Below are 144,179 nucleotides of genomic sequence, written 5' to 3' on the forward strand. Positions count from 1 at the left end.
CACTACACAGGCCATATGGTCTCTTTCAAAACTACTTAGTTTTGGAGTTGTAGCATCAAAGCAGCCATAGGCAACATGTAAATGAAGGAGTGTGGCTATATTCCAATAAAATGTAACAGGCCTGCTTTGGCCCATGAGCCATAGTTTGCTGACGCCTGATGGCAGTGTGAAGGAAGAATTGGAAGGCAGCAAATGAAGACACTTATGTCAGGAGGGAGTGGAACAAGACAATGGCAACAGAGGTGAAAGGGAGAGGAAGGAACTGAGCACTATTGGTTAGAATTAAAGGACTGAGTGATAGACTACAGGGGAGGGATTATTAAAGTTCATTAAAGAGGTAGAAATCATTATTTCGCCTAACTGATTAATACTTTTGACTTTTCAAAAGAACAACTTGAGACTTTTCTACTTTCATTACTTGGAAAAAATGTTCGTTTTATCAAGGCAAGTTTAAATAATCCATACAGATGAGTAGTGAAAAATATAAAGGCTCAAAAATGTTAAGAGATTTTACTGTGCAGCCATAACTACAGTGTATGGGACACCTTGAAGTCAGAGGAGACACTAGTGAGTCAGTTGGTTTATTTCTTAGAAGGAACAAAGCAGTGTTAGGGAGGATGTCCTTTCCCATTAAACACCACAACGTGTAAATAGTCCCTCCCATCATGCAAAGAGTTGAATGGTTGAGTTTATTAATGATAATTAATAGCTATACATCTATTTGTAGTTTATAAAGTTCTGATAGGATACCTGAGATTATTTGACCCTCACAATTCTGAGGTAGGGATGGCAGGTATTGTACATGGAGTGAAGAGCAGTTAAGTGACAGTTTGAAGGTCACACAGACATTGAATTCTTGTTTCCTGGTTTAAAATTCCCTAAATCTTGGGCTATTTCCTTTTCACTGTCTCTGAAGTTGGATCAGAGAGCTGTGACAGTGTGTGGCCCCTGTAGCCGGGGTGGTCAGCATGACCAGAAAGATAAAGATGAGATTAATGAGGTTCTTAACTAGGCAGTCAGGGTGGCCTTCCAGCTGTCCTTGGAGGGCAGATGGCCAAAGAGAACATGCAGCCTTGAGAGCAGAAGCAGAACACAACATGGGCAGGGATGATGAGAGACCCTGGACCCAGAGCAGTGCTACAAAAATTATGGAGTGCAGAGAGATAAAGAAGCAGCAATGTCATAAATGTAATCAAAAGAAGTGTGCCAAACTCAGTACTGCACCAGTTACTCAAATTTTCTTAGCAATATAGTCTCCTGAGTTCCAGTTTAGGAGAGTCTTTGATTTCGCCAATCTGGGTGAGGGTCACGAAGGACCCCCTCTCTACCCCAGGATATCTGGTAGAAAATGTTCACCAAATAATCCAGAGGATGAAAGCAGCAGAAATCATCTAGAGACATTTTTGATATTAGGATATTAAAGCATTGGCCTTAATAAACAGCAGAGGGAGTCTAGGCCTCTTTTAGAAAAAAAATAAAAATAAAAATAAATATATAAATACACACACACACACACACACATATATATATATATATATATATATATATTTTTTTTTTTTTTTTTCCTACATTGCCTGTGCACAGTACCAGGCCAGGTCCTAGAAGTAGAGCAGTGAATGAAAAAGTAAGACTTGATCTTTGATCCTTGTACTCACAGAACTTACATTCTAGATGGGGGACTGATATCAAATAACTATATAATAACTATATATCAAATAACATCATATAATAAGTATTATTATTGTATAATCGTATGCAGGTAAGTGCTAAGAAAGAGAAGTACAGGATGTCATAACGGGACAGATAAGAAGGGGAGCCTGGCCTAGTCTGGAGATCAGGAACAGGTTTCCCTGAGGAAATGACATATAATTTGGATTGACCAAGAAAAGGAGGAGAGGAGGATAAAAAAATGACAACTCAGTAGACCTTTAATTAACTATTTCAAAAAATATTTATTGAGAATCTGCAATGTACTACATTCTGGGATGGAGCAGCAAACAAAATGGATAAAACTTCTGCTCTCATGGAACTAATATCCCAATTCATAAAACATAAAACAATAAAAATTAAAATATAAATTAATAATCAGGAAATCATCTGATAACAGTATTGTAAGATTTCAGTTCTCTCCAAATCAATGCATTGATTCAATGCATTGTTAATCGAACTCCCAGCAGGATTTCTTGGTAGAAGTTGACAAACCAATTCTAAAATTTATATGGAAGGACCTGGAGAGTATTATACTAAGGAAAACAAGCCAAACAGAGAAAGACAAATATCACATGATCTCACTTATATGTGGGATATAATGAACTAAACAAACTGCTGAACAAAATTAACCCAGAGACACAGAGGTGGGGTACAGACTGACAAGCCTCAGAGGAGGGGAGTTTGTGGGGGAAGAGATAAACCACAGAACTTACATGCATGTATGCATGACCGACGAACATAGACAACAAAGCTGGGGAGGGGGGGAGGGGCGGGGAAAGGGAGGAGGGTGTCAATGGGGGGGAAATGAAAAACATCTGTAACAAAAACAAATTAATAAACAAAAAATTTTAAAAAATTTATATGGAAACACATATAAAAAGAAAGTCTTAAAAAAGAATAAAGTTGGGAAACTTTTATTACCAAATAACAAGACTTAGTCTAAAGTGGTAATTAAGACAGTGTGGTCTTGTCACAATGATAGACAAATAGTCCAATTGAACAGAATAAAGTTCAAAGGCAAAGGTGCCACCACAGTGCAGTGGGGGAAAGGTGCTCTTTTCAACAAGCAGTGCCAGGTGAATTGAATATCCATACGCAAAATCAATACACAACCATCAGTTTTGTACAAACCAAAGTAATAATATTTCTAAAAGATAACATAGGAGAATATCTTTGTGAACTTGGAGTAGGCCAAGATTTATCAAACTGGGCACTAACCAAAATAAGAAATACGAATAAATTGAACATCTTTAAAATTAAGAACTTCTGTTTATTAAGAGACACTGCTGTTAAGTGGGCGAAAATACAAGTCACAGACTGGGAAAAAACATGTATAGCATATGTAGCTGACAAAAGACTCATACCTGGAATATATATAGAATGCCTACAGATCAGTAAAAAAGAAAAGAAAGAAAGAAAGAAGAAAAAGAGGGGTAAAAAAACTGGGTCAGGCATTTCACATCTACAAAAAAAAAAAAAAAGATTATATAAATGGCCAATAAACACATGAAAAGATGCTCAGACTGATTAATCATAAGTGAAATACAAATTAAAACCACAATGGGATAGCCCTGGCTGGTTTGGCTCAGCGGTTGGAGCATTGGCCTGCGGTACAGAGAGACCCGGGTTCGGTTCCCGCTAAGGGCACGTACCTCGGTTGCAGTTTGTCCCCGGCCCTGGTTGGTCGTGTGGGTGGCAGCCACTCGATGTGTCCCTTCACATCGATGTTTCTCTCTCTCTCTTCCTCTCTCTCCCTCCCGCCCTATCTGAACAAAAAATGGAAAAATGTCCTCAGGTGAGGATAAAAAACAAACAAAAAAAACCCACAATGGGATAAATATTCACACCTATCAGAATAGTTGACATAACAACAATTAACAATGACAATTAACAATGAATTAGCTAGGATGTGGAGCTATTAGAGGGAAGATCAACTGGTACAACCATTTTTAAAATGGATTGGCAGTATCTGCTATCACTGAACATGTGCCTATTGTATGGCACAGATAGTCCACTTCTAGTTATATAGTAGACAGATACATTCATAAGTACACCAAGAGACATGTATATGAACGTTCATAGCAACACTATTGTAATAGCTTCAAAATGGAAACAATCGTAATGTCTATCTTTGTCTGTTGGGTCTGCTATAACAAAATACCATAGACTGGATGGCTTATAAACAACAATTTATTTCTCTCAGTTCTGGAATCTGGAAAGCCCAAAATCAAGGTGCTGGCATATATGGTGTCTGGGCTGGTTCCTAATTTAATGTCCATCAACAGAAGAATGCTTAAAGAAATTTGGCAAAGCCCCATGCACTGGGGGGTTGCCAGTTCGATTTCCAGCGTGTTGCAGTGCAGGCTTTGTCCCTAGTGGGGGCGTGCAGGAGGCAAGTGATAAAGTGTTTTGGTCTCACATCAATGTGTCTCTCTCTTTCTCCCCCTCTCTCTTTGAAAAGGGTCAATAAAAATATTAACACTTTCTCTTTCTTCTATAAAATTGTTTTATTTAAAACAAAGAAAGACGTTTGGCATATTATTAAAATGAAATACTAGACAGCTAGCTATAAAACTCAACAAATATACTACATGCAACAACATGGATGAGTCTCATAAACATAATATTGAGCAAAAGAAGTTAGTTGCATAAGAGTACATATTATACAATTTAATTTATATGAAGTTTAGGTATAGTCAATACTAATCTATGGAAGTTACATTTGCAGGAAGGTAATCATTTTATTATTTTATCAGGGGGTTGGTAATACAGGGTGTTTGCTTTGTAGAAAAATATAAAGTTTTGTACTCAAGACTTTTATACTTTTATGTATGTATATATGTTATAATTCAATTAAAACATTTACTTAAAAAATAATTGAAACTTTCCTAATATTTTTCTTTCCTTAGTGAGAAATATCATTGATTACAACCTGAGTAACAACCTATTAAGAAAAATTAGTGTTCAAATTAATTTTTGTGTGATTTAGTTATTTTACATAATTATTTTTATTTACAATCTGAATTAAAGGATATTCAGGTATAACTAAGGAAAAATTACTTGGTGTGTTAGGGTAGGCTAAGCTATAATGTAGTAACAGTTTCTTTCCCTTTCCCCACACCCAATCTCAGTGGCTTAAAATAACAAAAATTTATTTCTTGTTTTTATCAGGCTAATTAGATGTTTGGCAGATGGCCTTCCACAGGATGTTTCAGGGAGCCAGGCTCCTTCTGTCTTCTGGCTTCATTTTCTTCTGGACCTTGAGTTCTTCTCCGAGCCTCTCCATCTGGCCTGCAAGGATCAAAAACAGAGTGTGCAGAAGGCACACTGTCTTTTAGATACCTTGGTCCCAAGATGACACGTCTCTTCTATCTGTATAATAGGATTTAGTCACTAGGTCTTATAAAACACAATGGGACTAGGAAGTATAGCCAGCTCTGGGCTGAGAAACAGCAAAGAAATTTGATTAGCCTCCAGCCATCTCTGATACATCTGGAGTGGAGCCCAAGAAAGGCCATAAATAAGGTCACTATAAAAGTGCTCAGCCCTGGCCAGTGTGATTCAGTTGGTTGAGCGTCTCCTGTGCAGCACATGCTTGGGTTGCAGGTTCCATACCCAATGGGATTGTGTGGGAGGTGGATGATCAATGTTTCTCTTCACACCCATGTTTTTCTCTCTCCCTCTCCCTTCCTCTGTCTTTCTAGGAAAGTAATAAAAACATATTGAAAAATAACTAAATAAAAGTGCTCAGAAAGGTGTGGGGAATGGGAATTCTAACAAGAAGAGTGACAAAATGGCATCTTAATCGAGAAGCCTATTGCATTCAAAGATATACAGTGAAATTAGAAAAAGAAATGTCCTCTTATGATTTGGGAGAAAGATGTTATTGTGAAGGAGGTATTAACTAAAAGAAAAATTGGAATGGAGATGCTGCTGCATTAGAGGAAAGGATATACCAAGATTAAGTATTTGAAACAGAGTATATGGGAAGTTAGTCAATTCATGAAATATTGTACAGGTCAGTGAGACTCTAAGTTAAGACAGACAAAACAGGGAGACAAAGCAAGCAGGACTATGAACTATTTTGCATTCTTTTGCTGTCAAGAGTCAGGAAAGTCAAGAACATGGTACAAATTTAATCAAGAAGAGTTCAATTATTACAGGAAAAGATGAAATTTACAGCCACCTCCTAATATCCCAGAGTTGGGACCTGTACCTAATGGTAATAACATTATACAGTGACAGGGAAAAACAAGTGTAGAAAACAATAATTGGACTCTGATGTGTATGGAAACTTCTGGAGTTGTTCAAAACGATGCTCTTGAGCCTATTAACTTTCCTTTGAGAGAAGTCTGGGGAGAAGTTGGGTGGTTTTGTGCCAGAGACAAAGAATGAGGTCAGGAGGGGAAGAATGTGAGTAATTTTAAGATGGTTAATTTTAGCCCTCTCATTTGAGAGAGTTTCTGGGAATGAACATATCTGTTATTTCTTATGTTGGCCTTGGTCAAAGTTACTATAGACAATAACTTCTAACTACATCGTTCCACTGTTCAATCAACTGACATAGCTGTATGGAAGGAACCTTACAGTTGGTGCCGTGTGTGAAAGGGCATGGGGCAGAGCAATAGCAGAATCTGCTGCTTAGACTATTTTCCCTGCCTGGACTGTCACCTAGAAGAGTTGAGACCACACGCAGGGTGTATTAGTTAAGTTAAGACTAGCCTGTTGAAACAAAAACACCTAACAATACAATTTCTTAAAGAAGGTAAAATGTATCCTCTCTCACGTCATAGTCTGCAGTGAGTGTTCCAGGTTGGCAGACAGCCCTACTGATTTTGACCATTTAGGGACCCATGTTCTATAATGTTGGGCTTTCATCTGGGGCATTACTGCCACTTGCATGGTTAAAACTAGGTCGCTATGAGTTCTAGCTGGTGGGAAAGAAAATGTATCTTAAGGTCTGAGTCAGAAGTGACACACTTTATTTGAATCACATTTTATTGGCAACAACTCAGTCATGTAGCTATACTTACCTGCAGGCGAGAATCACATCTGTTGTCTTTAGCTAGATAGGTCTAATTACAACTTTGTTTAGAAGACAGGAGAAACGAATTTTGATGGACATCTAAGTATCCATCCAGTGAGTACAGAGGGAGTAAAACAGAACCTTTATTCACATCAGAGTTGTGTACACCATTTGTTGTAAAATATTCTCAAATTCTGAAAATTATAATTTTTTAAACTACTAGACTTTTAGAGAAGTTTTATTCTCTATTCTAACTTATCTTTAAATAGCCAAGATTTCGGAATCTATAGCTTTAAGATTTTCTGTCCCCCTTCTTTCCAAAGTCAAACTGTTAATTATAAATGAGTAAACTCATTGAATCTCAGGAGACATATAGTTATTTAAAAATACGAAGGCAGAAGTTCCTTTTTAGAGTAACTCCATGGTGCAATTATCCTAAAATTTTGTTTTGAAAGTTCATACTAATATACTTAAAGTAAAGAACTGTTAATATAAGAAGTGAGATTTTTGTCATTTAGAGTACATGAGTAACTACTGAACAGTAATCTGTTTTTGGGTTGTCACTAACTATATCCTAAGAAAGTTTTATATAAATCTCGCCCTGGCTGGTTTGGCTCAGCAGTTAGAGCATCAGCCTGCGGTCCAGAGAGACCCAGGTTCGATTCCCGCTAAGGGCATGTACCTCGGTTGCAGTTTGTCCCCGGCCCTGGTTGGGTCCTGCGGGTGACAACCACTCGATGTGTCCCTTTCACATCGATGTTTCTCTCTCTCTCTCTAACTCCCACTCTATCTGAACAAAAAATAGAAAAATGTCCTCGGGTGAGGATAAAAAAAAAAAAAAAAAAAAAGACAAATCTGGTTGTATGCAAGGAAATCACATATTTGGGCCCAACATTTTAGTAATACACAAGATTTAAGTAAGTCCTGGTTTGCTTTTGGTATGAAGAAGTTGAGTATCTAACAAACCAGTCCCTTTATGAATAACAGTGGTAATGCTCTGGACAAAACACAGAAAAACATGACTACATAAGGATTCTGGAGACTGAACAAAGGCAGACAAATTTGAAGGCAAAACTTTGACCATGTGACTGAAACAAACTTCCCTATTCATTTATTCCCAGCTTTATTGAGATATAATTGAAATATAACATTGCATAAATTTAAGGTGCACAATGTGTTTTGATACAATTATATATTGCAAAATGATTACCACCAGAGTATTAGCTAACACCTCCATCCTGTCACATATTACCATTTCCTTTATGTGGTGAAAACGTTTAAGATATACTCTAGCCCTGGCCAGTTTGGCTCTGCAGTTAGAGCTTTGGCCTGCGGACCAGAGAGTCCCGGGTTCGGTTCCCACTAAGGGCACGTACCTCGGTTGCAGTTTGTCCTCGGCCCCGGTTGGGGTCGTGTGGGTGGTAGCCAGTCGATGTGTCTCTCTCACATCGATGTTTCTCTCTCTCTTCCCCCTTCTCTCCCTCTCACTCTATCTGAAGATAAATGCAAAAAGAATGTCCTCGGATGAGGATTTAAAAAAAAAAAAGAAATAAGATATACTCTATTAGAAATAGTTAAGTATGTAATACAGTATTATTAGCTATAATCACCAGGCTGTACATTAGATCCTCAGACGTTGTTAATTTTATAACTGTAATAAACTTCCCCATTTTTGTGTGTGGATGTTTTGTTCCAAAGCTCATACAGTCACAGTGGAGGGAGGTGGCATAGAGAATGTATATTGTAATAACTAGAGCTACCACTTAAAAAATGTTGAGGTATAGTTAAAAAGCAAACAAATTAAAACAAATATCTAAAAAATATTTAAATTATTTGAAAGAAGGCTGGAAAAGCAGCTGAGAAAAACAAAAAATTGAGATGACAAACAGAATATTAAAAAAATAGAACTAAATACAACCATATCAATAATTACATTAAATGTAAATAGTTTAAACAATCCAATGAAGAAACAAAGATTATCAGAATGGCTTAAAAAGCAGAACTAACCATCTGCTGACTACCAGAGATGTACTTTAAACATAAAGATGCACTTAAAGTATAAGTATGCATATAAAATAAACATATAGAAATATACATGAATGGAATTAGTCTATAAATAGGATAATATGTATATGGTCAATTGCTTTCAGCAAAGTGCCCAAGGCAATTTAATGCAAAAGCAAAAACATTAATAAACACAGCTGGAAAAAACTGGATGTCTATATGGACCAAAAAAAAAAAAATTTTTTTTGACCCTTACTTCACACAATACCAAACATTTATTTAGATGCATTGTAGACCTAAAGGGAAAAGCTAAAATTGTAAAACTATTAGAAAATAAAATAGACTCCAAGTTGACAAAGATTTCTTAGGTAAGACACAAGAAGCATGATTATAAAAGAAAATTTATAAATAGGACTTTATCAAAATGAAGTAGGTTTTCTTTGAAAGACACTATGAAGAAAATGAAAGGGCAAACAAAATGGAAGAAAATATTCTCCATCTTATATCTGACGAAGGACTGACTGGTGTTCCGGATTGATAAAGATTTCTACAACTCAACAATAAGACTAACAACTCAATAACATCTCATAAAAGATGTCTATTTTGTGTACATGAAAAGATGCTCAACTTTGTCATTAGAAAAATACAAATTAAAGCCATAATAAGATATCATTACACCAATTAGAAAGGATAAAATGAAAAAGACTGACATTAAGGATAGCTGATGAGGATGTAGATTAACTTGAACTCTCATACACTGCTAGGGGGAATGTAAAAGGGTATAACCACTTTGGAAAACAATATGGAACTTTCTTTATAAAGTTAGATATCTACCATACAGTCTATTAATTCTACTCCTAGGTATAAACCCAAGAGATATGAAGACACATCGACACATAAAACCTTCACAAATGTTCACAGCAACTTTATTCACAATAATCTAAAATTGTAAATAACCCAAATGTTCATTTGTTGAATGAATAAAAAGAATATAGTATAGCCATACAATAGAATATTAATCTACACATAAAGGTAATATGCAACCAATATGCAAAACAATAATGAGGAATCTGAAAATCATTAGTCTGAGTAAAAGAAACCAGATACAAAAGAGTACATGATGTATGATTCCATTTATATATAATGCAAATGACAGTGACAAAAAAGCAGATCAGCCCTGGCCAGTGTAGCTCAATTGGTCGGACATTGTCCTGTGCATGGAAAGGCTGTGGGTTCGATTTCCAGTCAGGCACATGCCCTGGTTTGGGGCTGGATCCCCGGTGTGGGGCGTGCAGGAGGCAGCTGATCTATGTTTCTCTCCCCCTTCCTTCCTCTCTCTCTAAAAACCAGTTAGAAATCCTGAGAAAAAAAAAAAAAAAAAGGCAGCAGATCCTTTGTTGCCTGTGGCCAAGGGTGGAGGGAGAAATTGGCTGTAAAGGGAAGAAAGAATATTGAGAATGCCAGAAATATTCTGTTGTGTTTTTTTTTTTTTAAGATAGTGAGTTCACAGATGTATACAACTGTCAGAACTCACTGAATTGTATATGTTAAATGGATATATTGTACATAAATTATTTATCAATACATTTGATAAAAAAATTGAGACCTTCTTTACATTGTTTTTTGTAGCTGAAATCTATTTCTCAGTCAATAACGACCCCGATTTTGTTGTCCCAGTTCTGCCCTCTGAAACCATGGCAATAAATGTATGAACAAATTATTTGTTCCAGTACAAGACTCCCTCAAATATTTGAAAAGAGACAGCATATTCCTCTTAGTCTTTTCTTCTCCGTATTATGTATTACCTCTCCTGAAGTCATCACCCCTCGCCCCTTTTTCAAGATATTCTTTAAGTCTTGGGCTCTTAATCTTCCTGTTTTCTATCCTTTGAACCCACTTTCGTTTGTCAACATTTCTTATAAAATAAATCAACCAAACCTGAATGCAATGTGCTATATATTATCTATTAAGCATTGTTCAAGGGAAATGGTATGGTTTTTAGAAACAGCAGAGGACCAGGTATAGAGAAATGTGAGTCCTCTGGCTATGTTAGGGAGTAACTCTCTCTTTGATCTTAAGCAAATCAGTTACCGTAGCTTTGTCAGTATAAGAGAGCTGGAATTTTTTATTTGGGCTAAGATTTTATTCATTTTTAGCACCCAGAAATGAAAGCACAGGTAAGAAAACCCTGAGAGGATGTGAGGGCGATCTGGCTGCGACATCTGTCACCCCATTGATCGCCAGGGTTGATTCGGCTGATCTGGCTGGCTAGGCGGGTGTCCCCCTCCTCCCTCAACCGATCCATGTTCGTCCCTCCCGAAGCTGCGCGCTCGGTCGAAGAGGACGACCTTCCCCCCAGAGGAGAGGACCGGTCTTCGGTCAAGGGTATACGAGTAGCTGCGCTCCCCTGCTAGAACCTCCAAACAAGCTCTCAAGAAAACCCTGAGAGACTTTGTTAGGAAACATAAATCAACTGAGGCATTCTGCGTACAAATGACCAAGGCTTTTTTAAAAAGCCAACATTTTGTGACTTTAAAAAAATTTAGTTTTTTTAAACCAGATTTGTGGGGGGGGGGGTACATTTTTCATTTGTATGTGGATCAATGACCCCTAACTTCTGATGTTACAGATTTTTTTCCAGTCATGTACTTTAGATCATGCAGGTTTGTAACTTGCTATGCAATCTCCATGAGTTGGAAAATTTTAAAACATATGGCAGCTCAGATGTTAGGTTGGAAGAAATAAAAAATTTAAAAATTTCAGGGCTGTTTAGAAGATGCTTTGCTATATATATTTTATGTGATTTGTGTATATGAATATGTTGGAAAAGATGTTGCTTGGGAGTGAAGTCTAAGAAAAGATATGTCTTCTGTGTACTTTGTTTGATCTACATAACAGCAGATGTTGCAAATAAAATGGGAATTTATTCAAAGCCAGAGATATTTTTAAAATATGCTTTTTCTAATTGCAACATTTAAACAGCGACAACAATGAAAAAATCAGTGACAACTGCTGTTCAGGGGAAATAGTATGGTTTTTAGAAAGAGCCAGGTACCAGGTATAGGGAAGTTCTAGCAAAATTACTGTATTAGAAATCAAACAACTAATTCTAGGATATTTTTTGACTTGGGGAAAATGTCAGCTAAATTGTGTGAGTGGTACTTTTTTTAAATCCTCACCCGAGGATGTGTTTTTGTTTTTGTTTTTTTTGAACTGATTTTTAAAGAGGGAGGAAGAGAGAGAGGGAGAGATTGGTTGCCTCCTGTACTTGTCCCGACTGAGGAATCAAACCTGAAACCTAGGTATATATGCCCTGACTGAGAAACTAACCTGCAACTTTTAGGGATATAGGATGACACGAAAACCAACTGAACACCCTGGCAAGGTTGTGGTACTTCTATCCAGAAAAAAAATTTCTAATTCTCTATATTACAGATTATAGCTTACAAATAATTTATTTAGTCAAAAGTTGCCCTGGCCGGTTTGGCTCAGCGGTGAGAGCATTGGCCTGTGGTCCTGAGAGACCCGGGTTCGGTTCCCGCTAAGGGCATGTACCTAGGTTGCAGTTTGTTCCCAGCCCTGGTTGGGTCGTGTGGGTGGCAACCACTCGACGTGTCCCTTTCACATCCATCTCTCTCTCTCTCTCTCTCTCTCTCTCTCTCTCTCTCTCTCTCTCCCTCTCTCCCTCCCTCCCACTCTATCTGAACAAAAAACAGAAAAAATGTCCTCGGGTGAGGATAAAAAAAAAAAAAAGTTCTCTAAATGACTTTTGATACAAAGCATCCAGCTGGAAAAAGCAGTTTTCTACTGCTCATTTGCCCATTCCTGTACGTGTGAATGGAAGAGCAAGTGTGAACACAGGTTGTGGCGTTTGGCAGGACTCTTTTCTAGAGTTAATTCTGTAATTTATTTTTCTTAGGATAGCATGCTATAAGTGTTCTGTCGATTAAGAAAGACATAAAATAGGTGAATAAAGTTCCTAATGCTCAACTGCACCTTACAATTTGACAGCTCTTATTCCACAGTTATCTAAAAACATTCTAACAATACACATTAACTTGTTTCACTTTCATATTAATCACTTTCTTACTTTACTTGCTGTTTCCTAGGCTCATAGGGTTTTTACTTCCCTCCCAATATTCATGTATTTTCTTTAAGTCCACAGTCTTTGCCTTTTGGAGTGTGTTCCTGGCCAGAATGCTTTCACTTGGACTTGCATTGACCCACACTACTCTATTTACTAGTGGAAAGACAACATTCCTTCTGCTTAAATATATAATTTATTCTCCATCCATTTGGTCCCACTCTACCCTCCCCATAATGCACATACACAATTCATCTACTCTCTCGCCCTTTCACTCAGACATGCACACACATCATTTTCCCCATCCATTAAGTGAACAAATATTTGTAAACTGTAGAGTGCTGTATAGATTTTGTTGTGACACTGGTGTTTCACAGACCACTAATCTGAGTTAGACAATGCAGGTTACTCTTTCCCCACCAAAGACGATAACACAAATTATTGCTCTGAAACCATGCCCCCTAATTGTTGGAATCCCAGGTTCTCTGGTACCCTCCACCTATCCATCTCTCTATTTCCCAGCTGATAACTGAAGGGAGAAGCTTTATCAACTCCCCTGCTTTTGGTTATCAGTTCTATTAACTATTATAAATAGCATATACTTTTCATTAGCCGGGCTCACTTTCCTGGCTGATTTCACAGCTCCTACTGTAGGGCTGCCACTGCAGCCATGGTGACAGTTCTGCTGCCCATATCACCACCTGTGCCTGGGCAATGCGTTGTTCTGAGTCTACCAGATCTCTCCCAAGGCAGGACCTTCACTCTGGAAGGTGTAATGGGCCCAGGTCCTGGGAATGGTCTGTGAGCATCGCTTAGCTGCCTCTCATAGCCTGGTCCATACAATTTCTCTTGCTGCTTTTTGCTGTCTACTGATTCCTGGATGCAAATGAGTCTTAGGGTGCCCAGGACTGGGGGTGAGGGGAGCCCTAACCTCAGCACTGAGTTAATTTTATTCTTTATGCATGCCCGCTCAACATGCCCACTCTTCCTCCAGAAAGCTATCTCGTGTTTACAGGCCTGCTGGGAGCCATGAACAGTCAAAATTTCTAGAAAACATCTTCAGATTTAGCCTCTTTCCTTCTTCGGTGATCAGTAATGGTGTCAGCTGTTGTGGGAAAACTAATGTATCTATTTTCTCTTTGTGGTGGCTTCAGCCTCTGGGCAGACATGGATATAGCTACATTTCAGGGATCATCAAAAATGTTAAAATATATGCTATTATATGCACTGTCCTTTCCTAATGCTTTGACCTTTAAACATGAGATAACCCATGCTTAAATGCATCCTAACTCAATGTATATCACAAATGAATAATGATCTGTCAGTTGCAAGAGCATCTCTCACCACTCCCTTCCCCTTCCTGGAAAGGATTCTAGGCAGATGCATTACACCTGCTTCTCCATGGTGTTTCTTACCTCTGTTATTCTGTCCATACCCCAATCTGTCCAGCATCTTAACTGGTTACTTGTAACATCACAAATCTCATTATTAACTACGAAATTATATTACCTCGAAAACTATCTAATTTATAAACAACATATAAACAATATTAATTTTAGTCTTTGATCATATTACTATAAGATCTTGCCAATTATTTTTTTAGATTAAAAAACAAAACCAAGAATGCCTGTTCTTAAAATCCGTTTTATACTCCGATTCCTGACATTTAAATATTTTTTAAAATGTTTGTCAGTGGCTTTTAAAAGTTCCTTTAAATGATTTTGCTAATATAATGTATTCCATGTTTCACTAAGATAGTTTAATATACGATTCTGTATGCCAAAATCTTAATTATAATAGTTATAGAGTACACCTCACTTAGATACTAGCCTCTCAAAGGAATATGTTAAATCCCATTTGCACACGGGAATTTTATAATGGCAGAAGAATTTGGTAGGAATGTCTAAACCTACTATATTCTATAAGGAGAAGTATGTATAATTTGTTACAAAAATCTAAATACAACTGCCATAAAGAATATACACTGGTGACCAGTCTCCATTTACTGCTTCTGAAAAAACTGGTATTATTTTTTAGTTAGGAAATAATTCTATTCCAGTATGGAACACTGCTCTTTGTTCCAAAGTTTCTGTTCTGGGATGTTTGCTTCTTACTTCAGGGTTTGTGTTGTTATATTTTAGACTCTATTTATGTAATTACACAAAGAACAGGCATTAAATACTGAATCTTTATCAACTGATTTCTATGGAAAGTTTATACTCTTTGTAATTATGTACTCTTTCTGGCTGTGGCTGTGGGATGCTTCGGTTCTGGTCTAATCGGAACACCTCATCTGGCAGTCCCATTAGAATCAACAGTCTTGGCTTTGGAGAACAGAAGGTACTTTAAATTCATGTAGGCTGGAGCCGTCAATTTCTGCCTGAAAACCAAACAGATCTCCCGAAACACAGATACAAGTCTCCTCTGCCTCACAATTAAACATACTCTGTAACAGTTGGAACTCAAGGAATTACTTTCTAATCAATTTATGCATTTTATTTTCTTGGTTACATAGAGAATTGCTAAATCTTTCCCTAAAGAAAAATTATCCTTTGATTTTCATTCATTCATCTTTTTACTATTTATCTATTAAATGTATAGGTACCATTGTACTCTTCCACACAGAATTGTGCATAACTCTTTGAACTTTTCTTTCCTCCCAAGAATCCCATCATGACGGATTATATTTCTTCTTTCCTTTTCTCAGACATTAATTCTACAATTTTCAGAATTGATCTTACCTTTTAAAAAAAAAAAAAAAAAATCTTACCTTTCCTCTAAGCCTGACAACACATTGCTGGCTGTCATCCAGAGAAAAATAGTCCTGAAACTTTAATATTTCTTGGTTTCTGCTTATCTAAAGCCATCTGCACTAATTTTTCCATATCAACTCTTCTTGATCAGAGTTTTAAAAGGAGATTAGAAAGTAGAGAATATTTTGGTTATGTTGAAGTTATGAGCCAGACTACCCATGGCATCAGTTATATTAGTAAAAATCTATCTTGTTTCTGTGGTGTAAACACTTATTGTCTTTCGAGCTCTTCCAGTCTTTCTGGGAACTACACACACCTACACACACACACACACACACACCCCTTTTACTTGAAATAAACACATCTTGTTGGTCTATGAGGTGTCCCAAATGGATCACAGACCTAAACTTAAGAGTTAAAACTGCAAAACTCTTAGAATAAAACATTGAAGAATATCTTCATGATATTGGATTTGGCAATGACTTCATGGATGTCACCAAAAACACAGGTGACAAAAGAAAAATAGGTAAACTGGACTTAATCAAAATTAAGAACTACTGTGCATCAAAGGGTACTATCAAGAAAGCAAAAAGTCACCCTGGCCCATTTGGCTCAGTGGTTAGAGAGTTGGCCTGCGGTCCAGAGAGACCTGAGTTCAGTTCCCGTAAGGGTTTGTGCCTCGGTTGCAGTTTGTCCCCGGCCCTGGTTGGGTCGTGCGTGCAGGAGGCAGCCACTCCATGTGTCCCTTTCACATCTATGTTTCTCTCTCTCTCTCTCTCTCTATCCCTCCCACTCTATCTGAACAGAAAATGGAAAAATGTCCTCGGGTGAGGATAAAAAAAGAAAGCAAAAAGTCAATGTATTGAATGGGAGAAAATATTTTCAAATCATATATCTGGCAAGTGATTAATATTGAGAATATTAAAAACTATATTTCAAAAATAAAAATAGAAATAACACAAAAAAAAAAAAATTGGCAAAGGACTTGAACAGATATTCCTCCAAAGAAGATATTCAAATGTTCATTAAGAACATGAAAAGATGCTCAACATCATTAGTCATTAACTATAAATTCCCATCAGTCAAAAAATGCTCAAATCAAAATCAAAACGAGATACCACTTCTTATTTACTAGGATGGCTATTATTTGTAAAAAATTGAAGATAACTGTTGTTAAGGATGTAAAGAAATTGGAACTCTCCTGTACTACAATGAGAATATAAAGTCACACAGTAGCTGTGGAAAACAGTTTGGTAGTTATTCAGAAGATTAAACTTAGAGTTACCGTATGACTCAGCAATTCCACTCTTAGGTATGTATCTACAGAACCGAAAGCAAGGACTCCAGCAGAGCAGATATTTGTACACCAATGGTTATAGCAGCATTAGTCATAATAGCCAAAAGACTGGAAACAACACTAATGTCTATCTATACATGACTAGACAAACAAAATGTGGCATATAGATAGAATATTCAGCCTTAAAAAGGATAATCTGATACATTAGCATCCATGAACTTTGAAAATATTATGCTAACTAAAATTAGCCAGACACTGAAGGACAAATATTATATAACTCCACTTATGAGGTACCTAAGATAGGCAGATTTGTAGATAGGGAAAGTAAAATAGAGGCATTACAGAACACAAGGTGTTTTCCCCTTGGGGTGTTCCATTCAGATGTGGTTGTCTACACAGTGATTTTCAATCAATGTGCCACAAGAATTTTTTTTTTTAATCCTCACCTGAGGATATTTTTCTATTTATCTTTAGATAGAGTGAGAGCATGGGAGAGAGAGAAACATCCACGTGAGAGGGACACATCAACTGGTTGCCTCCCGCATGACCCCTACCAGGGCCTGGAGGAACCGCAACTGAGGTACATGCCCTGAACCAGAACTGAACCCGCAAGTCATTGGTCTGAGGGCCCACGCTCTAACCACTGAGAAAACCGCCCTGGCCACAAGAATTTTTAAAACATGCAATACCTCACTATTCAGAAATAGCTCTCGTGTGAATGAATAAAAATTATGCCTATTTTTTTTTTTAGATTGGTAAAATATATGTGCCGCAGAATTGTAGTAATTAGTTTGTATGTCGTGAAATAAAAAAGGTTGAAAATTGCTGGTCTACAGAGGTGATTTCTGTAGTTTTATTTACTTGCAGCAAGTTAAAAAAAAGATGGGAGATTCACATACAAAACTCCAATCTCCTGGAAGACAGGCTTAGCCAGTTGCTTATATACAATATTTTGTTCATTACATGTTGATTTCTTCTTTGCAGTTGACTATGCTTATTCTGTAGGGTTCAGTTCTTGCCAAGACCATTCTGTTTACAGCTGCATCCCCCAAATGCTGGGCTACATTTCAACATTTAGCAAAAATGACATTTAATAAGAACCACCCAGACCTTGAGACCCCTGTCCTAACAGAGGTTACCAGGATTAAAATCTTTATTTAACTTATACTATGGCCTTATTTAATAGGCTACCGTATACTGCCAGCACTGTATCAACGATTAATGATAAACCTTTGGAGAGAAAAAGGAGAGGCAGGAAGGGAGAGCTTGGGGATGCTGAGGACCACTGTTTAGAACCAGCGTGGCCAGGCTGCGGGCCCAGGGCCGGGAATACACGCTCCTCTCCAACTCCCGCGGGAAGTGAGACCCAGGAGTCCGGATGTCCCGCGGAATAGGTGGGAGCCAGACTCTCGCGAGATCAGGGCCGAGAACCAGCGCTGTGAGGTGAGACCCGGCCAGCCTTTCCGGCAGTGTGGACCTTCGAAGCCGGCCCTGTGCGGGCCGCGGACGGCGGTGAGTGTGGACAGCGGGGCTCGGCCCTGCCTGCCTGCCTCAGCCGCATCCCCGACAGAGGCCGTCGAGGCCTGGGCCTGACTCACGCGCGCGTGGCGGTGGCCACGGCAGCCCACACAGCTGGCGGAGCTGCGTCTTTGGTAGTTTCCGGAGCCCCTTGTGTCTCCCTCCAGGGGTGCCGCCCCTGGGCGAGAGCTGGTAGGGCCTGCGCGTGTGTCGTGGCCGGTGTGTGTGACGGAGGACGGAGCTCCGGGGCGGATGGCCGGCCACGCTCGGGTGCTGGGCCGCACACAGGCCCCGGCGCCCCTGCCTGCCCCGCGCGCCCGCAGTGGGCTTGCTTGGCTGTAGGACTTGCCTCGGGAAGTCCACAGGGATCGCTTGGCTTCACCCCGGATTCAGTCCCGGCCCGTGGGTGCCCGGGGGAGGTGGTGGGGACCAGGGGCCCGACCGTGGGGACCTCTCCCTGCCCTCGTCCCAGGGAGTCGGGGAATTTGTTCCCACGTTTCTTCTCTTCCTTGGTCAGGTTCCCAACCATGATTCATTTGTGATGGTTGGTTTTTCCAGCGAATGTTGGTCTCGGCTTCTTCAGTGACTAACCAATTTCTGAAGAGGGTTTTTTTTGGTGGTGTTTTGGTTTTGGAGAGAGAGAGGAGAGAGAGAGAGAGACATTGATGTGAGAGAGAAACATCTATCCCTGGGCTCCTCCATGCACCCCAACCCACCCCGTTTTTGGTGTGCCAGACCACCTCCAACCAACTCCACCACACCGGCCAGGGCAGGGTTTCTTGAAATAAGGGGTATATTTCCGAGAGTAAAAGTGTAAAGCACTTTCTTTTAGAATAAAGAATTCGAACAAACATGGTAGCCTTAAGATTTCTACTTAAATCCTGGTAGCAAAGCCATATGCAAGTGGTCTGGTGAGTTTTAATTTTGCAAATTTATTTTTGTTGTTATTTAAAATTATATAGTTCTTCTAAGACTAGAAAGGGAACTTTTTTGTTTGTTACCTTTTGGATAATATAGAAACACGATTCGCATTTTCACCTATACTTGATCAGGTAATTGTTTTCAAATTCCAAAATTGTTTACTTAAGTATAGATGTTGAAGACACTGTTCATATTTCTGAGTGACTCCTTTCTGCCTCCCACCCTGTTATCCTAGGCTTCTGTTGTTAATATAGTCCAAAATGATTTTAGACATTTAAAGAACCATACTATTTTGTTTCTGTTTTACTATTTCTTTTTTTTTTTTTTTTTTTTTTGGTGACTAAGTGATTAATATATTGAGAAAAATGAAGAGGGCAGTTAAACAGATGGAAGGGGGAAAACACAATAACTAAAACAATGAGAACCCTTACAACATACAGTATACACAAATGTAGCCCTCTTGGTAGCCTTTTGTCAAAAGGTGCATGTGGAAACATTCTTCCCTCTACATACTCTCCATTATGTGTCACATCCCACATCAGGGAGGACCGAAAATTGGAGTTAAAAAAATCTGATTTGGTAATATGGTTTTCTCCACGAGATGGCGCCCATACAGTTTCTTTGATTTTAGCTTTCATCCTAAGATTGGCAGTAGGCTATTAACTATCACAGAATAAACAGAATTGTGATTTATGTTTTATGATTTGTGCACCTGATTCATATTTTGTTATACAGAATTTTCTATTATGTTTGAGAATTTAGAAGAAAATTGAGATGTAGTTTTCACATTCAAGGGTAAGAATTGCAATGTGAAGGAAGCAGTACATGTGTGTAGAAATGGTTCTACTGTTTCTTATCAAATTTGAGGCTTTGTTGTGCCCTGTATTTTTATTACATTCCTAGGAGCCAACGTTGAATGTTTATAGCCTTTAGATAACATCTCTGAATGTAAAAATTTTCTTTTTTTTTTTTTTTTATCCTCACTGAGGACCTTTTTTCATTTTTTGTTCAGATAGAATGGGAGGGAGAGAGAAGGAGAGAGAGAGAGAGAGAGAGAGAGAGAGAGAGAGAGAAACATCGATGTGAAAGGAACACATCGAGTGGTTGCCACCTGCACGACCCATCCAGGGCCGGGGACAAACAGCAACCGAGGTACGTGCCCTTTGCGGGAATCCAACCCGGGTCTCTCTGGACCTCAGGCTGACGCTCTAACCACCGAACCAAACCAGCCAGGGCTGAAAATTATCTTTTAAAAAGGAATGCAAACATTAACATATGTTATGGAATGTATACTAAACTTGTGAATTTTTTTTATTTTTGAAAAGTTCAAACATACCTATATAGGCAGAACATTATAATGAACTCCATATACCTGTTACATAGCTTTAGCAATTGTCAAATCATTGCCAGTCTTGTTTCGTCAATACCCTTTTACCTCTCCATAAATATATATTTTGTTAATCCTCACCCGAGGATATTTTTTCCATTGATTTTTAGAGAGAGGGGAAGGGAGAGAGGGAGGAAGAGAGACAGGCAGAAACATAGATGTGAGATGCTTCCCGCATGCACCCCATCCAGGTTTGAGATCGAAGCTGCAACCCAGGTACCTGCCCTTGACTGGGAATCAAACCTGCAACCCTTTGGTGCATGGGAGAATGCTCCAACCACTGAGCAATACCAGCCAGGGCTCTCCAACTGTATTTTGAAGCAAGTCCCTGCATTTGTACATAGGATATTGTTAGAGACACACACATTCACAATAAAATGCACTATCCTAACTAAAATAATGGTATGAACAAAGTATTATAAAAACCCCAAAGAAGTGATTAATTCTGTCTCGGGTAAGAGAACAAATTCAGAGAAGCCATTGAAGGATTAATGACATTTGACCTGCACCATGAAGGATGGGTAGAAATTTGCCCGATGGAGAATGAAAGAAAACACATTCTCAGCATTGGTGTAGTATGAAGAGCAGGATACAAGTGTGAAATGAATGAATAAGTGGAGAACAGAGAATAATGTATTTGAATATTGAGGTGCTTTGGAGGAAGTTGCAGGACATGCATCTAGGAAGGTAATCTGTGGTTATTCTGGGAAATTTATGATTATAGTTTATGTATTTGAAACATTTTTTTTTTTTATCCTCACCCGAGGATATTTTTCCATTCTTTGTACAGATAGAGTGGGAGGGAGAGAGAGGAAGGGAGAGAGAGAGAGAAACATCGACGTGAAGGGACACATCGAGTGGCTGCCACCCGCATGACCAACCAGGGCCGAGGACAAACTGCAACCGAAGTACGTGCCCCCAGCGGGAACCGAACCCGGGTCTCTCCGGACCGCAGGCCGACGCTCCAACCGCTGAGCCAAACCGGCCAGGGCTGAAACATTTTTTTTTTACATATTTGTAAATAAAACATAAACTGCTTTTTCTATATTTTTTAGATTTATGACAAAATCCAGTTTCTAACATGTCGAAATCAAATGACTCCTTGTTTTCCTTGGATAATTTGTTTTTTGAAAAAGCAGATGAAGATGAAAAGTAAGTCTACCTTCAAGAATGATGACATAGTATATTGCTTGAAGCTTTTTTGATGTTTAAGGAGTTATAATTTTCTCTATCAAAGTAAAAGGAAATAAAAACAAAACCCTTAGATGTTTACAATCTAGAGGAGGTAACAGATCTATCTGTCTGTCTGTCTGTCTATCATCTATCATCAATACAAGGAAGACTGTGATAAATATGATAGATTCAAATGGTACTGAAGAGGGAGGGGAGAAGGAAATCTTAGGGAACTGGAAGATTTCATGAAGGTAGGATTTGAGCTGGATTTTGAATGAATATAAGCTCTGGTGCCTAGAACAGTGCCCAATGCTTATTTCTCGGTGAATAATTATTGAATAGATTAATAAGTGAATAAAACAGTTGAACTTCTATAGGTAAATGTGATGGTAGGGTCAGGTACAGGGGCAAGCTGAATAAAGGAAATGTTTTTGAACATAGGTGAGGGATAGATACATTATCTATTTGTATATGCATTGCTCACTTTGGTCTGGACTATAAGGTACATGTATGAGAGTTAAAACTGTAATGTGGTCTTTGAAGACTTGGAAGTTTGGCATTATTTGGATACCACTGAAGGATTTTGAATGGAATAATACGATTAAAAGAATTCCAAATTAATGTGATAGGCATGTGTAAATTATATTAGAGAAAGAAAGCCTGGAGGCGGTGAGGCAGTTAAGACACCATTGTTCTCAACCAAACATAAGTTGATTAGAGCTTTGATTAGGAGAATGACAGTAGAAATATAAGTAAATGATGAGTTCAAGAAAATTTATAAGATGCAATAAGACCTGGTAGGTGTCTGTATATACTGGGTAAAAGATTATACTATGGTTTGGATTCTGAGCGGCTGGGGAAATTATGGCAGCTCTGGAAAATAGGGAAATTGTAAGGAAGATTTACAGTTGAACATGGGGGTGCAAATGAACATGAGGGTGCAGATAGATATTCTTTTAAATTAGTGTTTTGGGTTTCTTTGGCTATATACCCAGAAGTAGAATTGCTGGGTCATAAGGTAGTTCCATTTTTAATTTTTAAGGTGCTAGATGTGTTTTTTTGTACCTTGTTATCATCTTTCTTGGATTTGCTGGAATAGTCTCTGTACAGAAAAGAGTTGATGTATTAGGCCTAAATTGCTATCCTTGAAAATGCTTGCTTGCAAAGTTGGCCTTTAGCTGGAGTCTGAAAACAGATTTTTAGGAAGTTTCCCACCATTAACTGATAAGAGTAGCTCACAGTGCATAAACTGTTTATACAAGTAATATGGTTTATACTGAACATCTGCTTTGCTCCTGGGAATCTGCAATGTGCCATAGAGGGGATGCCCACGTGATTAGTCCCCAGTAAAAACCCTGGATATTGAGTCTCTAATGAAGTTTCCTCATTGGCATCATTTCATGTGTGCTGTCACAACTTGTTGCTGAGGTAATTAAGTACATCTCATGTTATTCACTGGGAGAGCACCTTTGGAAGCTTGTGTCTGATTTCCCCAGAACTTCACCCCATAGTCATGAGTTCTCTGTATCTATGAGTCTGTTTCTATTTTGTTTATGTATTTATTCTGTTCTTTAGATTCCACATATAAATGAAATCATTTGGTATTTATGTTTGTCTGTCTGACTTTTTCAGTTAACTTAATACATTCTAGATCTATCCAGGCTGTCACAAAAGGTAAGATTTCATTCTTTTTTACAGCCAAGTAGTATTCTGTTGTGTATATATACCACTACTTTTTTTTTTTTTTTATCCTCACCCGAGGATATTTTTCCATTTTTTGTACAGATAGAGAGGGAGGGAGAGAGAGAGAGAAACATCGAAGTGAAGGGACACATCGAGTGGCTGCCACCCGCACGACCAACCAGGGCCGGGGACAAACTGCAACCGAAGTACGTGCCCTTAGCGGGAACCGAACCCGGGTCTCTCCAGACCGCAGGCCGACGCTCTAACCGCTGAGCCAAACCGGCCAGGGCTATACCACTACTTTTTATTCACTCATCTGTTGATGGGCACTTAGGTTGCTTCCATATCTTGGCTATTGTAAATAATGCCGCAAATGAACATGGGGGTTCAGATACCCTTTTATTTTTATTTTATTTTTTTATCCTCACTCGAGGACATTTTTGATATTTTGTTCAGATAGAGTGGAAGGAAGGGAGGGGGAGAGAGAGAGAGAGAGAGAGAGAGAGAAACATTGACGTGAAAGGGACACATTGAGTGGCTGCCACCCACACGACCCAACCGCAGCCGGGGACAAACCACAACCGAGGCACATGCCCTTAGCAGGAACCGAACCCAGGTCACTCCGGACCACAGGCCGATGCTCTAACCGCTGAGCCAAACCGGTCAGGGCCAGATACTCTTTTAAATTAGTGTTTTGGGTTTCTTTGGATGTATACCCAGAAGTAGAATTGCTGGGTCATAAGGTAGTTCTATTTTTAATTTTTAAGGACCCTCCATGCTGTTTTCCTTAGTGGTTGCACCAATATGCATTCCCACCAATAGTTCACTAGAGGTCCCTTTTCTCCATATCCTTGCCAGCACTTGTTTGTTGATTTATTGATGCTAGTCATTCTGACAAGTGTGAGGTGGTATCTCATTGTTCTTTTGACTTGCAGCAAATGCTTTGGCCTTTTGTCAGACACTCTGTTAGACATTGTCAGATAATGTGTTACAGATTTTTGATTTGGAAAATAGAGCCGTAGTAGCTATGTTAGGATCTATGAGATGCAGAAAAGAAGACGATGGAGTCTCTCACTTTCAAGAGTTTGAAATACTAAATGAAGAGATAAGAAACAAATCATAAAAACCTTGGGCCTTGAGCCCTGGTCGTTTTGGCTCAGTTATAGCGTCGGCCCACAGACCAGAGAGTCCCGGGTTCAGTTCCCGCTAGGGGCACCTACCTTGGTTGTGGTTTGTCCCTGGCCCTGCTTGGGTCTCATGTGGGTGGCAACCATTGGATGTGTCTTTCTCTTGTTGATGTTTCCTTCTCTCTCTTCCTCCCTCTCTCCCTCCCACTCTCTCTGAAGATAAATGCAAAAATATCCTCAGATGAGGATAAAAACACCACCACCAACAAAAACCCCCAAAAAAGCCTTGGGACTTGACATGTGGTACTTTTCTCAACTTTCTTTCCTGCCATCTAACACTTAGCTTTTTGTTTTAATGAAGGCCAAGTCAACTTTGATTGGAAAGAAAACATTAAAGCATTACCTGTTAATAGGATCACAGCTGAAAGATAAGGAGATAGTTATGAAGGCCAACAAGGTCGTAATAATCTCATCAATTACTGTAGGTTTACAAAGTAATTGTCAGTTTCAGCTGGTTTCTTGGATTTTTTTGTGTTTTTTTTTTCGATGGTTTTGGACCAAGAATATTTGGGTTAGGACATTAATTTGTAATAATGCTTTAGGAATATGCTAGAATACCAGGAATGGTATTCATTGGTGTCATTTACACTGATGACCCATGATTAGTTATGAGGTGTGTCAAAAGTAATTGTCACTTGTAATAGTTAAGGTGCTAAAGTTTCAGAATGATTTGCTACCTTTTCAAAAATATTGGCATATATTTAAGATTCCTGTCACAAGCATTTGAATTGGAGAAAAGGAGATGGAGTTATAACCTTTATGTAGGTGGCGACATCATTAATCCTATGACACACAAGGAAGAAAGATCAAGAACACTGCTATATAGGGATAAATCAAAGTTACCATAGAAAGTTTACAGAATGTTTAAGAGTCTGTGATTGAGTGATGTTTAATTGATAAATTCATAGTTTCTGATGTTATATTTTATTAACATATATATTTACATTTTTATATTTTATATAGCTTTCTAGGCAATGGAAAATCATTGGATTGGCTTCTCCCACCTACTCCATTGGTTTCAGAAATTCCAGATACTCAGGCATTAGAAGAAGAAATAGAAAATCATAAACTTTTAGGTAAATTATCACATGCTTGTTGTGAAGCCAACCCCATGCAGCTCATGTCAATGTAAAAAAATCAAGTAACACTTTACAATATTAATTCTTTTCATTTTATTTTTTAAATTTAATTTTATTATGGAGAGTAATTTTTTTTATTTTTAATGGAATAAAATGAAAATTAGAGACTTCTTTTTTTTTTTTTTTTTCATCCTCACCCGAGGACATTTTTCCATTTTTTGTTCAGGTAGAGTGGGGGGGGGAGAGAGGAACAGAGAGAGAGAGAAACATCGATGCGAAAGGAACACATCGAGTGGCTGCCACCCGCACAACCGACCAGGGCCAGGGACAAACTGCAACCGAGGTACGTGCCCTTAGCGGGAACCGAACCCGGGTCTCTCAGGACCACAGGTCGATGCTCTAACCGCTGAGCCAAACCGGCCAGGGCTAGAGACTTCTTTTATTTAGAATAGTGTTCACCAAATCTGAAAATCTAAAACATTTTTCTTTTTTCTATATACATATACATACCTATGCATATTATATGCACACAATATACTATTATATATACACATTCTATTGTTTTGTGAATTTTGTTTTCTCTTACTATTAAAACTGTCATTGCTATTTAGTTTTTGCCTTGCTCTTTACTAAAAGTAGGATCCTCCAGTTTAAGGAACCAGATTTCTGAAATATTGAGTGAAAAAAACAAGATCAGATGATCATATGTAATTTGTTACCATCATTTTATAAACCTAAAAAACAAGCACATTCAAACAGTATATGTGATCTAATGTAATATTGTTGGCAAAATTTTGATTTTTAAATTGGTAGGTTCATTTATATACATTTTATTAAACTTCATAATTTAAATACATATTTATAAATGCAAATATATATTTATACTTTTGTTTGTGTCAAATAATATACAGAATATATAATACATATATACCACAGTATATATAGATAAATGGTGAAGCAAATTGAAGCCCTAATAAGGCCTCCAAACTCCTCCCAAGTGTGGTTATTCCTTACAAGTATGGTTATTTCTGTGGGCCAGGAATTAAACCTATTTTTAATATAGGTTCTATATAAATTTCAAATTTAATTCAAGTAATTCCTCATTTCTGAGTACCTTTCATTGATACAATGTTACCATAAGGTGACAGTCACCTATTTGATATTTCAGATTATCTTGTTATACTAATATTTTTCTTTTGTCTTTCATATTTACCTAGTAAACCCTTTTGAAACTTTTAATTAAACTTTTCATCATCATTTCAAAAATTTGTTTTCATGGAAAACATGTGGTAATTAATATATTCCATTTTTTAGGTATGGAAAAGAGGCAGAACATGTTAACATCAAATTTTAAGATGACCAGTGAAAACACAGATTATATTTCACCAACACAAAAATTCCAATTTGCCTTTCCCTCTAATAAGTATGAAGAAGATGATCTAAATTTACGAGGGGCAGGTAACAATGGCTTATTGCATGTTTCTGGCAAGCTGGTATATGGTTCTTCTCAGAAATTGCAAAATCACATTGGCACTGAGATAGCACCTGAGAAAAATATTCCAGATGATACAAAATTAGTTAATTTTTCAGAAGAAAAACAAGAGAGTACATCAGCCTTCCGAAAAAGGTAATTAATTAAATAAAATAAATAATGTTCAGTGATAAAATTTAATAGCTGTATGTATGTCCAAAAGTATGAAATGTGGTAGAATCTGAGGGAGGAAAACAACAACAAAGAGAATCTGTTATGTACCAGACACTCCATTAACTTTGGGATTCTAATAGTAGGTTCTTGCCTGAGGAGAGCTTATAATTCAATGGGGGAAAGACTGATAGTAAACAATAAAAATAATAGTACGATAATTATTTTTGATAAAGTATATGATTAGATTTGAGGGTCTCAAACTTTTTGTTGTTAGAACCCCTTTGCATTTAAAAATTACTGAGGATTTTCAAGAACTTTTGTTTATGTGGGTTATTTTTAATATTTAAATATTAATATTTAATCATTAGAAATTAAAACTAAAAATTTGAAAATATTTATTTATTAATTCATTTTAAAATAATAAATACACTTGTTAATATAAACTATTTTTATTAAAAATCATTATTTTCTAAAAAATAATTTAGTGAGAAGAGGGTATTGTTTTATGCTTTTGCAAATGTTTTTAATTTCTAGCTTAATAAGATCCTTGAATTCTCATATTTGCTTTTACATTCAGTCTGTTGTAATATCATAGGACTTGAAGCTTCTGGAAAACTCCATGTTAACTAGTGAGAGAATAAGAGAGAAAAAGGCAAATAGTGCCTTAGTAGTATTATGAAAATAGTTTTGTGAATTCCCTGAAATAGTCTCCACCATCCTTTGAGAACTGATGTTAGAGCATGTAGTATGGATACCTAATCTACCCTAGACTGTCAGGGAAGGCTTTCCTGAAGAAGTGGTATTTAAGCTTAACTTTAAGGAAGAATGGAATGAAGCTAGGTGCAAATAAAGAAGAGTGTTCTAGGCAGAAGGTATAGTATGTGCAAAAGACCTAAGTTAGCACAGAGCTTGGACTATTCTTTAAATTTTTTTTTAGTTTAAAGTAAGAGAAAACTTGAGAGGTTAGATACAGAGGGGCCAAGTCGTTGAGTTTTGTAGGCCAGGATAAACATTTTGTACTTTTCCTTAAGGCAGTGTTTCTTAAACTATGGCCCATAGATCCGTTGCATCAGAATCACCTGGAGTGTTTATTTAAAAAATGGATTCCTGGGTCCTACTTTGGACTTACTGAATCACAGTTTATGTGAAGGTGGGAGTAGCACCACGGAATCTTCATTTTCAGCACATTTTCTAGATGATTGTTATGCACACTAAAGTTTGAGAACCATTGTTCAAGATCCTATGTTTTAAGCATAGGAGTAAAATTAGATTTCTGTTTTTATTTAAAATGCATTTTGCCCCTGTATGATGAATTAGAAGGAAGCTAGAATACATTCTGAAGGGCCATTTAGAAAGTTATTTTATTAGTCTAGGTAAGAGACTAATGAAAGCCTGACCTAGGACTATGGTAGCAGAAATGAGAGGTTTTGGAGTTATTTAGAAGATAGAATCCCACAGGACTTATATGATTATTGGAAATGAACCCCAACTTCCAGGTTTCTGACTTGAACCAGAATGATTAAGGATGGTAGTGCCCTTTCATGATATATAAAACTATAAAGGAAGGACAGGTTTTGGGAAAGGTGATGAGTACAGATTTGGATATTTGATTTCAGGTACTTAAAAATTGTCCAAATAGACAATTAGGTATGTGCATTTATGATTCAGAAGAGATCTAGCTGCTAGTTTTTGTTTTCTTTATGATATAAGAGATAAGGTCATCTTTGGAGTTTGAAAGAAAAGTGGAGGTATTGAGCAAGTATGAGAAGGATGGAAAAAATTATGGAGAATGGGAAAGCAATATCATTAGAATAATTGTAAGATGGTTGGACACTATAAAGGGCCCAGTTGAGATTGGTGTCTATGAATATTTTTAAACAGCTTTATTTAGATCTAATTCATTTATAAAATTCACTCTTTTGAAGTGTACAATTAATGGTTTTTGAATATTCAGAGTTGTGTAACCATCACTACTATCTAAGTTTAAAACATTTTTATTACCCCCAAAGGAACTTTATATTCATTAACAGTTACTCCCCATTGTTCTCCCCTCCTCAACTCCTGCAACCACTAATCTACTTTCTCTTTCTATTGATTTACCTATTCCAGATATTTCATATAAGTAGAATCATAAAATAGCTGGCTTTTTGTGTTTGGCTTCTTTCACTTCGCATAATGTTTTCAAGATTCATCCATGTTTTGTCATGTAGCATTACTTTATTCCACATCCTTGCTAGTCCTTGTTACTGTCTGTCTTTTTTATTATAGTGAGTGTGAAGTGGTATCTCATTGTGGTTTGTTTGTTTTTTAATCCTCACCTGAGGATATTTTTCTGTTTATCTTCAGATAGAGTGGGAAGGAGAGAAAGAGAGAGAGAGAGAGAAACATCAATGTGAGAGAGAGACATCAACTGGTTGCCTCCTGCACAACCCAGACCAGGCCAGGGATGAATTGCAACCAAGGTATGTACCCTTGGCTGGAATCAAACCCGTGACTCATTGGTCCTTGGGTTGATGCTCTACTGCTGAGCCAAACCAGCCAGGGCCTCATTGTGGTTTTGATTTGCATTTCTCTAATGACTAATGATATTGGGCATTTTTTTATGTGATTATTGGTTATTTGCATATCTATTTGGAGTAATGGCTATTCAGATACTTTGCCTATTTTTTAATTGGGATATTTGTCTTTTTATTTATTTAATCCTTACCCAAGGATATATTTTTAGACAGAGAGAAGGAGAAAGAGAGAGAAACATTGGTGTGAGAAACATCAATTAGTTGCCTTCTGTATGTGCCCTGACCAAGGATCAAATCCACAGCCTAGGTATGTGTCCTGACCAGGAATTGAACCTGCATCCTTTTGGTGTATGGGATGAAGTTCCAAACAAGTGACACCCAGCCAGGGTGGGTTATTTGTCTTTTTCTCTTTTTTTTTCAAACCCCCACCTGAGCATATTTTTCCATTTATTTTCAGACAGAGTGAAAAGGAGAGATAGAGAGAAAAACATCGATGTGAGAGAGAGAGAGAGAGAGAGAGAGACATCAATTGGTTGCCTCCCACACAACCTTGACCAGGTCTGAGGACCGAACCTTAACCAAGGTACATGCCCTTGACCGGAATTAAACCCGTGACTCTTTGGTCTGAGGGCCGATACTCTACCACTGAGCCAAACCGGACAGGGCTTGTGGTTTTAAGTGGACAAGTCATATACTTATTTTGTTAAATCTATTCCTAAGTTTTTATTCCTTTTTTTTTTTATGCTTTTGTAAATGGGATTTTAAAAACTTATTTTTCAGATTAACCGTTACAAGTATGTAGAAATAGAACTGATTTTTGTATGTTGATCTTGTATCTGCAATTTTGCTGATGATGACTCTGAATTTTAATATTATTTATCTATCTAATAGTTATGCTTTTTCTAGTTGTGTTTCCACTGTTTGTTTGAAATTATTCTTAAAAAGTAGAGAGATTCATCTAGAATTGAGGTTTTGCAAGATAAGTATGATAAGAGGATAAAGGGAAGCAGAGTTTAGAATATTGTTGAAAAGATGTCATAGATTCCAAGTTCATTAAAGGTGGATGAGAAAGAGAAGGGGAAGATGGTTTTGGAGAAAATAAAGAGATTAATTACAGTAAATTTGTTATTTAATTTTATTGGTACCTTGAGCAGACAAGCTGAAAGGATAAGAGGTTGTAGTCAGAAAATAATATATCAAAATGATTGCTTTGAGAGGAGGAGCAGTTCTAGATAATGACAATGACTAAGGTGAGAGAGTAGGTGACTCAGATTGTGTGAGGGAGAAAGTCACTGGAGATGAATGCCTAAGGAACTGAGCGGGTAGAATTTTGAATTGTTTGTCTACATGAATGTTGAAGTAACCCAGATGATGGCAGAATTTGGGGTCGAGAAGAAAAGATTCTAAAGTGAGCAGAGGTTGATATATGATATATGCCATGAGTAAGATTACAAGGTGGTATAGCTAGATAGGACAGATACTTTTGTACGAGAATGGAAAAATAACGTAGATCTGGGGAGAAGAATACACAAAATCTCAACCCTCAAGTACATTGGATGCAGGAGAATAAGCAGTTTCTACTTAACAGTTTTTAAGGAGCAAGAGTTTTCCATGGCAAAGCAGTATTTTTATTAAGACCAGGAATTAATATAACAATCAATAAAGAAGTTGCAGACTTAGGGGAATTTGTGGAGTGGGAATTCCAGAGGAAGAATCTGAGGTCCAGAGAATTCAGGTGACTAGGATGTGGATACAATTTTTGCTGTTTGGAAAACTTATTTTAGACTCTAAAGTCACACAGCTAGAAAGTGGAGGATCTTTGAATTTATATGCAGGTTTGTCTGATTCCAAAGTCTATGCTTTTAACTGATACCACAATTTATAGTGAGGAATCATCCTATGGCATAAGTGTTTTCCTTGCCCTCAATACTGTTTCATGATGGGATTCTACTATATTATCTAAGACTAACTCTCTGCTTTTGAATTTTCTATCTTCAAAGATAGAACTGCTGGCATTTGAGGATACAGTTCTACAGTTTGTTCTAAAATACATTTCTTCTCTCTAGGTTTTTGAATAACTGATTCTTTTTTATATGAAACGTCATTAAGCTTAATAGTAGATCACCTCCACTCCCAGCTCCTCTTCCTCCTTCTCTCCCTAAGGTCTTAGCTCCAGAGTCTGTGCACACCTGCTTTCCCAAACAAGGTTCAAAGTGGACACAGATGTAAGAAACTGTGACCAACACTTTAAAATTGTGTTTACATTATGACCCAGAATCCCTACTTCTAGGGATCTGTTCTAAATAAAGATTTATGGATGCAGATGTTCCCTTCAGCATATTATGGGAGTGGAAAATGGTCCATGTTCCACAGCAATGATTCTTAAAAAATTCGGATGTGCGTCCATAGAAAATGGGACGAAGGAAGTGGATTGACTAGCAGTGTTCATCCCTGGGGAAAAATTAGGCTCCAGAATCCTCCCGCCAACATCCACAAGTGCACATGCACACACATGCACACTGGTACCTACGCATGCTCAAACATGTGTGTACACGCACACATTTGAATATGCACCAGCACCCACACATGCACACATGTGCCTGGGAACATAGACACTCACGTGCACACAAAGGAAAATGACTAGAAAAGTGAACACTACCTGTTAGGGCACTCCCGAGTGAAAGGACTTTGTTTTTCACTTAATTCTTAACTTCTTTAGAATTCACTATTTTATCCTAATCATTATTGTCCTTGTAATAAACACCTTTCAAAATAAAAACTAAATAATGTACTTTAAAAAAGATTAATAATAAAAATAATTTAGAAAGTATTGTGTATTTTTATAGTACTTGTATGGGTGTCATTCCTTATAGAATTCTGTAAGACTAATACCTGCAGTCATTCCTATTACTTATAAAATGTAAATGTTGTGTTAGGATCATTTCATCCCTTAGGGTTATTGCGAACAAATGACTTCAATGGATTATCTTTTAATCAGTCAATTATAATAAATTATAATTATAAAGATGGCCTTTCTGTGCTTTTTCCAGACTTTAAAAAGAGGTATTTCTTATACTAAAATGATTACTGAATAGTGTTTGGTAAGTGGGTGCTGGTTACTGACAAGAGGCTTCAGTACCTGTCCACATGGGCCTCTCTATAGGGTTGCTTGAGTGCTCTCATGATATACTGGTGGCTAGCTCCCCTCAGAGTGAGTGATCCAAGGACATTGGAAGGAACAATGTCTTTTATGACCTAGCCTTGGAAGTCATACACTTGTACTTCCATAGTAAGTCTACTGGTCACATAGGCTAGTCCTGATTTGAAGTAGGAGACTACAGAAAGGTGTGAATACCAGGAGACAAGGATCATTGGGGCTATCTCAGAGACTGGCTGCCACCAATGGATTTATTTGTGTTTTAGGAAAGTGAAAAGACACAATTCAGTGGTAAAGGTAACAAGTTATATTTTAGGAGAATGATTAGTTTTTGTGTTTGAATAAACCATAATCTACAGGTATTTTTAAAGTGACCAATTTTATGCTAGTTTTTTTACATGCAAATATGATTTTTTCTTTTCTTCCGCCCCCCCCCCCCCCACCAGACTATTTAAAACATCTGACAGTATACATGGGAGTGTTTATTCTAATGACAGTGCAAACTTGGATTCTCATGTTGGCTCAGAGAAAATTGTTCAAACAGAAGTGAATAAAGGGAAATCCTGGAAATGTAGCAATAGTAAGCAGAAACTTCAGTATTCAGATATTAACATGTTTACAGCAAGTGATGTTTTTTCTGCTTCTGAAATCAGAGAAGACATATTCAAAGCTCCATCTTTTTCAATTGCATCCCAGTCTCATGAAGTTCAAGGTAATTGCTTGCTTTTTAATTTGGTTTATAAAAGTACAAACTGGCTATATTTCTTAGCACAGGGAAGGATATAAAAATACAGTAAATTTGCTCTCGCAAGTTTGACTCAGTGGTTAGATTTAAATATGTTAACTATGTGCAATTTCTGTATTTTCTAATTATATTGCATTATATTTTACCCTGTGCTATAATTTTAACTGTGCTGTTGATAAAAATTTATGCAAATTTTATTGAAATAATTTTTATGGAAAAGGTTAAAAAATATTCATGTAAGTATGTAGTGTCTCTTTTTTAGGGGTAACAGAAAATGATTTAGATTCCTTGAAGGCTGTCACAGAAATTCGTATCCTTTAAATTGTTTTACTACAGCTACTTGTATTTGAAATCATAATTTTTAAACATTTTGTTTCATTGTGTCTCTGTTTATTTTGGTTGACAAAAAGAGGGAAAAGTGAATATTTTTGGTCATGTAAGAGACCCAGTATGTGTGCTTTTGCTATTCAAAGTGTGGTCTGCCATCTGGTGCCAGTTTGTAAACTGTTTACCAGTCTGGGACAAGATAAGTACAGAAATGACTGACTTTGTATTATTGGATGAAATCTGAGTTTATTTACAAATTGATACAATTTCTTATACTTTGGGAAGGAAAACGTGTTGGGATAAACATGGGTAGGGGAAATGAATGAGAATGGGTATATTGTAGATTGGGACATTTTTACAAATCTAGTATCCTTTTTAAGAACCGAATGCATACCTATAATCCAATTTACATATTTACATATTTTGAGTACATATGTGTTTTCTGGAAGTAATGTCCTCTTTGCTTCTTTAATACCTTGTGTTATGCCTATAACAGTGTACTTATTCTATTTTATTATAATTTATTAGCTGTTTTTATGACTATTTCCCTATGACCTATGGACTCTGTGAAGGCAAGAACCATGCCTTACTTATCTTCCTATCTCCAAATACATTGAAAGGCAGATTAAGTGTGTATCCATGAGCAAGGTTGAGGATAAAAGTGTGGAATATATTTGGAAAAAATAAGCATTCCATTTTGGCTGAAATGAAAGTTACAATTAAATGAGTAGTAGGAAATAATGTTGGATAGGTATCTTAAAATCAGATCATTTAATGCCATGAATACCAAGGTTGAGGGTTTTTGTTTTTATATTTAATAAATGTATTAAGCAATGAGGAGAAACTATACAAAATTTTTGAGCAGGTCAAGTTATATCATCAAAAATGTGCGTTAGGGTTATAGAATTAGTGACTCAAAAGCTGAGGAAAGGCACTTAGAATCCACAAAAAGTTATGATCTAGTTGGTAAAACAGAAAATGAATTCCAGATATTGGGCAGTTGAGCTAGAGAAATGTAGGGGAGAGTGATTCCACTCCTGGGTACTGTGCAGACTGAGATAATTCTGAACTATGGTTAGAATATACTGATCCCTTGTGAAAAGTTGTATCCAATGCAGATAACTGAACTGAGTTAGAATGGAGGGAGGGAATAATAAGAGGGTTACATATGATGATATAATAACTTCAGACATAGCCCGCCTTTAGTGCTTCTTTTCAGCATGTTGTCTCAATCCTGCTGCACTTCTTTCTGCTGGTGATCTAAATAGAGTGGGAACATGGGAGATAGGTTAGCAGTAAACACTTAAAATTAATTTCATTATCTGTATGATAAGAAATAATTCTAATCCCTTACTGGAACTTGCCATAATATGACAGTAACTTTTGAAAAGTTTTAAGGGTTTTCATCCTGTATTACACAGCTGAAGTGATTCTATAATATTAGGACTCTTTGTTGATTAAGACTGCTGTCTCTACTATGTGTTTCATTGTTCAAAAAGTTCATTTGCTGTCAAACTCACTGAATGGCTACACTTGATTGTTTCTAAGCATATATTTAAATTAAAATTGAATACTGAATACTATTGATGATAATTTGATAGTTTGGGGATACAACTTATTTTCTGCTTTTTTCCCAGTATTTTACTGTATTTGAATCCTCAGGACAACAGAAGTTTGGTCAGATTGATACTACCACAGTAGTCTTGCCATTTTCAATTCTGCAGACATTTTCCTATCTGTAATAACAAAATTGCAGTGACACTGCTGAGAGTTTGTTGAATGAAAGGAAAAATTTGATATTAAGTGTTGACAGTGATGATAAATGATATTAGTAACTGAGTTTTCTCATGAGTAGAAAACTGATTCTATATCTACTCTGAATTAGAGATTCATTTTTATGAATGTAAACTGATGTGGAACTATTTAATGAGAGAAAAACCAGCATGATGGCCCATATGTGGGCTTGTTACAAATAAATATTTTATAGGAAGAGACATATTTTGGATTAGAAATGAGAGTCCTTCAAAAGCTGATAGATTTAAAAACTCAAAATTACATTTTGTTGTACAAATATTCTGACACTGCAAAACTGAAAGAAAAATGAAAATTTGTAAATTATTTGCTTGACTTAATAAATGCAAACCTATATTAATTAGGTGCTTACTGTGTGCCAGGCATTTGGGATATGTCAGTTAAGAAAACAGACAATGAATCATTGTCCTTGAGAAGTTGACATTCTTGGGAGAGAGAGAATAGATTTGAACAATTGTAAGTATATAAATAAGTTACATAGTGTTTTAGAAGGTGATGAGTAATAGGGAGAAAGAAAAATGTGGAGCAAAGTAATGATGAGTAACTTGGCAATGTTGGGACCAGGGACTCAGGATTAGAATTATATCGAGTAATTAGGGTAGATCTTTTTGGGAAAGTGAGATGTAAGCAATTGAAGGAAGTGAAAGAGCCAAGGACATAGGAAGAACAGTCTGGTTGTTTTTGAAGAACAGAAAATAATCCAGTATAGATAGAGATTAGTCAGGCAGGAGTAGTAGGATATGAAACACAAAGGTGGAGGTGAGGAGGCAAGATCATATAGGGCCTTGTAGCCATATACTTTGAGAGAAAGTGAGAATTTGAGCAGGGAAGTAGTATGCTCTGATTTACTTTTAACAGGAACAGTTATCACAATCCAGCAATTTTTGTGTATCTTCATAAAAATATAATTGCTTAAATAACTACGTATTTGTGGTTTGATTAGAAGCTAGAACCTCAGGCAGCAGCTGAGAAAGTATGCGATAATATTTCTTCCAGGGAACTGGAGATGGGCCTGTCCCCTCTGTACAGAGCCTAGATGTGTACCTATGGGGGGGGGGGGGGCAGGGGGCTTGGGGGGGGAGGGCATTGTTTCTGTGCCATTTTAAAAACTGTGCAATAGTCCTGTGGAACTAATGAATGCAAGCCCTATAGGCTCACAGAGCTGGGTGTTTTGGGGGCCTAGCCTTCAAGTGGGAGTCTTAAAAGTTGGTCACTAGATGTGTGGTTTAAACCATTTGCTCTTCACGGAAAAGATGAGAGTTGGGGGGTTCCTTCCCAATTGTGTGGTGCTGTACTAGGGGTGGGACTTACGGTGAGTTGTCTCTGCCTTTCCTACCTATTTCAGTGTCATATTTTCTCATTCATACAATGTATAGGAGTCACTCAATTTGAAGTTTCAGGATTTCTCTCAGAGGGAATTGTTCTGGTGTAGGTGTAATCATACTTACTGCTTGTAGGTGTTTATGTGGTGGATCCATGGGAGGGGGAAATTCAGGACCATCCTATGTTGCCATCTTGGTCCCTTCCTCTATATCTGTTAATTCCTTTCTTATGAAGTCAAAATAGTATAAATGCCTCATCATTAAATAGTTAGTCAATATTAATTTTTATTTATTTTAAAATTATTATTATTATTTTACTTTTTTTTCTTTATTGATTGTAGAGAGAATGGAAGGGAAAGCAAGATGGAAACATCGATGAGAGAACATCGATAGGCCGCCTCCTACATGCCCTCTATTGAGGATTTGGCCCACAACTTGGGCATGTGCCCTGACTGGGAATCAAACCGGTGACCTCTTGGTGCATGGGTCGATGCTCAACCACTGAGCCACACCAGCCGAGCTAATTATTATTATTTTTAATCCTCACCTGAGGATACTTTTCCATTTATCTTCAGATAGAGTGGGAGGGAGAGAGAGAGAGAGAGAGAGAACCATTGATGTGAGAGAGACACATCAGTTGGTTGCCTCTCACATGACCTCGACCAGGCCAGGGACTGAACACAATTGAGGTACATGCCCTTGACTGGAACCAAACCCAAGACTCTTTGGTCTTCAGGCCGATGCTCCAACCACTGAGCAAAACCAGCCAGGGCATTAACTTAATTTTTAAATGAAAAATAACCAGTTTTTAAAATTCCAAAATATTTGACTCTTTAATGTTATTCTAAGCGGCAAAATTTAGAAGTATTTTCAAAGAATTCCCATATTTCAACTACATACAGTCCAAAGCCTTTGATGATGTAAGTATTCTATTATAATTATTTACTTGTCTGCTTTTTCTTACTAGATTGTTTGCCCTGTAGGGGCAGGGACTGGATCACATTCCTCTTTATGTGCCCATTGTCACACTCAGTGACTAGTACATCATAGGAGCTCAAAAACTGTTTGTTAAGTGAATGCATGTGATCTTCACACGTGGATTGGTTTGTTTTATTAGATTATAACAATTTCTCTGGAAATTTCTTCTAGGTCTAGTGTATTACTTTGACAAATAAAACAAGATAATAAATTTTTAATAGTTAATTTTTGAGGGTGGTAGATCCAGAGCAAGTTCACAATTTTAATGTTTAAAGATGAAAATGTTTGAACTACTTAGTACTCCTTAGAGTCTTTCTAATGCATATTTTCTAACAAATTGAGAATGTGAATGAAAAATTCTATGTATTCCATGATTGATTAAATTTTATATTTTAGCTTCTTTATACAGATAGGAATTTTGTGATTTCTGCTCCAACTGGTTCTGGGAAAACTGTAGTGTTTGAACTTGCTATAACAAGATTGTTAATGGAAGTACCATTGCCATGGTCAAACATTAAAATTGTCTACAGTGAGTATATATTTTAAAGAGTAATAATTATAATAATGAAAAATCATTGAAGCTAAAGTAAGAAATAAATTCAAGTTCAGCCCATAGGACTTAGTGTTTGGTTTTCCATACATTTTTTATGAAGACACACCACATTTGCTTTTGTCTGTTATATTAAATTCAAAACATATTTTCTCGGTTATAAATAAAAGGTAACGTTTGAATTGAGAATTTGGCCTTTACATGTCTATTTTTAAAAGGACAGGCAGTATGAACAAATAAAATGAAACATGTAATTCCAGAAATTTTCACACAAACTCTCCTTTTTTAGGTGTGTGTGTGTGTGTGTGTATATGTGTATATATATACATATATATATATGTATGTATATATGTATATATATATTTTTAATTTATTTAAATTTTGTTTGTTTGTTTGTTTGTTTTTTATCCTCACCCGAGGACATTTTTCCATTTTTTGTTCAGGTAGAGTGGGAGGGAGAGAGAGGAACAGAGAGAGAGAGAAACATCGATGTGAAAGGAACACATCGAGTGGCTGCCACCCGCACAACCGACCAGGGCCAGGGACAAACTGCAACCGAGGTACATGCCCTTAGCGGGAACCGAACCCGGGTCTCTCAGGACCGCAGGCCGACACTCTAACCGCTGAGCCAAACCGGCCAGGGCAATTTATTTAAATTTTCATCAAAGTAATTTATGCACATGGTTAAAAACTCCATTATCACAAAAGGGATTATAATGAAAAACACTAATCACTTATCCTACCTCTCTTCACTCTGAGTTATATTTCCCTGAGCAATCACTTCTTTTTCTATTTTTAGTTCTGTTTGGTGATTACTTTTATAACTCTAAATACTATTCTTCTATTGTTAACTTTTAATTTATAAGTATTAGGCAGCACTTAGATATATTTGTTTTTTTTTTAATCCTCACCTGAGAATATTTTTCTATTTTATCTTCAGATAGGGTGGGAGGGAGAGAGGGAGAAAGAGAGAAACATTGACATGAGAGAGACATATAGACTGGTTGCCTCCCACATGACCCTGACCAGGGCCGGGGATGAACCACAACCAAGATACGTGCCCTTGACTAGAATCGAACCCATGACTCTTTGGACTGTGGATCAGTGCTCTAACCGCTGAGCCAAAGCAACCAGGGCTAGATATGTATTTTTTTTTTTTATCCTCACCCGAGGACATTTTTTCATATTTTGTTCAGATAGAGTGGGAGGGAGAGAGATAGAGAGAGAAACATCGATGTGAAAGGGACACATTGAGTGGTTGCCACCCGCACGACCAACCAGGGCCGGGGACAAACTGCAACCGAGGTATATGCCCTTAGCGGGACTGAACCCGGGTCTCTCTGGACCGCAGGCCAACGCTCTAACCTCTGAGCCAAACCGGCCAGGGCTAGATATGTATTTTTATTATAACTTTATTAACCAATGTTTTTGTGAAAGTAATTTTTGAAATTTCACTGACATTCAAAATAAATATATTGTTATAGTGGCACCAATAAAAGCCCTGTGTAGTCAGCGTTTTGATGACTGGAAAGGAAAATTTGGACCAATAGGATTAAATTGTAAAGAACTCACTGGAGATACACTAATGGATGACCTATTTGAGATTCAGCACGCCCATATTATTATGACAACTCCAGTAGGTGTTATTTATACTTCTTATTTCCTTGGTTTATTAGAAAATATCTGTTTCTCTTCACCAAGAAAAAAAGTTAAAAGAATATACAAAGTAGAAGAATATATTTGCATTGTAAAAAACAAAACAAAAGGTAATAGGGTTCAGGGTATGTAAGGAATATTTACAAATCAATTAGCCAAACAGAAACACCCAATGAGAAAAACAGACAAAAGATATGAATAGGCAGTTTGTTGTTGTAGATAATTTGTTATCATAATTATTGCTTGTATTCTTCTACTCAAGTATTATGTATTGCAGAGGGAGAATCTTGATAGAATTTAAAAGAGGTAATTAGACTAATTCTGAGTATTTTTGGTTAAAAAAATAAATGGGGAGTTCATTTTTTAAAACACTAGTATAACTGTCAAAATCTTTAAAATTTTTTAAACTAAATATTGCCCATTATTTGTAACATGTCAGGTTAAATATTTTATTGATATATCTTAATAATATTTATTATAACCCTTATATTAAACCACTTGCATATTTTTTCTAGGAGAAATGGGATAGCATGACTAGGAAATGGAGAGACAACTCTTTGGTTCAACTGGTTCGACTGTTTCTTATTGATGAGGTAGTGAACACATTCACTTTCAGAGATAAACATAAAAGGATGACTGGAATGGATAGACAAAAGCAAGACATTTCAACCAAACTATATGTTTATTTTATCCCTTCTGTTGAAAAAGTGCTTATTTTCTTAAAGAAGAGTGTTAATATTCTTGAACATTTTAATTGATTAGAGTTTTATTTTTATAGCTGATGGTTTTTTTTCTTTTCTTTCTTTCTTAGGTACACGTTGTAAAAGATGAAACTCGTGGACCAACTCTTGAAGTTGTAGTCAGCAGAATGAAAACTGTGCAATCTTTATCTCATACTTCAGAAAATACCAGCACTATTATTCCAGTGAGATTTGTAGCTGTGTCTGCAACAATTCCAAATGCTGAGGATGTAAGTTAGAATTTTAGTCTATGAAATTTTTATGACTAGTGAAATTTTAGTCATTTTAATCTTTGAGAAAAGTAAAGGTTTGTTCATCACCTAACCAATGTAATAGGAAAGTGTGTTATAGAAAGTAATGGTTAGATTTCACAGGGAAGGCAGTATTGAGGCCATAAAATTTGGATGATTATTTTTAATAGAACGTTTTTGGTGCAAGTCTGTTGATTACTAGTATGTAAAAGTTTTAGTTTCGTGGGTTTCAGATACTTTGTAATAACTTGACTTAATAATGTTATGGTTGTTGTATCCAACTGACTGTAGTTGTATAGCAAAGTATGGTGATGAATAAAAATGTTTGGTAAGATGATTACCATCCATCTCCCCCAATTCTGTGTGCCTAGCATTGTGGTAAGCACAAATGATAGATACAAAAGTGAAAACATAGACCCTGTCCTTGAGGATGATTTCCTGGTTCATGGGGTACACAGACATGAAAGTAAATAATTATATGCAGTTTCATACTTTCTATAATGTATGTATGCCCTATTTTTTTCTTCATTTTTTTTTCAGACTTGAAAAATAGTACAATCTCACTCTGTTTTCTCACTCCTATTTACTTCTCAGCCTACTATAATGTGACTTTTTCCTCCTGCTACTTAGAAATTGTTTTTTAAATAGCTGATAATATTGTCTAATCCAATGGAAAATTTTGCTTTTATCTTCAGTTTGGTACAATTAATCATGTTTGGTCTTAAAATAACAATTTATTTTGTTTATATTTAAGAATAATAGAGAAAATTATAAAGTATATATAAACAACAAAAACCCAGGGTTTTTCTTTCCAGATGTAAAGATGGAATTATAATGTACATATTCTTTTTATTTTGTTTTGTTAATCCTTACTTGAGGTTATTTTTTCATTTATTTTTTTAGAGAGAATGGAAGGAGGGAGGGAGGGAGGGAGGGAGGGAGGGAGAGAAAGAAACATCAGTGTAAGAGAGACACATTGATTGGTTGTCTCCAACACGCACCCTGACTATGGCCAGGGATGGAACCTGCAACCCAGATACATGACTTGATCATGAATCAAACCCACATCCCTTTGGTGCATGGGCCGGCACTCAAACCACTGAGTAACACTGGCCAGGGCTATACATACTCTTTTATGACTTGCATGTCACCTACAAATGTTTTCATGTCATTAAATATTGTTAATACTATTTTCGTGGTTTTATTATAATTTATCTAATATTTTAATGTTCAAATATTTTTATTTTTTACTATTGTAAATAGGGCTGAAATTACTATATCTTTGAAAACATCATTATTATTTTTGTAGGATTAACTTCTAAAGTAGAATAACTGAGTCAAAGGGTATATAAAACTGTAAGGACACAGTGCTTTCAATAAATGTTATACTCATTTACACTTCTACCTTTAGTCATTTCTCTGTATTCTATAGTTGTCAAATTTCTTGTTTAAAATGGTACCTTATTTGAACATGTTGTACAACTTTGATTTCTACTTTAGTAAATATTTTTAATATATTCTCAACTACTTTAAGTTATTTTTTACAACGTACCAGGTTATGTACTTTACCTTTTTTTTTTTTTAACATTGGGATACTAAATTTTTCTTACTGATTTGTTAGCAATTATTAAATATCAATATCCTATAATTTTTTAAAGAAAAATTTTATGAGTTAATTTGAGGCAAACTGATGACATATGCTGGGAGTAAGATCATAAATACTCCCAATATTCTTTAATTCTTGAAACTCTCTTCCCAGTTGTGATGATCACTACTTCTGTGAAAGCTGTTTCCCTGCCTCTTTCATGTCCTCTTTCTCAATTTTTTCCTAAATTAAGGAAACATCATTCTGTCACTCTCAAACCGTAAATTCTCTTGTAATCTCATCCCTAACCATGATAGCCTTGAAAATGTTTTAATAGTTCCCTTCCTGTGTAACCAGAAACTCATTTATCTATCTTTTAGTCAGAGCAATGGTGAAGTTTATAGCAGGGCATAAAACTTGATTATTAAGCAGGCTGTATAAAGAAGGTAAAGATTGCTCACCACAGCTCACCACAGTTCCAACTCATGACTCTATCATTGAGTCTGACATGCTTTTGGCACTGCCATCTCTCAAGTATTTATTTGCTCTTTGTGTAAAACTTGTCAACCCTTACCAATCTAAGCCAGCCATTACTTTGCTATTTTTCAGCTACTACTTAGGACAACACAAAAGTGTTAGCTGTATCTCGACATAGTTTTGAAAAATAGCAGAGTTACAGTGATAGTGAGAAATTAAGTTTCTCTGCCAAAATCAATTTAATTTTACTTTGGACTCTTAAGAAGGAAAATAAGACAAAATAATAATAATTAATTGAAAGTTTACCGTGATGAAAAGTGGGTATAATCTTGAAACATTGCTATTGATAGTATTTACCAATATATCAAATAGAATAGTGTCAATGAAATATGTGATTTTGGAAAAGACTATTTGATTAAATATTTTTATACTTTGACTTTAAAGTGGTCTTGTTATTTTTAGCCATAAAACTTTATTAGAAAAAACTCTTAATGTATATATTTCTATTACTTAAAGATTGCAGAATGGCTTTCAAATGGTGAAAGACCTGCTATATGTCTGAAAATGGATGAGAAACATAGACCAGTGAAACTTCGGAAAGTGGTCCTTGGATTTCCCTGCTTTAGTAACCAAACTGAATTTAAGTTTGATTTAACCCTCAACTACAAAATCGCCAGTGTTATACAAGAGTACTCTGATCAGAAACCCACACTTGTGGTATGGTTTGTTGGTTGCTTGTTTTTTAGTGTAATGCTCAATTTTTAATATGATTAATACAAAAATTATTCATTCATTTTCAGTTTTGTGCAACAAGGAAAGGTGTGCAACAGGCTGCTTCTGTTCTTGTGAAAAATGCTAAATTTATTATGACCGTGGAACAGAAACAGAGGTATATTTTTTCATTTTTTCTTGGAGGTAGAAAGACTTTGAGGGATTATCTAGATAAGATGAGAAAATTGGATTCATTTTATAATCTTTTCAAATTACTTGACCTCTCCAAGCCTCAGTTTCCTCATCTGTAAAATAAGGATAGTAGTAATTTGGAGGATTAAACGAGATAATGAATCTTAGTGCACCTATGATCCTGTCTTTATTTCATAGCCAGATTTATTGCAAGATTGTTATATTGCTGTTTTCTTTTTAACCCACATTCAATCCAGCATCTGTTGTAATTGTTCACCAAAAGGGATATTGCTAATTCATCTCTCAGGAGCCTCTAACACATTGCCCACTGTGGACTCTGTGCTTCTATGATAATTCTCTACCAAATTTCTTCTTACTTTGCTGGCAGCTGATTCTTAGTCCCTCTTTCATCCAACTCTCAACATTTTAACCTTTAAAATGTTAACATTCTAGGGGTTCTATCCAAGGTTTATTCTTTCTAATTCTAAACAACTAGATATTTGCATCTATCACATGGGTTCAAAGTATATATAAATATACATATTTATGTATGTCTATGAATTCCCACATTTTTAGTTCCAACCCAGACCTCCATTCTGAGCTCCATGTCTACAGTCTATCCACCTAACTGATATCTCCAATTGTATATCTAGAGGCATCTCAAACTTAGTATGTCCAAAATAGAACCTTGGTTCTTTCTCTCAAACCATCTTCTCCACCCTTGTTCCCCATCTTAATTATACATCATCTTCCCTAGTGGTTTACAGCAGAAAACTATTATTGACATCTTCCTCACTTTCCTTCCCATAAGCAGTCAGTTACTAAGTCCTATTCTTACTTTGAAATATATCTCAAATATATAGGGTGTCCCCAAAAATATACACACAAAAAAGTGTAATTATAAAGCCAGCGTTTATTAAAATGTATTTTATTTTCAAAATGTAATAGAATCTATAGACAATCTGTGTACATTTTGGGGGGATACCCTGTATTATTTTGTCTCCATCAGCACTGCCACCTCCCTAGTTCAAGTCATTGTTAATCTCTTGCCTATTTTATCTGTTGACCACACACATACTCTTCCCACTTTAGTCTATTATTTACATAACAGAGTGATTGTTTAAAATTGCAAATCTAAATATATCAGTTTCCTGCTTAAAACCCTTTAATAGTTTCTTATTATCTTTAGTGTAAAATCTTAAATCCTTATGGCCTGCAATACCCTGTATAATGTGATGTCTAGCTAATTCTCCAGACTCATCATGAACATGCTCCCCCCATTATTCACTATACTCAAGCTATATTGAACTCTGTTCTGTAAATATACCAAACTGTTACCCTATACACGGCTTTTCTGCATTGTGTTTTCTTTGTCTGGAAAGGTTTTTTACCTAACAGTTATTCATCCCTTCAAGTTTCACTTTTAATATCAGTTTCTCGGGGAATGTTTCATTATTCTAATTTTCCCTTTATTTACTTTTATAGCTACCCTGTACTTTTATTTCATAGCACTGGCTATAATTGTTTAATTGTTATTTTAATATCTGTTCTATTTGTTAGATTAGAAATTTATTGAGGAAAGGAGGACTTATGATCATCTTATTTACCACTCATTCTTAGCAGTTCTCAGCAGAGTGCTAGCACATGGTTGCTACTTAATGAATATTAGGTCATTGTTATTATTAATAACAACTTTTGGGAATTAACATGTTTAGTGGTAGACCTCAGACTAAAATTGGATTGGATAATTACATACATATATGAGCAGAGATCGATTTTTCTAACTAATTTTGTATGGGGGGGACGTACTTTTCTCCACTTTGGGTCAGATTAGCTTTCTAATTACCAGCCTATCCTGCAGCTACCACCTCTGGTCACTTTGTCAAGCAAAGATGCGTACCAGGCTTAGTGGATACCACTCTAGTTTTCTGACATTCTTTATCTTTCTGTTCACCAAAAAGATGGATTTCTGGCCATTTAGTCCATTAAAGAATTACCATGTAGCCACCTATCCATACTCTATATACTATTTTCATAATTTTACTTCCACTTCAAGGGTTTAACTTGATCCCTTTAGTTATTGCCATATGATAAAAATCTCTAGGGTTTGAATCATGTAGAGTAGTGCTTTTATTACAAATATCAACAAGGCATGACTAAACAATAAGGTACAGTAAAGAGTCAGATTGAGAGAAACCAATGAAGAGCTTATAGCCAAAAAGTAGATGACATATGAGAGAGAGAAAGGGAGAAAGTGAAATTAGTGCTAACTGCATAATAATAGCATAGATTTCTTTCTGTCCACCTGTTTTATACTCCGAAGAATATTTATCATATATCAAGTCAGTCTTTTACTAGGCACAAAAACAGTTGAATAGAATCTCATTTGTGTGTTCTGCTTTTGCTTCATTCCCTGAGAAAAGCATAAGTGAAATGGGATGGAATGCCAATTTGAGTTGGCATTGACTAGGGAAAGAGACTACTACTTACATCAATTCTCCTTTAACCAGTCACATTCTAGCAACTCCCACAAGACTTCTTTTTTCCCATCAAGCCCCAGATTTTGTTAACTAAGGTTTCCAAACCTGTCTAACATGCTTCACTTATTTGGGTTCTGCTCTCTTTAGCTTTTTATTAAATAATTGTTTGTTGTATTATGCATTTACATAATAAAATAAAATATGTTGAAATTTGTTGATTAACTTCAGAAAACTAGTTGGTAGTTTTCTCATAGATTGTTTCCTTAGGGTTTGGTTTTAATTAGAATACTCTTTGGCTGTTTATGACCACAGATCAAGTATATTGAGAGAATGTATACATCAATTAGGTCATTATGCTGGCAAAAACTTTTTCCATAATCAAGTCATGATTGATGGTTTTCATACCAGCTGTACTTGGTTTTATAACATTCTTGATTATTATTTTCTAAGCATTTTTAACAAAGATGGGGCTTACCAATTCATTATAAAATAGTAATAGAGTAAAGGTAAAACTGGAATTTTTTTGAAAGTATAGTATAATGAGGCTATAAGTAGCTATGAGTTTGGAGCCTTCTGTTTGTTGGGTGAGTTAACTAGTTGATCAAGTTGGGCTATGTGACATTTAGTCAGAAACATGTGGCTATCAAATAATGAGACTTACTACTGCCTTTCTCAAAGTAACTTGCAAGTCAATTTTTTAAAACTTATGGAATTCTTGTGCAATGTTGTCATCATTCACATAGATAACTATATGACCTCCTAAGGTGAATACTTAATACTTGATTGGCAATTTTAAGACAAAACTATTTATATAAATAAGGAACTGAAATAGGTACTATAAGTACCCTTAAAATTAATATCTTTTTCATCCTTTCCCTTTTTCCCTGTTCTCTGCTGCAGATTAGCTCATTTGTTTCAGATCATCTTTTTTTTTTACACAGAAGCATGTATCATAATTCCTTTTTTCATTTCTCTCTCTTACCTAGTTACTTAAGGAAAATTTCTCTCTCCTTCAGTTTTCTTCTTTCTTCACTCTTTGTCCCCCTTCTTTCTTTCTTTATCCCCCATTTTTATTTGTTGTTGTTGTTTTGTCAGGAATAAAATGCTGGTATTAGAAATAGCATGAAGTTAGAGAACCAGATCTGAATGACAATGCTGCCACTTTTACTAGCTGTGTATCATTGGGCACATCACTTAACTTCTCTCAGCTTCCATTGCTTAATCAGGGTTGGATACATGGGAATCATGAAATAAGACAACATATCTAAGACACCTGTGCTTAATATCAATATGTCCTTTGCCCTCTCCATCTCTTCTTTTTTCTTACGAATCCTTTAAAAAGTGAATGTTAGCTTGGCTGATGTGGCTCGGTGGATTGAGCATCATCCCATGGACTGAGAGGTCCCGATTTGATTCCTGGTCAGGGCACATGCCCGGGTTTCAGGCTAGATCCCCAGTAGGGGGCTGTGCAGGAGGCAGCCAATCGATGTTTCTCACATTAGTGTTTCTATCTCTTCCTTCCTCTCTCTAAAAAATCAATAAAAACATATTTTTTATAAAGTGAATGTTATATTAAAAATAATGCTTGCTAGTGTCATATATGTAACAATGAAATAGAAAAACACAGATTTGGAGGTTCTTAGACAAATAAAACCAATCCTTACCAACCTACAAAATCTTCAAAAGTACCCAGAATTCCTTTTCAAATTTCCAAGAAACTTTCTTTTCTTCTCACCTAATATTAAGTGCCATATCTCAGGACATAATAAACAACTATTTCTTATTTCCATATTTTTTGTTTTCCTTACTGTGATATAGTAGAGGTTAAAAAAACATTATTTCCTACAAATGTTTTTCAGGCAGATTATAGGAGTAGGCTTATATTTTGACCCATGAATATAATCACCATTTATAATTTTTCCTGTGAAAAGTGAGGCTTACAAATTCCTGATTTAAAAGTGAGTTTCAGTGTTACAGCTGATAAATTAGGGACTTCTATTTTTTTTTTAATTTGTACCCTTTTACCAACCTCTTTCTATTTTCTCCCACCCCTAGCTTTGGCAATCACTTTCCTACTCTCTTTATATGAGTTTGACATATTTTTTTCTAGATTTCACATATAAGTGATACCATGCAGTATTTTTCTTTTTCTGACCAATTTCACTTAGCATAATGCCCTCCATGTTGTCGCAAAAGGCAGAATTTCCTTCTTTTCTAAGGCTGAGTAATGTATATTACATGTTCTTTATCCATTCATCTGTCAGTAGACACAGATTGTTTTCATACTTGACAGTTATGAAATAATGCTTAATGAACATGGGAGTACAGAAACCTCTTTGAGATACTGATTTTGTATCCTTTGGATATAACCCAGAAGTGAGATTGCTGGGTCTATATTTAAGTTTTTGAGGAACCTCCATGCTATATTCCATAGTGGTTATACCACTTTATATTCTCACCAGCATTGTACAGGGCTCCCATTTCTCCATATCCTCACCAGCACTCACCTCGCTTTTTGATAATAGCCATTTTAACAGGTATGAGCTGCAATCTAGTTGTGGTTTTGGTTGGCATTTCCCTGATGATTAGTGATATTGAGCACCTTTTCATATTGGCCATTTGTATGTCTTCTTTGGAAAAAATTTTATTCAGGTCCTTTGCCCATTTTTAAATTAGATTATTTGATTTTTTTTTTGTAAAATTAGGAAGTTTTGACTATAAAAGTTAGATAATCTCTACTTTTTTTTTCTTAATCCTCACCCAAGGATATTTTTCCATTTATTTTCAGATAGAGTGGGAGGGAAAGAGAGAGAAACATCGATGTGAGAAAGACACATCATTGGCTGCCTCCTACATGACCCCAACCAGGGCCAGGGACCGAACTGCAACTGAGGTACATGCCCTTGACTGGATTTGAACCGATGACCCTCCATGGGCCGACGCTCTAACCGCTAAGCCAAACCGGCCAGGGCATGATATTCTTTACTTCTTAAAGATGGTTTTCAAATAATGATATTGTGAAAGTATTTTTATATCTGTAAGCTTCAAAATAATAAACTAAGAGATTTTTAATATTCATGGAAATAACTCAATTTTATGGTATTTTTTAAATAGGTTACAGAAGTATGCGTATTCCATAAGAGATTCAAAACTGAGAGGTAGGTTTAGAGGTAATTTTTGAATAGCATTTCAGCTAGTTAAAAAGAGTCAGTTACTGATTAAATATTAACAGTACATTACAGATGATATATTTCTATTATAGATATCTTAATACATGGTGTTGCTTATCATCATGCTGGTATGGAGCTGTCAGATAGAAAAGTAGTTGAAGGAGCTTTTACTGTTGGAGATCTACCAGCTCTTTGTAAGTAAAATATATTCTTATGGGTATTATAAGATATTTTGGAAAATTATTATTTTTTTAATTCTCACCCGAGCATATGTTTCCATTTGTTTTCAGACATAGTTGGAGGGAGGGAGAGTGGGAGGTAGGGAGGAAGAGAGAGAGAGGAACATTGACGTGAGAGAGACACATCGACTGGTTGCCTCCCGCACAACCCTGATCAGAGCCAGGACTAACCGCAACAGAGGTATGAGCACATGACTAGAATTGAACCCACAACTCATTGGTCTGTGGGCCAGCGCTCTAACTGCTGAGCAAAACCAGCCAGGGCTAGAAATTATTTTTAAGAGAGTAAAAAGAAAAGCTCAAGTATTCTGACTTATGTTTTTTTTCCCTTAAGTCCAAAATTATGTAATTATTCATGCATATACATGCTGTAGTAATCTTGTTGCCAGTTTTAGTTCTTTATCATGTTACTGAGTGTAGTGCAATTTGACAAATAAGAATTAAATAATTTTTATTTTTTTATTTTTTTTTTATCCTCACCCGAGGACACTTTTCCATTTTTTGTTCAGGTAGAGTGGGAGGGAGAGAGAGGAACAGAGAGAGAGAGAGAAACATCGACATGAAAGGAACACATCGAGCGGTTGCCACCCGCACAACCGACCAGGGCCGGGGACAAACTGCAACCGAGGTACGTGCCCTTAGCAGGTCTCTCAGGACCGCAGGCCGACACTCTAACCGCTGAGCCAAACCGGCCAGGGCTTAAATAATTTTTAAAGATGTATTCTTTTACATTGTGTTTTCTTAATTTTTAAATAAATTCCCTATATATGAGTCTTTATTACATTTATAAAAATGTGTCTTTTATAAGAAAATATCTATTTGAAGCATTAAAATTATATAGCTTAAAAGTAATATTTCTTAATCTGATGCAGTTACTACCAGTACGTTAGCTATGGGAGTAAATTTGCCTGCTCACCTAGTAGTTATAAAATCTACAATGCATTATGCTGGAGGAATGTTTGAAGAGTACAGTGAAACAGATATCCTGCAGATGATTGGTAGAGCTGGTCGACCTCAAGTAAGTGACAATATTTTACTTTTTTGTAACTTATTTTAAAGATAAAAAGCAAAATCCGTTTTGTGTACTTTTTGTTAAACACAAGATTAAGATTTTATATTTGGATTAGGTTTAAAAATAAATGTAATTGAGGAAATGTATTTTAATGGAGGAGTAGAAATAAAACAAGTCTCACCAAAAAAGACATACTCCCGCCACTCCATTTATCATTGGTTGGCAAATGGTTGGGTTTATGAATATGTATATTGTTAAAGGTCTTTTTTGGTTTTGAGGGTTTTTTGTTTTTCTTTTGTTTTTTTTTTTTACTCTGAGTGGAGATGCTATTGACATTTTGTACAGGACAATTTTTCATTGTGTAGGACTGTTATGTATTGCAAAACATGAAATCCCTGGATCCTAGCACAAAATGCCAGTAGTGGTCCCCAGGTATTGTGACCATTAAAAATCAGCTCACACATTACCAAACATGCCCTACTCTGTCTGACAAATACTTGAATAAATAAGTCATTCATGTAGGTACTTAAGGGAACATTTAGGAATATCTTGTACATGCATATTTACATGTAAAAGAAAAGAATATCTTTTCAAAGAATGTAAAAATATTATTAAACAAATCTATAATTTTTATAGGGTAAATTAGGTTATATGTAAACTATACCAAATATTACAACTTTTATATACTTACCTAAGATTGTTTTTATTTCACCACTACCAAAATAATGTTATACTGAAACCAAAGTGGTATTTTTACATCTGTATTCTTGAAATATTTTTAAATTAAATTTTGAGTTAACTTTCAAATTCAGAAGCATTTTTTAGGACCCTTTGATCTGTTATTTAAGACAGGACTGTTTAATATAAAATTAAAGTCTTGAGTTATTGAAGAGGACTGGTATCAACATGTGCTCATGTTTACTAAATTTCTGTGTGTGTGTGTGTGTTTTTTCCCCTCAGTTTGATACTACAGCTACTGCAGTTATTATGACTCGGTTAAGTACAAAAGAGAAGTATATTCAGATGTTAGCTTGTAGTGACACTGTAGAAAGCAGGTAATAAAAAAATATTCCAAAAAGATATTGTTAATATAGCCTATATATTTTTAATATAGTAAAGGGAAATTTCATTAGGGGCCTTTCTAAGGCCATTTGCTTGAAACTTTTTAGTGATCTTAACTAAAACATTTGTCCTTTAAGAAATTTAATAGTTAAAAAAGTAATACAATATTTTTATTCAGAATGGTTTCTTAGCATGCAGGATCATGTGTCCTTGTTTAAAAGTTCAAATCAGTCATAAGAATATAATTTCACATCTCTTTACATCTTTAGAATTTGTTTAATGATAAGAGATAAGCATGCTGAGTCCTTTTAGAAAAGTATTTGATTATAATACTTTTGGAGGAAATAGGATGTAATTCACTCCCTATCCTTTTTTTCTTTTTTAGATTTTATTTATTTAGTCCTTCCACTTTTTTTTTATTAATTAATTTATTTTTGTTACAGATGTTTTCTCCTTTTTTCCTCCTAGACACCCTTCTCTGGATCCCTCCCCCACCTCCACAGCATTGTTGTCTATGTCCATTGGTTATGCATATATGCATATAAGTTCTTTGGTTTATTTTTTCCCTTCCCCTTAACCCTCTCCCCTGAGGTTTGTCAGTCTGAACCCTACTTCTTTCTGTGTCTCTGGGTCTATTTTGTTTATCAGCTTATTTTGTTCATTATATTCCACAAATAAGTGAGATCATGTGGTATTTGTCTCTCTGATTGTCTTATTTCACTTACCATAATACTCTCCAGGTCCCTCCATGTCATCTCAAAGGATAAGAGATAACCTACTTCATCTCTTTCCCCTTGCTTTTACCTATGTGTGTTTCCTTGATTTTAATAAGTATGTGATTCGAACATTTAACCTGGTTTGAGAGCCTTTCAGTTCCATGGCCTCTGAGATAGCTGCCTTGATACTGCACTTGGAGAACACCTACTCTCATACCCTTTGTTTCTCCAAATCCCATTTGACTTGTAATAACAATCAAGGTCAGTGTAGGCTCCCATCCAGCATACATTTTGCTCCCATCTGTCTTCCTTTATTGATTTTAGAGAGAGAAAAGCATCAATTTGTTTTTCCACTTATTTATGCATTTATTGGTTGATTCCTGTATGTGCCCTGACAGGACATTGAACCCACAACCTTGGGGTATCGGGACAGTGCTCTGAGCAACTGAACAACCCAGCCAAGGCAGATTTTATTTATTTTTTTAAATTTAAATTTATTTGTGTGTGTGTGTGTGTGTGTGTGTATGTTTTATTGATTTTTTAGAGAGAGAGGAAGGAAGAGGGAGCCTCCAGCATGCCCGCTGCTAGGGATCAAGTCAGCAACCTGGGTGTGTGCCCTGACTAGGAAACGAACCGGTGACCTTTTGGTGCATGGGTCCATCATCCTCAACCACTGAGCCACACCAGCTGGGCTTAAATTTATTTTCAATTATAGTTGCCATACAACATACAATATTGTATTAGTTTCATGTGTACAACAGTGATTCAACATTTATATACCTTACAAAGTGATCACCACAGAAAGTGTAGTAACATCTGTCACCATTACCATTTACCATATTATTGACTTTGTTCCCTATGCTGTACTTTACATCCCTGTGACTTATTTTATTACTGGAAGTTTGTATTTCTTAATCCCATTCTGCTGTTCTGCCCAACATCCCAACACCACCCCTCTCCCCCCAGTAACCATCAGTTTGTTCTCTATATCTATGAGTTTGTTTTTGTTTCATTTTGTTTGCTTTGTTTCTTAGATTCCACATATAAGTGAAATAATATAATATTTGTTTTTCTCTGTCTGACTTATTTCACCTAACGTAATACTGTCTAGGTTCATCTGTGTTGTCACAAATGGCAAGATTTCATTCTTTTTTATGGCTAAACAATATTCCATTGTATATATGTACCATATTTTCTTTATTCATCTATCTATGGACACCTAGATTGTTCTCATATCTTGGCTATTGTAAACATGGGATGCATATATCTTTTCAAATTAGTTTTTTGCTTTCTTCAGATAAATACCCAGAAGTGGGCCCTGGGCGGTTTGGCTCAGTGGTTAGAACATTGGCCTGTGGACCAGAGTCTTGGGTTAGATTCTGGTCAAGGTCACGTATCTCAGTTGCAGTTTGGTCCTGGCCCTGGTTGCAGTCATATAAGAGGCAACCAATCCATGTGTCTCTTTCACATTTATGTCTTTCTCTCTCTCTCCCTCCCACTCTATCTGAATATAAATGGACAAGTATCCCTGGGTGAGGATTAGAAAAAATAAATAAATAGCCAGAAGTGGAATTGCTGGGTCATACGGTAGTTCTATTTTTTTTTTTTTCCATTGATCTTTAGCCCGGCTGGTGTGGCTCAGTGGTTGAGTGTTGACCCATGCACCAAGAGATCACTGCTTTGATTCCCTGTCAGGGCACATGCCCAGGTTGTGGGCCAAATCCCCAGTGGGGGGCATGCAGGAGGCAGCCAATTGATGTTTCTATATCTTTCTCCCTCTCCCTTCCTTTCTAAAATCAATAAAGAAAAAAAAATTAAATTTATCTTTATTGTTGAAGTATTACATATGACCCCCCCCATTCCTCCCCCATTGACCCCCTCCACCCCACTCCCATCCCGCCCCCACCCCTGGCCTTCACCATACTATTGTCTGTGTCCATGTGTTATGCATATTTTTAATTTTTTGAGGACTCTCCATACTGTTTTCCATAGTGGTTGCACTAATTTACAGTCCCACCAACAGTGCACAAAAGATTCCCTTCACATCCTTGTCAACACTTATTATTTATTGTCATTCCCCACTGTTTTTAAAACAATGTTTTCCAGAGCCATGGAATAGAGAGAGAAATCTGTAATGTTTCTAAAAGTTGAACTGACATAATGGTTTTCTCTTATATTTTTAAAAATTAAGTTATCTCAATGAATTATTAAAGTAATAATGAGTATATTATTCAATTATGTTATTGAATTATTCAAAATACTATTGAAGTTTAAAACAGTAAAAGCTATGGCATTGAAATACCTATTACTAATGCAAAATTTTTTCCCCATTAGTTTGCACAGACATCTTATTGAGCATTTGAATGCAGAGATAGTATTGCATACCATCACAGATGTAAATATTGCTTTGGAGTGGATACGATCAACTTTGCTTTATATCAGAGCCTTGAAAAATCCATCTCATTATGGTTTGTTACTTTTACTTGGAAAAGTAGTAGTTTTTTCAGCCAGTTGAAACTATATTTATTTTAATAGGTCACAAAATATATTACAGAAAGTGATAGGTAGCAGAAACAGAAGTAACAGTAGTCATAAATACATTTAGAGGCAAGAACAGACAAATGTGAGAAATCTTTATTATTTTACTTCTGGTCTTTTAATGATGGAAATCAGCACCACTAAAAATAGACATTTTAGGAAAAATATTAACTCAAATAAAAATAACAAAAATGCCTAAAATTATTTAAAATAAAGAAAAAGGTCTTGAATTTTATTTGAACTGGTGTTCAAATCAAAGTATATAGTACTCCTATTGCTGTTGGAATTTTCATTCTGCTTCTAAAGCTAACACACATCTGGTTATGTTGCTTCTAGAGGGTTCTTTCATGTACAGGTTATAAAATAAAAATACCTGAGATTGCTGAATATCAAATTAAAACCTGACTTGTTGCAATACCATTCTAATGGACACAGGTTCATAGCATTCAGATCTCTAAGGAAAAATAGTACACAGAATATTCCTGGTCACTGTTATACAATCAAATAAGCAAAATATAGGCCATTTGATATTGAAAGAATTTTACCACTGGTTATTGTCTATAGATGTTTAAGCCTTGTTTTAACTCATAAGCTATTTTTTATTTAATGTTTAGTTGGACTTCACTTTTCTAGTTAACTAGGATATAAACTGAGCCTGTAAAGATGAATTTAGTCCATTCTTTTATATTTTTCATGAATTTTCATAACTTATGCAGGTTTTGTACCCGGTTTGAACAAAGATGGAATTGAAGCAAAATTACAAGGTTAGATGTATTTCCTTCTAAAAAATTATATTCTATAAATTTAATGAAAAAGATAAGTTATTGTGAAAGTAAGAATACTCTTTGGGAATTTTTTTTAAAGTAACCTGTTGTTTGAAGAAAAAATACATGAACTATTTCTTTTTACACCAAAATAAAGCGTGGCACATACACATTTTTTTCTGAGTTAATCTTTATATTCTATCAGAATATCTCCTTTTGTATAATATGTTAACTTGGTTTATTTTTTAAAATGGCTCTGTGAAAATGATGCATATAGACACAACTCTTTATTTTTCTTTTCTAGTTTAATTTTTATTAAAAATATATGCCTAGCTTGATTACGGGCTTCTTATCCTGATTTATGCTAATGATCCTATCAAACCCCAGATTTATTTTTCAGTTAGTCACTTTGTATTTCATTAACTATCTTTTAAAATGTCAAAAGATTGTTGAACATTTGTTAGGATTAGAAATGGCTACCTGTTCATTGTATGGTGACTCTCTTCCAGTCAAAGAAAAAAAAAGTTAGAATTACTAAAAATATTTAGCCAATTTTAATTTATTCTCTACTTGGATATACACATATGGCAAATAAAAATGCAGAGATAAAGATGAAACAGTAAAATTGTATTGCTTAAAGAATAAGTATATTGTTGAAAGAATGGTGGTAAGCAATAACATTTATAACACTGTATTGAGAAACAGATCTATAAAATAGTTATATTATCCTTTATTTATTGCTCTATTTTGTCATGGAGTTTTTAAAGTATATTATAATGATTATAATGATCAAATACATATAAGAAATCAGACAGTCTGAGAGATACCTTGCTATATTCTGATAACTGAAATGATTTAACTTTTATTAAATTGGCAGGGCCACAATTTATATTTGCCTTATCTTTAGTCATTGTAGGGTAGTTAAGTTTTGCCTATAAATAATAACTGAACTGAATATAATGTTTTTGGAATCCTTGGAGGTCTGCCTTAAATCTCTTGGAAAGGGGTCCTTAGCATAGAATGTTGATGTTTCTACATTTTGGTTATACTTTCGTACTCAATATCCCCATCACTCTACGAGTGAAATACAAACATTCACCAGAGACCACACAGTCCTACTTGATATCTCCCTGCCTATTTCTTGACTTCATCTTTTGTCATTTCCTCAGTTTTATTCTACTCTCCCAGTTGGCTTTCTTGCTGTTCCTCAAGCACACCAAGCTTGTTTGCACTTCAGGTTTTTGCACTATCTGTTCCTTATTCTTGGAATACTTCTCACATATTTTACATAGCCAGCACCTTCATTTCATTCAGGTCTTTGTGCAGATATCAGCTCCTCAAAGAGGCTTTCCTGGACTATTTTAGTTATTATTATTTTTTTTAATCCTCACCTGAGGACATTTTTCGCATTTATCTTGAGGGAGAGGGAGGAAGAGAGAAAGAGAGAGACATTGAATGGTTGCCACCCACATGATCCCAACCAGGGCTGGGGACAAACTACAACCAAGGTACACACCCTTAGCAGGAACCAAACCAGGGCCTCTCTGGTCCACGGGCCAACGCTCTAACCGCTGAGCCAAACCAGCCAGGGCTGTTATTGCTATTTTTATGTTCTTAGGAAAGCTGATGTGTTTATGTATGTTGAAAATTAGGATGACTGTATCCTTACTTCATATCAGAAATTATACAGCTTTATATCAGAAATACACATAGCTTTAGTTAAAAGCTAAAGAACTATCATTGTCTGGGTTTTTTCTCAGCTTTTTAAAAAATAATTAATGTATTTATTTTTGTTAATCCTCACCTGAGGATATTTTCCCATTGATTTTTAGAGTGGGAGGGAGGAAGGAAGGGAGAGAAGGAGAGAAACATCGATGTGGGAGAGACACGTCAATTGGTTGCCTCCTGCACAACCCCTGTCAGGGCTGGGGATTGAACCTGCAACCCAGGTACATGTCCTTGACTGGGAGTCAAACCCATGACCCTTCAGTCCGAGGGCTGACACTCTAACCACTGAGTCAAACTGATCAGGGCCTTTCTCAGCTTTATTTTCCTTCCTAGTACCTTTTAGTACCTGAGACTATATTACTTATTATTTGTATATTGATTGCTTTTTTCAGAAAAAAAGTTCTATAGACAAGGAACCTTGTCTTGCTCACTGTTATAAACCTAAAGCTTAGAATAGTGCTCAGCATATAGTAAGCATTCTTCTTTGGCTGATTAATTTACTGAATGTTAATAGTGGGTAATTAAGAAAATTAGCAAAAACTTCAAAAGCCTTAAAACTTAAAAACATCCAGCTGCCTAAGCAGTGTTCTTAAATTAAAGTATTTCCCAAAGAACCTTGCCTTCTAAGGGCTGTGTTTTTGTGAGCTACTACTCTACTTAAATTTGAACAGGTTGTGGTAATCCCATCCTTCTCTGAACTACTTCCAGTCTCCTGTGCTTAATAGCATGGGACAGAGAGAGCACTGTAAGCAGCAGGCTGCTTCAATTGCTCTGATCCCCATCCATCAGTAAGAGTGACTTGCATTGCTTCCTACCACAGGTTCCTTCCAAGTAGCAATAGTGGCGTATTCAGGTATGCTACAGTAAATACTAAAAACATCAGCTAAAATTGTCATAAGTGGCCCTGACCGGTTTGGCTCAGCAGTTAGAGCGTTGACCTGTGGTCCGGAAAGACCCCCGTTTGGTTCCCACTAAGGGCATGTACCTTGGTTGCAGTTTGTCCCCGTCTCTGGTTGGGTCGTGCAGGTGGCAGCCACTCAATGTGTCCCTTTCACATGGATGTTTCTCTCTCTCCCTCCCTCCCATTCTATCTGAACAAAAAATGGAGAAATGTCCTTGGGTGAGGATAAAAAATAAAATAAAATAAATAAATAAAAGTCATAAGTGGTTGCCTCAAGAGAGTGGCAAACTCAGAGGAGGGGAAGACTGATGTTTTTTGGAGCAATCTTTTAGAACTATTTGACTCTTTATATTTTGCGTGTATATATCTTTGATAAAAGTTAAGAAAAACAAACCCACTGCCTATTGAAAGTCATATAACAAAGTGGTTACTTAGACCTACAGCAAGGTACTTAGCCTCTTTATTTTTTTAGTTTCCTAATTTGTACAGGAAATAATATTAATACTACCTACCTTATTGTGTTATTTTGAGGATTAAATGAGATAATACAAATATTTTAGAAGCTTCAATTTGTAAGTGCTATTTCATCACTTATTGATTGTTATTTTTATTATTTGTATTGTTACTGTTAGAAAATCATTTTAGCGTATTACTCAGCTCTTTTATCTAAATGAGATTTTTCTTACCACTTAAGTGGGGATTACGGTTCTTCCTAGGACAATTACACAGAAACACAACTTTAGTAATACATTTTATTTATACATTTTATTTTGTGCTGTTTTTTTATTTTATTAAAATAAAAATGTGTCTTGTACAATTGAACAGATTTATGTTTGAAGAATCTGAATGATTTATCGTCTCTGGACTTGATAACGATGGATGAAGGTGTTAATTTCAAACCAACTGGTAATTTCCCCATCATTGCTAGTAAATTTGACAATTGCTTACTTAAGACGAAATAAGAAATTTTGTTCTACTAAATTTAAGTGATGTTAAAATTCAGTTGTGATCTCAGTTCTCAACAGGATAACATCATTAACATGATAAATTTATACAAGAATCCTATTTATAATATTATAGAGCTTCTTTTTGACAGGCATAAAATTTGTCTTCACTGATTCTGGTAACTGTTAGCAGAGGAGTAAAAGTGCTCAAATCTTTGAGTTGTTTCAAACCTGTTATATGTAGATACATTTTGCCAGTTCTAAATTATTTAGACATTGATTGTCTGGATGGTTACTTATGCTCTCCCTCTCTCTCGTTCTATTTAGAGTATAATAGAAGAAAGAAAGAATGTTTTATAGTTTTTAGCACTCATGATTAGAAGTTTCTTGGGGTATAATATTGACTTCATTATTCCAGTAGTTTAATATAAAATATGCAAATCTAGCTTAATGTAGCTGAATTCTCAGAGGAATACAGTGCTGTATATGATGCCCTTTTACCTGATCCTCCTCTGGGCCCAGCTTGGCCATGTATTTTGCCTTGAAAGTATGTATTATGCATTGTCCAATCTTTGAACATTTTGTTCTTTGTGTTTATAACTCAGCAGCTTCTTGTTACACCCTACATCATCAGGCTATTTAAACAACAACCCCACAGCATGTTATATGTCTATATGTAAAATTTTATGAGGAATTTAACATGTCTTTTTAACTGTGGTAGCATTTTTATTAGGATTATTATTTAGGTTATTGTTCTTATTATAAGGCTGTATGGATTTTTTAGTTATTTGCTTCAATACTTTTTTCCATAAGCCCTGTTATATTTATTTCGCAGTTTTACAGAATGCAAGAATTTATAGGAATGCATATACTGTATATTTTCAGGAAATAAATATATTCCTGAATATATGTTCAAGAATACTGTATATTTAAGGCTAAGAATTTTTATTAACTTTAATTTGTAGTGTTTTTATTATCAATCAGCTTGTTATACTTTCTCATTTCCATTATTATTTTTTTTTGACCTATGGATTATTTGCAGCTATAGTTCTTAATTTCTACACATAAGATACTTTTTTTGGTTATCTTTTTTTTCTAGCTTTTGGTGGTTGTTCTTGATACAGTTGCTTTGTGATCAGATATCATTTTCTGTATGATTATAATCTTTTGAAATTTGTTGGAACTTGGTTTATGGCCCAGTATGTGATCAGTTTTTTTGTAAATTTAAAAGTTTTTTTTTTCTATATTGATTTTTAGAGAATGAAGAAGGGAGAGGGAGAGAGAGAAACATTGATGAGAGAGAACATTGATTGGCCGCCTCCTGCAAGCTCTCCTCTAGGGATTGGGCTCACAACCTGGGCATGTGCCCTGGCCAGGAATCGAACCGGCGACTTCTTGGTGCATGGGTTGATGCTCAAGCACTGAGCCACACTGGCTGGGCAGATTTTTGTAAATATTTTGTGTGTGCTTATCCCTTTGGTTTTAAACCCTCTTCTGGATAAATATCTTATCAGTTCTTTTATTTATTTTTATTTTTTATCCTCACCCGAGTATATTTTTGCATTTATCTTCAGACAGAGTGGGAGGGAGAGGGGGGTGAAGAGAGAGACACATTGAGTGGTTGCCACCCACATGGCCCCAGTGGGGCGGGGACAAACTTCAACCAACGTATGTGCCTTAACGGAAACCAAACCCGGGACTCTCTGGTCCACAGGCTGACTCTGTAACTGCTGAGCCAAACCAGCCAGGGCTTATTACTTCTTTGATGCTTTATAAAAGATGCTTCTTGTATTTCATTTAGCTGTTTTAGTTGCCTTCAGCAGGGGTGTTGGTTCATAATTACTTAGCCTGCCATTAATGTAGATGGAAGGCCTTACATAGTATTTCTAATTAATTCTTTTTTATGACTTCTTGTTCCTACATATTACTAAGATTTTATTTTATCCTTTTTAATATTTACTTTTTGTATTTAAATTCTTAGCCTCTCTGTTTTAATCCTGCTTCATATGGTTTTTCCTTTTAAAATTTGTCATCATGGTACTCAAGTATCTAGGTATTTTCATTTGTATGCTTATATTCTTGTTGAGCTTTTTAGTTTTTCTGTTTGGTAATGTGTATAAGAGAAGGGCTCAAAAGGCCAAGTCTTAGTTTGTGTGAAATTTACCTTCTTAAAATGGTATATAACTGCAAAAGGCTTGAAAAGTAAATAAACTGGGTTGCAGAATGAACCTCTATAGGAGGCAGGGAAAGAAGGAAAGAATTTGTAGTTCTAAAACCATTGGCAAAGCTGATGAGGAATCTTTAAGTCAAAATTGTCCATCAGAGGAGTCCCTTGTCTTATAGGCCTACCTTAATATTCCTGCAATGCGCACTCACTGGTATGGAGCATCTTTGAGAAGTATGTTCTTGGTGTGAACATGGGGATGGATTCAGAACATAGTAGCTGGGGCTATCAGTCAGAAACACTTCTTGCAATAGGAGGTGTGTGAGTTGTATTCTCATGGCCTGTACCTTCACACCCAACCGTCTAACTTTTACTTTGAAATATCCTGAATTTGCTACTGTGAGAATATTCATCATTCGGTAGCTATATTGAGAGCAAGTTAACCTTCTTATTTCTTCTCTTCACTTGCGTATCTTTTAAAATTCTTTCCGTTCCTTCTATCTTGACTCACTTTCTTCATGGCTTCCTTTCTAGGTTATTTTTATACTTTACCTAGGAAACCTTCATCCTTACTAAAAAGCCAGCAAGTATAAAGTCTTTTACCAAAACCTTTCATTTTCTCTAGCAGGGAGATAGCCTATATTAATTTTAAACACTTAGGATAAGAGGAGCATCTTTAAATATGCCCTAAAGTTTAATGTTTTAGTTCCCTTGATAACCATATTCTTGATATCTCCCACTCTGCTCTCAGAAGCTCCACTTTATGAACCACTGAATTACTCACATTCTGGCTGAATATATCACCAGGTTCCTAAGTGACAAAGTGGCTTTTAAGCTAGCCTTATTACTTCTTGGTTCCTGATTCTTACTTCTGTTCTCTGTACCATGGAGTAGCTAAGTCTGATGGAATGTCAGATTCTTCCCTTCTTCAGCAAAACCTGTAGTACATACATAAATGTTAACTCTTTCCTTGAGAAGCAGTATGCCATTTTCCTCTTCCCAGCTGTTTTCTGTTTCACAAGGCTTGAAATTCTTTGTAATGTTTTTTGACAACTTATAATCAAAACCCAGTAACTTTTAAATGAATTCCATTTCATCAATTACTTGCTCCCACTCTACCCATCTTTCTACCCCGACCAACTGAGTGTTCTATTTCTAAAACAATTTATATTCAAACTCCAGTTTAATTAAATTTTCCTCAAGAATTTTAAGTGGTTCTCTTATTTTACAAATCAAATCCAAAATCTAAACTCTTTTAATAGCATTTCAAGGCTCTTTCAGGTCCTCTGTAGTATTATCATTCATCGTGTTTTGATAATGAAAGTAGGCAATATTTAATGTTAGACACTGCACTAAATACTCTACATGTATTGCATTTAATCTTTACAATTAACATGAGATATGTACTTCTATTATTCCCACCTTACATAAAGTGACCTGTATATGATCAAGCCATATGTTTATTAAGTTATATGTTTATCTCTTATAACAGTATTCTAATGATAATCTTTTCAACTTTGCTCTTTTGATAAGCAAGTCTTGATGTTTTGTGAGGTCATAATGGCTTCATTTACTTTCTATCAAGGCATATTAGTCATTTTTAAATCCTGTTCAAGACCCATTATCTCTATTAGACCATCCTACACTGACCATTCTCTTAGGTTTAATTTCCTCTGTATTTAATTTTGTATATATAAATGTTATCATTAACTGGACTTTGTTCTCTAGTTCAGTTATTTTGCTTCTGGTTATCTCCCTAGCCATCCTGTAAGTTCAGAGACTGTGTCTTTTAGATTTTTTGGTGTGTATTTTTTCCCTGATTTCATTACAGGTACAGAATAGATGTTAAAGAAATGTTTGTTAAACTCATGCAAAAACAAGTTGTTTTAGCTGATGGGGTAAATGTTTATTTTTCCATCTTCTTCCACAGAAACGGGAAGGTTGATGGCTTGGTATTATATTACATTTGAAACAGTGAAGAAATTTTGTACAATCAATGGAAAAGAAACTTTATTGGATCTGGTAATTAACTTTTACTAGAAAATAATACATAATGATACAGCATACATTAATATTGGGGAAACAACTAATTTGTGTATCTCATGTAATTTAAGAAAGAATGAGCAGAAAAGAAAGCATTTCTGGGAAAAAGGAGAAACATCTGTAACAAAAACAAATTAATAAAAATAATTTTTATAAAAAGAAAGCATTTCTAATAGTGCTTATTTCTCTTCCCTTATAAACATTTGATCATGAGATATGCAGTATTTCTCCTTTGAATATATTTTCAGTATCTCTATATCAGGATTAAGAAAATTTATATACATACCCAAAGTAGGACTGGCAAATACCTTTCAACTTACAAAATAATGCCAATTACATTGGTAGTTGGTTTAATGTGTTGAGAAAACTCCCAAATGATGTGGCATGACATATTAGAAAAGTCTGCCATGAGTGAGGGACAATGAGAGACATACTTGTAACTCTTCCTAAACCTTTTGCAACAGAATAATAGTAACAGTAGAAATAGAATAGTATTGATGATAGACTGGAATAAAAAGAACTGATTGTGGAGAAAATGGGAATAAAAACAGGTTATACTAAGATATCAACAGTGGTGGAGCCCAGCCCATGTTGCTCAGTGATTGAGCATCGACCCATGCACCAAAAGGTCGCTGGTTTGATTCCTGGTCAGGGCATATGCCCAGATTGTGGGCAGGTCCCCAGTGGGGGATGTGCAGGAGGCGGCCAATCCATGTTCTCTCTCATCGATGTTTCTGTCTCTCTCTCTCCCTTCCTCTCTGTCTAAAATCAGTAAAGAAAACAAAACAAAAAGCATTGGTGGCAACTTTGCAGCTATAGCAGTGAATAGAACCATAATTGTGTTATTAGTATCTGGTAACTGTATTGGTGCTTTCTCCCTTTACTGGGGACATAACTATGAAACAATATATTTATATTTATTCCTTTTTTTAAATCATTTTTTGTTTTTCAGTTACAGTTGACATACAATATTATATTAGTTTCAGGTGTACACTCCAGTGATTAGATATTATAAAACTTATTAAGTGATCATTCTGAAAAATCTCATACCCATCTGACATCATACATAGTTATTAGAAAATTATTAACTATATTCCCTGTGCTGTACTTTATACCTCCATGACTACACTATAACTACTAATTTGTACTTCTAAATCCCTCATCCTTTTCACCCATCTCCTCAACCCCCCACCCTTCTGGCTAAAATGTTCTCTGTATCTATGAGTCTGTTTCTCCCATTCCTTTTCATTTAAAATATCTTAGTTGACTATTTTGGTAAGATTATTTTACTAAAAATTGGTGGAAAGTAGGATTTATTTACATGTACAATTTTTAAGAAGAAATCAAGAGTAGAAAAATTCCTAGTGGTAATATTAATTCATCTGATTTTGAGTTTGGTATATGTGTAAGAGAATAGGTGTTAGTTTCATTTTACAGATGCAAGAAACCAAAGCACAGAGAGTGCTTTGCTCAATCATCTGGCAGAACTATTAATATCTAAAACATTCTTTCCATTACAAAGTTAGCCTCGGTAAGGATAATGGTTTACAAACTTTAGAAGGTTGAATAATAATATAATAGTAATAATAGTAATACGATCAAGAGCTACATTCACTGAGGGCTTACTATGTGGTAAGTACTAGGCTGAATTTTTTAATTTTGTCTTGTTAATCTTTACAGTCTTAGTCCCAGTGTCTAACACAGTGTCTGTCATATAACAAGTGTTTGTAAACATTTGTTAGTAAATGAATGAGTGAATAAATGAATGAATCCTTAAAGAAGCAAAATATATAAAGCAAAATTTTAACTCTGTTATGCCAAATGATAGAACTGATGTCCCAAGGCAACATGAAAAATAAATAAATACAGAGAATTTGAATGACAGGAAAGAAATAAAAAATTGACATAATTAAATGGACAAATGCTGAAATTTTATAGGTCACAATGATAGCCAGCTGCAAGGAATTTCTAGATGTACAATTGAGGATAAATGAAAAGAAAACTTTGAATACTTTGAACAAAAGTCCAAATCGAATAACTATCAGGTACAGAAATTAAATATATTTTAAATAATTTTAAAGGTTTTATTTAGTTAAAATAATAATAATAATAAATTTGCCTTGTGTTTTTATTTACAGATTTCCAATGGAGGGAAAAATTAAAACAAGAGAAATGAAAATAAATTGGTAAAGATAATTAATTATGAAATGTCTTAAAATAATGACTACATGTTCATAATTTATATTTATAAAAGTTTTTTTTATAGTTTTAAAACATTTAAATTATTTTCTTATTACAAAAGTGAACATATTTACATAAAAATTAGAGTGAAGATGTGAAATTAATTTCTAAAAGCTCAGACTTTAATTATACAGATGATTTGTGAATTTTTTAAATAAATACTTACTGAGAGTGTATTCTGTTGAGGCAAGGTAGATGGTACAAAAAATATATGTTTATCATCAGGAGCTTTCAAATTAGCTTGAATGAGAACCATACATATATACAAATATTGGACGGTATGAAAACACAAGTGTCTATTGAATGACAGTGGCATTCTGGGAGAGACAAATAGTAAAAGCAAAAATAAGGGTAAAGAAATGCATATATTGCCCTGGCCGGTTTGGCTCAGCGGTTAGAGCGTCGTCCTGCGGTCCAGAGAGACCCGAGTTCGGTTCCCACTAAGGGCATGTACCTCGGTTGCAGTTTGTCCCCGGCCCTGGTTGGTCGTGCGGGTGGCAGCCACTCGATGTGTCCCTTTCACGTCGATGTTTCTCTCTCTCTTCCTCTTTCTTCCTCCCACTCTATCTGAACAAAATAATAGAAAAAAATGTCCTCAGGTGAGGATAAAAAAAAAAAAGAAAGAAATGCATATATTAAAGTGGGATGAATATTCTGCTAAGAATGGGAAGTTATATAGAGTAGTTGTAATTGGAAAAGTAAACAGGTTACATTGTAACTCCAGTTTGCAGTCACAAATGCAATGATATGCTATACCAAGTGCTTGGTTTACCAAGTATTTAGATCTTGGTGTTAAACATTTTGATTTAGATGATGCAATTTCGATAAAATTGATTTTGTTATGTTATCAATTAAACCAGTTAGTGAAATAATATTGCCCTCCTTAGCTAGAGGAGGTCACTCCTTCTCTGGGATATTTCCTGACATCTCATTGAATTTTGTCTCCCAAATAACTTGATGTCTCAGAAACAAACTTCTCACCATTGAATATAACTTACCATCCAGATCTATAGCTTGGAAAACAGAAGTTAATGTTCTGCTTCTTGTCTGTATTTCTCTAGAAATTGCAATTCCTTAGAGATCATTATCTCCTAATCTTCTCATTTTACAAATGAAGTAAGTGATACCCAGAGAAGTTGTGACTTGCCTGAGGTTATGTTGCCATACTGGGGACTGAGCCATAACTGAAATCTAGAGCTCTTGATTCAGTGTTTTGTTTTGTTTTACCGATAAACTCTGTTGCATCAACTGTTGAGTCAAATCAAGGTGCTTTTCCACAAGCATCTCATTGAGAACTCCCTAATTTAATGCATTTATTTATCTTGCCTTAAATTGGGTTATGCATTCTTTTGCTTGATTTAAAACATAAACTTGATGACTTTATCATTGTTTTTATGCATATTATAATTTTGTTTTCCATTAATATTTCCCACCTTTATGCATCTGCTTGAGTGTGGTCAGACAGAGAGAATGAGTGTTGCATCTTTCTTAATCCAGAATATACAGTCTTTTGGTGGGTGATAACAGCTAATAGTTACCGCTTTTATATCTACCTCTTATTTTTGTTACTTTGCTAAATTTCAGATGTTAATCCTTTGAACTTAAAATTTTTATCCTTCACCCTGCCTGGTTTGGCTCAGCAGTTAGAGCATTGGCCTGTGGACCAGAGTCCCGGGTTTGATTCCTGATCCAGGCCACATACTTGGTTTTGGGTTTGATCACTGACCCCAGCTGGTGGGAGGCAACCAATCAATGTGTCTTCCTCACATCGATGTTTTTCTCACTCTCTCTCTCTCTCCCTCTTCCTCCCTCCCTCTCTCTCCTTCTCCCTCTCCCTCCCTCACACTTGACTTAAAAGAAAATCAATGGAAAAATATCCTCAGATGAGGATTAAAAAAATAACAACAAAAAAATTTTTATCCTTCAAGTTTCTGCCTCCTGTACATGCCCCAACTGGGGATCGAACCTGTAACCTAGGTATGTGTCCTGACTGAGAATTGAACCCATGACCCTTCAGTGCACAGGATGATGCTCCAACCAGCTGAGCCACACCAACAGGGGCTAGGTCCCTATGAACTTTAGAATCAGTTCATTAAGGGCTATAAAAATAGGGGAAGAATTTTTCTTACAGTTTTGAAATCTTTCTATCTGGGAATATGGTCTCTCTCTTCATCTATTCAGATATTTATGTCTTTCTGTGGTATTTATATTTAATTATTTAGGTTTTGTATTTCTTGATAGGTTTATTTCTTGGTATTTTATGTAGTTTGATAGTGTGAAGAGAGTCCTTTTTTACATTGAGTAACATTGCATTACCGAAATCATTCATTGATAGTATATAGGAAGGCTACGGGTTTTTGAATTTTGATTGTTTTATCTGGCTATCTCACTAAACTCTCAACAATACTAGTAGTTTTTCATTTGTTGTGCTGGAATTTCCTAGATAGACAATCATTTTATCTATAAAGAATGATATCTAATAGTTATCCTCTTTATTTCTAATAGTTTTAACTCTGTTTTCCTTAACTTGTAGGTGAAATCTTTAGTATACTGTTCTCTAGTTTCAGAGATAGAGCAAACATCCTTGTCTTATTACTGTTCTTAGTGGTCAGGTTTCCAGTGTTTTACCACCATGAGCTTTTTCACACTTTTTGGATTAGGTTCTGGGATCCATCAACATCCTGATCTATAATTTCTTTTATGTTCTTTGTTCTTTACAAGTTTTCTAACTTTTATTGAATCAATTTTTGTTAATTTATATGTTCCTGAGATATCATTCATTTCATCTAGCTTGTTTTGTGGCATAAAGTTTTGTTCTCTAATAAGTTAAAATTTTTCTCTAAATATATGTCTCCTTTCTGATTTCTAATATTATTTGTGTCTTGTCTTTTTTTTAATAGAATCTGCAAGAGATTTCTATACTATAATCTTTTAAAGCCATTTATTTTTATGTATTGACCATGTTTAACAGCTCTATTTATTTTTAGTGTTTTTTTTTCTTTTGCTGTCTATTATTTTCTATTTCATTAATTTCTGATTTTGTCTTTGTTTTGTTCCTTCCACTTTCTTCTTTTTAATTGTATATTTGCTCCATTTATTTTGTTTTTCTTATTTTCTGTAAAACATTTAAGACTACAAATCATCTAGGAAGTACCCCGTAAGAGAGTAATACAAAAGAATCTAATAATTTTAGTTAAATCCATAGAGTTATTTGTATATCAATGTCTGGTTATATAAGTAAACAGGCTAAACAGGTAGCAAAGAACCTGGTATAAGTAGGCACAGTGGATGGTAGCTCTTTTCCTCCCCTTTTACCACACAGCCCTCAAATTTTGTAGCCAAGCAGCTGCCAATTTCTAATAATTAATTAATATGCTACTGACCTTCATATGTTGAACAGAATCCTCAGCACCTAACATTGTGTTTGTTACTCATAGGCACTTAATAAATATCTGTTGATTATACAGATTGTATTGTTTTTCTATAATACTTAAATATAATAAAACCCAAAGACAGAACTGTATTGGAGGAGAATATGACAAAAATTTTAGATGTGTTGAGATTAAAGAAATAGTCTAAGTGAGAGTGCCCTGTAAGAACTGGAAATTTATCAATCTAGATATTATAATGAAAGTCTTGTGAAGAAATGAGCTTTTTGAGAGGAAGAGAGGTGAGTAAAAAAAGTAGGGAAATGAAAACAACTTCTGGAGAGTGGGAACAGGAAGTCAACAATACCTGCAACAATAATGATGTAAGATATAGATCATGTAATGTCACAGAAATCAAAACAGAGAGGAATTTTAAGAAGAGATATATCAGTTAGTGATGTCAAATACTGTGAGATAATAATTTTTAAAGGAAATAATGAAATCCTCCCCCCCAGTCTTATTCAGGCTCAATTAGGATGCATTCCCATACAAGACTTTGCTTTGACACAAGATACTGCGAAGATTTTCAGAAGTGGCTCACGAATTACAAGATGTATGTTACAGGATTAATGTATTTTCAATATTTTTTCAGTTAACTAGTATATTAGATTTAATGTTGGAAACTTTTTTTTAGGGTTGTCAGAGTTTGTGGCTCTTCAAGAAAAGAAGTTTGCTGTACTGTTGAACAGTTTGATTTTAGCTAAATGTTTTAGATGTAAACTTTGGGAAAATTCTCTGCATGTATCCAAACAGCTGGAAAAAATTGGTAGGTACTGAATACAGGCAGGCAGTTTGTCAATGTCTGCAATTTATTTTGTATTTTGCTATTAGGAAAATTATTCTATGATGATTATAGACCTATAAGGAAAAACATGTTTGTAGACCTAAATGAAGTACTGTGTCTTGAAAATCTGATTTTTATTTACTTTACTCTGGCTTAAAGGATTCTATTTGAAATCAATTGGGAAACCTAATAAAAATTAATGCTGTTAATTTTTAATTTGTTTTCAAACCAAGAAAGAAATTTTTTTTTAGTAACTAGTTAACTGTGTGTTGCTCTCTCTCCCACTTTCATGACTATTTTGTTTTGATCTCGGTGACAAAGTACAGAGCTAACAGTCCTGCCCATTACTAATTCAGTACAGAAAATTAAGCCACTTACTTATATTTTAACTTTATTTTTTCAATAACAGTATGATGTTAGTACTGATCTTCACAGAGATTCTGCAGACAAAGTATTATGCCTGATTATTTCCTGTTTATTGGAATCTAGTTCAGGGTGTGAACTGAAAAACTCTAGAGTAGTGGTTCTCAACCTTCCTAATGCTGCGACCTTTTAATACAGTTCCTCATGTTGTGGTGACCCCCCCCCAACCATAAAATTATTTTCGTTGCTACTTCATAACTATAATTTTGCTACTGTTATAAATCGTAATGTAAATATCTGATATGTAGGATGTATTTTCATTGTTACAAATTGAACAGAATTAAAGCATAGTGATTAATCACAAAAACAATATGTAATTATATATTGTGAAATATTTATTTCTAATTACAAATAAATGAAATTTTGTCTTGAAGCATGGTATAGCATGAGTAACAGTCTTAATACAACAACAGTAAACTACATTGCTACATTTTGCAACAGTATGCATAAAAAGCCAACGTCACTGCAAAGGTTGAGATTGCTTCTTTCTCACCAGATCAGAAATTCTTGGGGCAGTCTTTGTAAGAGCACAAAGAAGATTATCTTCCACAACAAGTCTGCTTCTGTATTTAGATTTGATAACCAACAAGCTGGAAAACCCTCTTTCACAAAGATACGTTGTTGGAAATGGAAGAAGAAGGCGCAACACAGTCTCAGACAGAACAGGATATGACTGCAAACACTTGATCCAGAATTTTGTAACTGGCATTGTAGAGAAAACAGTTCTCGCTGCATCGCTGTTAATAAGTTCAATGAACTCCTCTTGTGTTGTCGCAGGAACATCTTAAACTTTGACTGTGAAAGGGCTTCTGGCAAGTGCAAATGGGGTGTCAGGTAGATTTGGAAAGTATGATGAAATTTCGTCTGCAAGCATATGCATATGTAAGTGTTCCTTCACAGAAATTATCATAATCCTTTTGTCTGGTTCAATGTCAGTTCCTCAAAGAAAGCAGATAAGGTAGGCAACATGTAAATTTTATTTTCATCCAATTTTTTTTTTGCCAAAGCTGAAGTTTGGAATGATTGGATCTTTTCAGACAAATCGAGGCATGTTGCATTTGGTCCTTGCAGTGATAAATTTAATTCATTCAAGATGGCAAAGATGTCAACCAAGTTCAGCAGTTCACTTTTATCGCTGAAAAGTGCTTCGAACTGTGGTCTTGCTTTCTGATTAAAAAACATTTTTAGTTCATCACGAAGCTCAAAAACATGTTTTAAAACTTTTCCTGTTGACAACCATCTCAGTTCAGTGTGAAATAGAGCATTGTTCGGCGCATCCAACTTGTTGCACAATTGCGAAAACAGTTGACTGTTTATTTTTTTTATTTTTATTTTTTTATCCTCACCCGAGGACACTTTTGGATATTTTGTTCAGATAGAGTGGGAGGGAGAGAGAGAGAGAGAGAGAGAGAAACATCGATGTGAAAGGGACATATCGAGTGGTCGCCACCCACACAACCCAACCAGGGCCGGGGACAAACTGCAACCGAGGTATGTGCCCCCAGCGGGAACCAAACCCGGGTCCCTCCAGACCGCAAGCTAACGCTCCAACCGCTGAGCCAAACCAGCCCGGGCAACAGTTGACTGGTTAAAGTGCTCGTCTTACCCTGGCCAGTTTGGCTCAGCAGTTAGAGTGTCGGCCTGTGGACTAGAGAGTCCTGGGTTCGGTTCCCGCAAAGGGCACGTACCTTGGTTGCAGTTTGTCACCGGCCCCCATTGGGGTTGTGTGAGTGGCAGCCAGTTGATGTGTCTGTCTCACGTTGATGTTTCTCTCTCTCTTCCTCCTTTTCTCCCTCCTGCTATAAAAATATAACGTGATTGCCTTTATGAAATTGACAGAACTTACGAACTTATGACGCTTTTCATTACTTCTTATAACTCTTGTGGCAGCGTTTTTGTTGCTAATATTTGCCAATGAATCATACAGTGAGTTCTGATGACTTTTGGTGACTCATTCAGTATCAAACGTTGAAATCCAGATCGACATCCTAGCATAGCTGGAGCACCATCTGTGCAAATACCACAAAGCTTTTCTCAAGAGCTCTTATGCTCTTTCAGAAATAAACCAACTGTGTCAAATACATCATGTGCAGCAGTTGTCGTTTCAAGAGGTTTGCAAAAAAGAAAGTCATCTTTAAAGTCGCCATCATTAATATACCTCATGTGAACCAGTAACTGAACAGTTTGCAACGTCTATAGATTCATCAAGCTGGATGCTAAATATTGGAAGTGGAGCAGATTTTATTTCCTGGATTACCTGATCAAGAATATCAGCAGACATGTTATCTCTTCTTCTGTGGACACTGTCATTAGATAAGGAAACTGCACTCAATTTCTTAACAAATTTGTCTCTAATCATAACTCAAACAATGTTTTTGGCTGTTGGCAACAGTAAATCCTCAGCAATGGTGTGAGGTTTCATAGCTCTGGCAATTCTGAGTGCCACCAAATATGAAGCTTCAATGGCTGCTATGATTTGTTTGTGGTACTTGCCACCAGTGTCAAGTCTAGCTTTCTTGAATCCATCAGCTTTGCTTCTAAAATAGTTGGTATCCTTGCCAGCAAAGCTTGGAGGCTTGCTATCAAAATGGCGTTTTAGTTTGTTCAGCTTCATAGATTCGGCTGATAGAACTTCACAACAAATAACACATTGCAGTTTCTCAATTCCTGCAGTAATTATTGAGGTAAAACCATACTGTAAAAAATCATCACTATATTTTCTTTTCTTAACGTTCTTCTCTACACGATACCAACGGGATGGTTTGCTAATGAAAATAATATATAATAATAGCTTTAATAATATAAAAGATGATACATGGCATAGTTTAGTCAATACAGTTCATTAAAGTTTCCTATGATTTACCATTCTCTGTGTTGTTTTTTGTACATACCTGTTACTATCACAAGGGGGCAGTAGTCACATCAACCACAGTTGAATATAAAAAGACTGATCAGCATCCAGATTAAGTTCCCATGGTACAGATTTTTTTTTCCCCCGCAGTACTTGATGATTTTATAGGACATGATTTTACATTAACCAGTAATTGTAATTTATGAAGTGCCGTTTTACCTCCAATACTGCTGCTTTCAACACAGTAGCTGCTTTTAACAGAGTAGCTACTTTCTACACAGTAGCTGCTCTCTACACGTGTGACTGGTCTGCATAAGTACATTATGGCACCAACCCTGTTACATGCACCTGTATTTGTACGGGGTGTATGCAATGGGGTTGGTGCGATGTCATCACGCTGGGTACTCGTATGTGGGCATATCTGCATGTGGGCGGACCTGCCTGGAGATGGATAAAGGAGCAGTGTCTTGGTTTCTAAGACCATTGGAAATATGTGTTTTTCGATGGTCTTAGGTGACCCCTGTGAAAGGGTCATTTGACCACCAAAGGGGTCGCAACCCACAGGTTGAGAACCACTGTTATAGAGCATCAGGAAATAAGTAATATACATTGATTTGCAACAATGTTTATAAACTAAAAAATTAAAATTCAGAAGTTTTGAGGGAAAATGGAAATGAACATTAAGGAATTATGAATATTAGGAGTTGTGTCTTCAGAATGAGTGAGAAAAATTCCCAAGAGAGAATAAAGATGTGAGTAAAGAAATAGGAGTGTAATACCATTACCAGTAATATATGTGCTTTAGACGGAGTGGTAATATTTTGGAATTTTATACTTCTAACAATATCTTCTATTTGGGGATCTGGCTAAATTTGTTCATGAGTGTAAGAAATTAAAGTTTTCATTTCTTAAAGCATAAAGAAAAAGAAAAGGTCCAAAGATGGAAGTGAATTTGATATATTTAAGAAACAAAATTAAAGTAGTGTGGCTGGACAATATTTAGCAAAAGGAGAATGATTAGAAATTAGATGGGAGAGGTAAGCTGTGGTCAGGTCATATAGGTAAGGGAGTTTGGCCACAGTAAGGAAATTGTCATTTTATTCTAAATGAAATGGAAAGACATTGTAAATTTTAGGCAGAAGAGTAAAATTATCTTATTTAGGTACAGACAGAGAGGGAACTTGCCTAAGACAGAAATGCTCAGAACGCTATAGTTTTATAAAGCAGTATTCTCATCCCTGATTAAAGTGCCTTTTTCAAACATGAGTGTAATAATAGATGTCTCTTGGTACTTGCTTTGTGGATGACAAATGATAAAACTAAGGGCTGAGTTGTCATGTAAACCAAAGAGTTCCTTTTTCTTTTGTAAAGCAAGCAAATGTGTATTTTATTTCAGTTTGAAAAAGAAAATATGAACAACTGAATAATGTCACTGCCCAATTAATTTAACTGAAAACATTTATTAACACTTTTAAAAATTAGTTATTAGTCTGGATCTGTAATAATTTTTTTACTAATGTAGTTAAATATTTAATTATAGATTTAGTTTAAAATGGATTGTTTAAAAATGCTATTTGATTAATTTTTCACAGGTATAACATTGTCAAATGCAATGGTTAATGCAGGTTTGACTTCCTTTAAAAAAATAGAAGAAACAGATGCAAGGGAACTTGAACTGGTATTTAATATTCACTTATTCCTAATGTTACCTCTGTTGTATGTGCATTCTAAAGCTTAACTTTTATATCTTTATTTCTATTAAAATGATTTTCCTTCTCATAGTCATAAGTATTTTAACTTAAGGTTTTAAGTAGTAACATTATTTAAACTATTGGCTATAAAAGTATTTTACTAAAAAATTTTTAGTGTTGTGGTAAGAATATAACGACATAAATGTTTTTAGATTTTAAATAGACATCCCCCTTTTGGAACTCAGATAAAAGAAACAGTGATGTATCTTCCAAAATATGAACTCAAAGTAGAACAGGTAAATACTTTCTTTTCTAGATATTTTGATTGTCTTATCAGGAATAGTGTTATCCATAGCTGACTTGGAGCTGAGTATGAATAGTAAGGTTATTTTTAACACTTTTTATGCCTACCTTTTTTAAAGATTGCAAGATATAGCAATGCCATGGCGGAAATATTAGTGACCATTATATTAAGAAACTCTGAACAGCTACAAACTAAAAGAACAGCGCCACATTCTCACTATGTTACCTTAATCATAGGCGATGCAGATAACCAACTGGTTTTTAAGCACAAAATTATGTAAGTGTAAAATCTATTTGGTTTTATTTCTAAGCATATAGTATAAAAGAAAAATTCCACTGAGTAGAAAAAGTAATACAATCACTGTGGGATTAATTAAATTATATTTTCCTGATGCTATAATGGGGTAGTTTCTCTGTTTGTCTATCAAAGAAGATATTAACATTCGGTCTATTGTTTTAGGTGATTATATTTAGTACTCTAATGAACAAAGTATAAAGTCTATTGCCATGGTTTGAAATGAGTAAATCAATAACCTTTAGGAGTATGCATAGTCCACTGTTGCTGAACTTTCTTATTTTGTTGCTTTTCTCTAATCCTTCATGACCTTATTACTCACTTCAAAATATATCTTCTATTTCCAAATTTAAATCTAACAAACTTCTATAGCTCCATTATAGGATCCAGGGAACCAGATTAAATATATAAAGGAGATACTTCTCTTATACCTAGTTCTCTAGCATGCCATTCTATAATTTTTACTTGAGTTTTTTTTTTCCTAATTTTTTTCCAAGATGTCATAAGCAAACTCTAAGGCTATCAGTTATAGCTATAGCTAATATTTTTTGAGCACTAGTAAGTTCCAGGTATTTAATTGTTTAATCTTTGTAGGAGACAAGTGCTATTATTATTTACATTTTACAGAGAAAGTTGAGACCAAGAGAGTTTAATCAGTCTGTTCAAGGTCATATAGATAGTTTAAAGTCTAGATTTGAACCCAAGCATTCTGACTCCAGAGCTTGTGCTCCTAAGCATATTATTGTGTATACTTGTAAATTCAGGAATGGCAGTGACTCTGAAATGGGAATCTCCTAATTGTTGCCAGTGTACTGGAAGATACCTTCCTAAAATGTCCATGCAAGATTCCTAAAGGATCTGCATTGCCTGACAGGATATCCCTTTCACTGGTGCCTACTTTCCTGCAACTAGCCGTGACACACTTCCAGCAAATATATCATTATAAAAATCTTTATTCTCTGTGACAGTGAAATCTAATGACAGTGTTGATTATATGAGACTAAAAGAAGTTCTCTCACAAAATTGGTTGTTGATTTGTTTGTGATGTTATAGATACAAACTATTTTATATTAGTTTTATACTATTGAAGTTCTCACAAAGTCATGTAATTTATGTGTAGCTGTTTTAAAGGTATAAGGTTTAAGGGACAAGCTCATGGGTTATTAATAAGCAACTATATATTCAGGTGGGCCTGAAATGAGTCAGTGTAACTTGGAATCAGCTGTTAGGTCAACGTGTGGTTAAGAAAATTACGGTTGTGGTAGTTTTATTGACACTCCATTTCCTCTTCCAAAAATTCAGGGAAAGTAACTTTCAATACTGACTTCAGTTTACTACCAGATAGGACGTATCTTAGGATCATTCAGCTCTTGAAGGTTAACATATTATTTCATGTAATATTCAATTAAATGATGTATTAATTAAATTGCTCTTTTTCAGGGATTCTGTTTTACTAAAAACTGGAAATTGGACTAAAAAGGTTGATGTGAAGAGAGCTCTTAAATCTGAAGAACTTAGCATAAATCTAATTAGTTCTGAATATGGTAAGTTCATTGAAGTAATGAAGACATGAATGTAAAGAATATAATATCTTTTAAAAATTATTTCCTTTATGCTGATTAAAACGATATGCATAAATAATATTGTATAAAAAGAATTGATTTAAATAATATCATTATAAAGGAAATTTTCTGTATTTAGATATCTAAAAGATGCCATGGATTAGGATAACAAAATTAAAATTTTATCTGTTCATTTATACATATTCTATTTTCCAAAATAGGTGAATATCAATTATTGTGGGAACATTGTTTTTATTTATTTTTATATTATTTATTTATTTATTTTATCCTCACCCAAGGACATTTTTGCATTTATCCTCAGATAGAGCAGGAGGGAGGGAAGGAGGAAGAGAGAGAGAAACTTCCATGTAAGAGAGACACATTGAATGGTTGCCACCTACACGACCCCAACTGGGGTCAGGGACAAACTGCAAACAAGGTACATGCCCTTAGGGGAACCAAACCTGGGACTCTGGTCCACCGGCCAACGCTCTAACTGCTGAGCCAAACCAGCCAGGGCCATTGTTTTTATTTTTATGTTGATGCATAAATTTTTAGTTTTAAACATTTTCTTTGCATTTTTATTTTCTGGGCTTATTAGCCCTTTTATTTATTTTTTATTTAATTTTTGTTCAGATAGAGTGGGAGGGAAAGAGAAGAAGAGAAACTTCAACGTGAATAGGACACATCAAGTGGCTGCCTCCCGCACAACCCAACCAGGGTTGGGGACAAACTGCAACCGAAGTACGTGCCCTTAGTGGGAACAGAACCCTGGTCTCTCTGGACCGCAGGCCGACGCTCTAACCACTGAGCCACACTGGCCAGGGCATAGCCCTTTTAGTTCAAAAGGTATAAAGTATAAGAGATAGTCCGGCCAGTGTGGCTCAGTGGTTGAGCAACAATCCATGCACCAAGAGGTCACCAGTTCGATTCCCAATCAGGACACATGCCCAGGTTGTGGGCCTGATCCCCAGTGGGGGGCATGCAGGAGGTGGCCAGTCGATGTTCTCTTTCATCCATGTTTCTCTCTCTCTCACTTCCTCTCTCTCTAAAATCAATAAAGAAAAAAAAATTGTTTTTAAGTATAAGAGAGAGAAAAACAAATGAGTGGTCTCATATATGTGTTTATATGATTTAAATAGCACTTACATGCTTTTTTCCTTTTTCCAGTTGGACTTGATATTCAGCAGAAATTTACAGTCTTTTACTTAGGACCTAAGAGGTTTGGAAATCAAATAATTATGCGAAAAAAATCAGAAACAGAGATTTCCCATTCTAAACATTCAGATAGATCTACTGTGGCAGAATCCAATAAAGGTAAATAGTTATATATAATTTTGCATTAAAGCAAAGATATGGCCACAAAAGAATGTGTGTGTAGATTAGTGGTTACCAGGGACCAGGGATAGGAAAAAATGAGGAGCCATTACTACTAATAGGTACACGATTTTTTTTTGTGATGACAGTGTTCTGGAATTAAAGTGTGGTGAGAGTTGCATAGCCTTGGGGATATACTAAAACACAATGAATTGTATACTTAAAGGGATGGATTTTATGGTATGAATTATATTTCAATTTAAAATTCAATTGTATTATTATATACCTGCCAGAAAAAAGAGAGAAATTATAATTTAAAAACTACCATTAAAAATTGCATCAGACCCCTCTCCAGTGTAGCCCAGTGATTAGAGCGTTGGCTAATGTATCAAAGAGTCATGAGTTTGATTTCCAGTCAAGGGCACGTACCTGCAATGCAGGCTTGATCCCCAACCCTGGTCAGGGTATGTGCAGGAGGCAACCAATCAATGTGTCTATCTCACATTGGTATTTTTCTCTCTCTCTCCCCCACCTCTCTCCTTCTCCCCCTCCCCTTCCCTTCCTCCTTTTCACTCCCTCTAAAAATCAATGGAAATATAAAGAACACCTATGTTTGTAAATAAAAGAGAAGTTATTAGGAAAATGGGCATAAGATTGAACCAATACTTCAAAATAGAGGATATCCAGTCAAGAACATATGGAAGGATTTAAGAAAAATTAATCTATACGATTTGCCTTTGGGTGTGGGCACACAATGCAATATACAAATGATGTATCATAGAATTGTACACTTGAAATCTATATAATTTATTAACCAATATCACCCCAATAAATTTATTAAAAAGAAGAAATTAATGTATAATGAGATATCACTGCAACAACCGAAAGGATTTTTTATTCATTAATTTATTTATTTTTGTTACAAATGTTTCTCCTTTTCCCCCCAGATTCCTCCCTCCCCCTCTCTCCCTTCCCTGTCCCCCGCTTTGTTGTCCATGTCCATTGTTCATGCATACATGCATATAAGTTCTGTGGTTTATCTCTCCCCCACCACCTCCTCTTCTGGGGATTGTCAGTCTGTATCCCACTTCCACATCTCTGGAACTACCCCATTCCTCAGACTGTTATATTCATTATATTCCACAAATAAGTGAGATAGGATACTTGTCTTTCTCTGTTTGGCTTGTTTCGGTTAGGATAATACTCTCCTGGTCCCTCCATGTCGTCTCAAAGGATAAGAGATCTTTCCTTCTTACAGCTGCATAGTACTCCACTGTGCATATGTACCACTGCTTTTTTATCCATTCATCTACTGATGGACATTTGGGCTGTTTCCAGATATTAGCTATTGTAAATAGTGCTGCTATGAACATGGGGGTACATATATTCTTTCTGATTGGTGTTTCAGGCTTCTTAGGGTATATTCCTAGAAGTGGGATCACTGGGTCAAATGGAAGTTCAATTTTTAATTTTTCTGAGGTAACACCATATTGTTTTCCATAGTGGCTGCACCAGTCTGCATTCCCACCAGCAGTGTACTAGAATCCCCTTTTCTCCACACCCTCGCCAACACTTGTTGTTTGATGATTTGTTGATGGCGGCCATTCTGACAGGTGTGAGGTGATACCTCATTGTTGTTTTAATTTGCGTCTCTCTGATGATTAGTGATGTTGAGCATTTCTTCATATGTCTCTTAGCTATTTGTATGTCCTGTTTGGAGAGGTGTCTATTTAGTTCCTCTGCCCATTTTTTAATTGCCTCTTTAATAAATGGTGTTGGGAAAATTGGACAGCTAAATGCAAAAAAAAAAAAAGAAACTAGACCATCAACTTACACTATACACAAGAATAAACTCAGAATGGATAAAAGACTTAAATGTGACTAATGAATCCATAAAAATCCTAGAAGAAAATGTAGGCAACAAAATTTTAGACATCATACGCAGCAGAATTTTCACTGATACATCACCTAGGGCAACAGAAACAAAGGAGAAAATGAACACATGGGACTACATCAAACTCAGAAGCTTCTGCACAGCAAAAGATACAATCATCAAAATGGAAAGGCAACCAACTGTATAGGAGAGCATAATTGCCAATGATATATCAGATAAGGGATTAATTTCCAATATATATAGAGTGCTCATACAACTCAACAAAAGAAAGACAAAGAACCCAATTAAAAAATGGCTATGCCCTGGCCAGTTTTACTCAGTGGTTAGAGCGTCGGCCTGCAGTCTGAAGAGACCCGGGTTCGGTTACCGCTAAGGGCATGTACCTCGGTAGCAGTTTGGCCCCAGCCCCGGTTGGGTCATGTGGGTGGCGACCACTCGATGTGTCCCTTTCACGTCGATGTTTCTCTCTCTCTCTCTCTCCCTCCCACTCTATCTGAACAAAATATCAAAAAAAATGTCCTCGGGTGAGGATTAAAAAAAAAAAAAAAAGCTATTTTAAAAATAATTTTCTTACCCTTCTTTCTTTCTCTGGCTTATAAAATATTGGAGCTACCTAAGACTCAGTCCCAAGCCTCCCTTTTTCTGTCTACATTATTTTCCTAGGTGATCTTATCCATTTTTATGTCTTTAAATGCTACTGATATATAAAGAGGTCTACTGAACATCTCCATTTGGATGTTTCTTAGGCCAGTAAAATCGAACAGATCTGAACTTACGATCTCCTCACCCTTTCTTCATCCTACATTTTAAGTACTTACTTGTCTTCCAGTCTTTATTTCAGTCAGTGGGTCTACCACCTGTTCATCTGCCAAGTTGCTCAGGACTATAACCTAAGAGTCATTCTTGATTATTTCCTTTTTTTATCCCACATCTAATATGTTAGCATGTCCTATCATTGTCTCCAAAATATATTTTGGAAATGGTAGATTGTAGGTTCTCAATAAGTATCTGTTGAATGAAATTAGAGGAATACCTACTTAAATGATTATGTTAATAAACAAATGAAAAACAGTGTAGGTGAAAATGTTTTGTAAACTAATGGAGTATTTTCTGAATGTTACCACTTGTTGATATTATATCATCCTGTAGAAGGAAGTCTTTCCATTTTTCTTTTATTTTTTTCTTAAGAAAAAAAAACTCATGGTGTATATGTTTGGAGATTGAAAAAGGAAGAAGGGTTTCTTACTAGCTTTCATTGACTCCCTTTTTCTTAGAACTGACTACAACATCACAAAGTCATGTTTGCCTTATTTATACTACATTTTCCTCATCTCCATTCTGGCCACTATTTTCCTGACAGCAAAAGTGATCAGGAACCAAAGTAAGCTGCTTTTAATCAGTCCCAATTTCATATTCCCAGAAGGAAATACCCCAGTTTAAAAAAGGCAATTTAGAATCAGAACTGCACTAAGATACTATAAACTCAGAGCTATAAGACAGCAATCCTTTACTAAGTGAGGAAAGAATCCTAGATAGCTGGACAACGGACGAGAAGAGTAAAGCAGAAGTACAGAGGGAGGCAGAGGTGCAAATGCCACAGCCAGGTTCTGATGACTTTCCACTTCTTGGTTTCAGTCTTGCTGCTTAGCTGCATTACTTTTGGATTCTGTGAGCTATCTGTGTTCATGTAATACATTTTAAAACCCCACCTACCACCTGTTTTTAAAAATAGCTTGAAAAGTTTCTGTTACTTGCAACTGTAGTAAAAGTTGGACGTTTATTATACTTCCTACTAGCATGAGCCTTTATAAAAATAAAGGCAAAAGTTCCCCACATGTTCAGCACAAACTTGTGGAAAACAGATAAAAGACGCTTCTTGTCAGGTAACTGCTTTATTACACACACACACACACACACACACACACACCCCTTCACATATACAACCATCCCAAATCTTATGAACATCCTGATTGTATAATTCAATTATTATATGCAAATCAATATATCCTCAAATAAAGGTACACAATTATACCTTTCAGCATAACATACATATACAATCTGCCTTGTCTTCTCACAATGAGGGGGTCAGATTTGCCCTACTAAGGTTGTGAAAACAAAATTTGGAGTTTCTCAAAACCAAATTTCAGTTTTTCTGACTTCTCATCAGACCATATTATGTAGTGATACAAACTGATATTTAGTTCAGAGAATATAGTTGCTAAGTGATAATTTTCAAATGTGCTTGTAAGTTCAACAAATATTTAATATGTTGTCAAATTATAGGACCATATATAAAAACAATAGTATGCATCTAAGTATATATATTATAATTAAAAGTTCTTTTTATGCTTTCTACAACTCATTGGAAACATTCTCTTAGCAGTAGTTTTTCAAATATAGTAATAGTTGAAGAGATACAAATTTTTGTAGAATTTAGAAAAATATTTTTGCTATTTTAAAGATATGGCAATATGAAAAATAGTTTTTCAGTTGTAAAAGTTTTAATATTTTTTTTCAGGCCAGTTCTTAATATATGAACTTTAGGCATTTAACCTTATTATCCTTTAAATGCATTCTCAATAAGAAGTATGGGCTTTGTTTTATTTGAAGAAAGTGATTTGACATTAATAAATTCATTTGCATTTCTTATGCCAATCAGACTATGAAAATTTAATGTACTAGAAAAATTCAGATTAAAACCAGTGCTCAAGCATTGGAAGTATGCACAATTAAGTACTAGTCAAAAGGTAGGCTGCTTTTCTTTATACTCTTTAGAGTATATGTGCATTAAATTGCAAAATCAAGAACTCCAATTCAGCAGTGTGATTCTTTTCTTGAAAAATAAATAACAAAAACTATAGTATAATACTTGACACTAAATTAAAAGATGTTTTCATTTAAAAAAGTAAAATCACCGTGCATAAATCTATGATTCACATAAATTAGGAACTGCAAAAGTCTGAATAAATCTCTTAGCAATATGAACTCCAGTAGCTTATGCACAGACCAAATTATTTGAATTTAAAATTAGGATGTGAGGCTAAGTTTGTCATGGATACCTGCTATTTTCAGTTTCTGAAAAAAATTTAAGCAACTGACCCTTGCTCCAACAGCCATAATTGACCCTGCTAAAATAATTTTGAATATTTTCCTTAAATACATTTCTAGTTGACATTAATAAATTTATTTTACTTTAAGTACTTAGAACTGGGGACTTTAAAAACATACATTAATTATATGTAAATTGCTATAATATGTAACAAAACTATAAAAATATGAATTTCAGATTATGATAATGATGGGATATGCGATCTCTTTTTTTTTTTTTTCTTATCCTCACCCGAGGACATTTTTCCATTTTTGGTACAGATAGAGTGGGAGGGAGAGAGAGGAAAAGAGAGAGAGAGAGAGAGAGAGAGAGAGAGAGAAACATCGACGTGAAAGGGACACATCGAGTGGCCGCCACCCGCACGACCAACCAGGGCCGGGGACAAACTGCAACCGAGGTACATGCCCTTAGCGGGAACCGAACCCAGGTCTCTCAGGACCGCAGGCCGACGCTCTAACCGCTGAGCCAAACCGGCCAGGGCGGATATGTGATCTCTTTACCTAAGAGTACAGCTTAGCTTAGGTCAGTTATCTCTGAGAGCCTTATTTTTCCATTTATCAATCTCTGTAAGCTTTTATTAATAAGACAAATTCAGACAATTTGGGGGATGGAGGGAGTAGGTTGGGGGCAGAGGAACACTTACATTTTCTAAGTGCCATTTCTAACAGAAATACAGTCAAAAGTGTTTGTTACTTAGGTAATATCCATGTACTAGTATTCTATGAAAACACTTGTATAGTCATAATTCTTTACAAGATTTTCTAACTCTGCCTTGAAATTTTGGGGAAATTTCCAGAATCTCTAAAATTAGACTCCCCAGTTCTAGTTAGTTTTCACTGCTGGGATCAAATGTGTGTAGTCATTGTGCACCATCTTGTGGTAATATTTAGACATGCATCTATTAGAAGTCCTTGGATTAAGGGACACAGCAATTCCTTATCCCTTATTGTAAAACAACCTGCAAGGCATTTCCTCCTAGTCTTCTCACCTCCAAAACAGTACATTTTTTTCTTAAATGAATTAAATGCTCTCTGTGGAGAACTAAGGCAGCAGTATAACAGAGGAGGCAGGGTGGTCGAGAGATCAGGCTCTAGAATTAGACTGCCTGAATTAGAAAATCAAATTTGCTATTTATTATTATTATTATTTTTTATCCTCACCCGAGGACATTTTTCCATTTTTTGTTCAGATAGACTGGGAGGAAGAGAGAGAGAGACAGAGACTGAGACAGAGACATCGACGTGAAAGGGACACATTGAGTAGTTGCTACCCGCATGACCCAACCAGGGCTGGGGACAAACTGCAACCATGGTACATGCCCTCAGCAGGAACCAAACCCGGGTCTCTGGACCACAGGCTGATGCTCTAACTGCTGAACCAAACCGGCCAGAGCTGCTATTTATTGTTTGCATAGTCTTGAATGTGTTACTTAACCTCTGTGTCAGTTAATTTTTTCATGTGTTAAATGGCGCTAGAATAGGACTGTCTTACAGACAGCCAGCCAAGAATGAAGAGACATTTAAGGAAAATCTGGAATATATGAAAGAAAGCCCAAAATAAAGAAACAGAGCCCTGGCCGGTTTGGCTCAGCGGTTAGAGCATCCACCTGCGGTCCGGAGAGACCCGGGTTCGGTTCCCGCTAAGGGCATGTACCTCGGTTGCAGTTTGTCCCCGGCCCTGGTTGGTCGTGCGGGTGGCAGCCACTCGATGTGTCCCTTTCACATCGATGTTTCCCTCTCTCTCTCTTTCTCTCTCTCCCTCCCACACTGTCTGTACAAAAAATGGAAAAATGTCCTCGGATGAGGATTAAAAAAAATAAAAATAAAAAAAATAAAGAAACAGAAATTGGATGTAAGAACAACAGGATAATTCAGGAATGCAATAAAATGTAACACAAACTAATTAATAGCCTCAGAGAAATTAAAGATTAAATTGCAACCATAAAACAGAATAGGATGCCATGAAAAAAAACAATTAACAAGAGCGAGTACAAGGAAATAAAAACTCTGATTGAAAAAACAATAGCTTAGCCGGGAGGCCAGAAGATAAAGTCTGTACAATACAAATGAAAGCAAAAAGACAAAGAGACAGAAAATTAAAAAAGGAGGGGAGGATAATCTAGGAGTCTGATAGCAATCTAATGAATTTTCCATAAAGAGAAAAGAAAAAACAAATCAGAAGACATAATTTGTGAAAATTTTGTAGACTTGAAATGAAACAAATCTGCACATCAAAAAGACTTACTGCTGAACAAAATGAACAAAAGATATACCAAGGAGGCTTCACTGTAACATATCAGAACATCACAGATAAAGAGAAAATCATAAATGCTTCCAAGGAACAAAAATCAAAGTTGTGTTAGTCTTTTTATCAGCAACACTGGCTGCTAGAAGACGGTGGACTTAAAAATCCAGGGGGAGCCCTGGCCAGTTTGGCTCAGCGGTTAGAGCATCAACCTGCGGACTGGAGAGTCCCGGGTTCAGTTACTGCTAAGGGCACGTACCTCAGTTGCAGTTTGTCCCCGGTCCCGGTTGGGGTCGTGTGGGTGGCAACCACTTGATGTGTCTCTCTCACATCGATGTTTCTCTCTCTCTCTCTTCCTCCCTCTCACCCTCTCGCTCTATCTGAAGATAAATGCAAAAATGTCCTCAGGTGAGGATAAAAAATAAATTAAAAAACCCAGGGGGAAATGATTTTTAATCCTGTGTTCTGTATCCAGCCAAACTATTAAGTGTGAAAGTAAAGTAAAGATACTTAATACATTCAAAGATTCACAAAGTTTGACTGCCACACATCCTTTCTTAGGGAGTTTGGGGATGAGCTCAAGAAAAAAGGCAGATAAGAAAGGAACAGTCAAAGAATCTAGGAATAGTGGATTCAGTCCAGGGGCTTAATGAAAGGAAGTTCTATGATGACAACTATAGAACAGGCCTACATTGCATTAGGAAGAGGGTGGAAGGCTCTAGAAAGGAAGTATCTATGAAGGGAGAATAAATGGGTGGTGTGTTTCCATATATTTGTCTTTATCTTTGAAATACGGAATGAACTTAAACTTAGGGTAGACATTGCTGGACTAAAAGGAAGGCAGTACAACTTAAGGGACAACAGTATGCTGCTCAATAAAGAAAAGCACTCCACTTGATTCTCTATAAAATATATTTTTACTTTCTATGTATCTCTCAAATCAATCCATTCTCTTTGTGCTTCTCCCACCACCTAGACTGAGTTACTTTCATTTTCTTGCTGAAATGACTGTAGTAGCTGCTTAACTGGTTTTCTTGTATTTATTTATTTATTATATTTTCAATTACAGTTTACATTCAGTTTATTCTGTATTAGTTTCAGATGTATAATATTGTGATTAGATGATTAGGTACTTTACAGAGTGGTCCTTCCAATATTTCAAGTACCCACCTGGCCCCATATTATAGTTATTACAATATTATTGACTATATTTCCTATGTTGTAATTCATATCTCTGACTATTCTGTAACTACCAATTTGTATCTCTTAATCCCTTCACCATTTTTTACTCAGTCCCCCAAACCTCTGTCCCTGTATCAACCATCAGTCTGTTCTCTGTAGCTATGAAACTGTTTCTATTTTCTTTATTTTATTCTTTAGATTCCACATATAAGTTACTTGTTTTCTTACATTCTGTCCTCTTTCAAATCCGTTCTTCTTATTATACTCCAAGGATTGGTGTTTTTTTTCAAAATGCAAATTTAATTGTGTCCCTTCCTTGGCTAAAACATTTCAATGGCTCCCCATAGCTTTTAGAATAGAAGATCCAAATCATTAACAGGTTCCATACTGTCATGTGCTCAGTCAGTCCCTAAGTAGCACTGGGGTGGCAGCCACTATGTAGTCTTGTCTCACCTCCATAAAACTGGCTGTTTAGGGACACAAGAGACCCAAATGGATTTAGATTTAAACAGACAACAAAACAAGATCAGCATACTATCAAATGCTTGCTGGAAGGCCCAGATGCTGAAAATGGTAGGTTGCTTTGTTTCTGAGGAGTCAACTTTAGGTGGTAGCTAAACTGATTTTATAGCCCGCAGCTGTACCTGAAAGGGGTAAAGTGAAAAGTCCTATGCCTTACTGGAACCAGGAGACAGATGAGAAACTGCCTCATGGCAGCCACATGCAAGATAGCCTCCTGCAAGCTAAGGAGGCAGATGAGAAATGGCCTTGAACTTCTCACAAGATTGCCTATCTTGACGTGCCCCAGGGAGAATCAGAGGGCATTCTGTAAATAGTTTAGCCTTCCTTACGTGGGCTGTGTGGAGACATGGATTTCCAGGGTGCCATGGTGGAGCTGTTTCCCTACAAACACAGGCTGACCTTTCTACCACTACAGTCTCATCTCATAAACTCTCTTACTTGCTGAACACCAGCCACACTGGCCTTCTTTCAGTTTCTCAGTGCTTTCCCTTGTCATAGAGCATTTGTTGACAGGACAGTTCCCCTGTTAACAAATCTTATTGTACCCCTCTCCTTTATGGCACTCAGAACAATTTTAATTTTATAATTACGTTGTAATCTTGAATTAATGTAATAGTAGTGATAATACATACACTAATGTATTTATCACTTAATTATTTTTTTAAATGTGTTTTGATTTTTTAGAGAGGAAGGGAGAGAGAGAGAAATATCGATGTGAGAGAGAAACATAGATTGGCTGCCTGCTGCATGCCCCCTAATGGGGATTGAGCCTGCAACCCAGGCAATGTGCCCTGACTGGGAATTGAACCAGGATCTCTCAGTCCATAGGACGATACTCAATCCACAGAGCTACACTGGCTGGGCAATCACTTAATTTTTAAAAAAAGAATTTTACAGATTTTTAGAGAGAGAGAAAGGGAGAGGGTGCAAGAGAGAAACATCGATGTGTGAGAGCAAAACATTGATCAGCTGACTCCTGCACGATGGAGCCTGCAACTTGGGCATGTGCCCTGACTAGGGATTGAACTGGCAAGCTTTCCATGCACAGGTCGATGGCCGGGGCAATTTATCACTTAATTAAAAAATGCTTTCACATATTTAATTCTAATCTTTTCATTTCTGTGAGGTAAGCAAAACAAGTATTATTTTTAATCTGCCTTTTTTTTTATTTTTAAAGATAAGATTCCATATTAGAACTTATGTTCTCTTACTCTAGGATGCTCTGTACTTTTCTACTGTGTTTTTCAGTTTTTCATGTTAATACATATACAAAGAAGTATACAGGAAGCAGAGAGGGACAAAGAAATGCCATAGGAGCTCAAAGGAGAGAGAAATCACTTCCAGATGGGGTGATTAGGATAGCTGTCCATGATATAGGTGCCATTTGAGTTGACCTTGAAAGTTGATAGAATTTGATAGACAAAGAAGTGAAGGTCTTCTAAGATAGGAGCTAATGTCAAAGTTACAATCATAGGAAGGCTTGGATTATTTGAATAATGGCAAGTGAATGTGTTTTAATGGATGTAAGATTAGTATGGGTGTGGATAGGGAGCTAGAATCATATTGTGGAGGGCCTTCAATAAGGAGTTGATTTTGTTGGCAGCAGGAAGTAATGTTTCTAAGGGGACAAATGATCTGATCAGTGTTGAACTTCAGGAGGATCAATTAAACAACAGAATATAGAATAAATTGTAGCATTGTAGGACTGGATTCAAGGAAATCCAGTAACTAAGTGAGAGATGAGATTGTGAACTGAGGCAAAACTTTGCAAACCATGGCACACCTTGTAAAATATAATGTCAAAACTTTTCAGCCAAAGACTGCTGGGAGCACACCTGAATTTGAGGAAAGTTAGGTGTTGGAGAACACAGCACTGACAGAACTGAGTCATTTCATGGAGTTAGAGGAGCTTGTTTAAGGATTTCAGTTTGTGCTGGGTGATTCTTAGGAGGGTTTAGAGAGCAGAGGTCAGTTTTGCATTGGGTGCTCTCAGAAAGTGGAGTGTTGGATATTTTGGTATATTTTATCTTGGCAGTGGATTAAAGAAATAGTAGTCATTTGTGTTAGCCAGAAGAGGGGGATGTTTAGTTATTTTTGTGTCCTTATCTCTAGTTTCAGAAGTAATTGCACTGTAGTCTTATCTCTGTCTTCTGTAGTCACAGAGTGACTTAATCTGAGTGTTGTTGATATTCTTCCAAAGTTGTTTATGTTCAATTGGGAACACTGTTGTCCAGCTGTTAGCTTCCAGTTGTCAGGGATGTTTTATTACTTAATCAGTATCTAGTACATTGATCTGCTTAGCCCTCAAGGCATCTAGCCAGTTTTCTCATATGGTGAGCAGTTTATTCATTTACCCCAGGATGCTATACACACACCGTACAATCATTGTCTAGATGTGCCATGCCTTGCAAAAGGTTGATGGAGCACTGACACTGAAAATAAAGAGTAAAAGACCAAGAAAGGGTGTAAAGGTTTTCAAAGCTCTTCTGTATCTACATTTCTAGTTCGCTTAAAATCTATGCTCCAGCAAAAATAAACTGATTTCTGTTTCTACCATCAGTAGTTTGCTGCCTTTGGATAATATGTTCTTAACCTGGAACATCTTCCTCTGGTCCCCTTCTCATGTCCAGATCATTTCTGTCCTTCAAGGACCAGTTCAAATGTTCTCCTTTCCTCCTTGTTACTAGTGAGAGCTGAAATCAAGAAAAAGTCTATTTAAAATATAATAAATGAATAAATTATATATTCAGATACATTAATTCTAGCTTTGGGGATCAAGTTGGAAGCAATCTCTATGAATTTATACAGCAGATTTCTTATACCTCAGAAGCACTTATTTCTAACACTTATTAAATATGTACAGTGTCCTATCTCCTAGAAGCTCTCAGTGATGCCATCAAAATACCATGAGGTTTGCTTCTTTCTTGATTCTTCAGTCTTAAGTATAAAGCAGCAAAAAAGTTTTGAAACTCCACCCTTACTCTTACCTCATTCAGGACAAGAAGTACTGCTACTCAGTTTATATCAGGGAAGTTAACAAAAGCTTATAGGTGGCTCAGTGTTCCTTGTGAAAAGCTAAGTTGCAGCTAATAGTGGGGGCAAGGACTAACTATTATCTAAACTATCTTTTTAAAAATGACATACTAAATGGGTTAATGGAGGAAATGTGAAAAATCATAATCTTTTTGTACTGTCTGAAAGGAAAGAGACTGGATATAAATGAATTATATTAACTTTATAGTAATGGATGTAGTAAAAATAGGTTTATCTTATATTAATTTAGGAATGACTACCTGCAGAAAACCTGGGAACCGAGAATGTAATCATCACTGTAAAAATAAACAGACATGTGGACATGACTGCTGTGAGTTCCATAAAACAAGTTTATTTCAAGTTTTAAAAATTGAAAGGTCTTTGGTAAATAGTAATCATATCCTAATTATCTATGTGTGATATTTATATTATGCAGCTTAAAACAAATAATTTTCTTTCTCTTGTGGGCAACATGAAAAAAAGTAAATATTAGATAAGAAATGTTGGATTTATATGAACAATACCTTAAGTTTAACCTAAAGAATCTAGAGTTTCTTTTCATAGGTAAAACTGGAGTTGCACAGAAGTCAGAAGTGAAAGAGCCAACAATTTCTTCATATTTATCTGATTTAAGAAACAGAAATGCTGTTTCATCTCTTCCTCCAGTTAAACGTCTCAAGGTTAGTTTTAGTAACATTTATCCCATGTTCTGTAATTAAATGTATATGAATATTCCTTTACTCTGTGTATCAACTAGGTAGGTAGCCACAGTGTACTTGAGGGTTTGACTAGGAATATGACCATTATTCATAACACTGTTTCTAGAGGAAAAGGTATTATAGTTCTTAATAATCAATCTGTAAATCCACTTTTGGGACATATTTACTGCCCCTTCCCTCATTAGCTGCCCCCCACGCCCCACCCCCAGGAAAGAGGGAAACAGGGATATGTAGCTTGGCTTGTTTTAGCAATTGAAACTAGACACTTGCCCTTTACTGGCTTGGTCTGTGTTGGACTGGCTGGAAGCCTGAAGTTAATTTTGATTCATGCACCTAGATGAGTACTGGTCAAGAGCCTCCCTTCCAAGTAATGAAGAAACGGGAGTTTCTACTGTTTGATAGGCTAGTCACTAGCAGACTTATTCTAAGCCTAAGTCATCATATCTAGGGTAAAGTAAATGGATCAGGCTACAGAACCAAGTCAGCAAAATGGCAATGGCTATTTCTTTCCTAGGGCTTATATAAGAATAAAGATTCTAAGTCATGTAAAACAAGGGGAACATTAGGAAACAGGGAGAGGCATACAGTTTGAAGGAAGTTTTCCCTTCCTTTCTTCCACATTTATTCTATATTAGTTTTTTTTCCTTCCCTTGGTCATTGAGCACCAAGAATATGCCAAGCAGTAGAATAGGAGTTAAGATACAATGATGAATAAGACAGTTTTAGTCCCAATCCTCATAGAGCTTATAGTTGAGTGAAGGATACAAATAAGTAAATTGACTTTTCCAGTATAGTGCGAGGAGTGATTCTGTGACAAAAGGGTAAGATAACTTGAACTTAGAAAGTATACTGACTTCACATTTGGTAGGCCAGAAAAAGATCCTGATAAACATGATTGAGGCCTAAAGGATATATAGGCATAAGCCAAGGATGAGGAGGTGGGCACCAGAGTGGTGGTAGAGAGGGGAATAGAAAAGTATTCTAGACATAGAGAATACGCAGTGCTCCAGAGTTGAGAAAGAGAGATCTCTTCAGTTGAAAAACTAAAGTAATACAGTATTTCTGGACTTACAAGTTGGAGGTAGGAGTGGATAGAGATGAAACTAGAAAAGTAGAAGCTGGATCATGAACATTTGTTTGCTATGTTAAAGATTTGGACTTTATCCTGCAAGTATTGGGAAGTCACAGAAGGGCTTTAATCAGTGACATGATCAGAATTGCTTTTGATAAAATTCATTATGTATGCAATATAGAGAATGGATTAGAGGATGATACAAAAGGAACACAAAGACTCATTAGGTGAGTTTTGCAATAATGCAAGCAAGATGATGATCTAGTCTAGTGTGGTGGCAGTAGAATGGAGAGAAGTTTAAAATATTTTCCACAGATAGAATCAACTAGCTTGGTACTTAGTTAGTTATGAGGAGTGACATAGAAGGAGTAAAGATAATGCCCAGCTTTCTGGCTCGGGCAACTGGGAAAAAAGTAGGCCTCACTAGCGTAGGAACTCTAAAGGAAAAGTAAGCTTGGAGGTGTAGAGACACAATAAGTTCAGTTTGGGATATATTGAATGTAGAGGCCTGCAAGATGTCTAGCTAAAGTTGTTTTATGGACAGCTGGATATAGCGTTTGAAAATCAGAAGAGAGAGCTAAGCTAGAAATACAGATTTGAGTCATTCACATGTAGATTATCATTGAAGCTATGGGAGTAGATGAAATCTTTGATTGAGAATGTATAAAGTGAGAAGAAGGCCTAGTAAAGAACTCTGAAGAATATCTACATTTAAGAAGGGCCTAAGAAGGAAATTTGAGTTGAGAACTAACCTGAGTTTTTCATAATTCATCGGATTTTATATACCAGTAGGAATTTTGCCATTTGGCTAATTTGTTAAAAGATACTGATATGAAATTGGTAGCTGAACTTGTATTTTTTTTTTCCATTAATAGATGCAGATGAATAAATCTCAAAATGTGGACCTTAAGGAATTTGGTTTTACTCCAAAAGCTTCTCTTCCTAGTGTATCAAGGTACAAATATAATGTTAATATCTAAGGTAAAATATTCATCATAAACTTTCTCTTCCTCCAAAGAGTCATTTATTCAGAAGAAGGTGGTCACTAGCCATCTTCAAGTCATGATAATCATTTGGTTTCATAATGAGGTAATGACATTATAGGAGTTTCAATATCTTTCATACCCTAAACTTACTTAGGACTCTACAGTTATAGAATACTTCATTGAATAATCTTTCCCTGGGAAACTTCCCATCCTATCTGTCATTCCATCAGGCTCTCTGCGTTCTAAACTTAACAGGTGACAAGAGTATACTCTAAAAAGAGAATTCATGTTTATGTACAAAGTTTAATCTTTTCTATTTAGGGGCCCACTCTATATTAATAATACATCAGATTAATAAAACAGTTTATAATGAATTTTTTTTACTTTTATATATTATGTTTTTTGCTCTTAACAACCTGAGGTATTTTTTTTCTCATTTATAGATGAAATAGTTGAAGCTCATATTTCTAGTTACTAAGTCAGTGTTCTTTACTTATATTATGATACCTAGAAGACAATAGTACATGTCATTTCCCTTCCAGATAAGGGAATTTTATATGCAGGGATGACATTTAATATACTTAAATGGTACAGAACAGCCACTGGCCAATCAGAGCAGATGCCAACGCTACAAGAGATCCTAGCTTTTGTTATCCAGTGGAAACTAGCATTAGCAACAGCTTTTTAAGGCTCTACACAGAGAGCAGATACCTACATATTGGGGGCATGTAAAGATGACTATCTGTTGCTTTCATTAAAACCTATATTTTACTCTTTACTATCCAGACTGGTACAGTTTTTCATAAAAGTGTTGAATGAATGAACCATACTGAATTTTTTTTTTCATTTATATGAATAAATAGTTTTCAAAGTCAGATTAATTTTATTAATTTTCTTCAGAACTTTTATGGTTTTATTTATCTTTATAAAGGTCAGAATATTTAAACATACCTGAATTATCTGTAATGGAGCAGAGAGATCAGCATGAAATCTGTGTAAATGTTCAACAAGAACCATCTGAATATCAAGACAAAGGTAAATTATCATTGATATTGACTTGAAAGAGAATAGGATTTATTATTACTTTAGATTGACAAATAATGTTATTGAAAAATCAACATCTGAAATCATTATGATTGTAAATATAGCAACAATTTTCTCTTGGGTTATTAAACCAATTTCAGATTCTTTGGGTCTCTTATTTCAGATGGTCTTACTATGTCTGTCATAGATATAAAAATATATGTATATATTTTATCTTTTCTGCTCTGGTCGGTGTGGCCCAGTTGGATGAGCATTGTCCCATGCACCAAAAGGTCACTGGTTCAATTCTGGTCAGGGCACATGCCTGGGTTGTTGGGGTGCATACAGGAAGCAGCCAATGGATGTTTCTGTCACATTGATATTTCTCTCTCTCTCTCTCTCTAAAATTAATAAAAACATATTTAAAAAAATATCTTCCCTACATAGTGTTGACTATTTTTATTTAAAGATAATATGAGGAAGAGCTGAGAAAATAGGGGATCTTTCAGTACAAAAGGTATTAAAATGCTGTACTATTACTTGTACATATCTTTTGAATTTTTAAAAATAATTTTGTGTTTACAAAAGTAGTCCAATCTTACAAAATAACCATGTGACCTTGGGAAAATCATGTAATTTCTTTGGACCTTATCTTTAAAATTAAAGGATTAAATTGGGTGACCTTTAATATCTTTAAGACCTGTGATTCTTACAATTTATATGATACTGTAAGAATATAACCTAGTTTGTAGGATATAGCTGGTGTATAATCTAGGTTTGCCTTTTATCTGTCGCTGTCATTAAATTAATGAGATAATGCATATACATTTCTCAACATTGTGCCTGGTTCATCATTAGTCTGGATCATGCCATTAATAGCATCTTTTCTCTGGGCCATTTTATTAATAACCAGTCTGTTAAAATGTGTGAGAAATAATCCTAGCCATAGAGTTGTTTGTTCAAGTAACTGTATGTAGAAATGGTAAGCTTGGGGTTTTCTGAAAATAATTTCATGTGTATGGACTTGGCATCTATTGCCACTCTTTTCTTTAAGCTTTCACTTTATACTTCTTCTAGCCATAATTTAAGATCTTAAGTAGGCAAGGGCTGGGGTACCCACCACTTCTTCAGACACCATGATAGCCATTAAGCCCCTTAAGACAGATCAAGAAAAATCCCCTAATCTCACCTAGAGCATCAGAGCATTTATCCAACCCGTTCAAAGCCTGAATGTCATTACAACATGCATAGAAGGTATAAGATTGTCAGACCTTTTATTTTTATCTCCCTTCAGCCTATAACCCTCTAACTTAATCCTTGTACTGCTGGCCCTACCCTGCCCTCTCCATACCAGAGTTCATCCTTCCCGCTACTTACTTTCATGTTGGTTTTACAGAGTTTTTCTACTTTTATTTCTTTCTACCCACTAATCCAAATACAATTGATATTATGATATAAAAGTCTCATCGTGATACTTTAACCCCCAATGATAACTGTATCCCTGTTTTGCTTAATGTCCCCCCACCCCCTTTTTAAAAAGAAGGATCTATATAGTATACCTTTCATAGTATACTTACCCATTTTATCTTGATACCTTCATCTGGTTATATTTTAGGGATCTTAGGATTAAATGAGATAATGTATATAAAACTCTTAGCAATGTATTTGGTACTGTTACTAGTAGTAATTGTGTATATTATACTTTTCACACATTAGTCTTTGATGACAAAACATAATATAAATGTATTCAAATACTGCTCTTGAGACTGTTTTTAGAAAAACATAGCAAATTTTATTATCTGTATTGCAATTTCAAGAAGGGAAGAAGGAAAATGTCAGAAATTTTATGAGAAAATATGTTGAATCATAAAATTTTAATTATAAGGGACCTTTGTGCAATTTCTCATTTTACTATAAAAGAAGCCAAGACTTTGAGAGATTAAATGACTTGCCCAAAATCACATATCTAATTAATGAAAGAATCAGAAATAAAGTCCATATCTCTTGATTCCCAATTCAGTGCCATTTCTATAAAATGAAGTTGACTTTTAGTTATCAGTGAAGAATTGAAAATTGAACCAATAATATATGAACTCTTTCAACTTTCCACCCGCAACTCCATATTTCTGTCTCTACAACCATCATTAACTTTCTTTTTGTCTTAAAAGAAGAATGATATTTTCTTTTATTCAAGGTTTATCTCTCCACCTGTAATCTTAATCTTGCCAATCCTACCTCTCCTGGGACTTAGAGACCATTTATCCCTCTCCTTTTTCCTATTTTTAAAAAGCTCTCTTCCCTATTGCCTCTTTCTCTTCAGGATATAAATATGCTAGAGTCTCTTTCTTCTTCAGCTCTATGTCCCCAACTAACTAGCTATGGCTTTTTTTTATTGTAAGTGACAGAAATTCTACTAAAAGTGACTTAAGCACAAAAAAACAAAAATAAAAAGGAAACCGATTATCTCATGTAAACTGAAAAGTACAGACAGGTATCTGTCTTGCTTTAATCTCACTAGACCCAGGCATTCAAATGATCCCATTATTCCTCTGGTTTCTCTCATTTGTTTAGCTATCCTGGTTACTAGTTGGGTTTATCTATTTATTTTTATTTTTTGCAATTTTTATTAATTTATTTTTGTTACAGATGTTTTTCCTCCATTGACAGCCTCCTCCCCACCCCCCATGTCCCCAACATTGTTGTCTATGTTTATTGGTTTCGCATACATGCATATAAATTCTGTGGTTTATCTCTTCCCTCCCCCCTGTCTTCCTCTTCTGAGGTTTGTCAGTCTGTACCCTACTTCTGTGACTCTGGGTCTACTTTGTTCATCAGCTTGTATTGTTCATTATATTGCACAAATAAGTGAGATTATCTGATATTTGTCTTTCTCTGATTGGCATAATACTCTCCAGGACCCTCCATGTCATCTCAAAGGATAAGAGATATTTTCTTCCTTACAGCTGCATAGTATTCCATTGTGTATATGTACGACAGCTTTTTTTCCCCACTCATCTATTGATGGATGCTTGGGCTATTTCCAGATCTTAGGAATTGTAAATAGTGCTGCTGTGAATGTAGGGGTACATATATTCTTTCTGATTGGTGTGTCAGCTTCTTAAGATATAGCCCTAGAAGTGGGATTACTGAGTCAAATGGCAGTTCAATTTTTAATTTTTTGAGGAAACACTGTATTGTTTTTTATAGTGGCTGCACCAGTCTGCATTCCTACCAGCAGTGTACTAGAGTCCCCTTTTCTCCACACCCTCACCAGCACTTGTTGTTTGATGATTTGTTGATGGGAGCCATTCTGGCAGGTGTGAGGTGATACCTTATAGTTGTTTTAATTTGCATCTCTCTGATAATTAGTGACATTGAGCATTTTTTCATATGTCTCTTGGCCATTTGTATATCCTGTTTGGAGATGTGTCTGTTTAAGTCCTCTGCCCATTTTTAATTGGGTTCTTTGTCTTTCTTTTGTTGAGTTGTATGAGTATTCTATATATTTTGGAAATTAACCCCTTATCTGATGTATCGTTGGGAATTACGCTCTTCCATATACGGTCGTCCCTCATTTATCGTGGTTAATCCATTCCATACTCGAGCGGTTGTACCTGATATTGAAGGATTCCTGGGGTGCTCAAATACATAGGGCTACAGTCCATACGTACAGTAATTTTAATTGTAATTGTAATACAGGAGTGTATAATTGACTCAGACAACCGAGCGCATGCTACATCATTTTCACTGTCTCGATCAACTTTTTAATGAATATATTTGAAAAAACCACAATAGAACGAAGCCATGAAAGTCTAAACATGAAGTGGCGAGGGATGACTGTAGTGGGTTGCCTTTCTATTTTGATACTTGTTTCTTTCTTTTTCTTTTTTTTTTAATCCTCACCCAAGGACACTTTTCCATTTTTTGTTCAGAGTGGGAAGGAGAGAGAGGAAGAGAAAAAGAGAGAAACATCAATGTGAAAGGGACACATCAAGTGGCTGCCACCCACATGACCAACCAGAGCCGGGGACAAACTGCAACCGAGGTATGTGCCCCTAGTGGGAACCAAACCTGGGTCTCTCTGGACCACAGGCCGACGTACTAACCGCTGAGCCAAACCGGCCAGGGCGATACTTGTTTCTTTTACTGTGTAGAAGCTTTTTTAGTTTAATGTAATCCCATTTATTCATTTTTTCCCCTTTGTTTCTCTTGCCTTAGGCATTGTATCAGTGAAATTTCTGTTGTGTGAGATGTCTGAAATTTTGTTGCCTACATTTTCTTCTAGGATTTTTATGGATTCACGAGTCACATTTAAGTCTTTTATCCATTTTGAGTTTATTCTTGTATATGGTGTAAGTTGGTGGTCTAGCTTCATTTTTTTGCAGGTACCTGTCCAATTTTCCCAGCACCATTATTAAAGAGGCTGTCTTTACTCCATTGTATACTCTTCCCACCTTTGTCGAATATTAATTGAGCATAATGTTTTGTGTTAATTTCTGGGTTCTCTGTTCTATTCCATTGATCTATATGCCTGTTCTTGTGCCAGTACCAGTCTGTTTTGATTACTGTGGCTTTGCAGTATAACCTAATATTCGGTATTGTGATCCCTCCTACTTTGTCCTTTTTCAAGATTGCTGTGGCTATTTGGGGTATTTTTTGCTTCCATATAAACTTTTGGAGTATTTAGTCTAGTTTCATGAAATATGCCATTGGTATTTTAATGGGAATTGCATTGAATCTATAGATTACTTGGGGTAGTGTGGACACTTTAATGATATTAATTCTTTCAATCCATGAACAAGGTTTATGCTTCCACTTTTTTATATCTTCCTCTATTTCTTTTTTCAATGTTTTGTAGTTTTCTGAGAACAGGTCTTTTACTTCTTTTGTTAAGTTTATTCCTGGGTATCTTAATTTTTTTGCTGCAATGCTAAATGGAATTGATTGTTTTTCTTTATTAATTTTAGAAAGAGAGGACGAGAGGGAGAGAGAGAAAGAAATATCGATGAGCGAGAACATTGGCCACCTCCTGCATGCCACCCCACTGGGGATTTGGTCCACAACCTAGGCATGTGCCCTGACTGGGAATTGAACTGGTGACCTGTTGGTGCATAGGTTGACACTCATCCAGTGAGCCACACTGGCCGGGTGGGATAGTTTTTCAGTTTCTCTTTCTGTGAGTTCATTATTGGTATATAAGAATGCTGTCGATTTCTTGATGTTAATTTTGCTACTTTGCAAAACGCATTTATTAGCTCTAGTAAATTTTTGATGGGAGTCTTTAGGGTTTTCTATGTATAATATCATGTCATCTGCAAATAATGACAGTTTCACTTCTTCCTTTTCAATTTGGAGCCCTTCTATTTTTTCTTCTTGTCTAATTGCTGTGGCTAAGACTTCCAGTACTATCTTAAATAAGAGTGGCGAAAGTGGGCATCCCTGTCTTGTTTCTGTTCTTAAGGGAAATGCTTTTAGTTGTTGCCTATTGAGTATGATGTTGGCTGTAGGTTTTTTCATATATGACCTTTATTATGTCAAGATACGATCCCTCTATTCCTACACTGCTGAGCTCTTTTATCAGAAATGGGTGTTGGATTTTGTCAAATGCTTTTTTAGCATCTATTGATATGATTATATAGTTTTTATCTTTCATTTTGTTTATGTGGAATATCACATTTATTGATTTGTGAATATTGTACCATCCTTGCATCCCTGGGATGAATCCCACTTCATCACGGTGCATAATTTTTTTTGATGTATTGCTGGATCCGATTTGCTAATATTTTGTTAAGGATTTTGGCATCTGTGTTCATCAGGGATATTGACCTATAATTTTCTTTCTTTGTAGTGCCTTTATCTGGTTTTGGAATTAGGATTATGCTGTCCTCATAAAACGAGTTTGGAAGTCTTCCTTCTTCTTGGATTTTTTGGAATAGTTTGAGGAGAATGGGTGTTAGATCTTCTTTGGATGTTGGTAAAACTCTCCCGTGAAACTGTCCGGGCTTTTGTTTACTGGGAGTTTCTTGATTACATCTTCAATTTCTTTAGTTGTTATTGGTCTGTTCGTTTTCTATCTCTTCCCGGTTCAGTTTTGGGAGACTGTGTGTTTCTAGAAAATTGTCCATTTTGCCTAGATTGTCTAATTTGTTGGCATAGTATTTTTTAATGATCCTTTGTATTTCTGTGGTGTCAGTTGTTACTTCTCTTTTGTATCTGATTTTATTTGGGTCCTCTCTTTTTGTTTGTTGGTGAGTCTGGCTAAGGGTCCATCAATCTTTATATTTTCAAAGAACCAGCTCTTTGTTTCATTGATCTTTTGAATTTTTTTTTTTTTTAGTTTTCATGTTGCTTATTTCTGCTCTGACCTTTACTATTTCTTTATTTCTACTTGCTCTGGGTTTTTTGTTTGTTTGTTTGTTTACTTTCTAGTTCTTTATGTCATAGGGTTAGAAAGTCAATTAGGAATTTTTCTTGTTTCTTGAGGTAGGCCTGTTATGCTATGAACTTCCCTCTCAGGAGTGCTTTTGCCACATCCCATAGATTTTGTGTTATTGTGTTTTTGTTTTCATTGGTTTCCAGGAAGTTTTTAATTTCTTCCTTGATCTCCTTGGTAACCCATTCGTTGTTTAATAACATGCTATTTAGCCTCCATATGTTTGAATGTTTTTGTTGTAATTTATTTTTAGTTTCACTCCATTGTGATCTGAGAAGATGCTTGATATGATTTCAGTCTTCTTGAACTTATAGAGACTTAGTTTGTGTCCTAATATGTGATATATCTTTGAAAATTTCCCATGTACACTTGAGAAGAATGTGAATTCTGCAGTTTTGGGGTGTAATTCTCTGTAGATATTGATTAAATCCATATTATCTAGTGCATCATTTATAGTCTTTGTTTTCTTGTTCATTTTTTGTCTAGAGGATCTATCCAGTGATGTCAGCTATAATTGTATTGCTGTTGATTTCTCCTTTGAAGTCCTCTAGAAGTTTTTTAATGTATTTTGGTGCTCCTGTGTTAGGTGCATATATGTTTACCAAGGTTATATTGATAGATCCTTTCAATATTATGTAGTGGCCTTTGTCTCTAGTTATGGCCTTCATTTTGAAGTCTGTTTTATCAGATATGAGTATTGCTACTCCAGCTTGTTTTTTTTTTTTCCTTTCCATTTGCTTAGGAAAAATTTTTCCATCCCTCCACTTTCAATCTATGTGAGTCTTTTGTTGTGAGATGGGTCTCTTGTAAACAACATATATATGAGTTATGCTTTCTTAACCATTCAGCTACTCTGTGTCTTTTGGTTGGAGCATTTAATTCAATTATTGACTATATTTAAGGTTATTATTGATATGTACTTATTTATTGCCATTTTTGTTTATTATGGTTATGTTTCTCTTCCTATTTCTTCCACCTATTACAGTAGTTCTTTTAACATTTCTTGCGGAGTGCTGGTTTTATGGTAATATAGTCCCCTAGCCTTTTTTTTGTCTGGGAAGCTCATTATTTCACCTTCTATTTTGAATGATAACCTTGCTGGGTAGAGTAGTCTTGGATTCAGATCCTTGTTTTTCATTACCTTGATTACTTCATGCCATTCCCTTCTGGCCTATAGTGTTTCTGTTGAGAAGTCAGATGATAGCCTTATGGGGGTTTCTTTGTAGATAACCTGTTGCTTATCTCTTGCTGCCTTTAGGATTCTTTCTTTGTCTTTAATTTTTGGCATTTTAATTATTATGTGTCTGGTGTAGGCCTCTGTGCATTCTTCTTGGGGCTCTCTGTGCTTCTTGAACTTGTATGCCTTTTTCCGTCACCAACCTAGGGAAGTTTTCTGTCATTATTTCTTCAAATATATTCTCCGGACCGCAAGCCGATGCTCTAACCGCTGAGCCAAACCGGCCAGGGCTTCAAATATATTCTCTAACCCTTGCTCATCGTCTTCTTCTTCTGGCACACCTATGATGCGGATGTTGTTTCATTTCATATTGTCCCACATTTCTCTTAGGCTGTCTTCCTGTTTTTTAAAAAAAAAATTTTTTCCTTTTGGTTCTCTGATTGGGTGATTTTTTTCTACAGTTTCTTCTAATTCATTGATGTGGTCCTTGGCTTCCTCTACTCTGCTGGTTATTCCTTCCAATGTGTTCTTTATTTCTGTCATTCTTCATTTCCAATTTGTTGGTTTTCAATGCTTCTATATCTTTACTCATGCTGTTGAGCTTCCTCATGATTATTACTCTGAATTCCCCTTTGATATCTTGCTCAATTCCATTTCATTCATTTCTTCTTCTATCAGATTATCTTGTTCTTTTCATTTGGGATTTGTTTCTTTGTTTCACCATTTTGGCTATCTCAGTAGGTTTTGGTGACCTCATAAGTGCTGAATTCAGTGAACTCTTTTCAACTTTTATTTTCTTTGAGCTTTGTAGTATTTGACACATCTGTCTTGTGCTTTCTTTTGTAAATCTCTTCTTTGAATTAAACCAGTCAATTAGGTCTCCTACTACTTCTTGAATTGCTTGGGCTTTTCTTCCCGTTGATGTTGCAAAATGATGATGATGATGATGATTTTTTGCTTCTTCAGTCTTCTCACTTTATAAACTTTTCTTAGTGTCACCCAGGCTCATGTCTTCAATTATTGACTATATTTGGATGATTTCTAAATCCATACTCCCATCTAAATCTTTCTGTATAGCCCCTGACCCATCTATACAATCACCTTTCTGGACATATCCACCTGAAAGTTAACATGTCAGCATCTGAACTCTTTCTATTTTCTCTATACTTCACTCTGCTCCTTTTCTTTTTTTTCTTAGCTGAATGAAAGAACCCTCTTCTTGTCCATGCTAAAGGCAGAAAAGATTCAACCTAAATATCTTACCTCATATGTAATTAATCACCAAGTCCTATGTATTTTACTACCTGAACATCCCTGTATCTGTTCTTTCCTCTCTATTCTGCTGATACTCTAGCTTAGGCATTCATTGTTTCTCACATATTGTGGTGGCTTTCTTATTTTTTTCTTTGCTTTCAGTCTCACTGTCCTCTAATTTGTAACTATTCTGGGTTATCTAACAGGCATTCTTGATCATGTTAGCCTCTTGCTAAAATATTTATATTAATAGTTATTCATTGCCTATAAGAAAAAAAATATATTTCTTAACATGTCAAACAAGCTTCAAACACTGTCTTGCACTTAACTGCCTGTGCAGTCTCAATGGGCTGTACTTTGTGTTCCAGAAATCCTGAAAACATACAGTTTCCCAAACATTCTCTCATCTCTCATACTGCTGTGCCTTTCACATGCTATTCTCCCTTCATGGAATATCTTGACTTTCCTTCTTGCCCTGCTTCACAATCATACAGTTATATCAAGGTCAAATTCCAGTGTTAACATCTTACCATGTTACCATCTGAAAGGTGCTTACTCTGACTTCTATTGTAGGTTTAGGTCCTGTTCCCTTTGTATCCCCTTTGCACTTGTACCTACTTCTATTTTTAGTATACATTATATTGTGGATATATATCAATGTGCAAAAGTAGAATAATGTGAACTATAGTTATAGATGCAGTTGAAGGACAAAGTAGGATTTGGATAGGTGAAGAAGATAGAGGATATTAAAAGTAAAGGAAACTTAGCAGTGATTGGAGCAAGTTTGTACTGGCTTGTGAGTGATTATGATTAAATTTGGGGGGAATCATTCAACTATTATTAAAAGTTTAATTATATAAACTTTCAATTAAATAAAATATTAAAAACAAAGGCTATAAATATTCAAAACTAATCATTTTCTATTCTACTACCTTTCATTATCTGTGTTCTTGAGATTATTTGCATCTATATTTGTATCTATATAGTGGAAGCACTATATAATAGGGTGCTGTTATGCATTTCTTTTAAGTTTTGCATTCAGTGATGTCATGTTGATAGCTTAAAATCATCCATAGTGGAAGTATTTACACCATGAAGATCAGCAAACACTGCAAGTCAAGGCTTGATTTCTTGTTTTATTTGATATTTAGACTTAAGGTGATGAAGAAAATGTTAATTGTCCAGATTAAATTTAACAGTGTCTGTAGCCATTACATTGTGAATAGCACACAAAAACTCAGGGAATATTTTTCTAGTATGTGAAAACTGTTATCAAATTTAGCAAAGAAGTTGCATAAGACAGTGGATGATTGAGTAAAATCCCAACATATGTCTTTGTTATTTAACTTTCATCCTACTTGTTAAAGTCAACAACAAATATCAAACAACATTCATGTGAGAACTATATTCACTTGTCAGTTGCAACCATAGATTTAAGAGTTTGGCAAAATTCAATGAAAACATTCAGTGAGAATCAATTTGATATATGGAATTTACAATAAAGCATGCTGTATATTTTTATTATTTGTAAATTGTGTGCTGCATATTCTTCTAATAAATACATATGATAAACTTATGTATGTATGTATATATATGCATACATTTTTGGAGAAGCAGTTATTAAACATTTATTAGCACACTGCCATGGCAAACTGCACAAGAGAAAGCAGATTGTCCCCATAACAATCTTATGTTTTAGGTATTATCATTCCATTTCACAGAGGAGAAAACTAGTCTCAGAAAGTTTAAATTTCTTATCTAAGATCATACAACTAGTAAATGAAGGAGCTGGAATTTTCACTTAGGTAGTCTGGCTCTAAGCCCAGGATTCAAACAACAAAACTAAGGATTTTTTAGCAGGAGAAATATTAAGATGTATTTTGGACAAATATATTTTATACGAATACTCAAAGTTAACTTGTAGGGCAGTGGTTCTCAACCTTCCTAATGCCGCGACCCTTTAATACAGTTCCTCATGTTGTGGTGACCCCCCAACCATAAAATTATTTTCATTGCTACTTAATAACTGTAATTTTGCTACTGTTCTGTCTTAGGCGACCCCTGTGAAAGGGTTGTTTGACCCCCAAAGTGGTCACGACCCACAGGTTGAGAACCGCTGTTGTAGGGAGAAGAGCTGGAGGGAGGAAGACCATTTTCCAAGCTAACCTTATAGTAAGGTTATTCTTTTATTTTATTTTATTTTATTTTATTTTATTTTATTTTATTTATCCTCACCCGAAGACATTTTTCCATTTTTTGTTCAGGTGGAGTGGGAGGGAGAGAGAGGAACAGAGAGAGAGAGAAACATCAATGTGAAAGGAACACATCGAGTGGCTGCCACCCGCACAACCGACCAGGGCCGGGGACAAACCGAGGTACATGCCCTTAGCGGGAACTGAACCCGGGTCTCTCAGGACCACAGGCCGACGCTCTAACCGCTGAGCCAAACCGGCCAGGGCATAGTAAGGTTATTCTTATATAGGAATTAAGATGGAAAATTTATTGTCTTAAAAAAATCCACTGAAAATTAAATTTAGTTCCACTATCAGTATATGTAATTCAGTGAATAGAATTGGTTGAACACAGTATTCAGCAGTGCTTGACCCAATGCTTTTAAAAACTATTCAAGACCTCTGTTTAGTAGTTGAAAGATGTGTTTGATATATCAATCGATAATAATGTTTATGGTTTAAAAAGTACCTATACTCTTTTATACATACACATGACAGATTTTTCTAGATGGATCTATTCTACAGCTTCAAATGAGAAAGCCCCTCAAGCAGTGCTGTTTAACAGAAATCTTAATGCATCTGGAAACCAGAATTTGACAGATGTGGATAAAAACAACTCTCCATTTTCAGAAGTTTTGAATGTGAACTTCGAATTGGGAAACGAAGTTTGGGATGATTTTGATGATGAAAACTTAATAGAAGTTTCTAGCTTTTCAGCTGATAATAAGACAAAACCATCAGGTATGTTAGCATGAAATGGTTTCATGAGAAGTTTTTTGGATATTTTCCAGTTCAGCTTCTGGGGCTAATTTTTCTTCTTCTTTTTTTTTTATGTTCTTGCCTAATTAGCTTTGGTTTGTTAAGATTCTAATTTTTAACAAAATTGAAAATTTGACTCTTCCACAGAGAGCATTTTCTCCTCCTTTTGACACAGGTTAAGGTCATTCCATGAGGATAGTATAGCAAATGATCCTTTTCTATTCTATTGTTCCCATCTTGTTAAAGACCCTATTCAAATTCAGATTGTTTATTCATTCTTTTTTTATGAAACAAACTGTCCAGCTCTCCATTCTAAGATCACACATGGTCTGCTAATGTTTGTGAAGGACAAAAATAATTTCCTTTCTAAAAGTATCTACTAGCAAAGAAAATAAAAGATAACTTTATTTATAGTAGAAATATTAACTTTTCAGGTGTGAATAAATAGGAAAGGATTCATTTCTCCTGTATTGGATATTGTATTTAAATCATATGCAATCCAAAAATAGGACTTAGTTCTTTGAGTTACTGGCAGATTTACTGTAGTTCCATCAAAACAGAGAAGTGAAAAATCTTGGTAAATGTATAACATGACAGCGAGATAGGAAAATTCTCTTCCACATGATGGCTGAGAGAAGGAAATCATTCCCTCAGAATTATAGTTGCCTCTTCCAGTCCTCTTTTCAAAAGGCCTTCTTAAGGAAGCAAATAGAAGCTGAAATATTGTTTCAGGGTTCTAAGAATAACCTAAAGAGCTAATTCTCCTAAGGAATAAGATTTGACCACCTTCACGAAATAGACCAAAAAAGTCTCCAACATAGGGATAGGTACAATTTCCTATATTACTAGACAACTACTGGTCCCTATCTCAAAATTAAAAGTTACTGTGGCCTTGGCCAGTGTGGCTCAGTTGGTTGGGCATTGTGCCATGCACTGAAAGGTTGCCCATTCAATCCGGTCAGGGCACATGCTCGGGTTGCAGGCTGGATCCCTGATAGGTGGCATGCAGGAGGCAGCCGATCAATGCTCTGCTCTCACATCGATGTTTCTCTCCCTCTACCTTCCTTTCTCTCTTAGAAAAAGAATCAATAAAAAGATACAAAAAAATACTTTTTTTTTAATCCTCACCTGAGGACATTTTTTGCATTTATCTTCAGATACCCGGGGGGGGGGGGGGGAGGCAAGAAGAGAGAGAGAGAGAAACATAGATGTGAGAGAGAAACATCAAATGGTTGCTACCCACACGACCCCAACCGGGGCTGGGGACAAACTGCAACTGAGGTATGTGCCCTTAGCGGGAACCAAACCCAGGACTCTGGTCTGTGGGCCGACTCTCCAACCTCTGAGCAAAACCAGCCAGGGCTACTTTGTATTTTGAAAAAATAGAAGTCACTGTGTACTGCAAGTTAAGAGGCAGTTTATACTGACCCTTTGAGGTAGCCCAATCCTATGACGGCAGAGCTTTGACACTGGGAAAATCAGTCAAAATAAATGTTCCCCCACCTATAGAGGACTCCTAATGAACTTAATTACATGTAGACCATTGAAAATATTGAATAAACTTTAATTTGATTGTTTACATGAATTAAAAATAAATAATAGTGATTTGGGGACCTTTTAATATAGTGACTAATAAGCTAACCTATGTTTTATAGTTTTACCCTCTTAGCTTTGCTCTCTTATTTCTCCATGCGAATGAAATTTGATCATTGAGAAGAATTATTCATTCCTTTCTTAACCAAGTTGTATCTGTTGGATAAAGTGAGCCCTTGTAGATCCTGTGAAAAGCTCCATTCAGCTGTTTCCTAACATTTTATTTCAAAATGTTATCTCTTTATATAGGATTTGGAAACACTTTGAGTTCAGCTACCAGAGGAAGTAAGCCATCCCTCCAAGAGTCAAAGAGCAAATTCCAAAGAGAAATGTCAAACAGGCAAGTTTTAGAAGTTGGGTTGGGAATACAACTTTATACAACTTTATGTTCTCTTGACATGAATTGGAGATGGGCATCAAGTCTAGAGATGAAGCTGTAAGGTATAAGCCATACTAAACCCTCTTAATCTTAGAGCTGTGTTTTTCAAAGTGCTGTTGTCAGACCACCTGCATCAGAATCACCCAGGGGGTGATATTTAAAATGCACTCTCATGGGCCCTACACTAAACTTCTGAATAATGGTATCTGGGGCTGGAACCCAGGAATCTTCACTTTTCACAAGACTTGAAACCTGAATAGTTGTTCAATAAGGCATTCCAAGTAGAAGCAGCATGTGCAAAGGGATAAGGCTTCTCAGGGGTCAGTCAAGTGTGGTCTGTGTGGCCACAAAGTTGAGGCTGAGATTGCTGAGGGCTGATTGTGAAGAACCTTGAATGCTATATTTTGACACTTGTAATGTATCCAGTAGGCCACAGACTCGACCTGACTTCAGGACTTGGTGAGCCAAAACCACCTGTAGAGTGTCGCATCTAAAGAGAGAAACCACTACTCAGCTCCAGCAAGTTGTTGCTGGGGAGAAAATGAGTGTCTAGTGTTATCAAATATTCTAATTTTTTTTAAAAAGCTAGGAATCTAAAATTTTATGTGACATCTCCTGACTTTTAAATTTTGACAGCTAATTTTTTAAAATGTAACAATCTGTAGCATCCACCTCTAAAAATCAATTATAATGTGAGTAGGTTAGCTGTACCCTAGGGGACTCTGGTTTTTTACTTCCATAGTGGGCAGTGAAGAGTCACCCAAGATTGTTAAGCACAGGATAAACGTTTGATTAGAAAAAAGTCATTCTAATGATTTGGAAAATGATATGTAGTGATAACAATATGATACTTAGAATGAAAATAGAGGGTAGGGCCACCCTAGGCCTGGTGGCTAATTTGAGAAAAGCAGCCTATGAGGAGGCCTAAAGTAGGGTAGCAGTGGTGGAAACTCAGAGGTAGAGTTGGGTTTTTGAAACATTTCATAGATAACACAGATTAGATTTGGCAATTGATAGGATACAGTAGTTGAGGAAGAGGAGAATAAATGGCAAGTAGGTAGCTAGAGATGTTATCTGAGAATATAGGATACATAAACACTTGGAAAACAATTTTAGAAATGTTCAACTTGACATATTTTTACAGAAATGCAAAATACATTTGGATATTGGACTTGATTAGAAGTCAAGGGAGAGGATTTATAGCCACAGCCAAAATTTTTCCAAAGAAAAGTAATACATACTAGCAACTTTTTATTCAGGGTCCAATTTACTTAAGGATTATTTATTTCTCCTTTGTTAAAAAATACTAAATTTGTGTTGCCTTTGGTATGTTTGCTACTATTTAGTCAATTTACTGATCTTCAACATCAAAGAATTATAGATTTCAGAGGATTCCAGAGCTGAGGGAGGCTTGATATAAGTGTTTTTTAATTTCCCCACCACTGGGTCCTTGAGTCACCATTCAGCGTCACTAGCAAGTAATCATGCCATCACCAGGACAACGCCAGGGAATGGTAGCTCATTCATCCCCAAATGCTTGTTCCACATTTGAATCTCTCATACCGTTCAAAAGCGCTTTTAAAAAATTGCCTAAAATTTTTTTTATTCTTTTCATTCATTGGTAGAACTCTGAGTCATACAGGATAACCAGATTAGAAGCATCAAAGTGGAACAAAACTGCAGATGTAGAGAAGCAAAACATAGGTAGGAAGTGGAAACATACAAGTAGGAAGATAAGGCACTTGAAAAGTTTTGTGCACCACACCTTTAGGAAACTACAGATAATTTGGGGAGAGTTTTAAGAGTGACCAACAGGAGATTAGAGGGTTTAAGAAGGAGTCAGGTCCCTGAGAAACTGGTGCCAGAAGTTATTACTAGGAAGAAGGCCCGTGGGGCCTGAGGGTGTGGACGGGAAGGAGACACGTATTTCCCTTTATACCCTTTTTACTGTTTTAATTCTTGGCCTTACCTCAAAGACAAAATGACTTAATCTTATTAGTATATGTGATTCCCCCGTTCTCCTACTCACTGCTTATTGTTCCATGCATGACTGTCACATTTTAGCCTATGATGTCTGTTTAAACAGTCACCTCCTCTGAGGGGCATTGATGACCATTATTTAAAGTGGGTTTATACTATTATTTCCTATACTATTACTCAGTTAATTTCCTTCTTATCACGTTAGGATGTACAATTATGTATATTTATTGTTTACTTATTGTCTGCACCTCTACTAGACTGGAACTCCCTGAGGATTTGTTTACCACTTTTTACCCAGATTCCTAGTACAATATCTGACATATGGAAGCCAATAATAAATGTTTTTAATGAATGATTTTTTTCATAATCCTCACCTGAGGATATTTTTCCATTTTTGTTCAGATCGAATGGGAGGGAGGGAGGGAGGGAGGGAGGGAGGGAGAGAGAGAGAGTGAGAGAAAGAGAGAAACATCAATGTGAGAGGGACACATCAAGTGGTTGCCTCCCACACGATCCCAATCAGGGCCGGGGAAGAATCGCAACCAAGCTATGTGCCTTTGACTGGAATCGAACCCACGACTCCTTGGTCTGTGGGCAACGCTCATAACCACTCAGCCAAACAGGCCAGGGCTTAATAAGTGAAATAATACAGAAGATTAAAGGTGTTTCTATTATAAAGATGCATAGGAAGATAACTAGAGATGTCTGCCTACACTGAGACCAGGGAAAGGAGATTAAAAGTGGAATCTAGAAAAGATTTACAGACTGCCAGCTGAAAGACAATTAAGCATGAGACCCAGTTTTAAAGAAAATTGTTGAATGATTATTTGTGTATGCCCTTAAAATTAGTATTCTTATCTAATATGGAATATATAAGTTGTTTTGTCCAAAGGAAAGGAGATACACCAAGTTCTCCACAAATCTAAGAAACGGCATCAGTTTTTACGTGACAAATATGATACATTTTAATCATATTCTCCAAAGAATCACTGTTGATCTAAATTAGAATGGTTTGTTTATCTTATTTGTCATATTTTACAAATAATTAATTTTGATTTTTAGTTTTGTTTTATCACATGAGGAGCCAGATATTTATCTATCAAATTCTGCCATGTCCAAGTTTGGTGCATCCTCCATGACATCATTACCTCAACACGATGAAAATATAAATACTGTAAGAAGCACTTTTTTGTTTTTCTTTTAAATTCTACTTGAATAGTTAAACTTTCTGTGATAGTTGTTTTTTCCTATTTCAAAATACAGGTCCATTTACAAAATGGAAAGCAGCAGAGTCTGTCACCAGAGATTAAAAGGCTGTGCTTTCCTCACTCTGAAAAAAGATCAAAATCTTCAAATTCTGTCAAGAAAGTGGATTTCTTTGTTAGAAAAAGTGACTCTAAAACAAAAATTGATTTTAGGTAAGAACCCTTTAAAGACATCTCAAGACAAACCAATAAAATTTTTTTACAGAGAAATTCGGCATTCAACTAAGGATATACAGAAGAAGCCACATTGAGACTGGCGGGAGGGGCAGAGATGCAGAATGGGCTAGTGCCACACCCGTGTATGGCAGCTAAAAATTGGGAAGGGTATCTCCACTGTGGAGATCCCCCCTGGGGAGTGAGGGGTCCCAGCCCCATATCAGGCTCCCCACCCCAGGGCTCTAGTGCTAGGAAGAGAAGTGCCCATAACTTCTGCCTGTAAAATCCAGCAGAGATTGTGACTGAGTGAGACAGAAGGCTGCTAGAATCCCAGGCAGTTTCTCTTAAAAGACCATGCACAGACTTACTCTGACTCACTTGCTCTGAGTTCCAGTGCTGGGGCAGCAGCTTGAAAGGCAGCAGCTTGAAAGGCACCAGGGAGGAACTGAAGTGTCTGGCACCAGGGCTAGAGCTGGAGGGTCAGCTTTCTCCCAGACAGAAGTGCTGGCAGAGGCCCCTTGTTTCTTTTTTGAGTCCTTTTCCCCACAGAGATGCCAGGCGGGCACCATATCTGAGTCCAAATCAACCTGGCCCACACCATTTGCCCGCCCTGGTAATTCCATGAGATACTGCCCCACCCAGCTTGCAGGCCCATCCATACCAGTTCCAGTGGCTTTTCCACACAAATGGCCTGTCTTGGCTTATGCTTCAGATGTTCCTAAAATCTCTCAAACAAGCAGAATCTGACCTCAGCATATCCCAAACGTCTCACTAAGTGACTCCAGGCTTGCTACTAGTGGCACCCAGCCTTGCTTCACAGCTTGGACTCTCCTGGGCATCTAGAAGCCCAGCACAGTAGCAGCCATCACTTGTGGCTCATGCCTGGTGGTACCAAGCAGAATACAGGTGGTCGCTGACCTTGGCCTGCACCTCCCAGGAGGCCCCAAAGCCAGCGTACCCAGTGGACAGCTTCAGACCATGTCACAGTACCACCCAACCACCTCTGCAAGTGATACACTCAAGGGGCAGACTTAGCAGTAACCAAAGTCCCATTGAAGTAAGTCCTGCTTTGTGGGGTAGGCCCCTGCACAGCTGATCCTCTATGGTGGCTACAGCCGGTCCATGTAGCCAGTTGACCTGGGGATCACCCCTCCCATTGACATGCCAACAGCAACCAAAATTCAACTACAAAAGGAGGGTGTACACAGCCCAAGGGGGTGGCGCACCTGGAGTGCCCAGCTTGGGTGACTGGGGAGGCTGTGCCACTGAACCCTATAGAACACCTATTATGTAAGACTCTACCTAGCCCAGTTCTGGAACTTAGTTCATTCTGGAAGTTAGAAAACTGAAACATTTTTTCCCATTAGAAATAATGTAAATTAAATTAATCCATTCCAGACCCCCAAATGATTCCCTGTTTTAACCTTTCTTATATACAGTACATGTCTAGTGTACTGTAATTTATAAATAAACAATTTAAAAACAGAAAGGATCTGAAATGTAAGTGAAAATTAAATCATAATAAGCAGAAAAAAAAAAAAACACGAAAATATTCACAGTACAATTTCCTAAGGTGTTAACAGTGATAAACTGACTCATACTCATGCATTGTCTTCTTTGTCGCCTAAGAGATGTGTGACTAGTTACACAGGTATCAGCATGAAAGGGTTGTCATATTGAGAAGTGAATTGTTCGAAATGGGAGACATTTGAAAACCGAGGTCTTACTACATAGAAACAAACACGGGGAGGCAGCCAAAGTGAGGAGACAAAGAAACATGTCTCAAATGAAAGAAGAGAATAAAACTTCAGAAAAAGAACTAAACAACATGGAAACAAGCAATCTACTAAAAGCACAGTTCAAAGCACATGTTATAACAATGCTCAATAAACTTAGGGGAAGAGTAGAAGAACTTAGTGATAATTTCAACAAAGAGGAAACCTGGAAGAGTGGAACTAGAAAACATAAAAAGAAACAGACATGAAGGTTACATTAACTGCAGTGAAGAATACATTACAGGGAATCAGTAGTGGAGTAGATGAAGCAGAGGATCAAATCAGGGATTTGGAAGATAAGAGCAGAAAACACCCAATCAGAACAACAAAAAGAATCCAAAATAATAAGGATAGTATAAGGAACCTCTGGGACAATTTAAAGCATACCAACCTTCACACCATAGGGTTGCCAGAAGGAGAAGAGAGAGAGCAAGGAATTGAAACCTACATGAAAAAGATAATAGAAAACTTTCCTAACTTGGTGAATGAAATAAGCATAAAAGTCCAGGAAGTACAGAAAGTTCCAAACAAGATTAACCCAAAGAGTCCAGCACCAATACACATTATAACTAAAATGCCAAAGGTTAAAGACAAAGAGAATCTTCAAAGCAGCAACAGAGACAGTTATCTATAAGGGAACTTCCATAGACTGTCAGCTGATTTGTTAACACACTTTGCAGCCCAGAAGGGATTGGCAAAAAAAAAGTAATGAAAAACAAGGACCTACAACCCAGATTATGCTACCCAGCAAAGCTATCATTTAGAATCAAAGGACATATAAAGAGCCCCCTAGACAAGAAAAAGCTAAAGGAGTTCACCACCAAGCTAGTACTACATGAAATGTTAAAGGTTTTCTTTAAGAAGAAGAAGAAAAAAATTCAAAGTGTAAACAATAAAATGGCAATAATACATATCTATCAACAATTGAATCTAAAAAACAAGCAAGCAGAACAGAAACAGACTCCTAGATACAGAGAACATTTTGATGGTTGCCAGTTGGGAGGGGCTTTGGGAGATGGATGAAAATGGTGAAGGAATTAATACAAATAGGTAGTAACAGAATAGTCATGGGGATGTAAAAGTACAACATAGGAAATATAGTCAATATTGTAATAACACAAAAATTAAACAAAGATTAATTGATTAATAAAAATCCAAATGAAATTAGCTAATATTTCAAAAGTTCAAGTTGTATTTTAATCAACCAGTTCTTTCATAATTCTACATCTTCAATGGGGGAAAAAAATTTGAGTAAGTCTAATAAATGCCCAAACTGCTGGTCATTTTTATGAATAACTCTGTTAACAGTTTCCCCCACCTCTTGAATAGTCAAAGTTTATAGCCATATTGATTAAATGACATTACTTTTCAATATGTTTAAAGAAATATCTAAGAGACTTTGTCCCCACTTTACAATTTATGAAATCTAAATTTTCCCCACAGACTTTCCACAAGGTTTTGCATAGTGAAGTACATTTGATATATTAACCTCTGTTCAGCCTTCAACTTTATCCACTTTTTATTTATTACATTCTTTATTGTGTATTTTAAAATAAATTGTGTTGCAATAATAGTTAATTTTACATTTGCCTTCCCCCCACCCCCAGTAGGTATCATCCTGATGATGAAGCTGATGAAATGAAGGCTTTTCTGGGAATATTTGATGGTATTTTCTAAAAACAAAACAAAAATGCTCCTTATATTAATAAGGTATAAAGACACCTAATTACAAAGCATATTTTTTATTTTTAAAAGTATATAATAATTGTTCAGATTTATTTTTCTTGGATTGATCAGTTTTGTTGACATTTTCACCACAAAATATCTGGACTAATTTCTTTTAATTTATTGAATTTTTTCCAATTATATTTTCAAATTGTAACTTTGTGAAAAGTACTTTTACAGTGGATTTGTTTCAGTAAACTGATAATTAAATTGTAGTTAGAAATAATTATTTGGTTATTGGATTTTGACAACCACTTTAAAATTTTATTTTTATATATTTTTAAGAAGAGATGTATCGTCAGAGCAAAATAATGTTAGTTAGTGAATCTATTTATTGTACAAATTATTCAACAATATTTAAGAATCCAGTGGCTGTCTGAACGTGTTATATAATTTCAAGCAATAAATGAAATGCTAGTCAATGTAGATTATTGTCGTCTTTTGTTTTTCAATTGGTGAATACACATAACTTTGTTATGTTGGCTTTTACTATAGCAAAAGCTACTTCACATTGTTTTTCAATTGTTTGTTGATAAGTAGGAGATAGGCACATGAAGCAATGTTTACTGTCTAATGTATTTATAGATACAGTGTGAAGTTGAAGCCCAGTTAAGAAATTTTAGAAATATTAGAAATGTTTCTTTAAGCGTAAAAGTCTCAGAGACAAGAGAAATAAAGAGAACTTCCAGATGAGATTGTTACTGTTATTATTAGTAAACATGAGGCATCGTATTTACTAAGCATAGAAAAAAACTTGAGCCTTGGCCGGTTTGGCTCAGCGGTTGGAGCGTCAGCCTGCGGACCAGAGAGTCCTGGGTTCAGTTCCCGCTAGCGGCACATACCAAAAAAAAAAAAAATAGAGTCATCTTTACAATTGGTGTGTTTCTGCATCTGCATCAATCATGCTACAACCTTTAAAGGTTATTAAACACCGTTAAGATGAAAAATTGGTGCACTACAATCCGTTCATCTTGCATACATATATTTTGACAGTAAAGAAATAGTGGTTTAATTCAACAAGGCTTATTATGATCTGCTAAGTGAAAGCACTGTGCTTGGTACTGCAAAGGATGCAGAGGATGAAAGCACTGTATTGGCTCTCATGGAATTTACATTCTGGTAGAGAAATTAAGACATATAATAAAGCAGTAATGAAATAGTACAGTACATTAGAGAAGTGGTTCTCAAGCTGCAGGGTATGTTGGCATCATCTAGAGGGCATGTTTGAAAACAGATTTCTGGGCACCATCCCCAGAGTTTCTGACTCAGTAGTTCTGGAGAGGAACCTGAATTTTGCCTTTCTAACAAGTCCCCGGGTGATGCCGATACTGATGGTCCAGGCATCATGCTTTGGGAATCACAGCAACAGAAGTTTGAAGAGTTGTGGGAGTTCATGGGAGAGAGAACATAATCCTGACCATGGGGTCAGGAAGGCCTTTATAGAGAAGTTAAAATATTTGAGATGAGCCTTGAAAGATGAATAAGAAGATTTTTGATGGACAAATATATGAGAGCAGGACAATCTGGGCAGAGGGAACAGCTTAAGCAAAGCTCCAAGGGAGAAAGGTATCTATTTGGGCAACAATGAATAGATTATTTTAAACACAGGTTAATGTTGTAGGAGGTGTTTGAAATGTACTGTAAGGCCAGACTGAAGTGGACTTTAGATGCTGAGATTTTAAAAAACAAAAAATCTGAGCTTTACTCAGCAGATTAATGTTTCCCAAACTTGCCCGATCATAAGAAACATATGGATAAAATATCAACTATACACATTCCTAGACCTCACCTCCGAGCTACTGATTCAGAAATTCCAAGTTAGAGAGGACTGGCAAGTCTAGTTTTAGCAAACACTCCACGTCATTATGATCAGGTCGATTTTGGAAACACTTGGGTAGATAATAGGTTCACTTTCTAAGTAATCAAAATAAATGACAAACTGACAGTGTTATAATAGACATACCTTACTCTGTGCAAGTGTCTGCCTGGGAAATTATGTGTATGTTAAATATGTGTAACTCAAAATCCTGCTTCGTATACTAATAACTTACAGGAGTATTCTTTTGATGAGGTGAATAATAAGCCTAAGGTTTCCTATTTTATAAGTTAAGTTTTAAATATATTGGATTTATCTACTCATAAATGAACCATACAAGAGCTTTTTACAAAAATCTTGGTTGGGCTAAATTTTTTTAGAAGTCTTTTTCAATTAAAATGGTCCTTAATAGGCTGTATTTTTCTCACCTGTAATGTTGGCATAATGGCACCTACCTCATAGGTATGGAGTGAGAATTTATTTTTTTATTTTTAATTTTTTTTATCCTCTCCCGAGGACATTTTTTCCATTTTTTGCTCAGGTAGAGTGGGAGGGAGAGAGAGGAACAGAGAGAGAGAAACATCGACGTGAAAGGAACACATCGAGTGGCTGCCACCCGCACGACCGAACAGGGCCGGGGACAAACTGCAACCGAGGTACGTGCCCTTAGCGGGAACCAAACCCAGGTCTCTCTGGACCGCAGGCCCACGCTCTAACCGCTGAACCAAACGGCCAGGGCCTAACCACTTATTGAGGACCGGAGGCCTACAGGTTACATAGGTAACATCTACCCATGGCATCCTAGATAATAACTGCTGTCTTTAAGAACCTTTGCTTTTTGGAGAATAGAGAAGGCACTTGTGAAGAGGAAAGTTAGGGCAAAGAGGAGTAAACTAAGGTAAGCTTAGAATTAAGCTATGTAAGCTAAGAATTTCAGTGTGGGTTTTGGTTATTTAGTAGGACAAACAAAACAAACAGGAAAACCCTGACACTTCTTGCCCTTTGGCATTTCAACTCCTGGTTCCTTGATAATCAAGTCTGATTCAAACACCAATAACACGGGAAACTCCTGGGAGCCAGTTAGGTCTCAGGCCTCACTGTAGACCTGAGTCAGAACCTGCCTTTTAACGTGATTCCAGGTGACTGTGCACCTTCAAGTGTGAGAAGCCCTTGTTTACAGTGGAAAGGAGGCAACTTCAGAATTTTAAGAGAAACCATTCCGGAAGACAAGTATAAGAGTAATGATGATTACTTGGTTTTCTGCACATATATTTCCTATTTTAAATGTAATATGGTGATATAGCTCTCATTTAATTGCCTTTCAGTAGAGGTTGTTTTCTTCACCAACTGTGTAAATTATAATTCTCATGCATCTACTGTTCTTTTTCCCCCTAATGTAGCTTGAGAGGCACTTGGATGCTCTATAGAGTTTTGTTTTAATTAACATAAAAGCAGATGATTGAAAAGAGCAATCTTTATCTTGCTTATTTTCACATTTCTATTTGGAAACCTTTCCCTAAACTAACATATGCCTTAAAAATCCCTCCATACTCCAGCAAAACAAAACAAAAGCCAAACCTCATAGTATTCTGAAAGACTTGTAACAATGTGCATAAACCAGCACTCGCACGCTGTATATTGTAGCTATAAATGTTTTTATGAAAAAGAGAATTAACATTCAGCTGACATGAGCACTTTGCCTGAAGTACTTCCTTATGACAGTAGATGGCTTCAATCCTTCACAAACCACAGAAACAATTCATCATCTTTTCTGTATTCATCTGTTGGGAAACTTAAACCCGTTATCATTTAGAATTTTAATAACTTGTTTTAAAGCAAAAAATTTCACTGCAGTGCTTTTTTCTCATTTGAAGTTTATTAAAATTTTAGCAGTACAAATTATTCAGCAGATTATCAAAAGATCAACTTAATGAAGACCACATTTTCAAAAAAGGACAAACATAAAACAACCCCCCAAAATGAAAAGAGAACAACATAAAGGAGAGTCATCAGCAGGCCAGGTAGATGCTCAACTGGTAAACATGCCTCCTTTTCAAAACACTTCCTACTGAAACAGCTGCCAGGACCTGCCAACATTACTGAATACTGCTGCCTGCTGGACCTTGTCCTACGCCCCATAGATGGCACATTCAGTTCATCCTTCGATAGCCCTGTGATGTGAACTCTCTTATTATGTATGTATTTTATACATGGGTAAGCTAAATAAATTGCCAAAGGTCTCCAAGTTTGAACTTCGTGTGATGTATCTTTTGCATAACCAAAATGCCATTCCACCTAGAAATGGATGAACTACTGACTACATCTAATCGTCAAAGTTCATGCTTTTTTCAATCTTTAGAGTTTTTCCCTTGGAGAATTTAAGGCAAATTCAAGAGGACTCTTAGTCAGGACATATCCTACAACTCGGTCTCCAGTTTCATTCTTGTTTCCAGAGAAGCAAGGCTGCTGTGACCTCCTTCCTAGATTATCTGCTCGTTGTGCTCGGCCTCTAGCATTATAGACATCTCTTCTTCCCATTTGGCCATGAACTCTCTGATCATGCTTTTGTTTTTGTTTTTCACGCATAAACTTCTATACTTTAATCTGCTTTTCGGACTGGCCTCTGAGTCCCTGAATTCGTTTATTTTTCCTAGGTCAGTGACTTCATTCTGAAACTCAGTATTTTGGGGAAAGAGAAAAGGGGCTGTTTTCAACAAAATCCTCTTAGTAAGGGCAGTGTGGCTTTGTGGGGCAGTGCTGTGTCATGGAGCTTCTCTGCTGCTATCAGAGAAAGCTGGCCTGAATAAGAAGAGAGGAAACGGTTATTTCTGACCTTTTCTGGGATCATAACACTTCAGTAACATCTGCTTGTCATACGACTCTTATCTTCCCACTTTTTGTTCATAAAATAAGTTATATGTGATCTTTTCTATACCTCTCATCTAGGAATATATTGTTTTGAAGAAAAGTTTGAAAGTTAAACACAAATCATTACTGAGAGTATTTGATATCTATCTTATAAAAATATGACTGAACAAAGTTACTCTTGAAGTTCTATTTTTATCTTAAAGTTTAAAGAAAAAAGGGATTAGCAGTTATTATTAGATTTTTATGTTAAAAATTATTAGCTTTCAATATATAAATTTCAGGTTTTCCCCAATAGGCTTTATTACTTCCTCTGATTGTCTTTTCATTTTCCTGTGCTGTCCATCAACCGTTTTCTATCCTTTTGGGATTTTCCTCAATTTCTCTTTGCATTACAATGCCGTATTTCTTTTATTTTAAATGATTTTAATTTCATTTTTAATATATAGTGAGAACATACTGTAATAAGTTCATTTCACTACTTTTCACTTTCAAAATAACTTTGTCTTTCGAAATGTTTGCCTCCTAAAATACATCAAGCATTTTAGAGTCTTCATAAAAAGAAATATTCTCTTTTCTCTTTGAATTTTCTGTATCTATAGAAAAGAGTTTGTATCTTTCTAAAAGTAGAGCTGTTTAGTAAAATAAAGTCTCCAGTGTAATAATTATTTCTCTATTTGAATAGTATTTCTATTGACAAAATTATGTAAGTTATGGCCTTATGTTTTTATGTTAGAAGAAAGATTGTTTTCTTTCTTTTCTCAATGAAAAGGGCTTTATTGGTTTTTTTCTGATAATGGAAATAACATACACTTATTTACAATTTCTATACTACAAAAATACTTCAGCAATTATATACAGTAGACTAGTACCCATAGCAACATAGATCTAAAAAACAAAGAATAAGTGAAACATGTAAGAAACAGGATGTGTCCTTGGCTGGTTTGGCTCAGCTGTTAGAGCATTGGCCTGAAGACCAAAGGGTCAAGGGTTTGATTCCCAGTCAAGGGCACGTACCTGGGTTGCAGGTTCTATCCCCAGCCTGATCTGGGTAGAGCAGGAGGCAACCAGCCATGTTTCTCTCTCTCTCTCTCTCTCTCTCTCTCTCTCTCTCTCTCTCTCTCCCCCTCTCCCTCTCCCTCTCCCTCTCCCTCTCCCTCTCCCTCTCTCCCCCTTGATCCAAATCCTCGGGTAAGGGGTGAGGATTAACAAAAAGAAACAGGGTGTGATACTAAGTAAATTTGAAATACCTATATAAAAACAAAAAAATACACTCTATAGGGTACATACAAACTAAAAGATTTATATCAAGTGCATTAGAATAGTTGTCATGGGGTGGGGGAGGCTAGAATGATCTAAGTGAGAAATGGGGATAAAAGAGAATAAAAAGACTTTTTGATAATACAGAATTGTGCAGAGAAGTTAAAATCACCCTGAGTCCTACTATTTGTTGTTAATCACAGCATATTTTGGAATATAGTCATTTGGATACAAGCACACCTACACACACACACACACACACACACTCCTTTAGAGTGGGATTATAATGTTTTTAATCTTTATTTTAATTTAACAATACAATATAAACATCGACATACATAATCATTTTTATGTAGCACATACATGAATGTATATAACATTTAACGACTCCCACAGTGATGCATATTTAATTGTTTCCAGTTTATAACTAGTGTTGCAATGAGCATTATTATACATACATCTCTATCTATATGCCTTTTGCTACAAATGCATGTTTAAATTATTGAAACAAATTGTCCAATTGCCCTCCAGAAATACTATTTATACATTCCCAAATGAAACTTTGATTTTTATAAGGTTCTAAAATGTAAAACCAACCAACAGAATTATTTTCAATTCCAGGCATCCAAGGATCCAGATCTCAGCAATAGAGTAAATTTACTCACAGAATCCTCTCTAGTCGGTGGGATATTGGACACTAGCAAACCTGTGATATAACCTTAGTGCAGCACTGACTAAATAGCACTGCCTTCATCTGCTCCAAACACCAGGGCCTGAGTGAACTACAGCAGAGAAAGCAGAGAAGGATGCACCTAGCACCTCTCCTTTCAGGTACACGTATTCACTTAAGTGGTATATCAACTTCTTTTGTGCTTGTATATGCATTAGACTCCCGAAGTTAAAAAAAAAAAAAAAAAAAAAAAAGCCTTTATTAATAGTGGTACCTGTGTCCCAAGTAATTGAATTTTCTATTTTTCAACCTCATTCCTAAAGTGCCTTTTATGCTTGAAGGTTCTGATTTGATTGGCAACCTTATGCCCCAAACAGTTGAATAGGTTTTCAAACAGACAGCAGGTCCAACACCCGGCTCCAGCCTGGTGGGTGGGTGGAACCGAGCTGTGGAGCAGTCAGACCCTGGGCTTTGTCTAAATCCAGAGCCTTGGGCTGGTCACTGAACTCCTCGATCTCAGATTCCTCAACTATTACGTGTAGATAAGAGTATCCACTTGGCTGTATCTCCAGTATCTAGAGCAAATATTTCAACAAATATTTGTTAGTGAGTTAACTCAAGATAGCAATTAGGAATAATGAATATGAAATGTCGGGAGCCTAGCAAATGCTCATTAAGTGGTAACTATTGTCAATATTAAGATAAAATATGGGGTCTTGGTTGAAGGAGAGAAGCAGAGAACAAAAAATTTCAGATAATCCTGATGGCAGGCGAAAGTCCGAGGGTAGGTGCCGGGGCCAGTGTGAGTCTAAAATTGTGGGAATGTTGACGGGTTAAAGAAGAGAGAGTTGCTAGGGATTAGGCTCAGCCTTCAGGGTTACCAACAGCCTCTTCGAACGGAAAATGCCCACGTGGCTTCTAACACTGTGTGAATGTGAATAATCAACTCATCAAGGTAAAGCCACATTGCAGAAAGAATTGCTAAATGCATGTTTTCCTAATGCTACTATGTGGCAGGAATTTAAGTTGATAATCTCTTTTCAAGGCACATCTTTATTAAAAGGGACTTATTCAAAGCCATCTGAGTGGTAATTACTATATAAAGGCTAATTGACCTAATTAATCTAAGGTGGTTCGACAGCTCCATAGTACCCAAAGAACATTTTCAAATGAGGAAAAAAAGAAAAAGAAACTCCAAGAGGAATTTCTTTAAGTGAACATCCTTAAATTTAGCGAGTCTGATTTATTTTTTGCACACAGATATTATATTGCTGCATATTATATTGCTCGAGTGGCTGAGCTGGGATAAAAAGAGATAGAAAGACTAATTCTCCGAGGACACTGAGGAATATTCTGTTCATTACTCAGGGGAAGGCACTATATAAATTACATTATAACAATACTGCCTTTCTGATAACATAGCCCTGAAAGAAGAATTCAACATGACAAGAAGTCAAATTTACTATCATACTGTTTTGATTCTCTTGGTGATGTGATAAAGTGCATGCTGATACCTGCTTTTTATTTGATTAACTTCAGCTTCTCTGAATGCCAACTTGTCCCATTTGAAGTATTGACTACAAAATGTAAACTGGGACTGATAATATCTGGGCCCTATGAGGAAAGAAAGTATATATACTCCACGTCTGTGGCAGACAAATTAAGGCCCCCAGGGATGTCCACATGTTAATCCCCAAGTTTGTGACTATGTCACATTGCATGGCAAAAGAGACTTTGCAGATACAAAGTTAGGGGTCTTGAAGCAGGGAGATTATACTGGATTATCTAGGTGGGCCCCATGTACTCACAAGCGTCCTTAGAAGTGAGGGAGGGAAGGAGGGCAGGAGAGTCAGGGAAAGAAGCTTGAGGACAGAAGCAAAGATTAGAGAAACAGAGAAAGAGAGAGAGACAGATTTGAAGAGGCTGTGCTGCTGACTTTGAATATGGAGGAAGGGACCACGAGTCAAGGGATGCAGGCAGCCTCTGGAAGCTGGAAAGAGCAAGGTGACAGGTTCCTCCCTAGACCTCCAGAAGGACTGTAGCCCTAGATGTGAAAATCCAGTGACCCTGAATTTAACTCAGGGACACTGATTTCTAGACCTCCAGAACACTAAGATAATAAAGTTGTGTTGTTTTAAGTCACCAAATGTGTGGTAATTTGTTATAGGAGCAATAGAAACTAATGCACCACCCTGGGCTCACAGCACAGCGCTACATCGATGCCATTTTGTTACTGTCATAATTAGCTAGGTAATATTACTAATAGAAAGGGGATAAAGGGAAGGCCAGACACTATAAGCATGGTCATCTGGGCAGCTTCCCCAGGAAGCTGCAGTTTCACGTTCCCCAGGCTCATTCCCTGCAAATCATTGAGGGAAGAGATCAAACAAGGGGGAAAAGGCCAGAGGAGTGGAGCCAATGCAAGCCCATGAAAATTCGGAGATGCAGAATCCCGAAAGGAATTCTTTCTCTCTTGCTGCTTGCATTCCTGTTTCTTACTTGTTCCATGACCCAGGCTAACCCGCCATGTGGCCCTAGAAGCCACATGGCCCATGGCTAACCTAGCCAGATGCTGGACTGGACTGTGCAAATATAGGGTGGAAACTCTGGGCAATGGCTTTGACTTTAGTTCCGCTGAAGACAAAATGCGACTTTTTCCATGGTGGGATGGAGGGAGATGGGACCTTGGAAACTCGGGGGTTTAATTCCACAGAAATAAAGCTTTCCATGATACCTCATCCTCCCATGGGGCCCTCCGGAAATTCTTGTTCCTGCGGCACCCCAAGAAGCCCACTTCCACCAGCAACAGGTGGGGACAAGGAGAGCACGCCACTGATGATAATTTTAGTTGGACTGAAATGAGTTTCCCAGATCCAAGATGGAGCTGTGGCCACAAACCAGGCAGGCACTGCAGCAGCAGCAGCAGCAGCTCTGGCTTTGCCTTCTATTAGTCAGAAGGTCACTTTGCTATTTCTTTGCAGGTCTTTTGAGAAATGGAGTGTTAGGGTTCCTAAGTAAGGGAAGACGCCAGTCCTTTCATGAGCGAATTCCCTCTTCCAAGTGTTTAAAAGCCAAAGACAGTTTCTAAAAAGATATTTATAAACAAAATCTTTTAATCAATTTGGTTTCTGTTCTGTGTTCAAATTTAAACAAGAGGGAAGCTCTTGGATGGTGAGGAGATTGTTCACAAAGCCTTTAGAAAGTGGTTAATTGTCTACACAGGGAGCCACAAGCTCTGGATATGCCTTTGGGCCAACAGGGCAGGCTGGGAAGGAGTTTGGGACAACTGATCAAAGTCTCATAGGAGGCCAAGGAGTTGAATAATGATAATATTAACAGCCACTGTGCTAAGGAGACTTATATCACATTAAGGAACATATGCATTATGCCACTATCCCATTCTTACTACCCCTATTCTCAATTGAGGAAATTAAAGCTGAAGAAATGGCACCCACACCTTACTGTAGATTTGACTCCCAGCCTGGGCTGTTTCCTTCTATCTCTGTCCCTTCTCTGGGTCCCACAGAGCCGTAACTGGGAGAGTTTTCTATGTGACAGAGTCATGGCAGATTCACTGTTTTCTTGATGTTCCAAGTGCAGTACCCCAGCAAAGTTCTGAGAATACAGGCAGGGTCTACCAAAGGAAGTCCATCTATCACATACGGGTACAACACACAATCTTTTATTAGTTTTTCAATTACAGTTTACATTCATTATTATACCAAGCAAAATCCTTCTGCCAAAGGCAGTGAGGGAATGGGCAGGCTGTGCACCGCACGCTTGGCTCTCCTGGAAGCACACTCGTTCTCATGGGCCCCATGGAAACGCTTGCTAACTGGTGTCACGATAGTGAGTGACTCCGTCAGCAGTGAGGCAGACAATGAAAATGAGGATGCGCACATGTTGATTCTCATATTGCGAGGTGGATAATACAGACATGCTCTCCATTTTTAAAATGAAAGAAACTGAAAGATGAGACCAGATACCAGGATTCCTGACTCAAAGGCCAGGTATCACTCCCTTCTAACTTCTCCCTGGCCACACTGTGTTCCTAGTGGCTGAATTTTGAGGTGTATGAGTGTGTGTGTGTGTGTGTGTGTGTGTGTGTGTGTGTGATTTCAGTCATCTACATTAATTTTGTGCTTGGATTTTTTGCAGCTATAAACCTCTCTGATAGGTTGATGTGGTGGGGATGTTTGTCTCTTTGCCAAGCTGATGACAATTTAATGATAGTTTTGTCCACCAGTGTCTTCGATGATTATACACATTTATCAGACAGTATAATCACCTCTGCTCTGCCAGTTGCTCACGCACCAGAAGTGAAGCTCCAGAAGCAGTCTATTACTCTGACAAGGATAATAGGTCATTATTACCAAATCAGCAGCGCAGTGCTTTAAAAATAAACGACCCTGCTTCCTGTCATTATTTTTCATAAGTGCCTCAGGTTTATCTTAGCATCTAACAGCAGGAGACAATTATCTCATAATATTCTTTTCTCTCTCTCTCTCTCTCTTTCTCTCTCTCTCTTTCTTTTTACCATGTTTTAAATGGTCTTAAATGGTAAATGGAATGTTTCCGTTAACCCCAAAGTAGAAGTCTGGGTGGTTTTATAGAAACATTCATAGAAAATGGGTAGAATTCATGCTATATATACACTAAGTGCACATAATCTTTTCCTCTTCCATCTCATTGTGTTGAAAAAGAATGATTACCTGGGAAGACGGGAATGGGAGGGGCAAGGAGGAGGACTATGTACTCATCACACAGTTAAGGTGAGTTTTTCAAGTTCTCTTAATGCTGTTTGATCAGGTCATCAAAGTGCACAGTCTCCGAATGCTGTCCCCTCCCTATGGAGAGTGTTTTAAAAGAGAAACTGGAAAATCATGAAAGAAGAAATTCTTCTGCCCTTGCCCAGGAGTTCCCCTCCTCCCCCCTCCTCAGACAGGACAACCTTGGGGGGCCCAAGGGGTCTTCCCGGAGCTGGACCGGCTCTTGCGGCCTGGCAAGAGCTCGGCTCAGAGCAGCCCTCCTGGTGCGGAGGCGGGATGAGGTCTTGCCCGGGCTGGAGACTGGACAGCGCCCGGCCGCGAGGGGGAAGGCAGCGCCGAGGACCGAGGACCCGAGGTCCGAGGACCGAGGACCAGGACCGGGCGTCTGCTTTCTCGGGAGGGAAGGGGGAAGCTGGCTGGCTGTGAGGAACCGTGTTTCTCCTGCAACTGACAACCGTCCTGTTAGAGGTGGCTGCTCGCTTTCAAAACAAAAAAAGAAGCTTGTGACTGCAAAAGGCAACCGCCAGAGTTCCTGCTCCCCCACCCATTTAGTGGCAAAACCTATTTATGAGGCTTTATTAAGTGCAAATAAGTCCCTGGGCTGCATCGCAGAAGCAGCAGCTGCCGAAGATGTGGTCATTTGCATATAAATGACATGATTTCCGCTCAGAGAAGAATATTGAAAAATATACATGTCGACAATGGAATCCTGATAGATTCACACATATTAAGGTCAGATAGTGTAATTTTTAAGGCTGCTGCATGCTGATGACTGCATCATATCGCACCTTCAATTCTGTTTGGGTTGTGTAAGTTTTATCTTCTATGAAATGAAGGATTTTTATTGTGAATTAATTAAACTACTTTTTTTTTCCTAAACATGAGAACAGTTAGGTCAATAAGCTAAACGTTCTACAAACGCATAGGCTCCGTGACAGCCGAAGTTACCAACTGCAAACTTGTTTTCTCCCCAGCTAGCAAAGAGGGATTATCCCCAGGAGCCTTCTGGGGGCAAGACGGGGCCACTTTCTCAGTGTCGTCTGTCCAGTTTCCACATCCTAAGAAGTTTTCTAGGAGCCTGGCTAAAAGATTAGGGGGAAATTCCTGTAGCTCGGAAATGCTCACAGATTTGCCAAGTGCCCAGTTTACCCTGCTGCCCGGGCGTGAGGAGCCAGACCCTGGAAGCTTCCGCACCGCTTTCTGGCAAGTGCCCCTCTCTGCCTGGAGGAAGCTGGGTTCTTCCACTCTGCCCGGAATTCTGGCCCTGCATCAGTCAGAGCATTATTGGTTCCTTCTCCCCAACAGAGCTTGTTTAGAAACTGCCTCTTGTATTTGGCTGAGGGAAGGCCATAGAAATACACAACACTACCGTCAGCTTGAGCTCCCTCAGGTAGAAGATTTTCCCGATGATCACTTAAGTGATAACTTTAGATGTTCTTGTACAAAAATAGTACCTTGCATTTCTTTAAGTAACAGGCTTTATTCATAGCAACTCAGCATTAGATCATTGAATTATTTAAATGTCAGGTAACAAGTTCTCAGCATATTTTTAAACCCTGCACATTAACATATACTGGATGACTAGTCCTTGGTGTGCACACACTTTTTAAGAGACAATTAAAGGTAACTAATTGCTAGCAGGAAAAAAGGAAAATTTAGAAATTCACCATAAATATATGTGTTTCATAGAGAATTTTAGAGTCTTTAGAGAACTTGTAAAAAGAATCTTAATGTCAATTTGCTGATATATTCAATATGTCACAGAGATACATTAGATACTTAAGGTTTAGTAAAGATTTTAAGACTAAAAATTCTAAAATCTTAATCCTGGTAATTGTCAAATTACTCACATAGAAGTTAATATTATCCAAAGTCTGGAATCCCAGGGTTAGAGAAGGATAACTGTCCCCGGGGGTGGATCCAGGCGCGTGAGGCCTGAAGCTTATACAATTTGGAGGCTTCTCTTTAGGAGAAAGAATACTGCCCTGGCCGGTTTGGCTCAGCGGCTGCGTCAGCCTGCAGCCCAGAGAGACCCGGGTTCGGTTCCCGCTAAGGGCACGTACCTCGGTTGCAGTTTGTCCCCGGCCCTGGTTGGTTGTGAGGGTGGCAGCCACTCCATGTGTCCCTTTCACGTCGATGTTTCTCTCTCTCTCTCTCTCTTCCTCTCTCTCCCTCCCACTCTATCTGAACAAAAAATGGAAAAATGTCCTCGGGTGAGGATAAAAGAAAAAAAAAAGGAAAAAGAATACAAAATTACTGATACAAAATTGGGTACAAAGTGAATATTTATTTAGATTGAGAAAAAAATCCCAACAAATTATAAATTTTTAAAAATCACTAGCAATTAATTACAAACCTCACAAAAGCCACCAAACTAACATACTTTGATTAACTGGCCACATGTTAGTAATACCTTTCTTCTACAATTGATTTCCTCTTTGGTCTGTCCTCTAATGTGGTTGACAAAAATTTGGTTTTATTTTATTCTATGTTTTTTTAACTTTTTTTTTTTTTTTTTTTTTTTTGTACGTGCCCCAAGCCACTAGGGCCTAGCAGGAACTGAACCCAGGACTCTCTGGTCCGCAGGCCAATGCTCCAACTGCTACGCCAAACTGGCCAGGGCAAAAATTTGGTTTTAGTAATGACAGTTTTAGGAAACGTATTTCATCTCCACAACTTGCTATAGGTGATATCATGTGAAGTTCGAGGATTGTTGTCGAATTGAGGAAAACCTCTTTCTTTCATACATGAGCTGTGCAATTTCAGGGAATTTCAAATTTTCTTGTGGAGTGACTCAACCTAAATACTCCCACCATGTCCTAGGTCACTGGGCACATTGGATTCTATTGCCGTGTGCTCTCAAGCACTGTACTTTTGTGTCCTTAGAAATAGGGCTTATGGAAGCTGTCCCTGTATCAGGACAGGTAGCAATATCTTTACTATATAAAGAATCGACTGCAAACATTTAATTAATTGTATTCCCAACTCAATTTGGACATGGATGAAGGGAAAAAGAGTCTTATTAGAATGAGGGAGGTCTGCCAAATGATTGCTGGCCCTCTCTGCCGTTGGACAGTGCGGCGGTTCTTATACAAAGGGTCACTGCTGATATTCGAGGCACAGTGCCTGTGATGAGGGAAGAGGGGTGCAAACAGCAGAAGCAGTCGGACAGTTTCCCTCCGGCAGCACAAGCCCCTTTAAGTTAAAAAAAAAAAAAAATGCTGATCTCTAATGTCATGAAAACAATGCCCTCCAGACTCCCTCCGGCCAGCATTCTCTCGGTGGACCTGTTCAGTTAGTCCAGAGGAGGATTAAAACCAGAAAATGCCACAAGAAATTGAAAAATAAGAGCCCCAAGTGGATGCCAGTGTCTCCGGGGTGTGATTGACTGAACACAACCAATTCTCGAGTGGGTCCGCAGCCATCGTCTGCGGGAAGAGCTTGGCCATGAGCCGCGGCCCGGAGCTGCGGAGATGAAATGGATGCTGTCCGAGAAGGAAGATGAAGCCGGTAGTTTAGATGGCTGGGAAACAGTTTGAGATAAGCTTGTAGTTCCATAGAAATTAATCCGTGCCTCTAGATAGCACGTAAGCCTATTGGAAAGCTTCTTCGATTCAAGCAGTTAATAATATATCAAGTCTTGTAGCTTAAGGGATACAATTTTCAAAATTATTGTGCTGAGGGAATCATAAATTCCAGCAAGAGGAAGGTTGCAGTCCAGATATTTTATTTTCGATTTCCATCTAGGGTGCATTATGACACTGCACATGAAAGTCAAATTGTCCGTGTAAAATGGTTTCCAGGTGATAAGTTTACCCCAAGGGGTCCAGTAAAGTAATACATTCAGAGTTATATCTGACTTTCACAATCTATAAAGACTAGTTATCAATTTTTTGAAAGATTTGATAAGCAGGAACAAAAATATAGCTTATGGATGCTGACGTTTGTCTCATTAACGGGAGCAGCCTAAGAAGTACCGGCTCCTTCCGGATTTGGCTGACATACACGTTGGAAGGTTGCTGTTTTGCGCTGGTGGGAATGGATTTGTCTAACCTCGCGCTGACTATAATAGACATGAGGAAGCCATGAGCTTACTGTCAGCCACATTCAGCTTTTTAAAACAGGGGCACCACTCTGCCAATATCTGTCAGATTCCAGGCCACTGCATATTAAAAATTATGTTCCATCAACACTGTCTGGCCTGGTGGAAGTTTTATTAGGAAATAATTCTCCTGTTATGTTTGGGGAAGGGAAGAAAAAAGCCTCACTTCACCCAATAGGATTCAAAGGAATAATTAATATTTCTTCCATCCTCAGAATAGGAATGCTATTGACTTCTCTGGTGTTTCATGGGGAGTACCACAACCCCACCTGGCAAGGGCAAAACTAATAAACATATTAGGAACAGGCAGGAGGCCCAGCACTAATTAATCACCACTCTGAGTGTTGCCTATCATTGCATCAGTCTGTGTATTGTAAGGCATTATTTTCATAAGCTATTCCCTTGCTACCAGGGGAACAGAATTAGATTTTTTTTTTTTTCCAGGATGATAAGATTGGTGAGTTTGCTGAAGACACTTATTAAAACAATAGGAGTAATAACAAAGTGGATACATTTGCTCGGCTTTGGTTAAATTTTCTAGTTGAAAGTATATTCCTGGGAGGATGCTGACTGCCCAAACTGCAGAAGAAATGCTTTGACCTGCCTGCCTGCATCGTCACTGGAGTTCATGAGGTCAAATATAAGCAATGGCTCCACTAGTCATCTGTCCAGAATGTAACGCTAAACCCTTTCTTCGGAAAACTCACCACGCACTTGAACAAAGTACATAGCAGTAACACCTTACTTATGGAGCTAAACCAATCATTATCAGTAAGTCAACTGTTTTCCATAAAAGCAAAGAACTAAAGGACATTTCTATGTTTACCCATTTAGTGTAACCATATTGCAGGTAGCCTTTTTAAAATACTCGCATGCCTCCCTGCCTTTTGGATTTGAGTCAACACAGGCTAACTCTTTCTCTGTGGCAATGAACCGGTGTTACCAGTTACCACCCTGCAGTGGCAGGGCTGCCGAGCTGCCTGGGGCTCTGGCCACTGTGTGCTCCCCTGCAAGGCCCCCTTGCCGCTTCTGCTTCCGATCACAGGCGCCAGGACTCGGCAGGTGAGAGCAGGGGTTTGGGAGTCCAACATTCTGGGGTAAAACCCTGCTCCACCACTTACTACCTGTGTGAATGTGAACCATCAGTTTCCTCAGTCTCGTCATTTATGAAACGGAGGAAGACCTGCTCGGGTTATCGTGAGAGAAGGGTGCTACTAGCACAAGACCTGCACAGTGTCAGGCTTCTGCTGACACACTGGAAGGTGGTTCGGCTCTAAGAGCGGACCCCAGGGTTTTGTGACACCTCACTGTGTGGTAGGCATTTGGACAGATGCAGGCAGAGCGAGGACAATGGGCTGATACATAGGTCACCGGGGAGGAAAGCACCCCCCACCCCCGTGCCTGACAATGGAAAATTGTAGGGTGGGACCTTGACCCCAGGGCTACCTTTCCTCCCCTACCGTATTGCTGGTCATATCACTGATCATACGGTTTAGTCCCCTGACCTTTCATATCACTGGTCATACAGTTAGGGCCCTCTCCTGACCTATCCTCCCCTGGCATGTTGCTAGTCATTGGGGTTAGACCCCCTTAGAAGGGAAATGAACAGGAGGGCCAGAGAATAGCCTGTAAGCATTACCCCCTCCCCCCCCCCACCACCACCAGTGAGGTTCTGACCTGCTTGAAGTACATCTAGGCCTCAGTTGTGTTTCAGCTCCAGGCCCAGAAATGCAGCAAAACTAGACAAGAGACTGGAGGCTGACCCCGTCCTGGCACTGACCAATCAGTAGAGATCACAATCCTAAAAGGACACACCTGGAAAGCTGAATATTCTATTGGGATCCTCCTCTAAGACCTCCAGATAAACTCTCCAGATGGGGGCCTCAGTGTGGCTCTCTCTAGGGAGTGAGCCTGTGCCTTACCCCCTCCCCCCAGATGTGTTACCTTTCTCTCCCCTAGGCTCCTGGGGCCCTTTTTTTGCCTCTGTAACTTGTTCCTGAGCCCATTTCTTCTACAGCTCACTTCTGCCTCTGTGACTTTTTTTTTCTTTAATTCTCACCAGAGGATATTTCATTGATTTTTTTTTTTTTTTTTTTTAGATAGAGTGGGAGAGAGAGAAAATCATCTATGTGAGAGAGACACATCCATTGGTTGCCTCCTGGGGATCAAATCTGCAACTGAGGTACATGCCTTGACTGGGAATCGAACCCACAACTCTTTGGTCTGAGGGCTGGTGCTCTAACCACTTAGCAACCGGCCAGGGCACCTCTGTGACTTCTAAATAGACTTTTCCCTACAGTCTTGGCTCTGACATTAACTGCAGGAATACCTGGGGGGTCCTCAGGTGGTTCTCAGACTTGGGGTGCATCAGCATCTCCTGAAGGGCTTGTGAAAACACAGGTTCCTGAGCCTGGCTCCCAGAGTTTCTGACTGGCTTGGGGTGGGACGCGACGGTTTACATCTGGCCAGTTCCCAGGTGAAGCTGATGCTGGTTGCTGGTCTGGGAAACCGCTCGGAGAACCACCGCCTTAGGAACCAGAGCGGGGCGGTGTTGATTCGCGGGGGGCCAGCCGCACACGCGGCCTTCCCAGCGCTAATGAGCCTCCCCGGGCAGGCTGGGCGCCGGCTAGTTCCACTCAGCTAAAGCCTGCTTTTAGGAGCAAGTGGTAAGTGCAACTTGATGCCTGAAAAGAGTATCACCAAGGTGAGATTTTTTGTAGCCTTAATTCCTTCCCACGCCCAATGCTTAGTAAATGCAACTAGCCGCGCACCCCTCCCCCACCCGTGCCGTCCTCTTATTTCCTCTCCTAAGTCATGGTGACTGGGTAACTCAGGGTTTGAGTGGCGCTGGTGGTCTGAACTATTAGCTCTTGGGTAAAGGGAGACCCATTTAAATTGTTCTTTATTTCCCACAACACACTTAGGTTGAGAAGGAAGCAATTTTGTAACTATTTGCAAGCCAGAAATTGTGTTCATGAAACATTTAATTGAGATCATCCCAAACCACGTTTCTAAAATCTAAATCACGCATAGTTAATTGAAATGGAAAACAGTCTCGATGGCCCTGACCTTGCAGGTGAAGGCCTTCCAGGGCCCTCTGCCAGACCCAAAGAGGTGAGAGCTATCGCCATGGTCCTGCCCGAATCTGTGTGTAGCTTGAGGAGAAAAGTGGGGTAGTGAGACTTCCTGGGGGGACTGGGGAGCCAAGGGACAATTTTTAATTAATTGTTGGAAGTGTTGTATTGTATAAGCCCTGATTTTAGGATGAGCCTGCTGCACACACTACTCTGTATTATTGGGGTGTATGAGGGTGTGGTCTCCACAGATGAGAGAGGAGAGCAGCCCAAGACACACATCTGATGGAGACTTAGCAGGTCTGAGGCGTTAGTGAGAGGTAGCTCAGACAGCATAGGCCCCAGGGATCCACTGAGATCCTTTGGGCATGTCACTAGACTTCCCATAGCATTTGGCCCATGAGACTTGAGGTGTTTTCATTTAAATAGTAAAAAAATAAAAAATAGGTGACCCAGCAAGAGGACAGCCCGTCGACAGACTTTGGGGTAAGCTGAGGTGATAGGAGGATTCTGAAATCAAGAAGTCAGATCGGTTTTGACTCAACTGTTTTTCAGATTTCTCCCATCTGAAGAAAATGTGTTCATTCATTCAGTGTATTTCCGAGTGGCTGCTGGGCGCCTGGCTGTGGGCCCGATGCTGTGATCAGAGTAAGGCAGGCTCTGTTCTCCAGGAGCTTGTTTTCCTCCCACTCTCTTCCTCCAAAGCTCAGTTCCAGCACATCTGCATTCCGGTCCCACCTCCTTCCTCCGCTCGCACCAGCGACCGACTTCCAGAGCCTGCAGTAGGCACCTACGCATTAAACGGCTCTGTATCCAGCGCTGTTTGGGGCAGCGGGGGCTCAGTAGTGAACAGCAGAGACAAAAACATGTGCCTGCTTGGAGTGCAAGGAAACAGACAACAAAAAGGATAAAATAAAGCAAACACAGTATGTAAAAGATTAGTATGTTGGGCAGCAATAAAGGGAAAAACAGGGAAAGGGGAACAGAGGAGTCGGGAATGGGGTGCAGACAGGCTAGCCACGGCAGGGCCGCTTTGAGAAGGTCTGAACATAGGAAGGAACAGCAAGTAGCAGCTCATTCCTGGCACCGTGAGGAAGAGCTCAGAGGCTGCCGTGGCTGGAGCCCAGTGAGGAGGAAGAGCAGGAGATGAGGTCAGAGGCTGAGTTGGAAAACAGTCCAGGTAGGTCTTGCAGGGTTTAGATAGGACTTGGCTTTACTCTGTGTGATGCTGTAGGAAGGCTTTGAGCTGAGGGGTGACCCGGCAAGTCTAGTTTTAGCAGGGTCACTCTGGCTGCCGTGCAGGGAATGGGCTGAGGAGAACAAGGGAGAATAATTAGGAGGCTACTGCACCAGGTAAGAGAGGATGATGGCTGGACCAGGGTGTGCTGGTGAAAAGTATTCAAACCAAGGATAACATTTTACAGTAGAGCCAACAAGATTTGTGGACAGATTATGAGATATGAGAGAAATAAAAGACCTAAAGAACTTCACAAGATATTTTTCCAAAGAAAACATACAAATGGCCAACAGATACATGAAAAGGTGCTCAACATCACTAATCATCAGGAAAATTAAAATCAAAACCACAATGAAATATCATCTTATACCTGTTAGAATAGCTAACGCCAAGAAAGCAAGAGAGAAGTGTAGACGAGGATGTGGAGAAAAAGGAACAGTTGTGCACTGTTGATGGTATGTAAATTGAAGCAGCCACTATAGAAAGCAGTATGGAATTTCCTCAAGAAATTAAAAATAGAGCCCGGCTGGTGTGGCTCAGCAGTTGAGCATTGACCCATGCGCCAAGAGGTCGCCGATTTGATTCCGAGTCAGTACACATGCCCAGTGGGGGCGTGCAGGAGGCAGCCAGTCAATGTTCTTTCTCATCAATGTTTCTATCTCTCTCTCCCTTCCCCTCTCTAAAATCAATAGAAAAAGTAATAAATAAAATAAAATAAATAAATAAAAGCAACTGAGGAATGCATGCTCTCAGCCCTTGTAAAAAATAAAAAAGAAAGAAATTAAAAACAGAACTATCACATGATCCAGCATTCCCACTTCTGGGTATATCTCTGAAGGAAATGAAATTACTATCTTGAAGAGCTATCTGCACCCTCATGCTCACTGTAACATTATTTACTAGCCAAGACATGAAAATAACAGATGAGAGGATAAAAAAAGTACAGTATATTTTTATACACAATGGAATTTTATTCAGCCATGAGAAAGAAATCCTGCCATTTGCAACAGCATAGATGGAACTTGAGGACATTATGCTAAGTGAAATAAGACAAATACTATATGATCTCACTTATATGTGGAATCTAAAAAACAAAACACAAAACCCATAGAAACAGAGAGTTGGCTGGGTCTGCTGGTGGTTGCCAGGTGAAAGGGAGTTGGGGGAATGGGTGGAGGCATCAAAGGAAACAAACTTCTAGTTATAAATGAATTAAGTTCTGGGATCTAATGTACAGCATGGTGACTATGTTAACAACACTGTATTTATTGTGTACTTGAACGCTGCTAAGAGAGTAGATATTAAAAGTTCTTACCACACGCACAAATGGTAACTGTGAAGCGATGGATGTGTTAATTAGCCTAATGATGGTAATCATTTCACAATATATACATGTATTAAATCATCAAGCTGTACACCCTTAACATACACAATGTTATACTGCAATTATATCTCAATAATTTGCAATGTTGAGGGGTGGAGGGGAGTCCTAAAGATGCACGTGTTTCGGCCTGAGCTATTCGAAGAAAGGGCCACCATTTACTACAACAGAGGAGTCTGCAGGAGGATCAGATGAAAAGGGTCATAAGCTTGATTTTGGGAAGCCACATCCAAGTGGACATGTCAAGAAGGCAACTGGATATCTGATTCTATCTCAAAGGAGAAGTCAGGGCCTGAGACGTAAATTTGGAAGTAATATAATGATTGACCATGAACTTAAGTTGGGAAAAGGGGATGCGAGGGGGTTGCCCGGCAGTGAAAGGGAGAAGGACCAATGGATGGGGGGGGGGGGGGCGGCGTGCAGGGGTGAGGAGCACTACGTACAGAGCCACAGGACAAGCACTGTCCTCAGAAAGCAAGTTTCGACAAGAAGAAGGGAGCATTCAGCGAAGAGGTGGAGTCCTCGGGGATTTTGCTGATGACTGATCCTGAATTCCAGACAGCACAGAAGTTTCAAGAGAAAAGGAGAGGTGGGAAATGGGGTCAGAAAATGTGATTACTGAACTGAATTGCCGGACGCGTCCAGGGATGAGGAATGACCTCTGAGTTCAGAGAAAGACGAAGCAGAGATAAATGGCCTGAGAAGACGGGCACCTTGGCCCCGGGCCGGGGCTCCTCTCCCTTCTCCTTCCAGCCTTGGCGCTGGGCTGGGCTGGTTCTCTTTGTTCAGGGTGAGCCTCCTGTCGGGCTCTTTCCCCACTGGGCCGGCTGACAGCTGGCTCCCCACAGCCCTGTCCTGAGCTGGGCCCCTCTTCCGCCTGCCCTGCTGCGCTCAGCCTTCTCAGGATCCTGACACAGAGACGGTGTAGGACTCGAGGGGCCACCAGTTGTGCCTGGACAGAGCGCATCTTTTGCAAACCATCAGTTCCCCAACGTTTTTACCTCTATTTCCTTTCCCTCATATCCAGTCCTTAACTAGCCCTAAATGAAGCCGCGCGTTTAGTATGGTGGTTACCAGAGGGACAGGGGCGGAGGGAGGATGAAGAGGGTCTAGAGGGTCACACATGTGGTGGTGAAAGGAGACTTGACTTTGGATGGTGAGCACACAGTGCAATATACAGATGATGTATTATCGAAGTGACACTTGAAACATGTCATCTCATCAACCCATGTAACTGCAATACATTTAATAAAACAAAAAATAAAAGAATAGGCTGCTGGTTCGATTCTGGGTCAATCCTCAGTAGAAGGCATGCAGAAGACAGCCAATTGATGTTTCTCTTTCACTTGGATGTTTCTCTCTCTCTCCTCGCTCCATTCCTCTCTCTCTAAAAATCAATTTTAAAAATAATAAAAAAGAATATACTCACCAAATACATAAAAAAAAAAGAGAAAAGAAACACACACAAAAAACAATGTTTTGTGTTCCTTATTTTGATTTTTTTTTTTCTTTCTATTCCTTCATTTCCTCTGATTTTCTCTTGCAGTAATACGTCAACAGGAAACTGAGTAACATAATTTTCTTGCAGTTCCCTTCTGCTACAGTTCTAGGATGTTGGGGTTTAGGGAATAATTTTGTGCCTGCCTTCTTGTGCTTGACCTTAAGTTTCCATTTTTTATATTTTCGTGTGTGTGTGTGTGTGTGTGTGTATCTTTATTGTTGAAAGTGTTACAGATGTTCCTTCCCCCCACCCCCACATCCTCCCTGCTCCCTTCCATGCCCAATTTCACTACACTGTTGTCTGTGCCCGCTGGTTGTGCATATATGCATATAAATTCTTCGGTTTTTCTCTTTCCACTCTCCACCACCCTTCCCTCTGAGGTTTGTCAGCCTGTTTCCTATTTCCATGTCTCTGGATCTGTTTTGTTCGACAGCTTATTATGTTTCATTATATTCCATAAATAAGAGATCATGTGATACTTCTTTCCCTGACTGGCTTATTCCTCTTAGGATAGTACTCTCCAGGTCCCTCCATGTCGTCTCAAAGAGTAAGAGAGCTTTCTTTGTTATAGCTGTGCAGTATTCCACTGTGTGTATGTACCACAGCTTTTTTATCCACTCATCTACTGATGGATACTTGGGCTATTTCCAGATCTTAGCTATTGTAAATAGTGCTGCTACAAACATGGGGTACATATATTCCTTCTGATTGGTAATTACCAATTCAGGCTTCTTAGAATATAGTCCTAGAAGTGAGATCACTGGGTCAAATGGCAGTCCCAGTTTTAATTTTTTGAGGAAACACCATATTGTTTTCCATTGTGGCTGCTCAGTCTGCATTCCCACCAGCAGTGCACTAGAGTCCCCTTTTCTCCACACCCTTGCCAGCACTTGTTTGATGATTTGTTGATGGCAGTCATTCTGGAAAGTATGAAGTGATACCTCATAGTCATTTTAATTTGCATCTCTCTGATGATTAGTGACACTGAGCATTATTTCATGTCTCTTGGCCATTTTTATGTCCTCTTTGGAGAAGTATCTATTCAGATCCTCTTCCCATTTTTTAATTGGATTGTTTGTCTTCCTTTTGTTGACTTGTACAAGTACTTTATATATTTTGGATATTAACCCCTTATCTGATGTATCATTGGCAAATATGTTTTTCCATAGAGTGGATTCCCTTTTCATTTTTGAAGCTTATTTTGAATTTAAAAAAATATTTTGTCAGCTGTCTTTCTTCTTTGTAGGCTATTTTCAAAAAATTCCTCCTTTAACTATAAGATTGGTAGCCCTCTGTGATAAAAGGATTCCTTTGTTCTCTCCCAGCCCTTGGAAACATTTATTTTCCCACAGATTTTTTTTCTGGGGACCTTCTATCTGGGGACAGTGGTCTGCCCACATTCTTTCTCCAGCTCGGGGTTTGTCCGGGTGCCTCTTCCTGACCAACCTGGCACTGGCTCTCCAGGACCCCATCTGTCTTTGAGTAATGCCAAACGCAAAAATGTCTCCAGCAGAAGAGAGACATGGGAAGACGGTGTTTGATTTACTACTCACCCAGGAATGAGCATGAACAGAAAAGGCTCATTGCATGCAGCGCTGTCAGACAAAGAATAAAAGGGCGATTAGAAGGACAGAGAGAAGAACCCCCTCTAGTGGTTTGGTTATTGTCTCTGGAGAGGCCATCTTTCCTAGTTCCTCTGTGCAGCTCTGCCAACACTTCTCCTGTCCGCGGTTCCAGGCAGAATGAAACTAATCACCGTTAAATGTTCATTAGCAGTTACCACCGAATAGGATGAAAGCAAGTGATTGCTGTGTTCTGGTTTTTATTATTATTTTTAAATATATATATATTTTTTTTATTTTAAGAGAGAGGAAGGGAGAGGGAGAGAGAGATAGCAACATCGATGAGAGAGAACATCGATTGGCCGCCCCCTGCACACCCCCCACTGGGGGTTTGGCCCACAACCTGGGCATGTGCCCTGACCAGGAATCGAACTGATGACCTCTTGGTGCATAGGTCGATGCTCAACCACTGAGGCACACCAGCTGGGCTGGGTTCTGGTTTTTAAATTTTCTTCCAATACGGAACTTGGTCATCCTTACCGGCAGACCCACTTTTCTGGGCTCTTCAGAACATGTTTTTTAAAGATCAGGGAGGACTGTGTCTCCCATGATGCACTGCGCATTAACTGGTTCAGTGTTTTCTTACATTAAGCAAGTCCCCTTCTCATTATGATGACAATCCAAAGCTTGAAGCACTTTGGAAAGTCACTTATCTGCCTCTGCGTGTGTGTGCGTGTGTGTGTGTGTTCTCCCAGAAAGAAAAGTCATCATTTGCTGTTTCAAGTATCTTGTCATGGTACTCCTTTAAGAAAATAACCTGGTGAATAGGCATGGAAGCAGATTATACTTAAAGGTTTTTAAACATATAAAAAGAAAATGGATATAAAAATAAAGTTAACAGAATAGAGAAAAACAAAGTTTAAATTGTTTTAACTAACATTTATTGTCTACTAAGTGTTGCAGGCATTTTATATACAAGAGCTTGTTTCAACGCTAATAGTCTCCACTAGGTGGTCATTATTAACCCCATTTTATATAGAAGGTGAAATAACTTGCTGAAGAATCTGCAGCTAATAAGAGACAAAACAAAGGTTTGAACTCAACTCTATCTTACTCTAAAGTCCATATTTATGTCCCTACATCCTGATGAATTTTAAAGAAACCATATGTCCCATCCATAAAGTGAAAATGTCCCTTTCCTCTCAAACAACCAACAAGGATTTATTAAGTACTGGCTGGGTGGGTAGCACTTCACACATTCAAATGGGATAAAAGTTAATCCTCCTGAGTTACAGCTGAGGAACAGGAGGGTGGCCTGTTGGTTACTATTTCAAGCTTGCTTCTCAGGTAGCAAGAGATGAAACAGATGATGCTTTTCTAAAGGAAGCAGAAAAGAACTAGGCACAGTCTACACAAGGAAAGAACAGACTCGGGTTGTGTATCTACTCTGATATAAATGGTCCTTTTACCTGGAACTGTGTTTCGGGCCCCACTCGAGAGCATCGCTAGTTAAACTGTATTCTGGCTGGAACACACACATACTCCTCTTCACATTTTACCTGCCCCCGGCCGGTGCAAATCAGGAGTGGGCAACAAAGCCTTCCAAGGTCCCATTTGGGCAGCCTTGCCCAGTGTCTGGAGTAGTTGTTCCTGTCTTCTCTCTGACAGTTTGGAAGTATCCTTTACATATCTAATGCATGAAGACGAAGTGTTTGTCAGTGAGGCCCAGCAGGAGAGGAGGCTAATGCCTCTTGAGAGGGGACTATATAGATATAGGTATAGATATGTAGATAGAGTTATAGATATAGTACAGTTATATAGATGTATCCTAACCCAGAAGTATTTCCACATTAAATTATATTATTGAAAACAATGAAGAAGTGAGTATAGAAGTATAGAAGAAGTATAACCTGCTTCTCACTGCCACACTGGTCAAGCAACTTGCTGTTCCCAGAGGAAATCTTTCTTAGAATATTTTTCTTCTTGCAGAGTCTACTAGATGTAAAATACCCTCAAACCAAACTATATATAGAGATATAAGTATAAATATAGTTATACATAATATATTAATATTAGTAATTATTGCTAATTATTATTTATAATATATTATATAATTATATAACATATTGCATTATATATTATGCTGTAACTATAACTATATATTATATATAACTATAGATAGATATAGAGAGAAATATATAGATATAGGTATAAATATAGATATATATATATAGCTATAACTACATATCCTCACTTCTTCATTGTTTTCAATAATATAATTTGGGAGGGGGAGGGGGGAATCAGTGGGGGAAAAAAGGAGAATCATCTGTAACAAAAATTAATCAATAAAAAATAATAAAAAATAAAATAAAATAAAAAATATAATTTAATGTGGAAATACTTCTGGGTTAGGATACATCTATATAACTGTACTATATCTATAACTCTATCTACATATCTATACCTATATCTATATAGTCCCCTCTCAAGAGGCATTAGCCTCCTCTCCTGCTGGGCCTCACTGACAAACACTTCGTCTTCATGCATTAGATATGTAAAGGATACTTACTACTTAGACTCCATTGTTATTGCTGGGCCCAGACAAGACTGTGGGGAATCCGGGCTATTTGGTTGTCCCAGGTACCTTGCCAAAGCCAGTGCCACTGAATGCCTTTGGGCAGAAACCCCAAATCTTATCCTGGTCCAAACAATAAGCCAAAAGCAGGGTGGTAACTCAGAGGCAGAGAAGACATATGCGAAGATCCTAGAATTTGTCCTGCTATTAACCATATTTCCCCAAAAAGAGCCTCCAGAAAATTAAAAATCAAACAAAAGAGAGACCATGTATACACAGACCCCACTCCCCCCACCTGAAGGTTCTGGAAAAGAGACCCCAAGAGGAAAATAAAATTTAGGAGGTTGTTGAACCCACTGTAGAACTGATCCAGAATTTAAATTGATTCCATAATTTATTGCATTTTAATTAGCAATCACAAGAGACCAAGTATTGTTTACTCTCTTGTTAGGAGCTTGAGCTGGAAACAAATACCAGAGAGTCTTAATAAGGATGAGTTATATTTACTGTTTTCCATTTTACAGTCTTGTTATAATCATCACAAGAAGAGATTCATTTAGTGCTCATCTGTTCTTGGTATGACATTTGTTGACCACTAGGGTGACATAAAATCAGAACATACCCCATAAGCCAAGAAAGAACCCCTCCCCCAAGCCCACCCTATGCTTACTCCTTCATTGTTTCAATAATATAATTTAATGTGGAAATACTTCTGGCTTAGGTTAGATGACATGAGTTCCCATGTGCCATCGTCACCCAAAATGCATCTAAATGACTGCTGTTGGTTATTTATTTAGAGCAGAATAATGCTACAAACAGCAGCCAGCCGCATTTATATGCACCACCCAACATGGGAACAGAAGCGGTCTGCCTGCCGCACTGCACCCGTCGGCTTACTAGGCCACTCCTCGATGGCGGATCACACTTGTTTTGTTTTGTTCTCTATTTTTGTTTTGGGAGTTAATAGAATATTAGTTTTTTTTAATGGCATTTCCCAGGGCCAGAAATGTTGGAGTTTTTATTTTAATTTTAATTTTTAATCCTCTCCCAAAGACATTTTTGCATTTATCTTCAGATAGAGCGGGAGGGAGAAAGGGGGGAAGAGAGAGAGAAACATCGACTGAGAGAGACATAGACTGGCTGCCACCCGCACCACCCAACCAGGGCCGGGGACGAACTGCAACCGAGGTACGTGCCCTTAGCGGGAACCGAACCTGGGTCTCTCTGGACCGCGGGCCACTGAGCCAAACCAGCCAGGGCACATTGGAGTTTTTAAACAGCTCTTGCTATTATTCCTCAAGCAGAAAGAACCCTGAACTTCCGCTTGTGGGACGGACTGTCTGGGACAATGCATTTCTTTGGGAGCGCTCTGGTCCCAGTTCCTCACTGGGAACGTTATAAAGCACTGGGTAAATACCACTGAGGACTGTCGCAGTGATTCCCATCGGTCATGCCCGCTCTGCCACTCGGACTGGAAACCCCAGCAGGTAATCAAGCTCATCACTGCACTCGAAAGGATATTTCATTAAATGAAGTAGAACTTGATTCCGAAAGGCCACCCTCAAAAAAGGGACGTTTTGTGTAACCTGAATACACATACCCTTTTGAGGCTTTTCATTCAGAATGGTCTTTTTTTCCTCAAAAGTAAGCAAAGTAGGTGCCATTGTTTATTTACTCCTTTTTTTTTTTTAACCCAGTTTTTCTACCCAGCCAC

At 37.1% G+C, this 144,179-nt stretch overlaps 1 protein-coding gene across 2 annotated transcripts; it reads left to right on the plus strand.

Annotated features, from left to right (window-relative positions):
- Nucleotides 1-21,753: 21,753 nt before the first annotated feature.
- On the plus strand, nt 21,754-115,703 carry HFM1 (helicase for meiosis 1). Of its 2 annotated transcripts, XM_036256706.1 has the most exons (38): nt 21,782-21,852; nt 25,707-25,819; nt 27,137-27,449; nt 33,587-33,852; nt 34,148-34,195; nt 38,196-38,266; nt 38,721-38,853; nt 40,359-40,510; nt 41,046-41,123; nt 41,342-41,500; nt 44,100-44,300; nt 44,384-44,472; nt 50,081-50,124; nt 50,229-50,330; nt 51,248-51,393; nt 52,348-52,442; nt 55,500-55,633; nt 56,420-56,467; nt 59,922-60,002; nt 64,135-64,226; nt 66,186-66,292; nt 66,386-66,433; nt 70,372-70,469; nt 70,551-70,682; nt 75,567-75,652; nt 75,878-75,961; nt 76,088-76,245; nt 77,704-77,807; nt 78,996-79,142; nt 91,377-91,457; nt 91,691-91,806; nt 93,793-93,872; nt 94,835-94,938; nt 106,652-106,762; nt 108,623-108,713; nt 111,795-111,906; nt 111,996-112,150; nt 115,536-115,605. In XM_036256706.1, exons 1-38 carry the CDS (start codon nt 21,782-21,784, stop codon nt 115,603-115,605), a joined length of 4,320 nt encoding a protein of 1,439 aa, XP_036112599.1. The 2 variants fall into 2 exon arrangements, with proteins under 2 accessions (XP_036112600.1, XP_036112599.1); XM_036256707.1 differs by lacking the exons at nt 25,707-25,819; nt 27,137-27,449; nt 33,587-33,852; nt 34,148-34,195 and having other exon boundaries at nt 21,754-21,852; nt 38,249-38,266; nt 115,536-115,703.
- Nucleotides 115,704-144,179: the final 28,476 nt, after the last annotated feature.

The sequence above is a fragment of the Molossus molossus genome, unplaced genomic scaffold (genome assembly GCF_014108415.1).
Source record: "Molossus molossus isolate mMolMol1 unplaced genomic scaffold, mMolMol1.p scaffold_m16_p_12, whole genome shotgun sequence".
NCBI lineage: Eukaryota > Metazoa > Chordata > Mammalia > Chiroptera > Molossidae > Molossus > Molossus molossus.

What these genes read in the sequence shown, in the direction of transcription:
- HFM1 (XM_036256706.1), top strand. Translation starts at nt 21,782, where the DNA reads ATGTCGAAATCAAATGACTCCTTGTTTTCCTTGGATAATTTGTTTTTT. An exon ending in AGTGACACTGTAGAAAGCAG is followed by an intron (nt 52,443 to 55,499) that starts GTAATAAAAAAA and finishes TTTCCCCATTAG; the next exon opens with TTTGCACAGACATCTTATTG. An exon ending in CCAAATCGAATAACTATCAG is followed by an intron (nt 66,293 to 66,385) that starts GTACAGAAATTA and finishes TTTTATTTACAG; the next exon opens with ATTTCCAATGGAGGGAAAAA.